General features: G+C 40.3%; 2 protein-coding genes and 1 long non-coding RNA gene across 5 annotated transcripts; 2 read left to right on the forward strand and 1 right to left on the reverse strand.

Moving 5' to 3' along the window:
• Positions 1–4,988: 4,988 nt before the first annotated feature.
• Positions 4,989–94,633, forward strand: slc38a4 (solute carrier family 38 member 4). 3 transcript variants are annotated; one of them, XM_034163229.1, is made up of 16 exons: positions 4,989–5,137; positions 49,848–50,084; positions 55,112–55,208; positions 55,978–56,093; positions 61,252–61,325; positions 67,744–67,836; positions 69,015–69,096; positions 69,182–69,264; positions 72,021–72,079; positions 77,309–77,569; positions 78,652–78,731; positions 80,631–80,731; positions 80,955–81,079; positions 91,633–91,777; positions 93,520–93,617; positions 93,708–94,633. In XM_034163229.1, the coding sequence occupies exons 2-16, from the start codon at positions 49,963–49,965 to the stop codon at positions 93,807–93,809; spliced, it is 1,638 nt and encodes a 545-aa protein (XP_034019120.1). In that variant the 5' UTR covers positions 4,989–5,137; positions 49,848–49,962; the 3' UTR covers positions 93,810–94,633. The 3 variants fall into 3 exon arrangements, with proteins under 3 accessions (XP_034019120.1, XP_034019118.1, XP_034019119.1); XM_034163227.1 differs by lacking the exon at positions 4,989–5,137 and adding an exon at positions 34,907–34,940; XM_034163228.1 differs by lacking the exon at positions 4,989–5,137 and adding an exon at positions 47,329–47,494.
• Positions 17,592–31,502, forward strand: LOC117504463 (sodium-coupled neutral amino acid transporter 4-like). The gene is made up of 5 exons (XM_034163932.1): positions 17,592–17,692; positions 20,041–20,278; positions 25,294–25,390; positions 26,159–26,274; positions 31,415–31,502. Exons 2-5 carry the CDS (start codon positions 20,157–20,159, stop codon positions 31,500–31,502), a joined length of 423 nt encoding a protein of 140 aa, XP_034019823.1. The 5' UTR covers positions 17,592–17,692; positions 20,041–20,156.
• Positions 80,880–97,796, reverse strand: LOC117503930. The gene is made up of 3 exons (XR_004558697.1): positions 96,572–97,796; positions 87,497–87,501; positions 80,880–80,890 (listed from the first exon to the last, which is right to left on the reverse strand). It is a non-coding gene; the product is annotated as an uncharacterized LOC117503930 (long non-coding RNA).
• Between the last annotated feature and the right edge of the window lie 46,383 nt (positions 97,797–144,179).

Here is a 144,179-nt window from a genome sequence, read left to right on the forward strand (position 1 = left end):
ACTCATCATGTTGTAATTATGACTCATCATGTAATTATGACTTGACATGCTGTAATGATGACTCATCATAATGTAACTATGCCTTGGCATGCTGTAATGATGACTCATCATAATACAACTATGACATGGCATGCTGCAATTATGACTTATATTGCAATTGTGATGACATTTCATTTGTGATTTACCTGTAATTATGAATTGGAATGCTTTAATTATGACTGATATTGTAATTATGATTTGACATCCTGTAATTATGACTTGTCATATTGTAACTATGACTTGACATGCTGTAATGATGACTCATCATAATGTAACTATGACTTGGCATGCTGTAATGGTGACTCATCATAATACAACTATGACTTGGCATGCTGCAATTATGACATATTGCAATGATGATGACATTTCATTTGTGATTTAGCTGTAATTTTGACTTGGCATGCTGTAATTATGACTTATGTAATTATGACTTGGCATGCTGTAATCATGACTCATTAAATTGTAACTATGACTTGGCATGCTGCAGTTATGACTAATCATGTTGTAATATGACTCATCATGTAATTATGACTTGACATGCTGTAATGATGAATCATCATAATGTAACTATGACTTGGCATGCTGTAATGACGACTCATCATAATACAACTATGACTTGGCATGCTGCCATTATGACTTACATTGCAATATGATGACATTTCATTTGTGATTTAGCTGTAATTATGACTTGGCATGCTGTAATTATTACTTATCATATTGTAACTATGACTTGACATGCTGTAATCATGACTCATTAAATTGTAACTATGAAATGGCATGCTGCAGTTATGACTCATGTTGTAATTATGACGCATCATGTAATTGTGACTTGACATGCTGTAATGATGAATCATCATAATGTAACTACGACTTGGCATGCTGTAATGACAACTCATCATAATACAACTATGACTTGCCATGCTGCAATTATGACTTATATTGCAATATGATGACATTTCATTTGTGATTTAGCTGTAATTATGACTTTGCATGCTGTAATTATGACTTATTATGTAATTATGATTTGGCATGCTGTAATTATGACTCATTAAATTTTAACTATGACTTGGCATGCTGCAGTTATGACTCATCATGTTGTAATTATGATGCATCATGTAATTATGACTTGACATGCTGTAATGATGAATCATCATAATGTAACTATGACTTGGCATGCTGTAATGACAACTCATCATAATACAACTATGACTTGGCATGCTGCAATTATGACTTATATCGCAATGATGATGACATTTCATTTGTGATTTAGCTGTAATTATGACTTTGCATGCTGTAATTATGACCTATCATGTAATTATGACCTGGCATGCTGTAATGATGACTCATCATAATAGAACTATGACTTGGCATGCTGTAATGACGACTCATCATAATACAACTATGACTTGGCATGCTGCAATTAAGACTTATATTGCAATATGATGACATTCCATTTGTGATTTAGCTGTAATTATGACTTTGCATGCTGTAATTATGACCTATCATGTAATTATGACCTGGCATGCTGTAATGATGACTCATCATAATAGAACTATGACTTGGCATGCTGTAATGACGACTCATCATAATACAACTATGACTTGGCATGCTGCAATTAAGACTTATATTGCAATATGATGACATTCCATTTGTGATTTAGCTGTAATTATGACTTTGCATGCTGTAATTATGACTTATCATGTAATTATGACTTGGCATGCTGTAATGATGACTCATCATAATAGAACTATGACTTGGCATGCTGTAATGATGACTCATCATAATACAACTATGACTTGGCATGCTGCAATTATGACTTATATTGCAATGATAATGACATTTCATTTGTGATTTAGCTGTAATTATGACTTTGCATGCTGTAATTATGACCTATCATGTAATTATGACCTGGCATGCTGTAATGATGACTCATCATAATAGAACTATGACTTGGCATGCTGTAATGACGACTCATCATAATACAACTATGACTTGGCATGCTGCAATTAAGACTTATATTGCAATATGATGACATTCCATTTGTGATTTAGCTGTAATTATGACTTTGCATGCTGTAATTATGACCTATCATGTAATTATGACCTGGCATGCTGTAATGATGACTCATCATAATAGAACTATGACTTGGCATGCTGTAATGACGACTCATCATAATACAACTATGACTTGGCATGCTGCAATTAAGACTTATATTGCAATATGATGACATTCCATTTGTGATTTAGCTGTAATTATGACTTTGCATGCTGTAATTATGACTTATCATGTAATTATGACTTGGCATGCTGTAATGATGACTCATCATAATAGAACTATGACTTGGCATGCTGTAATGATGACTCATCATAATACAACTATGACTTGGCATGCTGCAATTATGACTTATATTGCAATGATAATGACATTTCATTTGTGATTTAGCTGTAATTATGACTTTGCATGCTGTAATTATGACTTATTATGTAATTATGACTTGGCATGCTGTAATTATGACTTATTATATTGTAACTATGACTTGACATGCTGTAATCATGACTCATTAAATTGTAACTATGACTTGGCATGCTGCAGTTATGACTCATCATGTTGTAATTATGACACATCATGTAATTATGACTTGACATGCTGTAATGATGAATCATCATAATGTAACTATGACTTGGCATGCTGTAATGACAGCTCATCATAATACAACTGACTTGGCATGCTGCAGTTACGACTCATCATGTTGTAATTATGACTCATCATGTAATTATGACTTGACATGCTGTAATGATGAATCACCATAATGTAACTATGACATGGCATGCTGTAATGACGACTCATCATAATACAACTATGACTTGGCATGCTGCAATTATGACTTATATTGCAATGATGATGACATTTCACTTGTGATTTAGCTGTAATTATGACTTTGCATGCTGTAATTATGACTTATCATGTAATTATGACTTTGCATGCTGTAATGACGACTCATCATAATACAACTATGACTTGGCATGCTGCAATTATGACTTATATTGCAATGACGATGAAATTTCATTTGTGATTTAGCTGTAATTATGACTTTGCATGCTGTAATTATGACTTATCATGTAATTATGACTTGGCATGCTGTAATGACGACTCATCATAATAGAACTATGACTTGGCATGCTGTAATCATGACTCGTTACATTGTAACTATGACTTGGCATGCTGCAGTTATGACTTATATTGCAATATGATGACATTTCATTTGTGATTTAGCTGTAATTATGACTTTGCATGCTGTAATTATGACCTATCATGTAATTATGACCTGGCATGCTGTAATGATGACTCATCATAATAGAACTATGACTTGGCATGCTGTAATGACGACTCATCATAATACAACTATGACTTGGCATGCTGCAATTATGACTTATATCGCAATGATGATGACATTTCATTTGTGATTTAGCTGTAATTATGACTTTGCATGCTGTAATTATGACCTATCATGTAATTATGACCTGGCATGCTGTAATGATGACTCATCATAATAGAACTATGACTTGGCATGCTGTAATGACGACTCATCATAATACAACTATGACTTGGCATGCTGCAATTAAGACTTATATTGCAATATGATGACATTCCATTTGTGATTTAGCTGTAATTATGACTTTGCATGCTGTAATTATGACTTATCATGTAATTATGACTTGGCATGCTGTAATGATGACTCATCATAATAGAACTATGACTTGGTATGCTGTAATGATGACTCATCATAATACAACTATGACTTGGCATGCTGCAATTATGAGTAATATTGCAATGATGATGACATTTCATTTGTGATTTAGCTGTAATTATGATTTTGCATGCTGTAATTATGACTTATTATGTAATTATGACTTGGCATGCTGTAATTATGACTTATTATATTGTAACTATGACTTGACATGCTGTAATCATGACTCATTAAATTGTAACTATGACTTGGCATGCTGCAGTTATGACTCATCATGTTGTAATTATGACACATCATGTAATTATGACTTGACATGCTGTAATGATGAATCATCATAATGTAACTATGACTTGGCATGCTGCAGTTATGACTCATCATGTTGTAATTATGACTTATATTGTAACTATGACTTGACATGCTGTAATGATGAATCACCATAATGTAACTATGACATGGCATGCTGTAATGACGACTCATCATAATACAACTATGACTTGGCATGCTGCAATTATGACTTATATTGCAATGATGATGACATTTCACTTGTGATTTAGCTGTAATTATGACTTTGCATTCTGTAATTATGACTAATCATGTAATTATGAGTTTGCGTGCTGTAATGACGACTCATCATAATACAACTATGACTTGGCATGCTGCAATTATGACTTATATTGCAATGATGATGAAATTTCATTTGTGATTTAGCTGTAATTATGACTTTGCATGCTGTAATTATGACTTATGTAATTATGACTTGGCATGCTGTAATGACGACTCATTATAATAGAACTATGACTTGGCATGCTGTAATCATGACTCGTTACATTGTAACTATGACTTGGCATGCTGCAGTTATGACTTATTTTGCAATATGTCATTTCATTTGTGATTTAGCTGTAATTATGACTTGGAATAATGTAATTATAACTTAGATTGTATCTATGACTTGGAATGCTGTAATTATGACTGTTACTGGAATTATGACTCTTCACATTGTAATTATGACTGGTGATTGTAACTTTAATTCCAACTTCGTAGCATTTTGCAGCTACCAATTGTCTCTGACTTGGTATCTCACAAGTATTACTTCATATATCATATTTATGAGACGCGCAAAAAGGCCACTTTCCTTATGATCAGTTAAGTGCTAATGTGTTGCTGTTTTTTTCCAGGCCTGTCTTTTTGTCGGGCCCCCCTGCAGCGGTGGGCAGTGTAACACGACGCTTTCCCACTCACATGGCAGATGGAAATTTCCACTCGGTGGTGGCTGGTTAAATGGGAAGGGTCTCCATCTGCGGCTCCACTTAGTCCGCCTCCTCCGCCGCGTCTGCAGCTGCGTCCCGCAAGGTAACAACCCGATCTGATATATCTTAACTTTTTAATTCACCCTTTTTCAGTCCTGTTTGTCTTTTCCTGGCGCTTATTTCCCCTCCACGTGTGATGTGGTGAGAAGCGGGCAGTTTAAGTGGAAACGAGCGGGCTCTGACTATTTATAGGTTTTTGGAAACGTAACAAAACGGCGGATGCGGGTTTAATTGTGCGGGAGTGAACGGCTTCTCTCCGTGCGACGTTTGCGTGGTTTTGTTGGAAAACGCACATATTTTAAAAGCTCGAAGAGCAACAGTAGCGCTTCCTGCAGGGTGTAGTCAGAAAGAAGGGGAGCAAAAAAAAAGAAAAAGGTGCGCCTGAAGCGCCGAACACGCCGCTTTATTTACGCAAAACGACTGCGCTTTTACGCAGAGATGTTCCCATCCCAGACACACCAGTTGCTCGTGTCGTTGTTCCTGGTGTGTTTGCATACTGCGTTCGTTGTTTTGTTTCTTTTTTCCTCTCTATTTGCATTTTTGCATCATGCTTTGTGTCTGCAGCAGAAAGAGCCAGTCATTTCAACTTATCCAGAAATGGCCCGAACGGAAAAAAATGCGCAAAATATGCATCATGTCTATATAATAAATGCAGGCAGAATTATTCACATGTTATAACTGAGACTGAAATCTAGGAAAATATTGTTTAATTTAGCCTAATGTTAAAACTTAACTAACAAAGCACATTGGCTGAGCGTTTTGTGTGTCCATATGAAGAGTTCTGATGCAAGACCCAGTATCTCCAAAACCATACATTTTAAGTTGATGCCAACATGTACTTGGCTGTCAAGGGGACCATCAGTGTGCAAAATATGAAAGAATTTGAACAAACTGTTTTCATTTTATTGATGAAAGTCTGCATTTCCGCATAGGGTTTCCTTTAAATCTCCATTTTCAACTGCATTTTTCTTCATGTGAAAAAAAGGACTTACTTGGTTTTGCATCTGAACTCTTCATATATTTCATATGTTTTCTGGCAGAAACAATGATTTTATGACAAAAATAGGGGGAAAAAAAGAGACATGCAGCAAAGGTCACCCAGGGTGCCACTCGAACCCGGGACTCTGCCAGCCAAAGCATGTGGCACTTATCCACCAGCTTACAGTCTTGCACATAACAATTATATCTGTCTGTCTGTCTGTATACATGCATTAAATGGTAAATGGACTGTATTTATATAGTGCTTTTCCATCTGCATCAGACGCTCAAAGCGCTTTACAATAATGCCTCACATTCACCCCAATGGGAGGGTGCTGCCATACAAGGTACTCACTACACACCGGGAGCAACTAGAGGATTAAGGACCTTGGCCAAGGGCCCTTAGTGATTTTCCGGTCAGGCTGGGATTTGAACCGAGGATCCTCTGGTCTCAAGCCCAATGGTTAACCACTAGACCATCACCTCCCCAAAATTATAAATCACCAATATCGCCCATGGGAGTTATATCACCAATATATAGACCATGTCTTTCACACTTCCTGTCTGTGTTCTTGGACAAGACTCATCTGCGTTGATTCAGTCCACACAGCTGTAAATGGGTACCAGCCTTGGCTGGGGAAGTACCTTGCGATGGACTGGCATCCCATCCGCAGGGACTCCTCATCTCTTATCTTCATGCTATGCTATCCAGGGATAATGTCCAGCCAGATGGAATTCAGGCCCTTTATAGTTACTTCTTCTTCTTCTTTCCATGTTATGCAGAAACTCAAAGTGCTTTACAATGATGCCTCACATCCACACACACACTCACACCCCAGATGAAGCTCAAGTGCAGCTTACTGATTTGGGGAATCAAACCGAGGATCATCTAGTTACAAGTTCGCCGGTCTAACCCCCCTGTCCACTACCTCCCTCAGTCTATATGTTGCAATGCTTTCTAGAGAAAAATGTTGAACTCCACTTTGCTCCTGCTGTGCTTTAAAGATCCTGATATTGGTGATTGTTTCTTTAATCACTTTGAATTAAATTATCTTCCAAATGCATAGATGTAAATGTGTAGGTGTTTGACTGCGTTTGTCATTCTGTGCATTACTGTGGCCGTTTTGTGCACACGGGCATGGGTGTCTTCACATCCACGCATGTCCGGCCTTGTTATAAGGCACTTTTAAGCGTTTAAAATAACAGACCATAATCCCAGCCGATACCTCAGGTCCTGCCGGAGAACAAAGAGGAGATTCAGCCTGTAGAATATCCGTGCTTGGACATATTTAAGTTGTGAGTTCAGCTCTATCTTTGCTCTCCTGACAGCTAAAAATAATCAGTTGCTACATGGTAACTGTGCATGTACCGCCTCTGACCTGCTCTGTACGTGCGCTCGAGTCTCTGATTCTAATCACTACTGATCAATCTCTTGATTATTTTTGCAATTAACCTTTTATTATATAAAATGTCAGAAAAAAAAATGCATATTGTAATTTCTCAGCTATAAGAAAGCAATTTTTTTTTTTTCTGGAAATACAAATGCTGAATATGTTCAACTATTTTTTGTTGTTTTGTTGTTTTTTTGTGTGTGGGGGGGTTGTTTGTTAGTTTTTTTTTACCATTTTAAAACTGCCCCACTTAAAGTTGTTTACTATAGTTAACCATTCACTGAGAGCTGTTTACAATGGCAAGTTTTTGCAATAAAACAAATTACTTAAAAACTTAAAAAGCACTTTAAACCAGGTTGTCCATGGTGTACAATAGATTTATTCATTTTAAATCAGATTCCTTGTAATTTCTTAAAAATAAAATGATGTAAAAATACATTTAAATGGTCTGAAACATTTTAAAAACATTTTTAAGAGTGCATACTCAGTGTAGAACAGCAACAACAAGCATTAACTGTAACTTTAACTCATTTTGAACACATTCAGCACAGTTCATTTTTAAAGGTTTAAACCCACTGAACAATGAGAGGACTAGTTTTATATCATGTTACCAGTCTGTTATGATTTGCAGAGGTTAAAACCACATTTCATCTTATTAGCCAGACAGAAGCCTTTTTTTTTTAAAGAAACCTTATTTTATTATTAGTTTACAGTTATTTAAAATGGGATAAAAACAGGTAATACTTACTTTAAAAACAACTTTACAAATGAGAAAATTCTGATTTGAAAAGCTGCAACAACTCAAAATTTGTCCATATACTGTATTTTGGTAAATGACCAGCAGTTATTGATTGTTGAAATAAATAATTATTATTTTTCTGTTGATTGGCTGATTAATTGAGTAATTGTTTGAACTCGTAGTAACTATAGCCCCCAAATTTGGAGAACTTTATGAATTAAAATTTCTTAAACTAAGAGGTTAGAAAAGAATTCACCCCCTGTACAGTTGTCATGGAGGAGGAAACAATCTATAGAGACCAGATTGTAAGCATGTTTATGTCTGCGTTAAAGTTGGACATTTTAACGTGGAGATCTATGGGAAAGTGCTCTGTTTTGGAGCCAGCCTCAAGTGGCCAGTCAAGGAACTGTACTTCATTTCACGTAGTCTCAGGTTGCTGCCTTGCTCCTGCAATGTTCAAGATGATTTTTGCACAGTTAGCCAACAACAGAACCTTTAAAACGCTAAAACAAAATCAAACAATATAAACCAAAATTTTAAGGCTTAAAAACAGGATACCATCTCGACACATGCACAAGATCATTTGGTGAACGCAGTTGCCAAATAACAAAAAACAAGCATCCACAGATGATCAGATACCATCCTTAGCAGAGCTACAAAGTTATAATGAATATGATTAAAGATTAATTAATAATCTGTAAAACTACATTATTAACCCTTCAAGTTTAACATTACACGCGTTTGCTTTAAATATTTAAAGGCCACTCGTAATTGTAAAGACTCCTCTGTGACTTGTAGAGGAAATTCCTGCATAGGTTTGCGCGCCTGTCAGCCACACACTCCAGCTCTGATTGGCTGGCGGTCTGAATGACGCATGCGGTTGAAACGGGTTAGTGGAGGGACACGTGGCTGATGTAACTCTGAGAGCAGATGAACAAATAATCTGAGAGCCAGACGCAAAGTCTGCTTCAAGGCAGTAGATGGCACAAGTGCAATCTGTGGACGTCCCACAAAGAGAAGAGATGTTTTAGTCTGTCAGTGCATTGAGTTGAAATGTGAGGAGGTGTCAGAGCATATACGCGGTAAAGGACAGCCTATTTTTATCTGCAGGGTTACATAAATAAAAAAATGCAGGAGTTCCCTTCTTCACACAGGGGCAACCCTATACTCTGATTGTTGTTGTTGTTCTTTTTAAATGCAATAATCTTAATTGACCTGTGCAGGAAATTAAGCACATGGTGTTGAGAGTTATACTGTCAGGTTCATAAGTTTTTGGACAGTCTCACACTTTTGTAATTTTTTGTCTGTATACCACCACAATGGATTGGAAATGAAACAGTCAAGATGTGATTACAGTGTACATTTTCAGCTTTAATTCAATTCTCTGTGTGTCATAATATGTCAAGGTAGAAAATGTTATCTGGTAGAATCACAATCTCTACCAGTAGAGATTGTGATTAACAGTTAAAAACATTTGTAAAGTCTGAACTCAAAGATTTTAGTGCTTACCTGTTCCATGTTTTGTAGTAGACAGATATCCATGAATGGTAACACTCTATCCTTTGCAAGCAAAAAAGAGCTGGCTACCAGAAGGAAAGGGGGAGGGGGGGAGATAATTTATCTTTACACCATACAGACCTGCTGGCATATCACAGGAGTCATGCACAAGCAGGCAGTTTTGACTTATGGTTATAATTTAAATGAACTAATTCCGGACAAGTCATTGAAATTAATGTCACGTCTGCCGTTTCACAAAGTGAAAATATCAGCTATGTTTTTTAGTTTTAAAGTAATGCACTAATTTTGAAGGTTTTAGCATTTAGATACACATGTCGCAATGCATTATGGGAGCATTAGTTTCCTGACGTCAGTGGTTGGTTGGTCGGTATAACCATATACTGAAACGTATGGTGGGTTTTACAAATAAATCTGTATTTGCAAATATGTTGTTTTTTTTTTCATTTGTGATAAAAAAAAGGCAATTTGAAAACTGAAAATTCTGTTTGCAAAGTGATTCATCACTTTTAGCTGCCATGAACGCTGCCATCTACTGGCCAGTAGATGGCAGTGTTCAAGGGAGTGTGAAGAGCATTTGCCACACATTTGCTAAAGCAAACTAACATTTAATCTCGACATTGATCAAAACATGGCAAAGGAATTACATTCTTTAATGGGAGCATGTCATGTTGGCAGGAATCATAGGTCAAAAAGGTAGATTTTTCCTCCATATTGGACCATTTGTGCTCAGCGAATGAACTCGTGTTTTGTTTTAGTTAGCTCGTGTTCAGCACAGTGCAAACAAGTGGAAGCCAGTAAACATGCATGTTGTACTATTCTATATTCAAGTTTGTGATGGTGCCATGAAAGTGATTTAATCTATTAGTTCATTATACCATCATTAAATGGAGTTGATGTTCGTGATGGTGTCACAAAAAATTTGAAAGTTTTGTGATGGTATCATGTTGTGAGACTGGCTGCTACATTATATTTGATGTTACTGTCTTTGTCATAGATTTCAGAAAATTACAGTTTGGACATAAAAAGGAGTTGCATCCTCTTGAACAACATTGGAAAGTAATTTACGTAGTGGTGTATGCTTGGTGAAAGATACTAGAAAACTGGTTTTCTTTGTGTTGTTGTACAACAGAAACAGAAATTAAATTATGTTTCTGTGCTTCTCATCATAATGTGGCCATTGGTCTTTTCTTATCGACCATTTCATCTTGTTTTCTGAAGCGGTCAAGGCCCAATCCACCAAAGCATACGTCATCAGGACATGTGAGCCAGCAGATCAATAGTAACTGATAAGATGATCAGGTTCATCAAGATACACGACATTGTGTACAGTAAGCCAGAATAGTCTGCCAAAAGAGAGCTGCCCTGAAGTAGGTTTACCAGGCAAAATATTTCTGGTTATGAAGCAAAAATGACCACCCACCAAAACATTTGTGGGAAGACCTGCAGATAAATTGTGTTATTTTTTCTTGGGCATGGTGCTGATGTTTCCTGTTTCCTCCATGGTTAAGAGACGTAGACACTAACCAGTGACCTGAGGGCAGAAATACACTTGCTTTTAACTATGTACTCTCATGCACGTGATGATTGACTTGTGCATTCTGCATGCGTTAGGCAATTTCGAGCATCCGCATGATGCAGTAACACATGAACAGTAGATGCAGTATCAGGATGATCAGCAGCAATGTTTTTAACAGAAGTTGTGTGAAAAAGTCCAGAAGTTGCCAGAAATTTTAAGTTTATTGTTTATAGCATGCAAATATGGAAACTCTAAAAGGTCTGAGTAAGTAGCAACTGGCATAAGGCATTTGTGCAAAATGCAGTGTCCTGATTGAATCTGGCTTCTATGAATAGACATTTGCGCCGTGTGTTCACTGAGAGAGGTCAGAGTTTTTTGTTTTTTATACCCCTATTGAGAAGAGTGACTGTTAAATATGGAAGAAGGGCCAGCTAACGTGAGTAGCTATTTACTATATTTTCCTGACTACAAGTATAGGTCAGTTGGTTTTGAAATTTTCTTGTTTCACTTGTAAAATGATTAAATCATGCTCTCAAACTGAAAGACCACGTTCTTGAATAAAGAGAAGGAATATAATCTTCATACTACTCTGCATTCCACTTGTTTTGCATCTTGTGGGACATCCACAAACAGCAAGGAGGACAGCTAGGCAAAGGTAAGGCTAACTATAATATTTTTAAAATGCATGGGACTTTAAAATGTTTAATTACATTGAGTAAATAAATGCAATTTAATCTGTAAAATATGGCACTTGCCCAGGTTAGTTGGCCAAAACCCTTAATGTCTGGCCATCCTTGAAAGCATCACCCATAAAACATTTTACAGTAGTTTAATCCACCTTTTTCACCACACTTAAACATAAAAATATTGCTTTAGGTAAAAAAACAAAACAAAAAACAAACAGTTGTTCTGTTGTCTATCCCAGGAAGGTTTAAACTATAAGGAAGTTGATTTCAGTGGTGTATCTGAAAGAACTGGGCCCAGTGGCATGAAGAAATATTCCAAATGATTTCAAATGAGCAATTCTAGAAAATGTATGCCAGTGACGTTGCCTATATGCCAATTCAATATGCTAGGCTTGATCATCAAAGGGATTGTTGTAGGTTGTTAACCTTATGTTCCAGGTTTTATTTCCGTGTTGCTGCAACATCTCAACTGATGTTGCCGAGACAGGTGTGTGGCTGTTCATTTGTACAGACTACATTGCCACATTGGAAGAAGTGCAACTCACAGTAGCAGAAGACAATGTTTTCCCCTTGTTAGCATGGTATACCCTGTTGTCGACTAACAAAAAAAAAATAGTCGACTAGTCAGATGTTAGCTAGTCGTAGTCACCTATTATGACTGGTCATCCCATCCACCAATGTAATAGGTGGTAGGGGTGGTGGCCAAGTGGTTAATGCGCTTGGTTTCAGTTCAGAAGGTTCCGGGTTCAAATCCCACCCCTGCCACATTTCTCCATGTAATGTGGAGTTGCGTCAGGAAGGGCATCCGACGTAAAACTTGTGCCAATTCAACATGCAGATCCACCTTGGATTTGCTGTGGCGACCCCAAGTGCAAACAAGGGAGCAGCCGAAGGGACTTACTAGTATGGTATACCCTGTTATCTCTGAGATATAACAGGTATTGTAAAAGAAATCAATTAAGAAAGCAGCATTTCCAAGTCATTGAATATGACTTGGAGCTCAGTCACAACGATCATTAAGAAATGCACAGTCTATTGTACTGTACAGAAAATCTGTCTGAAGTAGGCAGTTCTCAAAAACTGAGTGGAAACTACTGAGGGAAGCCACCAAGTCAACAGTGACAACTCTAAAGGAGTTCTAAGCTTTTATGGATGTCATTGGATAAGCTGGACACAGTGCTATTTTTGCCTGTTGTATCTCCGTTTACACAGTTTCATGATGGATTTTCTTCACATAATAAGATGTGAAATTTCAGCCACAGTTTGCCAGAAGACACATGAGAGACTCTGGCCTAGATTTTCTGTGGTTGTCTCATCTCTTTGCTGCATGATGACTGACTTTGGGAAATCCTGACGTAGATTATCTGTTTTTGTGTCTCCATGAATGATCTATGACCTCAGAGAGGAAGTTTTGTCACTTTTATCTGCTCTGTTCTGACGTTAGTGACCCCCGTCTCGTGAAGTGGACTTGGTCTGTTTAGTGTTCCACGGATTGTTTTGGGGATGAGACGACTGTGTAGTCACAGGCGTTTGTCTGTGCCAACGTATGTGCACTTCCTCACAAATCTCAAGGAAACTCGTAGAATTTAAGGAATGCCCCTGCAGCTACAGAGAACCCATCATGGTGAAGAGTTAGTGATAAATGGGAATTTGAGTTCTTCTTTCCATTAAAGATTTTCACCCTAAAGATGCAGAAGAGAATCAAATTAGCAAATCAGTTAAACCCAAAGATTTTCAACTTTTCAGACTGGTTTGAACAGTTGAAGTCATTGGGTTGAACTGTTTTGCTTTTTGCTGATTTTAGGGTGAAAATATCTTGAATATCTCGCTGTGACCTTGAGATGACCCTAAGGTCACTGGAATTGACTGGTGTTGGGAGATCATCTAAGTACACTCTTATGCTAAATATGAATGAAATTGGTCAACTGGTTCTTGAGATATCGCGCTAAAATGGTGACAGTAACAATATCTTGAATATTTCACTGTGACCTTAAAATTGACCTTAAGGTCACCGTAATCAACTGGTGTCAGGGGATGACCCAAGTACACCCTTATGCTAAATATGAATGAAATTGGTCAAATAGTTCTTGAGATATCGCGCAAACCAATTGGTTCAATCCAATTTGAATGTAATCTCATGTTTGACTTTGATTTTGAATGTCACCTCGTTCCTTCCTAATTGTGTTGCACAATCCTGGATTTCAGCACCTAATACTGCAAAAACAAGTTAAACTTTCAGAACCAAAAGAGTCGGGCAGGATCAGTTTGTGTTCTTTTTATATGACCTACATACTGGACGTTGTCTTTTCTGTTTTTCATGCTAATCCCTTCATCGGTCCCAACTAGTGTCGCCATCAAAGTGCTGCCACGAAGGCTCAAATTTTCTCTGACCACATTTACTGCTTCTGCTTCTGGCGCAGTACCCTGTATTTAGCATGCTAGCATGAGCGTCAGTCAGATGCTGCACTCAAGATCCACAAATTTGTACTGGATGCCAGGGAACGTCTGTGTTTTGTGTGCTTTTTGTTATTAGTATCTTAAATAAACTAGAAGGTGAAATGGAAGTTTGGACTCTTCCGCCAATAACATCCAACCTGTACCACCCCCCCCCCCCCCACCCCCCAATTGAATGTTTTTTTGTGACATCATAAAGCATTGTTTTTGAGGTGTGCAAAAATTTCAGTTGGTAAAAGACTTAGATGACAGAAGTGATGCAGAAAACTTAGTTTAGTGCAGAAAAAAGTTGCCAGATATTCATACAGGGGGTTTTCCCTTGATTTTAGATTCTTGTAACTTGAACCCTCCCCCAGTGTTTGGACCTGTCCTTCCTGTTTTTCCTGTTTGTGTGATAGATATCTTAAAATGAAACCAACATAGTTCAGCAAAATTCTGTGGAGAAATTGTCCTTCTGTAAGGGTGGATTTGACTAAATCCTTCATTTCATTGAGTTGTGCAAACACGATTCTGTATTGTAAAAATGGTAAGCAAAGCAGATGTTTCAGACGTTTCAGTGAGAGAGCGATGAAAAATTTGAGGCTTTTAATTGTAATAGTAACACAACCAAACCCTTGTTGCCATTGTGCTTGCTCAGGGGGATGGGTAAGGTTAGACTTTACCTTTGTGAAGCACCTTGGGGGGACTTGTGTTATTATTTAGCATTACATGAATAATTCATTCACTCATTGATTTTCTACCACTTATCTGGGTTTGGGTCACGGTGGCAGCAGACCAAACAGTTCATCCCACGCTTCCCTATCATTGGCCAAGTCCTGTAACTCCTCCTGGGGGATCCAGAGGTGGTCCCAAATCAGCTGGGAAATGGAGCGTGTCCTGGGTCTTCCCCAGAAGCCTCCCCCCAATTAGACGTGCTTGGAATACCCCTGGAGACAACCAGGGGGCATCCTCACCCCTGAACCACCTCACTTGCTCCTTTTGATGCAAAGAAGCAGCGGCTCTGCTCTGAGTCCCTCCTGGATAGTCGATCTTCTTACCCTGTCCAGGAGTGAAGCCCAAATTCCCGATGGAGGAATCTCATTTTCGCCACTTGTATCTGCCACCTTATTCTTTTTTGGTCATTACCCAAAGTTCATGACCATAGGTGAGGATAGGAGTCTAAATCGACAGGTAACTTGGGTGTCTTGCTTTCTGGCACTGTTCCTTCTTCACCACGGTCCAGGACAGCATCCGTAAAATATTAGACGTTGTCCCAATCCATCTTTCAATCTCATGCTCCAACTTACCCCCACTCGAGAACAAGACCCTGAGATACTTAAATGCTTCCACTTGAGGCAGTAAGTCTCCTCTGACCCAGAGGGGACAATCCACCCTTTTCTAACAGAAGACCTTATAAATAAATATATATAATATATGCATTAATTAATTAATATATAAATAAAGTGAATTGAATTAATATATTGCAAATGTCAACATTATATGCTGTTGAAAGGTTGCAAGTTTCGATTAAGTGCAATTCATTAATTGAACTTAATCGAAATGTGCTACCTACAAAGGAACATTTCCTCGGGTGGTCTACCTGGGTGCTCACCAGTTAGGACCAAGGCAGACCACCAGTCCATTCAGACCACCCAAAATTAGCCATATATCATCTGTAGCCAGGTGATACGTGGACATCTCTTTGGCATTTTTCCACTTGCTTAATCCTGGGGTGATGACAGTGCTATGGCTAAGATGCCATATTGCGATGAATTCAAGATCACTGTATCGTCTCTGACCTGACCTGTAGTGTGTACCTGTACTAGCAAAGCAGATTTAGCTTTTGTAGTTGAAAACACTGTCAAGTTGCCTAATATTAGCTCTTACTAGCTTATTAGCTATCTAACGGATAACGCCTTAAAGTTCACAATTGACAACTAGTAGCACAGAAATGTGGCATCGTCTCTGAAGATGCAACCATGCATCATGCAACCATGCATGATGGGAAAAAAACTAATAAAATAATTTCTTTGTGGTTAACATTGTGGAAATTGAGATGTAATTCATGTAACACAACTTCAATTTTGGAAAAGCAAATTGCATTTTTGAAAATGATATATAAAAAGTGATTAATTGTAAAGGAATATTCACGTATTCTTTATCAACAATGAAAATATTAGCTGCAGTCCTGCTGTATAAATTCTAACATGTTGAATTTACTTGAAAAAAAAGTTGGGAAAACGGCTGCCTCACTTACCCTGAGTGAACTTGGGAACTTGGGATCAGCTCATTGACTGCTCGTGCTCAGTCTACTGAATTAGTTTTAATGTCATTAACTAATCTGGGGAATAAGGTGGACAAGCGGATGGCTCTGCAGTCACACATGCTGCTGCTGCACGTGTTTTCTTTTAGATGGCATTACAAGTACCCAGAGATAAAAACTGAATCTGTGAGACAGAACATGGCCTTGGGCACAGAGACGCACCCCGACCTGTTCTCTGATTGGGTGGCTGGCGGCACTGCCTACCCTCATCCACTGACACTACGTCCACGGCGTCCATGGACATTGTGTGTGTGTGTGTGTGTGTGTGTGTGTGTGTGTGTGTGTGTGTGTGTGTGTGTGTGGTGTGTGTGTGTGTGTGTGTGTGTGTGTGTGTGAGAGAGAGAGAGAGAGAGAGAGTGGACTCCCGCGTATCAATCGTGGACGACGCATGGTTGTGTACGTGTTCGGTCAGTCAACCCTGCGACCTCGGCCTCCCGTCAGCACAGGCGGTTTTGTCTGTTGTGTAATTTGAGGGTATAAAAAGGGTCACATGATGTGTCACATGGCCACATTTTGGGGACGTGTCGCGAGTATTTAAAAACGTCAGTGGCGTTCTGACGGTTCCAAATGTCCAGATGGTGTTCTACGTTTAGATCCATGTTTCCTCTTCATAATTCTCCTCTCTTTCTTCATTCCCCTAATCTCTCTTTGGCACATTAATACAAGTCATTTTCACTTTTTTTTTTCTTTTTTGGAGCAAAACAATTCTTTCAAATCTTCCTAGCACTTTTTGCTGACCTTTCCAGCGTGTGCCTCAGTTTGTGCTCACACAGGCGGGTTGTGTGTCTATGTGCGCGTGTTATGATTGGCAGATGGGGAGGGCCTAACTGATGGGTGTGTGTCATCATCATTGGTGGAGCGAGACCCTCCCTCCTCCTTTTTAAAAGCCCACTTTTACCTGAACTTTACTGCAGCTCCTCTTCCATCCAGCCTCCTGTCTGCTTCAAATTAATTCACTTATTGAAGCAAACAAACAAATAATAAAAGAATCCTCGTCTGGGAAGCTGTGAATCAGTAAGTACTGTTACTTTACTTTGCAGCATCAGTTCATACTATTTTTAAATAAATAGGATGTGCACTCTTTAAAAAGCCAAAAAAGTGTGTTTGGGAAAATCTGAAGTATTGCAGAGGAGAAAAAAAAAGGAGCCTTTGTTGATCTGCATTCCTGCAGCTGCAGATGGGTGTGTTTGAGGAAAGTTTATCACCATAAGTCAGTGGACTCACTGTCAGAGTTGGCTGATGCAAGAGTGTGTTTGGGTGGAGAATGTTTGACTGCTTGTGTTCTGATGCAGAGAGCCACTAGACACACTTCACTTTGGATATGTTTGTCTTTAAAACCAGATGTGGAGTGCTTTTATGTTGGTGTTGCTATGCAAAAAAGTCTGGAAACTGGAAGAAATATTCGTGCTTATTGTCGATTCAACAAAGAATGGTTTGGTTTTAACCCAAAAGTTGTTGTGCAAAAGTATTCTTCATCGATGTGTCAAGAAGAAACAAAGTTTGAAGTGTCCCTACATTCTTATTCCAGTAGAGAAAAAAAAATCAAATTGAATTGTTATTTCTTTAAATTTTGAATATCAGCTTACCAGCCTTATAGGTGTACTGCCATCACTCAGTACCAATGATCTCTCATTAATAAACTGATTGTATAGAAAATAGCGTTGGGACAACGGCTGGTCGGGTACTATGTGTCATCAACTAGTCGGCGATTATATTTGACAATAAATTAATTAAGCCAATTTCAATCTTCATGGTGAAACTCAAATATGACATTTTAACAAATATAAGAAGAAATCACAAATAAAAAAAAACAGCATTAGGACAAAGGCAATACCTGCATTCATTTACTAGGCATAGACAACTCCGATTGAGCTGACTACGTCACCTGCCAAGGTCCACACATTTTCTATAGTGAGTGAAGAGAGTGGTGCCAGCTACAGCAGGTCTGTTCTTTTAAAGATTAACTAAACTTAATAAGTGGTTTTGACTAGTCGACTAACAAAAACAAATAGTCGACTAGTCAGATGTTAGCCAGTCGTAGTCACCTATTATGACTGGTCATCCCATCCACCAATGTAATAGGTAGTAGGGGTGGTGGCCAAGTGGTTAATGCACTTGGTTTCAGTTCAGAAGGCTCCGGGTTCAAATCCCACCCCTGCCACCTTTCTCCATGTAAAGTGGAGTTGCATCAGGAAGGGCATCCGGTGTAAAACCTGTGCCAATTCAACATGCAGATCCACCTTGGATTTGCTGTGGCGACCCCGAGTGCAAACAAGGGAGCAGCCGAAGGGACTTACTAGCCCATCCACCAATGTAAAACACAGATTTCTTGTAAATTGTAGATCACTTCCCCCCCAAGAAAAGAAGAAAAAAAAGATGTAGTTTGTAGCTCGTAAATAGAACAATGTACTTTTAGTGTCTGAAAGAATTAATGAAGTTTTAATATCAAAAAGGAACTATATAATGTCATGATTCTGGTCAAGCACCCCTGAGTAGAGAACAACTATGAAGGATGGTGGAACAGATTTATTGTTCATATAATTGCTCAGCTATTCCACAATTCAATTCAATTTATTCAGTTTATATCCCGCCAAATCGCAACGTCACTTCAAGGTGCCTCACGTAAAAACAGCTCAAAACAATGTAAAATTATATAAACAAAAACCAAAGTAAAATAAAATTAAAACATCGAAAACACATTTAAAAGTTCAGAATAAAACACAGTAAAGAGAAAAAGAGCTTAAAATTATTAAAAAAAACGATGCTAGCCATAAGACTGGGTAAAAAGATTGGATCAAAATGTGACACATAACATATCGTTTTAACTGCTAAAAGAAACAGTGTAGTTTTTGCGCCTAAACTAGACCATTTTCATCGAAAAAGAATGAATTAATTTTAACTTTGAATTGCAATTTGGAAAATGCTGGAAACAAATAAATGTTGTTGTCTTTCTTGTTTTGTTTTTCGTTATTTGTGTATTGGACACCTGATCAATGCATTTTAAGATGTTTGCAATGGTCCAATGTTGTGTCATTCATTGTAAAATTACGTTGTCTTAATTCTAGGAAATGACATAAACAGGGTGAAGGACCTCACCAAAGCCTGTAGGTTCCACAGAAGGTGATGAGAGGAGACAAAAACAAGGCTGGCAATCAGTTTTAAGTCAGTTTTTTGGTGACGAGTCAAGTTTATGTAATTTTAAGGTGTGATTGTTCATCATCATTCAATAAACCAGAGCGTCTTCCTGTTTTGGAGCCTGCAAGATAAATTAAATTGTGCACGCTTTACCTGGACTCATTAATTAGATATCATCCACAGCTGTCTTGTTCATATCAACTTATTGTTATTTCTGTATGTTTTAGGTCTTTCTGTAAAGGTAACCGGTTCTGGGAGGTGTTCACGAAAGAAGCAAATTGCTGTCGCGCCAAGTGTAAAGTCTGATCTCAACTCCTGAACTATAATCTTGCTTTGTACCACGATGCCGGGAATTGTGGACCGCATGGAGCTAAGGAGAATCTCCACAGGAGCTGATGACGAAAGCTTGGAGAGCTTGGACCACTATACAGAGCCCACCGACTCCGACAAGGGCACCGTGAACAGGTCAGCAACCGCCTCACCAAAATGTTCCTCATCGTTCCAGAATGACTTGTTTGACAAGTTTATCTGTATGTGGTGAAAATATCGATCTTGTCGAGACATTAGTGATATTCATGTTTCTGGTTCACTGGCCTTGTGGTTTAGTGGTTAGCATTGTTGTTGGCTTACAGCAAGAAGGTCTTGGGATCGCTCCCCACCTGGGGCTTTTCTGTGTGGAGTTTGCATGTTCTCCCCGTGTTTGCGTGTGTTCCCTCCAGGTGCTCTGGCTTCCTCCCACGTCCAGAGACATGCAGGTTAGGTGGATTAGAAACTTTAATTTGTCCGTAGGCGTGCGTGCGTGCGGGTGTGAATGTGTTTGTATGTCTATTAGGGTGCATCACGGTCTTATGCGAAAAAAACTTTTATCGTAGAATGTACTTTTACCCTGTCTAAATTTTTTTAACTAGCTTTTCACATATCCAAACCCAATATTATTGCATTTGCTCAATATTTAGAGGTCCCACCAGCCACTTGTATATTGAGGAAATTTGGACGGCCAAGCATTTTTCGTAAAAATCAACAATATTGTAGTGAACATTCTAAAACTTTCAGAACATAAGGCTTGGACTAAAAATGGGATGTATTGTGTGTTTAAATCAGGTTTGTTTTATATGATTTAAGTTGAAATCACAATTTATTCATTAAAAATGGCAACTTTGTAGCAGTTCGATACTATAAATTGTGATATATTATAGACACAATGCAAACATACACAATATTATGATTTCAGGACTTTTGAGCATATTTTGTTGTATTCAGTGGGACCTCTAAATGTGTTGATTTCCATATATTTCACATGTGACATACCCTATACCAATGTAAAAAATTAAGCATAGGAAAAAGTTACATTTCCAACCTTCATATTTTTGATGCACCCTAATGTCTATAGTGGCCCTGCGACAGACTGATGTCCTGTCCAGGGTATAGCCTGTCTCTCGCCTCATGCCTGCTGGGATAGGCTCCAGCTCCCCCATGACCCTTGGTTAGAGTCAGTGGGTATAGAAAATGGATGGATGGGTGGCCTTTGAGAGATGTCTGCTAATGGGAATATACACTGCCTGCGAAAATACTCAGCCCCTTGGTATTTCACACATTTTAATTTGTTTATGCCATTTCAAATACAAAAAGTGAATCATGCTTCTCATTGAAAAAAAATTCTAAAATTATCTTCCTTAAACTCAAACTCAAAGCAAATCTCTACAACTTGATATAAATTAATTAAAAATATAAAAGCCAAGGTGATGGGTTGGATAAGTAATGGGCCCCTTTGGTATAATACCTGTAAATAATCAGTTTTATTGCCAGTTTTCTTCAGACAAGTCAGGGGATGGATACATGAACATTTCCAAATCACTGAATATGTCTTGGATTTATTTACATCAGTTAAGAAGAAATGCAAACAGTATGGCAGTATGGAGGATTTTCTTCCACTAAAACATCAAATCTAGGCTTGCATCTCAGCTGTACCTTCTGACAAGTTGTAGCTGAGCTTCAGGTCTTCTTTTTAATAAAACCCTCCTCTGTCCCACTTCATCATGAAGCTGTATAACTGGGGATACAAAATGAAAAACATGCACTATGTACAATTTCTCAACAGCCATGGAAACCTGTAACTTCTTCTGGGTGTCTTGGTGGCTTTCCTCACTCTTCTCTTTCTTGCACAGTCACTCAGTTTTTGAGAACTGTCTACTCCACACAGATTTACCATAGAGTGCCATGTTGTTTGTATTTCTTCATAACTGATATAAATAAAGTTCAAGACATATTCAGTGACCTGGAAAAGTTCATGTATCCATCCCCTGACTTGTCTGAAGAAAACTGGCAATAAAACTGATTATTTACAGGTATTGTACGAAAGGGGCCCATTACTTATGCAACCCATCATCTTGGCTTTATATTTTAATTGGTTTATATGAAGTTGTAGAGATTTGCTTTGAGTTTGAGTTTAAGGAAGATCATTTTAGAAATTTTTATATTGAGAAGCCTGATTTACTTTTTCTATTTGAAATGGCATAAACAAATTCAAATGTGTGAAATACCAAGGGACCGAATACTTTTGCAAGGCACTGTACGGCCAAAATATCTTTCACAGTCCATCAAGACCCAGTTTACTGGTTTCTGTTTAGGGCATTCAGTGGGTGAGAGGATGAACCTGATGGATTGGGACAGGAATAGACTGCTGTTGCAGAAAATAGCACTTGATTATTTTTTTTTTCCCATTAAGGTGAATACATGCCCCATTTGGAACCAGTCAAATACAGGCACCTGCCTTGATTCAGGAAAAAAACTACTGGAACAGAGGGTGTTAAGCCCTCAATAGGATGATCATACTTACTTTGTAAATACTGAAAACATACTGCGATGAGTGTTACAGGTGGCATTATGGAATTGTTCAGTTTCCTCTGCTTGTGTTGCTCCATTTCCCCTGCTTGTTGTAAAAGTAAAGAGAATCTGCACATTCAATGCACTGAGCATAATCACTGGATTTGCTCGTGGGCGCATGATCATACCAGCTTTGCAGCCGACCTCACCTCATTTTTACGTAAACGCTCACGTGAACACAAGTGGTCTTGTAATCTGGTTATGTGATGTGAACTTCGGGTGTAAAAAATCTCATCTGCATCAGGTGGAAAGCTGTAATGACAGCAGCACTGTGGCTTATGAACGCTGGAAAATAGAGCCTCTAATGTGAAATTCAACAACTTGTTTCGGAAAATATTGTGGTAAACATTACAACGTAATGTGACGTATTTTCAAGAACACGGGCATATAAGGTATTTATTTTTGACACTTATATTCCACAAAAATTTAAGAAGAAACTATTCAGTCACATACTAGCCTAAAGAACATGGGCTAGATATCTTTAGTGTGGTGTTATTTGTTTCCACTGTACAAAAATGCGCTGAACCAAATGTTACGTCTGTATTTTTTGTCTTTTAAATCGCTTGGATTAGAAATTGCAGGACAGGAGGGCAATATGGACAAATCATTTGAACTCTCTGAATACATCTATTCTGTGTCCTTGAGTGATTAAGTCTGTAAAAATGTATGTGATGGATATTTGCCCCTCCAAATAAAAAGATAATTGGGACATCCCAAACTAGTTAAAAAAACTAAATATGTAAATTACAGAAAATACGGCACATGATCTCAAACGTAGGGGGAGTCACTTTTCTCTGCTCTTGTCAACAATAAATTTTATTTGAACTGTGATGTGGACATTATGCTCAAAGGTTACAACCATTTAAAATAAATCACAACATATCTAAACTTTATACTTGGTGATGAAGTTACAGATCATTAACACTATTTCTGTATATTTCAAACACATTTTCGTTTTTGTAAAATATTTAAGAATGTTGTAGCACACTGTAAAACTCAATGAGTTAGTTGAACTCAAACCATTTGAGGAAACCAATTGCCTTAAACCATTTGAGTTTTGTTGTGTGGGCCGCTGAAGAGGAGGTACTGCTGGCCCACCACCACCAGAGGGCGCCCTGCCTGGAAGTGCGGGCTCCAGGCAACCAGAGGGCGCCGCCGCCCCACAGGAGCTGCCTCGGTAACAGCTGTCACCCATCACCTGAGACAGCTGACGGCAATTATCACTGGGGTATATCAGCAGGACGGCATCTCCACCTCATCGCCGAGATATCGTTCTGCCTGGAAGGTAATAATCTCAGCTGACTGCTTGACAGTAACCTTTGTGTTTTTGTGAGTGATTGCAGACTTTTTTCTCCAACGAGAGGTGGAGGTAGCTTCCCTGCCGTGCAGGTTGCTGGGTGCAAACGCACCCACGTTTAATTGTGTTCTTGTTCCTCGCCAGCAGTACCAGGTCCGACACGCGGGGCAGTGGCCACCTGGGAGTTCGGAACTTGGCGGCTCCAGTATTCCCGGGGTCCTGTGGCGGAGGAAACCGTGTGGTTCCGGTTCTACTTTGGAGAGGCGTCTCCTATCTTCGAGCCTGCCCACACGACACCTTTGTGAATTGAACTTTGTCCATTGTTGTAATTTGTTGTTTTTGTTGTGCACGTTCGCAACAGTAAAGTGTTGTTATTTGACCTATTCCATTGTCCGTTCATTGCGCCCCCTGTTGTGGGTCCGTGTTCCTACACTTTCCCAACAGAGTTTGCCAACTTAAATCAATTAACTTTCAAAAATTTAATTGTTAAAGTTTTAGTAACTTAACAATTTATAGTTAATTAAACTTATGTAAATCTAGTTTATGTTTTTCAATAAAAAGTGACAAATAAATTTCTGCCTAAACAAATTGCATTACATTTTGGATTAGTTTTTTGACACATTCTTTGGTTTACTTGTTGACTCTGCGTTGTTGTTATGACTCCGCCCATTCGCTCCCCTCGGGATGCGAACTCTCGATCTCCGGTATGGAAATCGGACTCTCTAACTACATCTGCACAGCGACACCTGCTGGCCTCCGTTACATAAACTCAATTAAAATGAGTGAATGGAATTCACTGGAAATACATCACCAACACTTAACCCCTTAACGCCTGAATTATATAGCTATATATAAAAAAATGTTTTGTCTGTGTTTTTGCCTTTAAGTAGATGGTAAATAATGTTGAGATTAGTAATTACACTTTTGCACAAAAATAAGTAGTAAATTTGGTAATAATTTATGTTATAATGTTGTTGTTGTAATAATAATAATAATAATGTATGTTGCAAATTTGCGGCAACAGGCATACTGGTCAGTTTGGTATGTTGCATATTTGAGTCAAATATTGTAGCATACAGTATATGCGACAATAGGCGTTAAGGGGTTAAAAGCCCCAAAACCTTAAATGCACTCATAGGCTGAGTTGTTATGACAACAATTCATTTTTGAGTTAGTTTAATTAATGGAAATGAGTGACTATAACTTTTTTCGAAGTTTGAGTTACATTAACTTAATTATTGTATTAAAATGGAGTGTTCGGTTTAACAGTGCACTGAATGGATTGTTTTTTTTTTTGCAGTCAGTTTGTGGGCGACAATGATGACACAGAAAGTCAAAACTTCCTGGCAAACGGGATGCTGAAAAAGCAGAAATACGACGAATACCATGAAGAATATGTAAGATGATGTCATTTCCACTCTTATGTAATAGGTAGAGAAGGTTTGAGAAACGGTCACGTGAACAGATGTTATTTACGCTGTCTGGACCCTCACAGTATCACGGCTTTGCAAGTCTCTTGCGCGCGACATTGTTTGTTGCTTGTTTGTAAAATTCATTGTATTCTCTGGTCACTTTGTCATTTGGAGCACATCTATTTTTTTTTACATACCATCCAAATGCACACAGTGTGTATCATTATTATTGTTATTATGTTACAACATGCACTTTTAGTCCATACATACAGTATATGCACGTTCTCCGTGTACTTGTTGGAAATGCATAATTTTTCCTATATTGAACTCACCCAACTGGAATTTTTTTCCAGACCGTGTTGAAGCAGCACTACTTTAATAAAACCACACAATTCTTATCATTTGTTTCAGTTAGACCTCTGGTTCCACTAAAAGTACAAAAATAAATTCTGGGAAAGCTCTGAACATGTATTGACTGATAGTGTCGCAGAAAGTGGGGGTGGCATTTGAACTCGCAGCCCGTGGGTCAGAGTGGTCAGAGAGGGTTAACTGTCATGTTGGTTTGCAGTACTTTGCACTTTTGCTGATGTGTTGCAAGTAATATAATACATATCCACATCTACATAGTTACGTAATTACTTGAACATGACTGCAATACCAATGCAGACTGATGTTTCTGTATGTGAAGTACCAGCTGGTTTTCTTGCTTACAGATCTTTCGTCCTGTGTATCTCTTATCTCCTCTGTAAGCAGCACCCCGGCCACACCTCCTTTGGCATGTCCGTCTTCAACTTGAGCAATGCTATCATGGGTAGCGGCATTCTGGGTCTGTCCTATGCCATGGCGAACACAGGCATTGTGCTTTTTACGTGAGTATCACTGCGCCAGAACTTATAGGGCCCTATCTTGATTTTTTTTTTTTTTTTTTTTCTTCAGAATGAAGTTGCACAATTGCTTTTGGGTCATGTTCAAGTCCTATTTTGGTATTTAGACGGCACAAAAACTGAGGATACAGCTAGGCACAAAGGGGTTGGATTATCTAGTTCATTGATTATGGTTGTGTTGTCGTCTGAACATATATCAACCAATCAGAGTGTCATCTTTTAATTCAGAGGGGCACACCCCAGTGCTGTTCAGCTAGGTGTAAAAATGGGTACGAGCAATAAGATTGAGTTGCAAAGACCAAATCAAAGACAGGGCCCATGAGCTCTTACTGACATACTGATGAAAAACAAAATAATTAAAAAATGTTTATATAGTAGCACAAAGGTGGTTAAAACTTTTGTAAAGTACGTACATACTCAGCAACAAATAATTTCTGGGAATATTAGATTCCCTGATGTGGAGTGAGCTGCTATTTACAATATACAGGATACCGTCATGATAACATAGTATGTTTGGCTACTGAGGGGCAGTAATATCAAAAACACTAACCGCAGTTGGTGATAAATATGGTCGACACTAACCATTAGCGATAATCGGGAGGGATCATTATTCCGAAGGTCCATTGTTCTCAAGGTAAGGTAAGGTAAAGAAGGCCCGTCAACTAGTTAGCTAGCAGGCTATAGCATGCAGCGGTAAATATTCAGTATTTCAAAGGCCCAAAAAAAAGACCTGTTCAAAACGGCAGCAACAACTTTCCATTCTCTAGTCTTCCTTGAGACTTGCAAGTTTCTCCATGGCACGTACTCACTTAGCTTCTGGCCTGGTAGTGGGGAAGTGCTAAAGCTCCGGGCGTCCACCTACATGCGCCTCCGCCGCTCGCAGGCTTCTCGGTCAGGCGTTGCGCCGTCACCACACCCAGCGTGATTGACCTTCAGACCAATGATCCTTCAGAATATTGAGTAGTCACCCGCTAATCAAGGCTAGCATGGCCTCATATGCTGTATGCAGGTAATGCTAACTTTTAGCATCAACCACAATCTTCATGGCCGCATATGCTGTTTATGAGTTATGCATCAACTGCGGTTAATTTTAACATTTAGTATCATTTGTAGTCTGGATGGCTACATATGCTAATGCTAATCGTGTTTTCTCTAATATGGCTCTTAAATACGCAGATATACTGTATTTGAATGCAATAATGCCCAGTATAAATTATGGTACCCTCCACATAAGGTAGTATTTTCTGGAAAACCTTTAACACGATATCATGTAAAAAAAATTAACTTGATAGTTTGGTGGCATAAAAATCGAACAGGTGTAAAAATAGCAGGGCACACAGGCAGGTGTGAGAGTCACGGTTCAGGGAAATATAATTGGACAGACCAGCCTCTGGTTTGCGGTACTGACTGGATGTAACCTTTAAGATATTAATACTAGAGTACATCTAAACTATTTATACCCTTATAGAGTAACTTTACCTTTGAATTTTTACTTGCAGTCAGTGCGTCTTGACCTCTTCTGGCTCTTCTCTCAGCTCACTCTATCCCATGTATGTGCGTTATCAGCATTCATGTGTGTCATCCAACATCTGATACCACGCAGTCACCCCCCACTCCCCAAAACACACAGACACACACACGCACACACACACTCCCTGTCGATGTCAGTACTCCTGACTGATAGCCATGAGGAAATAATGGTGCACTTCGGGAAGTACAAAGACAAATCTATTGTTTTTTGTTTTTTTTCAGCAGGAAGCTTGCACGTCTCCTAAAACCAGCTTGACACTTGTACGAAGCCGTGCACGCAATGACACGCAATGTTTGCCAATAGGTTTTGCAATGTGCATGACTAGTTCATGCAAGTGACGAGAAATTTATGCGTGCCAGAAATTTGCACCATTTCAAAATTTTCTTTGTGCACCGGCACGCAGCCTCGTACAATTTATGCACAGTTTATGACAAATTTGCTCATTGGCATGCAAGATTGCGTGCTGGTGCAGGCATCAAATTCCTGCAAGTGTCAAGGTGGCTTAAAAGTCCCCCGTCCTCTTGCACCAATCAGGAATGTGCTGTGTAAAAATTCTGGAGGAAGCTGTCAAACTGAAGCTCTGTCAGTATACTCACGTGTGACTTGTGATGAATGCAGGATCTACTTACAGTAGTGTTCAGAATAATAGTAGTGCTATGTGACTAAAAAGATTAATCCAGGTTTTGAGTATATTCTTATTGTTACATGGGAAACAAGGTACCAGTAGATTCAGTAGATTCTCACAAATCCAACAAGACCAAGCATTCATGATATGTGTAGCGGCTGCACTCTGCGTTGTGTTGTTATGACTCCGCCCATTCGCTCCCCTCGGGACGCGAACTCACGAGCTCCGGCATGGGAGTCGGACTCTCTAACCAGAAGGCTAAAACCCAGGGCTCTGGCCTTGTGACCAAAGAATCCGTTTGAGCTGTTGGGAGTGAGGTTTACTAACTACATCTGCACAGCGACACCTGCTGGCCTCCGTTACATATGCACACTCTTAAGCCTATGAAATTGGGCTATTAGTAAAAAAAAGTGGAAAAGGGGGTGTTCACAATAATAGTAGTGTGGCATTCAGACAGTGAGTTTGTCAATTTTGTGGAACAAACAGGTGTGAATCAGGTGTCCCCTATTTAAGGATGAAGCCAGCACCTGTTGAACATGCTTTTCTCTTGAAAGCCTGAGGAAAATGGGACGCTCAAGACATTGTTCAGAAGAACAGCGTAGTTTGATTAAAAAGTTGATTGGAGAGGGGAAAACTTATACGCAGGTGCAAAAAATTATAGGCTGTTCATCTACAATGTTCTCCAATTCTTTAAAGTGCTGTGACAGTTAGAAGACGCCTGTGTGAAGCTAATTTATTTTCAAGAATCCCCCTCAAATAAAAGACGTGCAGAAGAGGTTACAATTTGCCAAAGAACACATCAACTGGCCTAAAGAGAAATGGAGGAATATTTTGTGGATGATGAGAGTAAAATTGTTCTTTTTGGGTCCAAGGGCCACAGACAGTTTGTGAGACGACCCCCAAACTCTGAATTCAAGCCACAGTTCACAGTGAAGACAGTGAAGAATGGTGGTGCAAGCATCATGATATGGGCATGTTTCTCCTACTATGGTGTTGGGCCTATATATCGCATACCAGGTATCATGGATCAGTTTGGATATGTCAAAATACTTGAAGAGGTCATGTTGCCTTATGCTGAAGAGGACATGCCCTTGAAATGGGTGTTTCAACAAGACAGTGACCCCAAGCACACTAGTAAATGAGCAAAATCTTGGTTCCAAACCAACAAAATTAATGCCTCGCAGATGTGAAGAAATCATGAAAAACTGTGGTTATACAACTAAATACTACTTTAGTGATTCACAGGATTGCTAAAAAAAAGCAGTTTGAACATAATAGTTTTAAGTTTGTAGCATCAACAGGAGATGCTACTATTATTGTGAACACCCCCTTTTCTACTTTTACTAATAGCCCAATTTCATAGCCTTAAGAGTGTGCATATCATGAATGCTTGGTCTTGTTGGATTTGTGAGACTCTACTGAATCTACTGGTACCTTGTTTCCCATGTAACAATAAGAAATATACTCAAAACCTGGATTAATCTTTTTAGTCACATAGCACTACTATTATCTGAACACTACTGTATATGACGTCACACAACATTGCTCATAACACCCCATACCGGCGCTATAATTTCATAGTAAAAGTCTTTTTTTGTGCAGCTTGTGCTGCTGCTCTGGTGCAAAAATCATTTTATTGCAAAAGTTCCTTGAGTTAAAGACATCAGCACGTTATTTGTCACCAAAATTCCTCAAGATCCGAAGGCAGGGGTGGGCAACAAGCAGGTGGGTTTCTGATGAGTTCTCCCTGAACATAAACACCTGATCGTCAGTGAAATCACCTGCTGATGATTGGTAGGAAGGAAAACCTGCAGTGTCTCGGCCCTTCGTGGCACATGATTGCCCACCCCTGACCTAAGGGCTGATTTTTGTGAAACTCTCCAGTTGTAGGGGCATGGATCAACACCCAGTGTACTATTTTGGTGTACATCCAGATTCAATCTAGATCTAGGAATTATTTTTCCACCTTTGTCAACAATGACTTTATATCAATCAGTTGTTTAAATACATAATGTTCAGATGTTAGTGTGGTTAAAAGGTTGGAATTCTTGAGGTTGCTGGGTCTGCTAACCTGGCAAACCAGACCCATAATTCACCTTGTGAAAGAGCCTGGTCCCCTCCCATTCATGGCCATTTCCTCTTCGGCCGGGCCAATCACACCCGTTTATCTTATTATATATGGCAGGTTTTATGACTGATTAAGGAGTGCCAACATCAGCAAGTCTTTCGGAAGCCAATTTTTGCAGCGTGCTGTGTTCAGAAATGCTTCTGGAATGACTAAAAACACCACAGACATCCAGGTTTTTATGGCAAACTGACAACAGTCATTCGTTGACACTAGTCTGGTTGTCACTCTGCTTATTAGTTGCTCTGATTGGTTGCGTGTGCCAAAGTATTGCGCCCTGGAAATAAAATGTGCCTGGAGAGGAACCAGACTAATTCTCAAGTTGAGAATTGCAGTAGTCTGCGCTAGGCTAGTCTACTGTGCCTGCATGCACTCTACTGAGTGTGATACTTGTATTATACTATAAAGGCTGAATATGAAACTTTTAAAGTGTTTGGTGGCCAGCCAGTACATTTTTTCTTTTGATTGTTTTTAAATGTTCTGATTTGTATTAAATGATGATCTATCTTGTTTTGGCGTATCAAGCTATGGTTGCATCAGTTTGATATGTTTAGGCAGAAATTATAAAATTGCATGAACTCTAACAGGTTTATTAGAAATGTCTATAAATATCCCCACCCGACATAAGTTATGTGGATGATGAATGGCTGTTGGGATTGTTCCAAAACTTCTCACTATTTCCGCTACATTTACTTTCCTAAGCATCTCTTTTTGTGTGTGTGTACTGCTTTCACACTCTGTATAAGAATGATTAAAAATACCAAAAGTGAAGCCAAACATAGTTTGTGGACAGGCGCGATGAAACTGCTCCTTGTGCAACTGACTGGTTTTTCTCTGCCTGCAGAATCCTGCTCATCGCAGTGGCCATTCTGTCTTTATACTCGGTGCATCTGCTCCTCGTAACGGCGCGAAAGAAGGAGGTGGGTATTTAAAGTAACTCCAGGTTCAACAAACTCAGTTGGTATTTATATATGCAGTAGTTGTGCAAATACACAAACTACTCGTGAGGTGGCTGTGAACGGTTAAAGTGGCTTTGGCCTGGTTTGAAAGCATCATTGCGCTTTTTTATTTTGACTCCCTGTCCGTGCGTTGCTATTGGACAGAACGTCCCGTTCTCATAGAAACGATCCTATTGTCATTTGTTTTCATTGTGGTTGTTATTGTCACGTGTTGTGCATCTGCAAGAGAAACAAACCTCAACACAGGCTTGGAAAGAAAAGACTGTGCTTGGGTTACCGAGGCCATTGCACATCCAGACGATACACAAAAGTAGCACAATTGGCATATTTCAGGCAAGGAGGGGTCCATCCCATCATTAGGAGGGACAGCTGCCCTGTCATTAGGAGGATGCTAACTATCCTGTAATTATGACCTATCATGTAATTATGACCTGGCATGCTGTAATGATGACTCATCATAATAGAACTATGACTTGGCATGCTGTAATGACGACTCATCATAATACAACTATGACTTGGCATGCTGCAATTAAGACTTATTGCAATATGATGACATTCCATTTGTGATTTAGCTGTAATTATGACTTTGCATGCTGTAATTATGACTTATCATGTATATGACTTGGCATGCTGTAATGATGACTCATCATAATAGAACTATGACTTGGCATGCTGTAATGATGACTCATCATAATACAACTATGACTTGGCATGCTGCAATTATGACTTATATTGCAATGATATGACATTTCATTTGTGATTTAGCTGTAATTATGACTTTGCATGCTGTAATTATGACTTATTATGTAATTATGACTTGGCATGCTGTAATTATGACTTATTATATTGTAACTATGACTTGACATGCTGTAATCATGACTCATTAAATTGTAACTATGACTTGGCATGCTGCAGTTATGACTCATCATGTTGTAATTATGACACATCATGTAATTATGACTTGACATGCTGTAATGATGAATCATCATAATGTAACTATGACTTGGCATGCTGTAATGACAGCTCATCATAATACAACTGACTTGGCATGCTGCAGTTACGACTCCATGTTGTAATTATGACTCATCATGTAATTATGACTTGACATGCTGTAATGATGAATCACCATAATGTAACTATGACATGGCATGCTGTAATGACGACTCATCATAATACAACTATGACTTGGCATGCTGCATTATGACTTATATTGCAATGATGATGACATTTCACTTGTGATTTAGCTGTAATTATGACTTTGCATGCTGTAATTATGACTTATCATGTAATTATGACTTTGCATGCTGTAATGACGACTCATCATAATACAACTATGACTTGGCATGCTGCAATTATGACTTATATTGCAATGACGATGAAATTTCATTTGTGATTTAGCTGTAATTATGACTTTGCATGCTGTAATTATGACTTATCATGTAATTATGACTTGGCATGCTGTAATGACGACTCATCATAATAGAACTATGACTTGGCATGCTGTAATCATGACTCGTTACATTGTAACTATGACTTGGCATGCTGCAGTTATGACTTATATTGCAATATGATGACATTTCATTTGTGATTTAGCTGTAATTATGACTTTGCATGCTGTAATTATGACCTATCATGTAATTATGACCTGGCATGCTGTAATGATGACTCATCATAATAGAACTATGACTTGGCATGCTGTAATGACGACTCATCATAATACAACTATGACTTGGCATGCTGCAATTATGACTTATATCGCAATGATGATGACATTTCATTTGTGATTTAGCTGTAATTATGACTTTGCATGCTGTAATTATGACCTATCATGTAATTATGACCTGGCATGCTGTAATGATGACTCATCATAATAGAACTATGACTTGGCATGCTGTAATGACGACTCATCATAATACAACTATGACTTGGCATGCTGCAATTAAGACTTATATTGCAATATGGACATTCCATTTGTGATTTAGCTGTAATTATGACTTTGCATGCTGTAATTATGACTTATCATGTAATTATGACTTGGCATGCTGTAATGATGACTCATCATAATAGAACTATGACTTGGTATGCTGTAATGATGACTCATCATAATACAACTATGACTTGGCATGCTGCAATTATGAGTAATATTGCAATGATGATGACATTTCATTTGTGATTTAGCTGTAATTATGATTTTGCATGCTGTAATTATGACTTATTATGTAATTATGACTTGGCATGCTGTAATTATGACTTATTATATTGTAACTATGACTTGACATGCTGTAATCATGACTCATTAAATTGTAACTATGACTTGGCATGCTGCAGTTATGACTCATCATGTTGTAATTATGACACATCATGTAATTATGACTTGACATGCTGTAATGATGAATCATCATAATGTAACTATGACTTGGCATGCTGCAGTTATGACTCATCATGTTGTAATTATGACTTATATTGTAACTATGACTTGACATGCTGTAATGATGAATCACCATAATGTAACTATGACATGGCATGCTGTAATGACGACTCATCATAATACAACTATGACTTGGCATGCTGCAATTATGACTTATATTGCAATGATGATGACATTTCACTTGTGATTTAGCTGTAATTAGACTTTGCATCTGTAATTATGACTATCATGTAATTATGAGTTTGCGTGCTGTAATGACGACTCATCATAATACAACTATGACTTGGCATGCTGCAATTATGACTTATATTGCAATGATGATGAAATTTCATTTGTGATTTAGCTGTAATTATGACTTTGCATGCTGTAATTATGACTTATGTAATTATGACTTGGCATGCTGTAATGACGACTCATTATAATAGAACTATGACTTGGCATGCTGTAATCATGACTCGTTACATTGTAACTATGACTTGGCATGCTGCAGTTATGACTTATTTTGCAATATGTCATTTCATTTGTGATTTAGCTGTAATTATGACTTGGAATAATGTAATTATAACTTAGATTGTATCTATGACTTGGAATGCTGTAATTATGACTGTTACTGGAATTATGACTCTTCACATTGTAATTATGACTGGTGATTGTAACTTTAATTCCAACTTCGTAGCATTTTGCAGCTACCAATTGTCTCTGACTTGGTATCTCACAAGTATTACTTCATATATCATATTTATGAGACGCGCAAAAAGGCCACTTTCCTTATGATCAGTTAAGTGCTAATGTGTTGCTGTTTTTTCCAGGCCTGTCTTTTTGTCGGGCCCCCCTGCAGCGGTGGGCAGTGTAACACGACGCTTTCCCACTCACATGGCAGATGGAAATTTCCACTCGGTGGTGGCTGGTTAAATGGGAAGGGTCTCCATCTGCGGCTCCACTTAGTCCGCTCCTCCGCCGCATCTGCAGCTGCGTCCCGCAAGGTAACAACCCGATCTGATATATCTTAACTTTTTAATTCACCCTTTTTCAGTCCTGTTTGTCTTTTCCTGGCGCTTATTTCCCCTCCACGTGTGATGTGGTGAGAAGCGGGCAGTTTAAGTGGAAACGAGCGGGCTCTGACTATTTATAGGTTTTTGGAAACGTAACAAAACGGCGGATGCGGGTTTAATTGTGCGGGAGTGAACGGCTTCTCTCCGTGCGACGTTTGCGTGGTTTTGTTGGAAAACGCACATATTTTAAAAGCTCGAAGAGCAACAGTAGCGCTTCCTGCAGGGTGTAGTCAGAAAGAAGGGGAGCAAAAAAAAAGAAAAAGGTGCGCCTGAAGCGCCGAACACGCCGCTTTATTTACGCAAAACGACTGCGCTTTTACGCAGAGATGTTCCCATCCCAGACACACCAGTTGCTCGTGTCGTTGTTCCTGGTGTGTTTGCATACTGCGTTCGTTGTTTTGTTTCTTTTTTCCTCTCTATTTGCATTTTTGCATCATGCTTTGTGTCTGCAGCAGAAAGAGCCAGTCATTTCAACTTATCCAGAAATGGCCCGAACGGAAAAAAATGCGCAAAATATGCATCATGTCTATATAATAAATGCAGGCAGAATTATTCACATGTTATAACTGAGACTGAAATCTAGGAAAATATTGTTTAATTTAGCCTAATGTTAAAACTTAACTAACAAAGCACATTGGCTGAGCGTTTTGTGTGTCCATATGAAGAGTTCTGATGCAAGACCCAGTATCTCCAAAACCATACATTTTAAGTTGATGCCAACATGTACTTGGCTGTCAAGGGGACCATCAGTGTGCAAAATATGAAAGAATTTGAACAAACTGTTTTCATTTTATTGATGAAAGTCTGCATTTCCGCATAGGGTTTCCTTTAAATCTCCATTTTCAACTGCATTTTTCTTCATGTGAAAAAAAGGACTTACTTGGTTTTGCATCTGAACTCTTCATATATTTCATATGTTTTCTGGCAGAAACAATGATTTTATGACAAAAATAGGGGAAAAAAAGAGACATGCAGCAAAGGTCACCCAGGGTGCCACTCGAACCCGGGACTCTGCCAGCCAAAGCATGTGGCACTTATCCACCAGCTTACAGTCTTGCACATAACAATTATATCTGTCTGTCTGTCTGTATACATGCATTAAATGGTAAATGGACTGTATTATATAGTGCTTTTCCATCTGCATCAGACGCTCAAAGCGCTTTACAATAATGCCTCACATTCACCCCAATGGGAGGGTGCTGCCATACAAGGTACTCACTACACACCGGGAGCAACTAGAGGATTAAGGACCTTGGCCAAGGGCCCTTAGTGATTTTCCGGTCAGGCTGGGATTTGAACCGAGGATCCTCTGGTCTCAAGCCCAATGGTTAACCACTAGACCATCACCTCCCCAAAATTATAATCACCAATATCGCCCATGGGAGTTATATCACCAATATATAGACCATGTCTTTCACACTTCCTGTCTGTGTTCTTGGACAAGACTCATCTGCGTTGATTCAGTCCACACAGCTGTAAATGGGTACCAGCCTTGGCTGGGGAAGTACCTTGCGATGGACTGGCATCCCATCCGCAGGGACTCCTCATCTCTTATCTTCATGCTATGCTATCCAGGGATAATGTCCAGCCAGATGGAATTCAGGCCACTTTATAGTTACTTCTTCTTCTTCTTTCCATGTTATGCAAGAAATCCAAAGTGCTTACAATGGATGCCCTCACATCCACACACACAATCACACCCCCAGATGAAGCTCAAGTGCAGCTTACTGATTTGGGGAATCAAACCGAGGATCATCTAGTTACAAGTTCGCCGGTCTAACCCCCCCTGTCCACTACCTCCCTCAGTCTATATGTTGCAATGCTTTCTAGAGAAAAATGTTGAACTCCACTTTGCTCCTGCTGTGCTTTAAAGATCCTGATATGGTGATTGTTTCTTTAATCACTTTGAATTAACTTATCTTCCAAATGCATAGATGTAAATGTGTAGTGTGTTGACTGCGTTTTGTCATTCTGTGCATTACTGTGGCCGTTTTGTGCACACGGGCACTGTGTGTCTTCACATCCACGCATTGTCCGGCCTTGTTATAAGGCACTTTAAGCGTTTAAAATAAAAGCCACTAATCACAGCCGATACCTCAGGTCCTGCCGGAGAACAAAGAGGAGATTCAGCCTGTAGAATATCCGTGCTTGGACATATTTAAGTTGTGAGTTCAGCTCTATCTTTGCTCTCCTGACAGCTAAAAATAATCAGTTGCTACATGGTAACTGTGCATGTACCGCCTCTGACCTGCTCTGTACGTGCGCTCGAGTCTCTGATTCTAATCACTACTGATCAATCTCTTGATTATTTTTGCAATTAACCTTTTATTATATAAAATGTCAGAAAAAAAATGCATATTGTAATTTCTCAGCTATAAGAAAGCAATTTTTTTTTTTTCTGGAAATACAAATGCTGAATATGTTCAACTATTTTTTGTTGTTTTGTTGTTTTTTTGTGTGTGGGGGGTTGTTTGTTAGTTTTTTTTACCATTTTAAAACTGCCCCACTTAAAGTTGTTTACTATAGTTAACCATTCACTGAGAGCTGTTTACAATGGCAAGTTTTTGCAATAAAACAAATTACTTAAAAACTTAAAAAGCACTTTAAACCAGGTTGTCCATGGTGTACAATAGATTATTTCATTTTAAATCAGATTCCTTGTAATTTCTTAAAAATAAAATGATGTAAATACATTTAAATGGTCTGAAACATTTTAAAAACATTTTTAAGAGTGCATACTCAGTGTTAGAACAGCAACAACAAGCATTAACTGTAACTTTAACTCATTTTGAACACATTCAGCCACAGGTCATTTTTAAAGGTTTTAAACCCACTGAACAATGAGAGGCTAGTTTTATATCATGTTAACCAGTCTGTTATGATTTGCAGAGGTTAAAACCACATTTCATCTTATTAGCCAGACAGAAGCCCTTTTTTTTTTTTAAAGAAACCTTATTTTTTATATCTAGTTTACAGTTATTTAAAATGGGATAAAAAACAGGTAATACTTACTTTAAAAACAACTTTACAAATGAGAAAATTCTGATTTGAAAAGCTTGCAACACTCAAAATTTGTCCATATACTGTATTTTGGTAAATGACCAGCAGTTATTGATGTTGAAATAAATAATTATTATTTTTCTGTTGATTGGCTGATTAATTGAGTAATTGTTTGAACTCGTAGTAACTATAGCCCCCAAATTTGGAGAACTTTATGAATTAAAATTTCTTAAACTAAGAGGTTAGAAAGAATTCACCCCCTGTACAGTTGTCATGGAGGAGGAAACAATCTATAGAGACCAGATTGGTAAGCATGTTTATGTCTGCGTTAAAGTTGGACATTTTAACGTGGAGATCTATGGGAAAGTGCTCGTTTTGGAGCCAGCCTCAAGTGGCCAGTCAAGGAACTGTACTTCATTTCACGTAGTCTCAGGTTGCTTGCCTTGCTCCTGCAATGTTCAAGATGATTTTTTGCCACAGTTAGCCAACAACGAACCTTTAAACGCTTAAAACAAAAATCAAACAATATAAACCCAAAATTTAAGGCTTAAAAACAGGATACCATCTCGACACATGCACAAGATCATTTGGTGAACGCAGTTGCCCAAATAACAAAAAACAAGCATCCACAGATGATCAGATACCATCCTTAGCAGAGTACAAAGTTATATATGAATATGATTAAAGATTAATTAATAATCTGTTAAAACTACATTATTAACCCTTCAAGTTTAACATTACACGCGTTTGCCTTTAAATATTAAAGGCCACTCGTAATTGTAAAGACTCCTCTGTGACTTGTAGAGGAAATTCCCTGCATAGGTTTGCGCGCCTGTCAGCCAACACTCCAGCTCTGATTGGCTGGCGGTCTGAATGACGCATGCGGTTGAAACGGGTTAGTGGAGGGACACGTGGCCTGATGTACACTCTGAGAGCAGAGAACAAATAATCTGAGAGCCAGACGCAAAGTCTGCTTCAAGGCAGTAGATGGCACAAGTGCAATCTGTGGGACGTCCCACAAAGAGAGAGATGTTTTAGTCTGTCAGTGCAATTGAGTTGAAATGTGAGGAGGTGTCAGAGCATATACGCGGTAAAGGACAGCCTATTTTTATCTGCAGGGTTACATAAATAAAAAATGCAGGAGTTCCCTTCTTCACACAGGGGCAACCCTATACTCTGATTGTTGTTGTTGTTCTTTTTAAATGCAATAATCTTAATTGACCTGTGCAGGAAATTAAGCACATGGTGTTGAGAGTTATACTGTCAGGTTCATAAGTTTTTGGACAGTCTCACACTTTTGTAATTTTTTGTCTGTATACCACCACAATGGATTGGAAATGAAACAGTCAAGATGTGATTACAGTGTACATTTTCAGCTTTAATTCAATTCTCTGTGTGTCATAATATGTCAAGGTAGAAAATGTTATCTGGTAGAATCACAATCTCTACCAGTAGAGATTGTGATTAACAGTTAAAAACATTTGTAAAGTCTGAACTCAAAGATTTTAAGTGCTTACCTGTTCCATGTTTGTAGTAGACAGATATCCATGAATGGTAACACTCTATCCTTTGCAAGCAAAAAAGAGCTGGCTACCAGAAGGAAAGGGGGAGGGGGGGAGATAATTTATCTTTACACCATACAGACCTGCTGGCATATCACAGGAGTCATGCACAAGCAGGCAGTTTTGACTTATGTTATATTTAAATGAACTAATTCCGGACAAGTCATTGAAATTAATGTCACGTCTGCCGTTTCACAAAGTGAAATATCAGCTATGTTTTTTAGTTTTAAAGTAATGCACTAATTTGAAGGTTTTAGCATTTAGATACACATGTAGCAATGCATTATGGACTTAGTTTCCTGACGTCAGTGGTTGGTTGGTCGGTATAACCATATACTGAAACGTATGGTGGGTTTTACAAATAAATCTGTATTTGCAAATATGTTGGGTTTTTTTTCATTTGTGATAAAAAAAAGGCAATTTGAAAACTGAAAATTCTGTTTGCAAAGTGATTCATCACTTTTAGCTGCCATGAACGCTGCCATCTACTGGCCAGTAGATGGCAGTGTTCAAGGGAGTGTGAAGAGCATTTGCCACACATTTGCTAAAAGCAAACTAACATTTAATCTCGACATTGATCAAAACATGGCAAAGGAATTACATTCTTTAATGGGAGCATGTCATGTTGGCAGGAATCATAGGTCAAAAAGGTAGATTTTTCCTCCATATTGGACCATTTGTGCTCAGCGAATGAACTCGTGTTTTGTTTTAGTTAGCTCGTGTTCAGCACAGTGCAAACAAGTGGAAGCCAGTAAACATGCATGTTGTACTATTCTATATTCAAGTTTGTGATGGTGCCATGAAAAGTGATTTAATCTATTAGTTCATTATACCATCATTAAATGGAGTTGATGTTCGTGATGGTGTCACAAAAAATTTGAAAGTTTTGTGATGGTATCATGTTGTGAGACTGGCTGCTACATTATATTTGATGTTACTGTCTTTGTCATAGATTTCAGAAAATTACAGTTTGGACATAAAAAGGAGTTGCATCCTCTTGAACAACATTGGAAAGTAATTTACGTAGTGGTGTATGCTTGGTGAAAGATACTAGAAAACTGGTTTTCTTTGTGTTGTTGTACAACAGAAACAGAAATTAAATTATGTTTCTGTGCTTCTCATCATAATGTGGCCATTGGTCTTTTCTTATCGACCATTTCATCTTGTTTTCTGAAGCGGTCAAGGCCCAATCCACCAAAGCATACGTCATCAGGACATGTGAGCCAGCAGATCAATAGTAACTGATAAGATGATCAGGTTCATCAAGATACACGACATTGTGTACAGTAAGCCAGAATAGTCTGCCAAAAGAGAGCTGCCCTGAAGTAGGTTTACCAGGCAAAATATTTCTGGTTATGAAGCAAAAATGACCACCCACCAAAACATTTGTGGGAAGACCTGCAGATAAATTGTGTTATTTTTTCTTGGGCATGGTGCTGATGTTTCCTGTTTCCTCCATGGTTAAGAGACGTAGACACTAACCAGTGACCTGAGGGCAGAAATACACTTGCTTTTAACTATGTACTCTCATGCACGTGATGATTGACTTGTGCATTCTGCACTTACTTAGCAATTTCGAGCATCCGCATGATGCAGTAACATGAACAGTAGATGCATACAGGATGATCAGCAGCAATGTTTTTAACAGAAGTTGTGAAAAAGTCCAGAAGTTGCCAGAAATTTTAAGTTTATTGTTTATAGCATGCAAATATGGAAACTCTAAAAGGTCTGAGTAAGTAGCAACTGGCATAAGGCATTTGTGCAAAATGCAGTGTCCTGATTGAATCTGGCTTCTATGAATAGACATTTGCGCCGTGTGTTCACTGAGAGAGGTCAGAGTTTTTTGTTTTTTATACCCCTATTGAGAAGAGTGACTGTTAAATATGGAAGAAGGGCCAGCTAACGTGAGTAGCTATTTACTATATTTTCCTGACTACAAGTATAGGTCAGTTGGTTTTGAAATTTTCTTGTTTCACTTGTAAAATGATTAAATCATGCTCTCAAACTGAAAGACCACGTTCTTGAATAAAGAAGGAATATAATCTTCATACTACTCTGCATTCCACTTGTTTTGCATCTTGTGGGACATCCACAACAGCAATGAGGAGGACAGCTAGGCAAAAGTAAGGCTACCTATTACATTTTAAAAATGGAGAGGACTTTTAAAATGTTTAATTACATTGAGTAAATAAATGCAATTTAATCTGTAAAATATGGCACTTGCCCAGGTTAGTTGGCCAAAACCCTTAATGTCTGGCCATCCTTGAAAGCATCACCCATAAACATTTTACAGTAGTTTAATCCACCTTTTTCACCACACTTAAACATAAAATATTGCTTTAGGTAAAAAAACAAAACAAAAAAACAACAGTTGTTCTGTTGTCTATCCCAGGAAGGTTTACTATAAGGAAGTTGATTTCAGTGGTGTATCTGAAAGAACTGGGCCCAGTGGCATGAAGAAATATTCCAAATGATTTCAAATGAGCAATTCTAGAAAATGTATGCCAGTGACGTTGCCTATATGCCAATTCAATATGCTAGGCTTGATCATCAAAGGGATTGTTGTAGGTTGTTAACCTTATGTTCCAGGTTTTATTTCCGTGTTGCTGCAACATCTCAACTGATGTTGCCGAGACAGGTGTGTGGCTGTTCATTTGTACAGACTACATTGCCACATTGGAAGAAGTGCAACTCACAGTAGCAGAAGACAATGTTTTCCCCTTGTTAGCATGGTATACCCTGTTGTCGACTACAACAAAAAAAATAGTCGACTAGTCAGATGTTAGCTAGTCGTAGTCACCTATTATGACTGGTCATCCCATCCACCAATGTAATAGGTGGTAGGGGTGGTGGCCAAGTGGTTAATGCGCTTGGTTTCAGTTCAGAAGGTTCCGGGTTCAAATCCCACCCCTGCCACATTTCTCCATGTAATGTGGAGTTGCGTCAGGAAGGGCATCCGACGTAAAACTTGTGCCAATTCAACATGCAGATCCACCTTGGATTTGCTGTGGCGACCCCAAGTGCAAACAACGGGAGCAGCCGAAGGGACTTACTAGTATGGTATTACCCTGTTATCTCTGAGATATAACAGGTATTGTAAAAGAAATCAATTAAGAAAGCAGCATTTCCAAGTCATTGAATATGACTTGGAGCTCAGTCACAACGATCATTAACGAAATGCACAGTCTATTGTACTGTACAGAAAATCTGTCTGCAAGTAGGCAGTTCTCAAAAACTGAGTGGAAACTACTGAGGGAAGCCACCAAGTCACAGTGACAACTCTAACGGGAGTTCTAAGCTTTTATGGATGTCATTGGATAAGCTGGACACAGTGCTATTTTTGCCTGTTGTATCTCCGTTTACACAGTTTCATGATGGATTTTCTTCACATAATAAGATGTGAAATTTCAGCCACAGTTTGCCAGAAGACACATGAGAGACTCTGGCCTAGATTTTCTGTGGTTGTCTCATCTCTTTGCTGCATGATGACTGACTTGGGAAATCCTGACGTAGATTATCTGTTTTTGTGTCTCCAATGAATGATCTATGACCTCAGAGAGGAAGTTTTGTCACTTTTATCTGCTCTGTTCTGACGTTAGTGACCCCCGTCTCGTGAAGTGGACTTGGTCTGTTTAGTGTTCCACGGATTGTTTTGGGGATGAGACGACTGGGTAGTCACAGGCGTTGTCTGTGCCAACGTATGTGCACTTCCTCACAAATCTCAAGGAAAACCTCGTAGAATTTAAGGAATGCCCCTGCAGCTACAGAGACACCCATCATGGTGAAGAGTTAGTGATAAATGGGAATTTGAGTTCTTCTTTCCATTAAAGATTTTCACCCTAAAGATGCAGAAGAGAATCAAATTAGCAAATCAGTTAAACCCAAAGATTTTCAACTTTTCAGACTGGTTTGAACAGTTGAAGTCATTGGGTTGAACTGTTTTGCTTTTTGCTGATTTTAGGTGTGAAAATATCTTGAATATCTCGCTGTGACCTTGAGATGACCCTAAGGTCACTGGAATTGACTGGTGTCTGGGAGATCATCTAAGTACACTCTTATGCTAAATATGAATGAAATTGGTCAACTGGTTCTTGAGATATCGCGCTAAAATGGTGACAGTAACAATATCTTGAATATTTCACTGTGACCTTAAAATTGACCTTAAGGTCACCGTAATCAACTGGTGTCAGGGGATGACCCAAGTACACCCTTATGCTAAATATGAATGAAATTGGTCAAATAGTTCTTGAGATATCGCGCAAACCAATTGGTTCAATCCAATTTGAATGTAATCTCATGTTTGACTTTGATTTTGAATGTCACCTCGTTCCTTCCTAATTGTGTTGCACAATCCTGGATTTCAGCACCTAATACTGCAAAAACAAGTTAAACTTTCAGAACCAAAAGAGTCGGGCAGGATCAGTTTGTGTTCTTTTTATATGACCTACATACTGGACGTTGTCTTTTCTGTTTTTCATGCTAATCCCTTCATCGGTCCCAACTAGTGTCGCCATCAAAGTGCTGTCCACGAAGGCTCAAATTTCTCTGACCACATTTACTGCTTCTGCTTCTGGCGCAGTACCCTGTATTTAGCATGCTAGCATGAGCGTCAGTCAGATGCTGCACTCAAGACTCCACAAAATTTGTACTGGATGCCAGGGAACGTCTGTGTTTTGTGTGCTTTTTGTATTAGTATCTTAAATAAACTAGAAGGTGAAATGGGAAGTTTGGACTCTTCCGCAATAACATCCAACCTGTACCACCCCCACCCCCCCCACCCCCCAATTGAATGTTTTTTTTGTGACATCATAAAGCATTGTTTTTGAGGTGTGCAAAAATTTCAGTTGGTAAAAGACTTAGATGACAGAAGTGATGCAGAAAACTTAGTTTAGTGCAGAAAAAAGTTGCCAGATATTCATACAGGGGGTTTTCCCTTGATTTTAGATTCTTGTAACTTGAACCCTCCCCCAGTGTTTGGACCTGTCTTCCTGTTTTTCCTGTTTGTGTGATAGATATCTTAAAATGAAACCAACATAGTCAGCAAAATTCTGTGGAGAAATTGTCCTTCTGTAAGGGTGGATTTGACTAAATCCTTCATTTCATTGAGTTGTGCAAACACGATTCTGTATTGTAAAAATGGTAAGCAAAGCAGATGTTTCAGACGTTTCAGTGAGAGAGCGATGAAAAATTTGAGGCTTTTAATTGTAATAGTAACACAACCAAACCCTTGTTGCCATTGTGCTTGCTCAGGGGGATGGGTAAGGTTAGACTTTACCTTTGTGAAGCACCTTGGGGGGACTTGTGTTATTATTTAGCATTACATGAATAATTCATTCACTCATTGATTTTCTACCACTTATCTGGGTTTGGGTCACGGTGGCAGCAGACCAAACAGTTCATCCCACGCTTCCCTATCATTGGCCAAGTCCTGTAACTCCTCCTGGGGATCCAGAGGTGGTCCCAAATCAGCTGGGAAATGGAGCGTGTCCTGGGTCTTCCCCAGAAGCCTCCCCCCAATTAGACGTGCTTGGAATACCCCTGGAGACAACCAGGGGGCATCCTCACCCCTGAACCACCTCACTTGCTCCTTTTGATGCAAGAAGCAGCGGCTCTGCTCTGAGTCCCTCCTGGATAGTCGTCTTCTTACCCTGTCCAGGAGTGAAGCCCAAATTCCCGATGGGGAATCTCATTTTCGCCACTTGTATCTGCCACCTTATTCTTTTTTGGTCATTACCCAAAGTTCATGACCATAGGTGAGGATAGGAGTCTAAATCGACAGGTAACTTGGGTGTCTTGCTTTCTGGCACTGTTCCTTCTTCACCACGGTCCAGGACAGCATCCGTAAAATATTAGACGTGTCCCAATCCATCTTTCAATCTCATGCTCCAACTTACCCCCACTCGAGAACAAGACCCTGAGATACTTAATGCTTCCACTTGAGGCAGTAAGTCTCCTCTGACCCAGAGGGGACAATCCACCCTTTTCTAACAGAAGACCTTATAAATAAATATATATAATATATGCATTAATTAATTAATATATAAATAAAGTGAATTGAATTAATATATTGCAAATGTCAACATTATATGCTGTTGAAAGGTTGCAAGTTTCGATTAAGTGCAATTCATTAATTGAACTAATCGAAATGTGCTACCTACAAAGGAACATTTCCTCGGGTGGTCTACCTGGGTGCTCACCAGTTAGGACCAAGGCAGACCACCAGTCCATTCAGACCACCCAAATTAGCCATATCATCTGTAGCCAGGTGATACGTGGACATCTCTTTGGCATTTTTCCACTTGCTTAATCCTGGGTGATGACAGTGCTATGGCTAAGATGCCATATTGCGATGAATTCAAGATCACTGTATCGTCTCTGACCTGACCTGTAGTGTGTACCTGTACTAGCAAAGCAGATTTAGCTTTTGTAGTTGAAAACACTGTCAAGTTGCCTAATATTAGCTCTTACTAGCTTATTAGCTATCTAACGGATAACGCCTTAAAGTTCACAATTGACAACTAGTAGCACAGAAATGTGGCATCGTCTCTGAAGATGCAACCATGCATCATGCAACCATGCATGATGGGAAAAAAACTAATAAAATAATTTCTTTGTGGTTAACATTGTGGAAATTGAGATGTAATTCATGTAACACAACTTCAATTTTGGAAAAGCAAATTGCATTTTTTGAAAATGATATATAAAAAGTGATTAATTGTAAAGGAATATTCACGTATTCTTTATCAACAATGAAAATATTAGCTGCAGTCCTGCTGTATAATTCTAACATGTTGAATTTACTTGAAAAAAAAAGTTGGGAAAACGGCTGCCTCACTTACCCTGAGTGAACTTGGAACTTGGGATCAGCTCATTGACTGCTCGTGCTCAGTCTACTGAATTAGTTTTAATGTCATTAACTAATCTGGGGAATAAGGTGGACAAGCGGATGGCTCTGCAGTCACACATGCTGCTGCTGCACGTGTTTTCTTTTAGATGGCATTACAAGTACCCAGAGATAAAAACTGAATCTGTGAGACAGAACATGGCCTTGGGCACAGAGACGCACCCCGACCTGTTCTCTGATTGGGTGGCTGGCGGCACTGCCTACCCTCATCCACTGACACTACGTCCACGGCGTCCATGGACATTGTGTGTGTGTGTGTGTGTGTGTGTGTGTGTGTGTGTGTGTGTGTGTGTGTGTGTGTGTGTGTGTGTGTGTGTGTGTGTGTGTGTGTGTGTGTGTGAGAGAGAGAGAGAGAGAGAGAGTGGACTCCCGCGTATCAATCGTGGACGACGCATGGTTGTGTACGTGTTCGGTCAGTCAACCCTGCGACCTCGGCCTCCCGTCAGCACAGGCGGTTTTGTCTGTTGTGTAATTTGAGGGTATAAAAAGGGTCACATGATGTGTCACATGGCCACATTTTGGGGACGTGTCGCGAGTATTTAAAACGTCAGTGGCGTTCTGACGGTTCCAAATGTCCAGATGGTGTTCTACGTTTAGATCCATGTTTCCTCTTCATAATTCTCCTCTCTTTCTTCATTCCCCTAATCTCTCTTTGGCACATTAATACAAGTCATTTTCACTTTTTTTTTTCTTTTTTGGAGCAAAACAATTCTTTCAAATCTTCCTAGCACTTTTTGCTGACCTTTCCAGCGTGTGCCTCAGTTTGTGCTCACACAGGCGGGTTGTGTGTCTATGTGCGCGTGTATGATTGGCAGATGGGGAGGGGCCTAACTGATGGGTGTGTGTCATCATCATTGGTGGAGCGAGACCCTCCCTCCTCCTTTTTAAAAGCCCACTTTTACCTGAACTTTTACTGCAGCTCCTCTTCCATCCAGCCTCCTGTCTGCTTCAAATTAATTCACTTATTGAAGCAAACAAACAAATAATAAAAGAATCCTCGTCTGGGAAGCTGTGAATCAGTAAGTACTGTTACTTTACTTTGCAGCATCAGTTCATACTATTTTTAAATAAATAGGATGTGCACTCTTTAAAAAGCCAAAAAAGTGTGTTTGGGAAAATCTGAAGTATTGCAGAGGAGAAAAAAAAAGGAGCCTTTTGTTGATCTGCATTCCTGCAGCTGCAGATGGGTGTGTTTGAGGAAAGTTTATCACCATAAGTCAGTGGACTCACTGTCAGAGTTGGCTGATGCAAGAGTGTGTTTGGGTGGAGAATGTTTGACTGCTTGTGTTCTGATGCAGAGAGCCACTAGACACACTTCACTTTGGATATGTTTGTCTTTAAAACCAGATGTGGAGTGCTTTTATGTTGGTGTTGCTATGCAAAAAAGTCTGGAAACTGGAAGAAATATTCGTGCTTATTGTCGATTCAACAAAGAATGGTTTGGTTTTAACCCAAAAGTTGTTGTGCAAAAGTATTCTTCATCGATGTGTCAAGAAGAAACAAAGTTTGAAGTGTCCCTACATTCTTATTCCAGTAGAGAAAAAAAAATCAAATTGAATTGTTATTTCTTTAAATTTTGAATATCAGCTTACCAGCCTTATAGGTGTACTGCCATCACTCAGTACCAATGATCTCTCATTAATAAACTGATTGTATAGAAAATAGCGTTGGGACAACGGCTGGTCGGGTACTATGTGTCATCAACTAGTCGGCGATTATATTTGACAATAAATTAATTAAGCCAATTTCAAATCTTCATGGTGAAACTCAAATATGACATTTTAACAAATATAAGAAGAAAATCACAAATAAAAAAAAAACAGCATTAGGACAAAGGCAATACCTGCATTCATTTACTAGGCATAGACAACTCCGATTGAGCTGACTACGTCACCTGCCAAGGTCCACACATTTTCTATAGTGAGTGAAGAGAGTGGTGCCAGCTACAGCAGGTCTGTTCTTTTAAAGATTAACTAAACTTAATAAGTGGTTTTGACTAGTCGACTAACAAAAACAAATAGTCGACTAGTCAGATGTTAGCCAGTCGTAGTCACCTATTATGACTGGTCATCCCATCCACCAATGTAATAGGTAGTAGGGGTGGTGGCCAAGTGGTTAATGCACTTGGTTTCAGTTCAGAAGGCTCCGGGTTCAAATCCCACCCCTGCCACCTTTCTCCATGTAAAGTGGAGTTGCATCAGGAAGGGCATCCGGTGTAAAACCTGTGCCAATTCAACATGCAGATCCACCTTGGATTTGCTGTGGCGACCCCGAGTGCAAACAAGGGAGCAGCCGAAGGGACTTACTAGCCCATCCACCAATGTAAAACACAGATTTCTTGTAAATTGTAGATCACTTCCCCCCAAGAAAAGAAGAAAAAAAGATGTAGTTTGTAGCTCGTAAATAGAACAATGTACTTTTAGTGTCTGAAAGAATTAATGAAGTTTTAATATCAAAAAGGAACTATATAATGTCATGATTCTGGTCAAGCACCCCTGAGTAGAGAACAACTATGAAGGATGGTGGAACAGATTTTATTGTTCATATAATTGCTCAGCTATTCCACAATTCAATTCAATTTATTCAGTTTATATCCCGCCAAATCGCAACGTCACTTCAAGGTGCCTCACGTAAAAACAGCTCAAAAACAATGTAAAATTATATAAACAAAAACCAAAGTAAAATAAAATTAAAACATCGAAAACACATTTAAAAGTTCAGAATAAAACACAGTAAAGAGAAAAAGAGCTTAAAATTATTAAAAAAACGATGCTAGCCATAAGACTGGGTAAAAAGATTGGATCAAAATGTGACACATAACATATCGTTTTAACTGCTAAAAGAAACAGTGTAGTTTTTGCGCCTAAACTAGACCATTTTCATCGAAAAAGAATGAATTAATTTTAACTTTGAATTGCAATTTGGAAAATGCTGGAAACAAATAAATGTTGTTGTCTTTCTTGTTTTTGTTTTTCGTTATTTGTGTATTGGACACCTGATCAATGCATTTTAAGATGTTTGCAATGGTCCAATGTTGTGTCATTCATTGTAAAATTACGTTGTCTTAATTCTAGGAAATGACATAAACAGGGTGAAGGACCTCACCAAAGCCTGTAGGTTCCACAGAAGGTGATGAGAGGAGACAAAAACAAGGCTGGCAATCAGTTTTAAGTCAGTTTTTTGGTGACGAGTCAAGTTTATGTAATTTTAAGGTGTGATTGTTCATCATCATTCAATAAACCAGAGCGTCTTCCTGTTTTGGAGCCTGCAAGATAAATTAAATTGTGCACGCTTTTACCTGGACTCATTAATTAGATATCATCCACAGCTGTCTTGTTCATATCAACTTATTGTTATTTCTGTATGTTTTAGGTCTTTCTGTAAAGGTAACCGGTTCTGGGAGGTGTTCACGAAAGAAGCAATTGCTGTCGCGCCAAGTGTAAAGTCTGATCTCAACTCCTGAACTATAATCTTGCTTTGTACCACGATGCCGGGAATTGTGGACCGCATGGAGCTAAGGAGAATCTCCACAGGAGCTGATGACGAAAGCTTGGAGAGCTTGGACCACTATACAGAGCCCACCGACTCCGACAAGGGCACCGTGAACAGGTCAGCAACCGCCTCACCAAAATGTTCCTCATCGTTCCAGAATGACTTGTTTGACAAGTTTATCTGTATGTGGTGAAAATATCGATCTTGTCGAGACATTAGTGATATTCATGTTTCTGGTTCACTGGCCTTGTGGTTAGTGGTTAGCATTGTTGTTGGCTTACAGCAAGAAGGTCTTGGGATCGCTCCCCACCTGGGGCTTTTCTGTGTGGAGTTTGCATGTTCTCCCCGTGTTTGCGTGTGTTCCCTCCAGGTGCTCTGGCTTCCTCCCACGTCCAGAGACATGCAGGTTAGGTGGATTAGAAACTTTAATTTGTCCGTAGGCGTGCGTGCGTGCGGGTGTGAATGTGTTTGTATGTCTATTAGGGTGCATCACGGTCTTATGCGAAAAAAACTTTTATCGTAGAATGTACTTTTACCCTGTCTAAATTTTTTTAACTAGCTTTTCACATATCCAAACCCAATATTATTGCATTTGCTCAATATTTAGAGGTCCCACCAGCCACTTGTATATTTGAGGAAATTTGGACGGCCAAGCATTTTTCTTAAAAATCAACAATATTGTAGTGAACATTCTAAAACTTTCAGAACATAAGCTTGGACTAAAAATGGGATGTATTGTGTGTTTAAATCAGGTTTGTTTTATATGATTTAAGTTGAAATCACAATTTATTCATTAAAAATGGCAACTTTGTAGCAGTTCGATACTATAAATTGTGATATATTATATACACAATGCAAACATACACAATATTATGATTTCAGGACTTTTGAGCATATTTTGTTGTATTCAGTGGGACCTCTAAATGTGTTGATTTCCATAATATTTCACATGTGACATACCCTATACCAATGTAAAAAATTAAGCATAGGAAAAAGTTACATTTCCAACCTTCATATTTTTGATGCACCCTAATGTCTATATGTGGCCCTGCGACAGACTGATGTCCTGTCCAGGGTATAGCCTGTCTCTCGCCTCATGCCTGCTGGGATAGGCTCCAGCTCCCCCATGACCCTTGGTTAGAGTCAGTGGGTATAGAAAATGGATGGATGGGTGGCCTTTGAGAGATGTCTGCTAATGGGAATATACACTGCCTTGCGAAAATACTCAGCCCCTTGGTATTTCACACATTTTAATTTGTTTATGCCATTTCAAATACAAAAAGTGAATCATGCTTCTCATTGAAAAAAAATTCTAAAATTATCTTCCTTAAACTCAAACTCAAAGCAAATCTCTACAACTTGATATAAATTAATTAAAAATATAAAAGCCAAGGTGATGGGTTGGATAAGTAATGGGCCCCTTTGGTATAATACCTGTAAATAATCAGTTTTATTGCCAGTTTTCTTCAGACAAGTCAGGGGATGGATACATGAACATTTCCAAATCACTGAATATGTCTTGGATTTTATTTACATCAGTTAAGAAGAAATGCAAACAGTATGGCAGTATGGAGGATTTTCTTCCACTAAAACATCAAATCTAGGCTTGCATCTCAGCTGTACCTTCTGACAAGTTGTAGCTGAGCTTTCAGGTCTTCTTTTTAATAAAACCCTCCTCTGTCCCACTTCATCATGAAGCTGTATAACTGGGGATACAAAATGAAAAACATGCACTATGTACAATTTCTCAACAGCCATGGAAACCTGTAACTTCTTCTGGGTGTCTTGGTGGCTTTCCTCACTCTTCTCTTTCTTGCACAGTCACTCAGTTTTTGAGAACTGTCTACTCCACACAGATTTACCATAGAGTGCCATGTTGTTTGTATTTCTTCATAACTGATATAAATAAAGTTCAAGACATATTCAGTGACCTGGAAAAGTTCATGTATCCATCCCCTGACTTGTCTGAAGAAAACTGGCAATAAAACTGATTATTTACAGGTATTGTACGAAAGGGGCCCATTACTTATGCAACCCATCATCTTGGCTTTTATATTTTTAATTGGTTTATATGAAGTTGTAGAGATTTGCTTTGAGTTTGAGTTTAAGGAAGATCATTTTAGAAATTTTTATATTGAGAAGCCTGATTTACTTTTTCTATTTGAAATGGCATAAACAAATTCAAATGTGTGAAATACCAAGGGACCGAATACTTTTGCAAGGCACTGTACGGCCAAAATATCTTTCACAGTCCATCAAGACCCAGTTTACTGGTTTCTGTTTAGGGCATTCAGTGGGTGAGAGGATGAACCTGATGGATTGGGACAGGAATAGACTGCTGTTGCAGAAAATAGCACTTGATTTATTTTTTTTTCCCATTAAGGTGAATACATGCCCCATTTGGAACCAGTCAAATACAGGCACCTGCCTTGATTCAGGAAAAAAACTACTGGAACAGAGGGTGTTAAGCCCTCAATAGGATGATCATACTTACTTTGTAAATACTGAAAACATACTGCGATGAGTGTTACAGGTGGCATTATGGAATTGTTCAGTTTCCTCTGCTTGTGTTGCTCCATTTCCCCTGCTTGTTGTAAAAGTAAAGAGAATCTGCACATTCAATGCACTGAGCATAATCAACTGGATTTGCTCGTGGGCGCATGATCATACCAGCTTTGCAGCCGACCTCACCTCATTTTTACGTAAACGCTCACGTGAACACAAGTGGTCTTGTAATCTGGTTATGTGATGTGAACTTCGGGTGTAAAAAATCTCATCTGCATCAGGTGGAAAGCTGTAATGACAGCAGCACTGTGGCTTATGAACGCTGGAAAATAGAGCCTCTAATGTGAAATTCAACAACTTGTTTCGGAAAATATTGTGGTAAACATTACAACGTAATGTGACGTATTTTCAAGAACACGGGCATATAAGGTATTTATTTTTGACACTTATATTCCACAAAAATTTAAGAAGAAACTATTCAGTCACATACTAGCCTAAAGAACATGGGCTAGATATCTTTAGTGTGGTGTTATTTGTTTCCACTGTACAAAAATGCGCTGAACCAAATGTTACGTCTGTATTTTTTTGTCTTTTAAATCGCTTTGGATTAGAAATTGCAGGACAGGAGGGCAATATGGACAAATCATTTGAACTCTCTGAATACATCTATTTCTGTGTCCTTGAGTGATTAAGTCTGTAAAAATGTATGTGATGGATATTTGCCCCTCCAAATAAAAAGATAATTGGGACATCCCAAACTAGTTAAAAAAACTAAATATGTAAATTACAGAAAATACGGCACATGATCTCAAACGTAGGGGGAGTCACTTTTCTCTGCTCTTGTCAACAATAAATTTTATTTGAACTGTGATGTGGACATTATGCTCAAAGTTACAACCATTTAAAATAAATCACAACATATCTAAACTTTATACTTGGTGATGAAGTTACAGATCATTAACACTATTTCTGTATATTTCAAACACATTTCGTTTTTGTAAAATATTTAAGAATGTTGTAGCACACTGTAAAACTCAATGAGTTAGTTGAACTCAAACCATTTGAGGAAACCAATTGCCTTAAACCATTTGAGTTTTGTTGTGTGGGCCGCTGAAGAGGAGGTACTGCTGGCCCACCACCACCAGAGGGCGCCCTGCCTGGAGTGCGGGCTCCAGGCACCAGAGGGCGCCGCCGCCCCACAGGAGCTGCCTCGGTAACAGCTGTCACCCATCACCTGAGACAGCTGACGGCAATTATCACTGGGGTATATCAGCAGGACGGCATCTCCACCTCATCGCCGAGATATCGTTCTGCCTGGAAGGTAATAATCTCAGCTGACTGCTTGACAGTAACCTTTGTGATTTTTGTGAGTGATTGCAGACTTTTTTCTCCAACGAGAGGTGGAGGTAGCTTCCCTGCCGTGCAGGTTGCTGGGTGCAAACGCACCCACGTTTAATTGTGTTCTTGTTCCTCGCCAGCAGTACCAGGTCCGACACGCGGTGGCAGTGGCCACCTGGGAGTTCGGAACTTGGCGGCTCCAGTATTCCCGGGGTCCTGTGGCGGAGGAAACCGTGTGGTTCCGGTTCTACTTTGGAGAGGCGTCTCCTATCTTCGAGCCTGCCCACACGACACCTTTGTGAATTGAACTTTGTCCATTGTTGTAATTTGTTGTTTTTGTTGTGCACGTTCGCAACAGTAAAGTGTTGTTATTTGACCTATTCCATTGTCCGTTCATTTGCGCCCCCTGTTGTGGGTCCGTGTTCCTACACTTTCCCAACAGAGTTTGCCAACTTAAATCAATTAACTTTCAAAAATTTAATTGTTAAAGTTTTAGTAACTTAACAATTTATAGTTAATTAAACTTATGTAAATCTAGTTTATGTTTTTCAATAAAAAAGTGACAAATAAATTTCTGCCTAAACAAATTGCATTACATTTTGGATTAGTTTTTTGACACATTCTTTGGTTTACTTGTTGACTCTGCGTTGTTGTTATGACTCCGCCCATTCGCTCCCCTCGGGATGCGAACTCTCGATCTCCGGTATGGAAATCGGACTCTCTAACTACATCTGCACAGCGACACCTGCTGGCCTCCGTTACATAAACTCAATTAAAATGAGTGAATGGAATTCACTGGAAATACATCACCAACACTTAACCCCTTAACGCCTGAATTTATATAGCTATATATAAAAAAATGTTTTGTCTGTGTTTTTGCCTTTAAGTAGATGGTAAATAATGTTGAGATTATTAATTACACTTTTGCACAAAAAATAAGTAGTAAATTTGGTAATAATTTATGTTATAATGTTGTTGTTGTAATAATAATAATAATAATGGTATGTTGCAAATTTGCGGCAACAGGCATACTGGTCAGTTTGGTATGTTGCATATTTGAGTCAAATATTGTAGCATACAGTATATGCGACAATAGGCGTTAAGGGGTTAAAAGCCCCAAAACCTTAAATGCACTCATAGGCTGAGTTGTTATGACAACAATTCATTTTTGAGTTAGTTTAATTAATGGAAATGAGTGACTATAACTTTTTTCGAAGTTTGAGTTACATTAACTTAATTATTGTATTAAAATGGAGTGTTCGGTTTAACAGTGCACTGAATGGATTGTTTTTTTTTTGCAGTCAGTTTGTGGGCGACAATGATGACACAGAAAGTCAAAACTTCCTGGCAAACGGGATGCTGAAAAAGCAGAAATACGACGAATACCATGAAGAATATGTAAGATGATGTCATTTTCCACTCTTATGTAATAGGTAGAGAAGGTTTGAGAACGGTCACGTGAACAGATGTTATTTACGCTGTCTGGACCCTCACAGTATCACGGCTTTGCAAGTCTCTTGCGCGCGACATTGTTTGTTGCTTGTTTGTAAAATTCATTGTATTCTCTGGTCACTTTGTCATTTGGAGCACATCTATTTTTTTTTACATACCATCCAAATGCACACAGTGTGTATCATTATTATTGTTATTATGTTACAACATGCACTTTTAGTCCATACATACAGTATATGCACGTTCTCCGTGTACTTGTTGGAAATGCATAATTTTTCCTATATGAACTCACCCAACTGGAATTTTTTTCCAGACCGTGTTGAAGCAGCACTACTTTAATAAAACCACACACATTCTTATCATTTGTTTCAGTTAGACCTCTGGTTCCACTAAAAGTACAAAAATAAATTCTGGGAAAGCTCTGAACATGTATTGACTGATAGTGTCGCAGAAAGTGGGGGTGCATTTGAACTCGCAGCCCGTGGGTCAGAGTGGTCAGAGAGGGTTAACTGTCATGTTGGTTTGCAGTACTTTGCACTTTTGCTGATGTGTTGCAAAGTAAATATAATACATAATCCACATCTACATAGTTACGTAATTACTTGAACATGACTGCAATACCAATGCAGACTGAGTTTCTGTATGTGAAGTACCAGCTGGTTTTCTTGCTTACAGATCTTTCGTCCTGTGTATCTCTTATCTCCTCTGTAAGCAGCACCCCGGCCACACCTCCTTTGGCATGTCCGTCTTCAACTTGAGCAATGCTATCATGGGTAGCGGCATTCTGGGTCTGTCCTATGCCATGGCGAACACAGGCATTGTGCTTTTTACGTGAGTATCACTGCGCCAGAACTTATAGGGCCCTATCTTGATTTTTTTTTTTTTTTTTTCTTCAGAATGAAGTTGCACAATTGCTTTTGGGTCATGTTCAAGTCCTATTTTGGTATTTAGACGGCACAAAAACTGAGGATACAGCTAGGCACAAAGGGGTTGGATTTATCTAGTTCATTGATTATGGTTGTGTTGTCGTCTGAACATAATATCAACCAATCAGAGTGTCATCTTTAATTCAGAGGGGCACACCCCAGTGCTGTTCAGCTAGGTGTAAAAATGGGTACGAGCAATAAGATTTGAGTTGCAAAGACCAAATCAAAGACAGGGCCCATGAGCTCTTACTGACATACTGATGAAAAACAAAATAATTAAAAAATGTTTATATAGTAGCACAAAGGTGGTTAAAACTTTTGTAAAGTACTGTACATACTCAGCAACAAATAATTTCTGGGAATTATTAGATTCCCTGATGTGGAGTGAGCTGCTATTTACAATATACAGGATACCGTCATGATAACATAGTATGTTTGGCTACTGAGGGGCAGTAATATCAAAAACACTAACCGCAGTTGGTGATAAATATGGTCGACACTAACCATTAGCGATAATCGGGATGGATCATTATTCCGAAGGTCCATTGTTCTCAAGGTAAGGTAAGGTAAAGAAGGCCCGTCAACTAGTTAGCTAGCAGGCTATAGCATGCAGCGGTAAATATTCAGTATTTCAAAGGCCCAAAAAAAAGACCTGTTCAAAACGGCAGCAACAACTTTCCATTCTCTAGTCTTCCTTGAGACTTGCAAGTTTCTCCATGGCACGTACTCACTTAGCTTCTGGCCTGGTAGTGGGGAAGTGCTAAAGCTCCGGGCGTCCACCTACATGCGCCTCCGCCGCTCGCAGGCTTCTCGGTCAGGCGTTGCGCCGTCACCACACCCAGCGTGATTGACCTTCAGACCAATGATCCTTCAGAATATTGAGTAGTCACCCGCTAATCAAGGCTAGCATGGCCTCATATGCTGTATGCAGGTAATGCTAACTTTTAGCATCAACCACAATCTTCATGGCCGCATATGCTGTTTATGAGTTATGCGTCAACTGCGGTTAATTTTAACATTTAGTATCATTTGTAGTCTGGATGGCTACATATGCTAATGCTAATCGTGTTTTCTCTAATATGGCTCTTAAATACGCAGATATACTGTATTTGAATGCAATAATGCCCAGTATAAATTATGGTACCCTCCACATAAGGTAGTATTTTCTGGAAAACCTTTAACACGATATCATGTAAAAAAAATTAACTTGATAGTTTGGTGGCATAAAAATCGAACAGGTGTAAAAATAGCAGGGCACACAGGCAGGTGTGAGAGTCACGGTTCAGGGAAATATAATTGGACAGACCAGCCTCTGGTTTGCGGTACTGACTGGATGTAACCTTTAAGATATTAATACTAGAGTACATCTAAACTATTTATACCCTTATAGAGTAACTTTACCTTTGAATTTTTACTTGCAGTCAGTGCGTCTTGACCTCTTCTGGCTCTTCTCTCAGCTCACTCTATCCCATGTATGTGCGTTATCAGCATTCATGTGTGTCATCCAACATCTGATACCACGCAGTCACCCCCCACTCCCCAAAACACACAGACACACACACGCACACACACACTCCCTGTCGATGTCAGTACTCCTGACTGATAGCCATGAGGAAATAATGGTGCACTTCGGGAAGTACAAAGACAAATCTATTGTTTTTTGTTTTTTTTCAGCAGGAAGCTTGCACGTCTCCTAAAACCAGCTTGACACTTGTACGAAGCCGTGCACGCAATGACACGCAATGTTTGCCAATAGGTTTTGCAATGTGCATGACTAGTTCATGCAAGTGACGAGAAATTTATGCGTGCCAGAAATTTGCACCATTTCAAAATTTTCTTTGTGCACCGGCACGCAGCCTCGTACAATTTATGCACAGTTTATGACAAATTTGCTCATTGGCATGCAAGATTGCGTGCTGGTGCAGGCATCAAATTCCTGCAAGTGTCAAGGTGGCTTAAAAGTCCCCCGTCCTCTTGCACCAATCAGGAATGTGCTGTGTAAAAATTCTGGAGGAAGCTGTCAAACTGAAGCTCTGTCAGTATACTCACGTGTGACTTGTGATGAATGCAGGATCTACTTACAGTAGTGTTCAGAATAATAGTAGTGCTATGTGACTAAAAAGATTAATCCAGGTTTTGAGTATATTTCTTATTGTTACATGGGAAACAAGGTACCAGTAGATTCAGTAGATTCTCACAAATCCAACAAGACCAAGCATTCATGATATGTGTAGCGGCTGCACTCTGCGTTGTGTTGTTATGACTCCGCCCATTCGCTCCCCTCGGGACGCGAACTCACGAGCTCCGGCATGGGAGTCGGACTCTCTAACCAGAAGGCTAAAACCCAGGGCTCTGGCCTTGTGACCAAAGAATCCGTTTGAGCTGTTGGGAGTGAGGTTTACTAACTACATCTGCACAGCGACACCTGCTGGCCTCCGTTACATATGCACACTCTTAAGCCTATGAAATTGGGCTATTAGTAAAAAAAAGTGGAAAAGGGGGTGTTCACAATAATAGTAGTGTGGCATTCAGACAGTGAGTTTGTCAATTTTGTGGAACAAACAGGTGTGAATCAGGTGTCCCCTATTTAAGGATGAAGCCAGCACCTGTTGAACATGCTTTTCTCTTGAAAGCCTGAGGAAAATGGGACGTTCAAGACATTGTTCAGAAGAACAGCGTAGTTTGATTAAAAAGTTGATTGGAGAGGAGAAAACCTATACGCAGGTGCAAAAAATTATAGGCTGTTCATCTACAATGTTCTCCAATTCTTTAAAGTGCTGTGACAGTTAGAAGACGCCTGTGTGAAGCTAATTTATTTTCAAGAATCCCCCTCAAATAAAAGACGTGCAGAAGAGGTTACAATTTGCCAAAGAACACATCAACTGGCCTAAAGAGAAATGGAGGAATATTTTGTGGATGATGAGAGTAAAATTGTTCTTTTGGGTCCAAGGGCCACAGACAGTTTGTGAGACGACCCCCAAACTCTGAATTCAAGCCACAGTTCACAGTGAAGACAGTGAAGAATGGTGGTGCAAGCATCATGATATGGGCATGTTTCTCCTACTATGGTGTTGGGCCTATATATCGCATACCAGGTATCATGGATCAGTTTGGATATGTCAAAATACTTGAAGAGGTCATGTTGCCTTATGCTGAAGAGGACATGCCCTTGAAATGGGTGTTTCAACAAGACAGTGACCCCAAGCACACTAGTAAATGAGCAAAATCTTGGTTCCAAACCAACAAAATTAATGCCTCGCAGATGTGAAGAAATCATGAAAAACTGTGGTTATACAACTAAATACTACTTTAGTGATTCACAGGATTGCTAAAAAAAAAGCAGTTTGAACATAATAGTTTTAAGTTTGTAGCATCAACAGGAGATGCTACTATTATTGTGAACACCCCCTTTTCTACTTTTACTAATAGCCCAATTTCATAGCCTTAAGAGTGTGCATATCATGAATGCTTGGTCTTGTTGGATTTGTGAGACTCTACTGAATCTACTGGTACCTTGTTTCCCATGTAACAATAAGAAATATACTCAAAACCTGGATTAATCTTTTTAGTCACATAGCACTACTATTATTCTGAACACTACTGTATATGACGTCACACAACATTGCTCATAACACCCCATACCGGCGCTATAATTTCATAGTAAAAGTCTTTTTTTGTGCAGCTTGTGCTGCTGCTCTGGTGCAAAAATCATTTTATTGCAAAAGTTCCTTGAGTTAAAGACATCAGCACGTTATTTGTCACCAAAATTCCTCAAGATCCGAAGGCAGGGGTGGGCAACAAGCAGGTGGGTTTCTGATGAGCTTCTCCCCTGAACATAAACACCTGATCGTCAGTGAAATCACCTGCTGAGGTGATTGGTAGGAAGGAAAACCTGCAGTGTCTCGGCCCTTCGTGGCACATGATTGCCCACCCCTGACCTAAGGGCTGATTTTTGTGAAACTCTCCAGTTGTAGGGGCATGGATCAACACCCAGTGTACTATATTTTGGTGTACATCCAGATTCAATCTAGATCTAGGAATTATTTTTCCACCTTTGTCAACAATGACTTTATATCAATCAGTTGTTTAAATACATAATGTTCAGATGTTAGTGTGGTTAAAAGGTTGGAATTCTTGAGGTTGCTGGGTCTGCTGCTAACCTGGCAAACCAGACCCATAATTCACCTTGTGAAAGAGCCTGGTCCCCTCCCATTCATGGCCATTTCCTCTTCGGCCGGGCCAATCACACCCGTTTATCTTATTATATATGGCAGGTTTTATGACTGATTAAGGAGTGCCAACATCAGCAAGTCTTTCGGAAGCCAATTTTTGCAGCGTGCTGTGTTCAGAAATGCTTCTGGAATGACTAAAAACACCACAGACATCCAGGTTTTTATGGCAAACTGACAACAGTCATTCGTTGACACTAGTCTGGTTGTCACTCTGCTTATTAGTTGCTCTGATTGGTTGCGTGTGCCAAAGTATTGCGCCCTGGAAATAAAATGTGCCTGGAGAGGAACCAGACTAATTCTCAAGTTGAGAATTGCAGTAGTCTGCGCTAGGCTAGTCTACTGTGCCTGCATGCACTCTACTGAGTGTGATACTTGTATTATACTATATAAAGGCTGAATATGAAACTTTTAAAGTGTTTGGTGGCCAGCCAGTACATTTTTTCTTTTGATTGTTTTTAAATGTTCTGATTTGTATTAAATGATGACATCTAACTTGTTTTGGCGTATCAAGCTATGGTTGCATCAGTTTGATATGTTTAGGCAGAAATGTATAAAATTGCATGAACTCTAACAGGTTTATTAGAAATGTCTATAAATATCCCCACCCGACATAAGTTATGTGGATGATGAATGGCTGTTGGGATTGTTCCAAAACTTCTCACTATTTCCGCTACATTTACTTTCCTAAGCATCTCTTTTTGTGTGTGTGTACTGCTTTCACACTCTGTATAAGAATGATTAAAAATACCAAAAGTGAAGCCAAACATAGTTTGTGGACAGGCGCGATGAAACTGCTCCTTGTGCAACTGACTGGTTTTTCTCTGCCTGCAGAATCCTGCTCATCGCAGTGGCCATTCTGTCTTTATACTCGGTGCATCTGCTCCTCGTAACGGCGAAAGAAGGAGGTGGGTATTTAAAGTAACTCCAGGTTCAACAAACTCAGTTGGTATTTATATATGCAGTAGTTGTGCAAATACACAAACTACTCGTGAGGTGGCTGTGAACGGTTAAAGTGGCTTTGGCCTGGTTTGAAAGCATCATTGCGCTTTTTTATTTTGACTCCCTGTCCGTGCGTTGCTATTGGACAGAACGTCCCGTTCTCATAGAAACGATCCTATTGTCATTTGTTTTCATTGTGGTTGTTATTGTCACGTGTTGTGCATCTGCAAGAGAAACAAACCTCAACACAGGCTTGGAAAGAAAAGACTGTGCTTGGGTTACCGAGGCCATTGCACATCCAGACGATACACAAAAGTAGCACAATTGGCATATTTCAGGCAAGGAGAGGGTCCATCCCATCATTAGGAGGGACAGCTGCCCTGTCATTAGGAGGATGCTAACTATCAATCAATCAACATTTATTTATAAAGCGCTTTACAGCACCGACTGGTGTCCAAAGTGCTTAACATTAAAAACACAAATTTACAAAATAAAACACATATAAAATAAAATTTTAAAACAACACATAAAAAAAAAGAACATAAAAATAACAGAACATGTCACCTCCCCACTAAGTGTTAAAAGCCAGTTTAAATAAATAAGTATTTAACTTGGATTTAAAAAGTGCTAGGTCAGGAATAGTACGTAACTCAAGAGGTAGCTCATTCCATAGACTTGGGCCAGCTACCGCGAAAGCATGATCACGCCAGCATTTATATCTTGATCTTGGAGCATCTATGTAAAGCTGGAAAGACGCTTTTAATGTCCTACTGTAGGTGCGCAAAGTTAAAATTTCAGACAAGTAGGGAGGTGCAAGGCCATAAATAGCTTTAAAAACAAACATTAAAATTTTAAAATCAATTCTAAAATGAACTGGAAGCCAGTGGAGTGAGTACAGGACGGGCGTAATATGCTCACGTCTAAAAGTGTTTGTCAAAAGACGAGCAGCAGCATTCTGCACCAACTGGAGACGTGCAAGAGACGACTGATTAATGCCCAAATAAAGTGCATTACAATAATCAAGTCTGGAGCTGATGAAAGCATGAATGGCTGTCTCAAGATCACGTCTACTGAGAAAGTGCTTTATTTTAGCCAAAAGGCGAAGTTGGAAAAAACTAGCTTTGACAACAGAATTTATCTGTTGATCAAACCTCAAACAGCTGTCAAATATCACTCCCAAATTCTTGACAGCTGGTTTTACATAGTTAGCCAAAGCACCAAAATGTGGTGTTACCACATTTGGTATGCCAGTGCGCTCAAACACCATGATCTCAGTTTTACCATCATTCAGGTAAAGGAAGTTTTGGGACAGCCACTGCTTTACATCACAAATCTTCTTCTTTGTCTTTCAGCTGTTCCCGTTAGGGGTCGCCACAGCAGATCAATCATTTCCATCTCGCCCTGTCCTCTGTATCTTCCTCTGTCACACCAGCCACCTGCATGTCCTCTCTCAGCCCATCCATGAACCTCCTCTTTGGTCTCCCTCTTCTCCTCCTGCCTGGTGGCTCCATCCTCAGCATCCTTCTCCCTATATACCCTGGGTCCCTCCTCTGCACATGTCCAAACCATCTCAATCTCGCCTCTCTGACTTTGTCTCCAAACTGTCCCACCTGAGCTGTCCCTCTGATATGTTCATTCCTAATCTTGTCCATTCTTGTCACTCCCAAAGAGAATCTCAACATCTTCAGCTCTGCCTCCTGTCTTTTTGTTAGTGCCACTGTCTCTAAACCATACAACATAGCTGGTCTCACTACTGTTTTGTAAATTTTCCCCTTCCCTCTTGCTGATATTCTTCGGTCACAAATCACTCTTGCCACCTTTCTCCACCCACTCCACCCTGCCTGCACTCTCTTCTTCACCTCTCTACCACACTCTCCATTACTTTGAACAGTTGACCCCAAATAATTAAACTCATCTACTTTCACCACTTCTACTCCTTGTAACTGCACTATTCCACTGGGCTCCCTCTCATTCACACACATGTATTCAGTCTTGCTTCTACTGACTTTCATTCCCCTTCTCTCCAAAGCATATCTCCACTTCTCCAGACTAGACTCAACTTGCTCTCTACTCTCACTACAGATCACAATGTCATCTGCAAACATCATAGTCCATGGGGACTCCTGTCTGATCTCATCTGTCAACCTGTCCATCACCACTGCAAACAAGAAAGGACTCAGAACTGATCCTTGGTGTAATCCCACCTCCACCTTGAATGAGTCTGTCATTCCGACTGCGCATCTCACCGCTGTCACACTATTCTTGTACATGTCCTGCACTACCCTAACATACTTCTCTGCCACTCCAGACTTCCTCATACAATGCCACAACTCTTCTCTTGGCACCCTATCATAAGCTTTTTCTAAGTCCACAAACACACTATGTAACTCTTTCTGTCCTTCTCTGTACTTTTCCAACAGTATTCTCAGAGCAAACATTGCATCTGTAGTGCTCTTTCTCGGCATGAAACCATATTGCTGCTCACAGATCTTCACCTGTTTTCTAAGCCTAGCTTCTACTATTCTTTCCCATAACTTCATGCTGTGGCTGATCAGCTTTATGCCTCTGTAGTTACTGCAGCTCTTTGTTCTTGAAAATAGGAACCAGCACACTTCGTCTCCACTCCTCAGGCATCCTCTCACATTCCAAGATTTTATTAAACAATCTGATTAGAAACTCTACTGCCATCTCTCCTAGACATTTCCATGCCTCCATTGGAATGTCATCTGGACCAACTGCCTTTCCACTCTTCATCCTCTTCATAGCAGCCCTCACTTCTTCCTTGCTAATCTCTTTTACTTCCTGATTTACTCTCACCACATCATCCAGCCTTTTCTCTCGCTCATTTTCTTTATTCATCAACTCTTCGAAATATTCCCTCCACCTTCTCAGCACACACTCCTCACTTGTCAGCACATTACCATGTGCATCTTTTACCACCCTAACCTGCTGCACATCCTTTCCAGCTCTGTCCCTTTGTCTGGCCAATCGGTACAAGTCCTTCCTTACTATTCCACTTCTTGTACAGCTCGCAATATGCCTTTTCCTTTGCTTTTGCCACTTCTCTTCTCGCCTTACGCCGCATCTCCTTGTACTCCTGTCTACTTTCTTCATCTCTCCGACTATCCCAAAACTTTTTCGCCTTTTTCGCCAACCTCTTTCTCCTTATGCTTTCCTGGACCTCTTCATTCCACCACCAAGTCTCCTTGTCTTCCTTCCACTGTCCAGATGTCATACCCAGTACTGCCCTAGCTGTCTCCCTCACCACATCTGCAGTACTCTTCCAGTTGTCCAAAATTGATTCCCCTCCAACTAGTGCTTCTCTCACCTGCTCACTAAATTTCACACAACAGTCTTCCTCCTTCAGCTTCCACCATCTGATCCTTTGTTGAGCTCTCACTCTCTTCTTCTTCTTTACCTCTAAAGTCATCCTACAAACAACCATCCTATGCTGTCTAATGACACTCTCTCCTGCTACCACCTTACAGTCTGTGATTTATTTTAGCTTGCATCTCCTATAAAGAATGTAGTCCACCTGTGTGCACCTTCCTCCACTCTTATGTTACCCTGTGCTCCTCCCTTTTCTTAAAGTAGGTATTCACCACAGCCATTTCCATCCTTTTTGCAAAATTATCTACCATCTGTCCTTCCCCATTGCTATCCTTGATACCATATCTACCGATTACTTCCTCATCACCTCTGTTCCCTTCACCAACATGCCCATTGAAGTCTGCTCCTATCACCACTCTTTCATGCTTGGGCACACTCTCCACCACCTCATCTAAAACACTCCAGAAATCTTCTTTCTCCTTCATCTCACAACCTACCTGTGGGGCATATGCACTGATGATATTCATCATCACCCCTTCAATTTCCAACTTCACACTCATCACCCTGTCAGACACTCGATTAATCTCCAACACACTTTTAACATACTCTTCCTTTAAAATGACCCCAACACCATTTCTCTTCCTGTCCTCACCATGGTACAACAACTTGTACCCACCGCCGATGCTCCTGCTCTTACTTCCCTTCCACTTGGTCTCTTGCACACACAATATGTCTACCTTTCTCCTCTCCATCATATCAGCCAGCTCTCTCCCTTTACCAGTCATGCTACCAACATTCAAAGTCCCCACTCTCATTTCCACCCTTCTAGTTTTCTTCTTCTCCCGCTGTTTGTGGCAACGTTTTCCTCCTCTTCTTCGTCGTCGCCCTTCCTGACGCAACCCTCCTCATTTATCCGGGCTTGGGACCGGCACTCCGAATGTACTGGCTGCACACCCCATGTGGCTGAGTTGCTTTACATCACGAATACAATTAAATAATGATGACAAAGCATCACTCCCATTAGTCCTCACAGGCAGATAGATTTGCAGATCATCTGCATAACAATGAAAGGACAGGTTGTTCTGGGTTATAATTGACCCCAATGGCGGAATGTACAAAGAAAATAGAATCGGCCCAAGGACAGATCCCTGCGGCACTCCACAGCACAGAGGAGCAGTTGATGAGGAAAGGTCCCCAATCATGACAGAAAAGCTCCTTTCAGCCAAATATGATCTAAACCACTTAAGTGCAGTACCATGAATGCCAATAAAATGTTCCAACCGGGAAACAAGTACTGTGTGATCCACAGTATCAAAGGCTGCTGTGAGGTCCAACAGAACCAGCACAGCAGGATTCCCTGCATCCACCGACAAAGTGATGTCATTATGAACTTTTAAAAGTGCTGACTCAGTGCTGTGTCGCGATCTAAATCCAGACTGGAATTTTTCAAGGATGAGATTGCCTTCTAAAAATGATTGTAACTGTAAAAAGACAACCTTTTCTAAAACCTTAGATAGAAATGGCAGATGAGACACAGGTCTAAAATTGGATAAAACTGATGAGTCCAGGTGAGGTTTTTTAAGAAGAGGTCGAACCACAGCATGTTTAAAAGCAGCTGGAACAGACCCTGATCTAAGACAAGCATTGATAAAAGTTAGGAGACCCGCCCCAACAGTATTAAAAACTAAAGCACAATAGGTGCTAATTAGAGCTATTGTTTAGTCACTGGCCTATAGCAGTCTGCCTCTCGGTAGGAGGGGTCTGGTCAGGTTTAAAACTCCAGCTTTTGTGACTTCTTGATTATTCTTCTCTACAAGAGTCAAAACAGAAGTCAGACCACCAGAGCAAGAATTTTAGCTGAGGAAGCTTCTGCGATTTGAAGCAAAACGTCCTCGCGTAAAGCAACCCAGTCCAGTCGAAGATTCAAGCTTCTCTACTATATTTCAGGCAGAAAGTCGTGATTTTCTGCTCTACAGTGGCTGTTGACTATTTTAGAGAATGAAGCTCTTCTGAGATTCCCGTTCCTCTCACAAAGGAGGTAGAAGATGATTGAGTTCTTGCACATACTTGGGTCTGAAAGGAAATCTTCCAACCAATGTTCACACCAGTAATATACTGGCATAGTCTATATCCTGATTTGTCCTCATCACTGCTGCAGGTGGAAAAAGTTGAACATTTTTCAACTTCGTACCACTACACACCACCTGTACTGTCACAGTGTGTGGCTACTGCTCTCACATCCAGCAGTGGTGTAATTTCTTTTGTTTGCTGACTAAAATTGGTCAATCCACTTTACCATTTGCCACATATTGTACCACCCACATGTGAAAGAAGTATCAGAAGTACTTTTTAGTGTTGTTTCCCCTCACCTGGTCTCTTTGTGTGGTGCTGCACACAAAGCGAGCAGTGGTGTTTTCCATCTTCATGTCCATTAAAAATAACGGAACATCTGGTTTACCTTCTGCCACATATTGCCAGCAGGCAAATGCAGTACTAGAAGTACTTTTTTTTTTCGGGTCGTCTGCAACATATTCATAGAATATAGAATTACAGCAATCAGCTACATAGCCGTAATAATTACGTTGAGCAGGGTGGAAATGGACCAGATAGATTGTCCTAAATGGAGCAAGTGGATCTCTGGGATAGGCATTGGACTGCCAATATATAGGCCACGTTTTGAGTCCAGGTGTGGACTCCAGGCTACCTGAATGTGAAGTTGGGGAGTCACACAGTGGTTACTGCGTAATATGTACTGGCCTGTAGGGTGACAGGGCCTGTATAGGTGTTACCTTTGAACCCACTGGAGGGATCTCAGAAGAGCATCATTCCAGCACTTATTTAGATGAACTGTGTGTTTGCCTGTAGGGGGCACTATTCTGTCAGACAAGTAACTGAAATGTTGACAGAAGAAAGTTAAAATAAATATAGTCATATCACATACATTGTGTTGCATTGAGATGAACAGGTTAAAACAAATGTGACTTTTTGTGTAGTTTCTCTTATAGTCTTGTTTTATTTTGTTGTTGTTTTTCATTAATGTGTTTGTTTCGACAGGTTCCCTCATTTATGAAAAGCTGGGAGAGAGAGCATTTGGTTGGCCGGGGAAAATGGCAGCATTTGGATCAATTATTATGCAAAATATCGGAGGTAATTTACTGAGTGTTTGTTCTTTATATCTCACATTTTAAACATTTAGGCGATTTTTAAAGACATGGTGAAGTGGTCTCGTTGTTATTCTAAACCCATTAAATATATTGAAGGAGATAAAGGTTGATAGGTTTGGTAAGAGTGGTGGAAAACTGGAATATTTTACTTATCTTGATCCATAGCTGTAACCAGAGTAAATGTCCGGGAGGCTGTTCCGGCAAACATCACCAGAAACTACTTTGTGACTTTTAACACCAAGATGTGTCTTAGCTGACGACCCCGGGGACTCCGATTAGGATCATCCTCTCAGTCATCAGAACACACACAAATACACTATAATTAGTCCTAAAGGTGAGAAGGACCTGTAAAGTATGTGGGACAGGAGTTGTTTGAGCTAAATTTAATTTATTACAAAGGTTTTCTTTAGACGGTTGAGCTGACGTAGAAGTCATTATTACAATTAAAATAGAAATAAAGCTGTGTTTATTAATCAGTGTAACAAAGAGATAAAACAAATCAACAAATTATGAAAATGGACCAAAGATAGTACATGAGCAGAAAAAAAATAAGTGGGCCAACAACTGAGCCTTTTCAATTTATATAGCGCCAACAGTGTCACCTCAAGGCGCTTCACACAAATAAATTCAAAAAACAAAATGAATTAAAAGATTTTAAAAAGCACAATATAAGAGTAAATAAAAAGCATAGTAACACAATCTGCCAGCCATAAGAAAGAGAAAACAAGTGCGTCTTAAGTCTGGATTTGAAAGTCTCCATAGAATCTGTTTTATTGACGCAGGGAGATCGTTCCACAGAACAGGAGCATGATAAGAGAAAGATCTATGACATCCTGCGAATGCAATGCCCGGGCCGGTACCTAGGGTTTAATTAGATCAGTTAAATAGAGAGCTTCCAGTCCGTGAACAGTTTAATAAATTAGTAGCAAAACCTGAAAATCTGATATCACAGAGACAGAAAACCAGTGAAGAGATGCCGAAATGGTTGTAATGTGGTCAAACTGATTAAACCAGCTGAAAAAAAAATGTTAGTGCCCTCAATAGTGTCTTCAGTCCAACTGCTACAATATTATCTGTGTTTTTATTGTTATTTCTTTTTAAGTTATGGTGAACATGAGTGCAAGGTTTTCCTGATGTGGCTGACTTTTCATGTGCTTCCAGCTATGTCCAGCTACCTGTTTATTGTAAAGTACGAGCTACCTGAAGTGATTCGTGCCTTCTTGGGTTTACAAGAAAACTCCGGGTAAGTGTGAGCGTTTGAAGCTAGCTCATGTGTTTGTACTATATGTAGGCGTTATCGTGACGTATCATTTCTGCTTTGTGTGCAGTGAATGGTACCTCAATGGTAACTACCTGGTGGTGTTTGTGTCAATTGGCGTCATTCTGCCGCTGTCGCTCCTAAAAAATTTAGGTAAGACCTGACTCAGATGTTTCACAGTATTGTCATCACAGATACAACAGCGAGCAGTTCGCGCTGTTGCTTCGCAGCAAGAAGGCTGTGGGTTCGCTTCCCAGCTGGAACTTTTTTGTGTGGAGTTTGCATGTTCGCGGGGGTTCTCTCCAGGTTCTCCGACTTCCTCACACTTTACAGGTTAGCTGAATTGGACACTCTAAATTGACCGTTGGTGTGTGTGTGTGTGTGTGTGTGTGTCTATTAGGGATGTGGAGATGAATCGATACGAATCGGTATCTAGATACAAACATGCGCGATGCGAGTAAATCGATTCATTCAGGGTGCAACGATTCAGTTGATGGATGAAATCACGATGGATCGGTTGCTGCGTTTTTTTTTTTTTTCCGACGCACATTGAATGCACCACGGATGGAAGCCTGAAAGCACATTTCTACTGCAACAAATGTATTTCAAATTGAAGGCCGGCGACAACAGCACAAACAGTTGTAGGAGATTTTTGACGCACTTACATTTAAATCATGTGTTTGGAGTTATTTATCTTTTTTTTTTTTTAAGTTGGGAGACTTGACAAGACGCAGGTCGTTTGGAAAGAATGCCGTGGCTGTGGCTGTGCTCCCAACTCGGCAAAACTGGTACGAAAGTATCTCAAATTACTTTTGTCAAGGCGGCACTCTGTCAATGAGTAACTCACTTTAATACGTTGTCTTGCTGTTTGCTGTTTAAGTTCTGACAGTGTGATGAAACGGGTTCCAAATATGAGGGAACCAATTCTTGTTCCTTAGTATTGAACAAATCCTCTGCCTCTAGTAGGATCGGAAGAAGAAGAATTCCACAGTACCATACCGAATTGCAGCTTCTTATTTTCTATTTAAATTTTTGGTATAATTTCTTTGCATCATGTTGAATCGAATCGTATCGCACCAAATCACATCGTATTACATTGTGAGGAATTTAATCGCCATTAAATCGAGAACGGGGGTGAATTGTATCGTATCGTCAGTATCGTCATCTGTCGCTATATGTATCGTATCGCTGGTAGTGTATCGAGGTGCGTATTGAATCGTTGTCAGTGATGAGATTCACATAACTGTGTATCCAGGGTGTACCCCATCTCACGCGCTATGACTGCTGGAATAGTCTCCAGCCAACCCGTGACCCTTAACTAGAGTAAGCGGGTATTGACAATGGATGGATATAATCAAACAACATGCAAAATCTGGTGTTTTTCAATCATTTTGTATATCTACCCTGCTGCATGGCTGGGCTCCAACCCAGGACCTTCTTTTTGGGAAATGAGCAAACTAACTGCCCATCCATTTTCTATACCTGCTTACTCCAGTTAAAGGTCACTGGGTGGCTGGAGCCTAAACCAGCAATCACAGGGCGTGAGGCGGGGTACACAGTGCCGCCCTGAGTTATTATTAATATTGCAATAGCTGAAAAAAAAGAAAAATTAAATGCACATTGTTTGGCTTTGTGAATTGGTTTTATTGATCAGCGTTGTGTTGCAGTATTGTCCAGTAGGGGGCAGCATAGACATGTCTACACTGAATATTAAAGGAAACAGTTTATCTTTGTTAGACCTGATTAATTCTCCATAGAAACAAGCATCACTCTGAAGGATGACAGATTTTATGTGGAGGGGAAATTGTGTAGATGTGAGCAATCTTAAAAAAATAATCTCATGCCAAAATAAAATCCTTCATTGTAGTATTTTAACCCCTTAACGCCTGAATTTATATAGCTGTATATAAAAAAATGTTTTGTGTGTGTTTTTGCCTTTAAGTAGATGGTAAATAATGTTGAGATTATTAATTTCACTTTTGCACAAAAAATAAATAGTAACTTTGGTAATGACTTTATGTTATAATGTTATAATAATAATAATACTGGTATGTTGCAAATTTGCGACAACAGGCATACTGGTCAATTTGGTATGTTGCATATTTGAGTCAAATATTGTAGCATATATGCGACGATAGGCGTTAAGGGGTTAACATCATTTGCTCTCTGCACTGAAAATAGCATTTTAAAGACTGAATTAAGTTGTGTCGAGTCCAAGCTTAAACTGTGCTGAAACATAATCGTGCAGACACACACAGATCATTTTTGGTGCGATTATCCCATCAAATTAATATTAAACATGTGCAGTTATATAAGAGGCGGAATTTTCAGCCTGAATCCAGATATCAGCCTTCTTGCAGCTGTCCGTCATCATCTTGTGCCAAACCAGTCAGTGTAACGTAACACTGGTCCCGAGTCAGCTGTAGGACTTAGTAGTTCTAGTAATATAACACTGCAATGGAACCTAGAATCTGTTGAGATTGTTATTTATAAGCGCAGAGCTTGAACTCGCTTCGACTGCCAGTATGGCTGCAACCCAAATTTTTTTTGCCTGGCTTATGTAACAGAGGCACGACTTGATGTGTGCGATCGTAGCAGGGTGTCATTTAAATATTAATAACCACAACAATGAAGTGAGGATTCACAGGTGTTAACGCGTGTGTCAGGTCAGATCACATTCAGCCGCGCGGTGTCACTCACGCTGCAGGTATCGATCCAGAGCTGTCTGGTCTTCATTTGTCTGATGTAACCCAGAATAAGATGTGACCCATATCTCAGAATAGACGCCGAGAACATCTGACAGGGAAGCAGTGTGAAGAAAAGTAAAATGAGTCATGTCTATTTCGGAACAGTTCCTGTTTCATTTTGATTCTGGGATTTTGATCACTGATGGTGTTTTATGTGTCCAGGGTACCTGGGTTACACCAGCGGCCTTTCTCTGTCATGCATGGTCTTCTTCCTGGCTGTGGTAAGTTTGTGACAGTACGAAATACACACAAGGAACACCAAACATGTCTGTCAATCAGACGCGGTAACTTAACAGCACTGTTTTCTAATGAACTCCTTCAGGTGCGTTTTACCTGAACGCCTACACACGTCTTCAGTTCATTTCTTTATCTATAGTATAATATATGATGTGTGTGTGCGTGCGCTTGTGTATAACTTCGATCACGGACAGTCTGGGGAGAGCTGACATTTGCCGTTTCGTACACAGTAAATTTTGCAGAGTAAAATATACTCTGCCAGGATAATATACACTCTGCTATAGAGTGAAATCAGCTCTACCTTCTTGTCAAATCATGTTTTTCAACTCCAATAAGAGTCATTCACAGCATGATAGAGTTGATTTTACCCTGTGATAGAGTGTATTTAACTCTGTTTGGACTGGGACCAAATGTTATCCTGGCAGAGTATATTTTACTCTGCAAAATTTACTGTGTATGTTTCTGTGTTTTTGTGATGGTCTAGTGGTTAAGTGGTTGGGCTTGAGTCCAGAAGATCAAGGGTTCAAATCCCTGCCTGACTGGAAAATCACTAAGGGCCCTTGGGCAAGGCCTTTAATCCCCTATTGCTCCCGGTGTGTAGTGAGCGCCTTGTATGGCAGCACCCTGACATCGGGGTGAATGTGAGGCATAATTCTAAAGCGCTTTGAGTGTCTGATGCAGATGGAAAAGCACTATATAAATGCAGTTGATTTACCATTCTGGACTGGCGGTAAATCATATTTATATTAAAAGTGTTAGTGTATGCGTGTGTGATTTCATTTAGTAAGTTCGATCTAATTACATAATATCATTGCAAATACGTTAAAAAATATGGATGACACATGAAAGTGAAAACACTTATTTCCATTATGGTCCATAAAAAAATCAAACGACAAAATGGAAGTAATAATAACAATAATGATGATGATAATAGTAAGTAAGTCCCTTCGGCTGCTCCCTTGTTTGCACTCGGGGTCGCCACAGCGAATCCAAGGTGGATCTGCATGTTGAATTGGCACAAGTTTTACGCCGGATGCCCTTCCTGACGGAACTCCACATTACATGGAGAAATGTGGCAGGGGTGGGATTTGAACCTGGAACCTTCTGAACTGAAGCCAAGCGCATTAACCACTTGGCCACCACCTAATAATAATAATAATGAAGAATTATTAACCAAGCAAACAAGGTTAATAATTTGTTTATTATATGGCTATTGTATATATAAACATGAAAATTTACAGTATCATCTGAGTACGCTGCTGACGGTGTTGGGCTCATTTGCTTTCGTTAGCTGGTAAGCTTTCAATCTGCGTTTTTTCAATTATGTTCAGATATTTATGGCGTACATTCATGTCCGACTTGGTTTTTCTAATCGTGTTTTTAGCTTCCTGGTTTGTAACGATTATACGCGTTGTGGACCGATTGTCATGGTAACCGGTCCGATATGGGAAAATATCAGACCAGTAATCAGAACGCGCCATATAGTAATAGTGTGTATATGATAACAAGAACCTAAACAATTTATAAATACATTAAGACAGTAAGTTAACATAAAAAATTATGTAATTAGCTGGAAATAAAAGGGTTGAGTTCTTCTAAAAACTGTTGAGGTCTAAGGTTCTAAAAACATTCTGGACTCACATACCATTCCAGCTCATTATAGAAACTTTGCATTTATAAACACTACCCAGTGTAGAGCCCGTGGATCCCCACGGACCACACACTAGTTTCCTTGTAATCAGCTTCAGCTCATGCAGAAATAACTGTGATGAATGAGTCTTTGCATGGAATCACAAACATGCAGTCAGCATGTGAGAACTGCTGTGCAATTGTCATTTTATTTTTATTTGTCTGTATGTCGCAAGGTATCTCAAAAGGCTTTTGTTAGATGTTAATGACATTTTGTGCAAAAGTGAGTTTTCAGGGGAGGAACAGGTGTTTAGATTTGGAACCTCATCCAGATGAATGTGCAGATGCAGGAGTATTGTTTCCCTGCTTTTTTTCTTCATTTGTTTTTAAACAATTCAAAATAGTTTATTGGCAGTTTTTCAGATGAGTGCATGGATCATAATAAAAAAAATGTGTAGATTGTGTGTCAGTGGACATGGTGGAATTTGGGCCATTTTATCAATGCTTGGAAGCGATATTTAAACACTGATGTGTAGTGATGTTAAGCTCGAGTCAGGCTGCTCGACACAGCATCGAGCTTTGTGAACCAGAAGTGTCGGTGAGCAGCGTTTCGAGCACGCCCCACACCACGTGTCGAGCTTCGCGAGAAAGTTGAATAATCTGGGCGTGTCAATACGACCCGCCAAGTATTTAAATGAGATCTGAATCGCGGCACAAACTGTGGGTTTGTGAGAGGAGGAGACTGCCAGCGACAGTGTTATTGCCAATTACTACGTGACAGGGACAGCATTAGTTTATATTTAGGTCTAGTTTAGAGTTCATTTAGTATAGTTAGCTACATACACATAGGACCTAAAAACACACAACAGGCATCCATTCATATACAACATTTATCCACACAGTACATCAACACAGGCTAGACTATATATTCATAGGTAGATCAGAGACTGAGCTGAGTGACTGAAGAGCTGTGATTTTGGCGAGCGGGTCTTCTCCAAAGCTGGAGAGGTGGTGAGGCAGAAGAGGAGCCGATTAAAGCCCAGCACTGTTGAAATGATTCTTTTTTTGAATAAAAATTGTTGATAGTTGCACAATCACCGTCTCCTATCCCCTCTATTCTAATTTACAAATTACAGTATCATAAGCACAAGTTGCAGAAGCACATGCCTTTCTCACTTTTCCCGTCACATTCCATCCAAATATTGTTTGAGGACTGATAAATCTACATATAGTCTACAATAAAGGCTTTCATAACCAGTATGTGTGCATCTGTAGAGACTATTTATTACATTAAGAAAGACACAATAATGAAGATGACATTTTTTATTAGTATTTTTCAAGGACAAACCACATCAGTCATGAATTACTGCAAAATTTGTCACAGCACTCGCTCAGGGTAATTCTCAAAACAATCCAGCAGATGTCACCCTTCAAACTGTATCAAACGCCTCGAAGCAGTGTGTCGATTTTCAGCCAGTTGTGTTGAAGTGGTTCATTGGTTCATGAGGCCTCGAAATTGCCATCACTACTGATGTGCAGCTTGGAGCTGAAATACTGTGAAACAACCCATTTATATAACCATATATCAGGACATATGTGGTCTATATGAACCTAGTTGCACTGACTAAATCTCAGTATTTAATACCTCAGACGAGGGGTGTAACCAGTGGTGGGCACAGATAACCAAAAAATTAACTTCGATAACAGATAAGATAACTGAAAAGTTATCTTTGATAAAGATAAACCACCCAAAAATGTATCGGAAGTTACAGATAATCGATAAATTCCGATGTTGTCTATGGGACATTTGCAGTTACTAAAGAACTGAAATTGATTTTTAACAATCGCTTTTGAAAGCATCAAAAGCGGTAAAAGACCTAAATAATAAGCAAGAATGTTTGACCATGCTGCCCCCTGCAGGAAGCAGCACAGACAAATCCTGAGAGCACCTACGAAATCAACTCTTTACTAATCATAATCATTTTTCTTTCAACATTCTGCTCCTGCTGGAAGCTCTTGTTTACAACAGAGCTCCCACCACAGAGCCACACCAAGAGCAGCCATAAGACCAGCTCCCTATCAATTTCAACACGCCGGTCAGGCGGAGGTCTTGAAAAATAAAGTCATACTAACGTATGGTTTTTTGAAAATTGACTTGGTGACATTGTGATTATATTAGTATGGTGTTAAAGGAAATGACTTTTTTTTTGGTCACCAGTTCTCCTTTGCTTACAGACGATAGAGTGGTTTCTGTTTGCAGAGAGTAGAACAACATGCTTATTAGGAAACTTATTAGGTTTTAACAGTTTAAAAAATGTTTTTTACTGTTCAGCTTAGTTTAGTACGTTATCAGTCTAAAACTTATCGGATGGTAATTCATCGGAAGATAATTAGTCCGATGATGGTTTTTAAATTTATCTAAAAAGATCATCTGACAATGAAAACATTATCTTCGATAATTATCTGTTATCGGATTATCGGAAGTGTGCCCACCACTGGGTGTAACGATACATTAGCTCCATGATACGACACATATCACGATACACAATTACATCACTGTTCACACTAATTATGTAGACAGTAATCGGTGGTGAATGTTTTTACTTTAAAGAAGCAAATTATTCTGAAGTATAAATTGTAGTCCTTAATGTTATCTGATTCCTGTTTGTAGATTTTATAATTCATTGATGATTCTCCTGCAAGAGGTCATTATTTCGTCCATGCACTAGTTGACTTTTCATGATATCGCGATACTAATTTAAAAAATATTATTGGATACAGGGTGCACATTTGCATTTTCTTTTTCATGACCTATAGGAAAGTTATATGAATGAGGTTTGGGGTTTTTTTAGCGCACTGGTACATGTTTTACAAATATGAAGGCACAACTAGATGGTATGGAAGTAAATCTGTGCCATCAGAGTTTGAATTTGAATTTTTAAGGTTGAATTTGTTTACCATCAACATATTCAGCCTCAGAAATTTCAACCTCAAAAAATTGAACCCAAGAAAATAGAAAAGCAGGGAGAAGCAATCGATCCCTGTCTCAGTCATCCAACATTCAGCCAATCACGTTTTGCTCCATTGGTCATTTGACACTGAGACCAAATCGAAAGAGGTAGTAGGAGAAGAAGACATGATACATTCAGCCAGTCATGTTTTGCTCCATTGGTCATGTGACACCAAGACCAAATTGAAAGAAGAAGAGGTGATACATTGCTGAATGTTGGATTATTGAGACAGGGATCGATTGCTCCTCCCTGCTTTTCTATTTTTTTTTTTTTTTTTTTTTTTTTTTTTAGGTTGAATTCTTTTTTTAAGGTTCAATTCTTTTAGGGTAATTTTTTTGAGGTTGAATTTTATTTGTTTATTTTTTTTAAGTTAAATTTTTTTTTTTTTTTTTTTTTGGTTGAAGTTTGAGACTGAATATGTTGATGCTTTCAACCTTAAAAATTCAAATTCAAACTCTGAAGGCACAGATTTACTTCCATAAGATGGGCGCTCAGGAGAGCAGATGACTGTTCTGTTTCAGTTCCATTTCAATTGAATTGATTAATATATGTTGTGTAATTGTCGTTTCCCAGGTGATCTACAAGAAGACCCAGCTGCCTTGCCCTCTTCCTTTCTTGAACCAACATTCGGCGAACCTCAGTATGAATGCTTCAGACATACCCGGGTTGTATGCGCTACAAGACAGAAGCGAGCACATGGATTTCTCCAGGGCGGGCGTGTCGCCCACACCCCTCAGCGACCATGACGCTCATCACTCCACAAACGTCCACTTCGAGCCTCACCCTGACGCCGAGGACATGTGCACGCCCAAATACTTTGTATTCAACTCGCAGGTAGGAGCACATTGGGGCGGATGCATTTGCTGGTCCTAAATTTGCATAAAATAATAATAAAAAAAAAAAGTGAGAGAGACCAAGCCTATAAGGAAATCATTTATCTGCAAATGGGAGTGTCGAGTGTTTGCCAGCGCATGTTTGGTGAAGGTGGGGTGTCAGGGTGTGTTTTAGTTTTTGTGTGTGCGGCAGCAGGATCATAAATCGTAACAGAAATAATGACAGTGGCTGTCTTGCTATAACTTGTTTCACAACGGTTGTATTTTGCAATAATTTAAATTAAAAAAACATTTGTCGATGTTAAAGTTGTTAAGAAATTATGATGCAAACTACATTGGAGAGCAGTCTAAACAGTCAGATTTGTGTTTTTTTTTTTTTTTGTGGCAGTGGGAACATGCGAAAGCTTATTTTCTTTTTTTTTTCTTTTTTGCCGTTGATTTGAGCCTCTCACACATTTGGCTCTGCATCTGATTTGAATCTGAACTCTAACAGCATGACTTCTATTGGGTACATATCACTTACACAAGAATCAGATTGAATTAATGAATCAATATAATTCAGATTTTGTCCACTGGTGTTGTGAACAAAGCCCAAGTAGGCTTAATCTGCTAAAAAAAAACAAACAACAAAAACCAAAAACAAATTAAAATCAAATATTGAATGTTTAGACTGCACAAAAAGGGTTAGAATTGTTTGCATGTGCACAGTAATCAGATACATGCTACTTCAGCCTTTAATGTGAATGTAACCTATGTTCTAAATCTATCCTCAAAGTCGACTTGTGATTGCTGCAGAACTTTCCCATCTGATCCAGCTCACAAACATGAATGCAAAACATGCAGATGAAAAAGTAAACATCAGTTTAAAAAAAAATCTGTTTCAAGCTTTTTCAGCTGATAATGTGAATGAAGCCGTAGCCACAACAACATTTTTTAAGGTGTAGCAATCATTTCTTGGCTTATTTCCTCCTGGATTAGTGTTTCCATGTATATTTTCTACCACTTTAGACTCTTTGCCGGCTCTTGTGTTTGTGTTTTGCGTAAAACTGAGTTTATGGATTTGTTTCTTTGTTCCTTTTGCAGACGGCGTACACCGTGCCCATCATGGCCTTTGCCTTTGTCTGCCACCCGGAGATCCTGCCTATCTACAGTGAGCTCAGAGAGTAAGTGCACTCTTTTCCTGCTGGAAGATGTCAAAAAGTACTACGGACTGTATTTTTCACCATTTATCACTCGTGGTACTGAGCGTTTCAGAAAGATTTTGATTTGTGCCAAGGTTTTTGCCTCTTTGTGTCCAACCAAATACAGCAGAGGTGAACAGGATTGAATGTGTGCAGTCCGCCGCCGTGAAAGTGACATGAACAGCAGTTTATCTATTTAGAGGACGTGTCCTGACCTCATGAAACCTTTCACTCTGCTTCACAGAAAGCAGCTTTAAAGTACACCGCCACGCTTATTGAGCAATGATATGTCATCAAACTACGTGACAATTCACCACAGAATTTCAGTAGTTGTCAGGCGAATGCCGAAACTATTCACATGCACAAGGAAGGCGGTTAAGAAATAATGATGAAAATCTTTAAGACACTGGATAAAGTACACAACGTTAACAATGCAGCAAAACCAGCTCACTTATATAGGAGGCTTTGTTACAGAAGATGACACATCACCTTTCTGTAATATGGAGCCTTTACACAAATAGTTTGTATTCAACAGAGAAGTGATTAATGGATTCAAGAGTTTACTTGACAAATTTATAATTTGTTGTATTGTGAGCTGCAGATTTGGATACTGTAGCCAATCACGTCATGCAGTTTGAGAGTGTTTCCTCCTTAAGTTGGTCAAATTATGCAACATTTTAACAAAATATAGGGCACCAGATGTTTTAAGTTGTACCCATGCATGGAAGTGAATGTATTTTTAAAAATAATAATTTCAAGGCGTCGGTTTTGTGTATGTAGCTTTAAATGTAGAGGTGCTGCTGGTTGCCACGCCCTTTTTCACTTCAGAGAAGTGCCATTTATCCTCCTTCCGACCATGTGCCAGAACAGGATTTAAGACAGCGTGGCATAGCTTCAAAACCTCCTAAATGAGCTGTTTTAAGGTCGTTTTTACTCCTGCCGTCCTGCACATTATCATCATACAGACCCATGTGTGGAATTTATTGCATGGCTGTTCACCTTTGAGGTTGTGTGTCACCGCTAGGGGCAACAATACATGTCAGTAGGAAACCTGTTAGCATAGCGTAGCATCGCATTTTATTACCCAAGCTTCCCATGTACTGAGCTTGATCTGCATTGTTCCAAGTTTAAGAGAAACATTAACCTCCTTCTGTTTTGGCACTGTTCGTCTTTGACCCAAAATACATAAGCATACTAAACAGCAAATGTCAGCTGTCCCCAGTTGCATGCACGCACAGCTTTTTGTTTTTTTCTGAATTCTGCTGCTGCAAGCAGGTGCTTTTAATTTTTACATATGCGCAATCAGAGACAGTGGCAAAAGACATCAAATCAAATCAGTTTTATTTATATAGCGCCAAATCACAACAAACAGTTGCCCCAAGGTGCCTTATATTGTAAGGCAAGGCCATACAATAATTACGGAAAAACCCCAACGGTCAAAACGACCCCCTGTGAGCAATACTCCTTTCACTCATGGTAACGACAACATGTCACTTAATTAAACTGACTAAACCAGTTGACTACAAAAACACAATAAATTAATAACACTAATAACACTGTTCAACAAACACAATTAATCAATAACACTAACAACACTGTTAAACTAACACAAACCACAATAACAACATTTAAAACCCCAAACTCCCACAGTACATTGCAGCACAATGTTCATTGTTTACGCAGTAGCTAAAATTGCTAATTTCTCCAAAAGTATCAGTCCTATCAACTTTCTGTTTTCACAGCGTTCATCCTTCACCCAAAATACATAAGCACACCAAAGGGCAAATGTCAACTCTTCCTGGTTTCAGCGTGATTGAAGCCATACACACATACACACATTATAATGGCTATTATAATATGGATGCAAATGTGTTTCTGTAGTCGCACAAGGAGAAAGATGCAGAACGTCTCCAACCTGTCCATTTTGGCCATGCTTGTCATGTACATGATGTCAGCACTGTTTGGATACCTCACCTTCTATGGTAAGAAAACCCTCATGACCTACACAAACAAAAAACCTGTAGTGACCTCATCTTTTATCTGAACACACACACACAACACTGTATTACTGTAATATTTGACTGTCAAGTATTCTCACCATGATTTTAATCATTTCTGGACATATGCTTGTGACAAAAGCACTTATTTTCTACCTGTTATGTCATTCTGATATGTGATGTGTTCGCTATTTCTCCTCCAACACAGAAAACGTGGAGGCAGAGTTGCTCCACACCTTCACTAAAGTGTACAAGTTCGACACCTTGTTGCTGTTGGTGCGTTTGGCCGTGCTGACAGCTGTCACACTGACGGTTCCCATCGTGCTGTTCCCTGTAAGTCCCTCATCCTCACTGTCCACCGACACCTGAAACATGCTTCTAAAATTTGTCTACTTCAAATTAGAGTTTGGGTGAAAAATTTTGAGGAATTCTTTTGTACCAGTAGTCATCCAAAGAGAAAGCTTTCTGCAATACATCTTCACAGTGAAACATACACGCAGTAGTAGGAGACATGTTTAATAATTTATTAAATAGATGATATAACATATGCTGAATTTATGGGCTCATTCAACACTTTATTGGAAATGAAAGTATTGTGTAAAAGCCAAAAATAGCTCAAACCCACCAATAGACCAGTAGACGTTGTGCTTTATGCACTGTAATATTTGTCTTCTTATTACTTAACTTTCACTCTTTTTGTTGCACTCACACCCTGAAAGCTCTGAATGTAATCAGCAGCTGTTCTTGCTGTGTGAAAGTGATAATTATCATCTTTAACTTGAGGGTATTACATATTAATCAGGTGAACGTTGGAGGGATTGTAGCACTTTTTGTTTGTGGCCCAGTTAAAGTAATTGGATGACAGTATTTTTAGTACCCAGTTGCAGATTTTACTGAAGTCCGCATGCCCGAAGTCTGGAACACACAGGTGTTACGGCACATTGTGTTTGTTTCTGGGCGTCTGCCCTGCGTCACTGCAGCCGTATTTAGTTCCTGCTGATTGTTCAGACAATTTATCTTTAGCAAATGAACATCAAAGTCACTGTGAATCTTTGTCAGCACAGGTGTGACTCAGTAGACTTTAGACGGCGCAAACATGACGTACAAACACACACCCGTGCACCTTGTGACTGAATATACGTGGTTGTTGTGCTCCTCCCCTCGCGCTTTCAGTAAATAAACAATACCAGCGTGTTGACATCGTCGCACACATGGATGAGTCACATTCAGCTCATCGGATCTTTAGTTATTGATCCGTTCATATATCGTCAATGTTCGTGCAAGACGTCAGACTTGGAAGGTTGGATGAAGTTGGACGACAATCATATGGAACGCTGACAGTACGGGAACTACGCAAACGATGAGGAACCATCTAGACAGAAAGCAAAACGGATTACGGACAAATTAAAGTTGTCGTCGGGATGCGTTCACATTTTTTAACAGTTTGAAAATTCTGACGAAGCGCCAGCTACAAGAATGAAGCTGGACAACGGTTAAACGATGTCTCCGAAAGTCAACGTAAGTCCAGATGTCTTGTTTTGTTTTGGCTTCGGTGTGGTTTGTTAGTGCCGTGTGACCGGAGCTTAAGTCAACATTAGGGGAGTCCTCAATAATATCACTGGGGAAAGCCCAACAACAAATGCAAATATGGCTGATCTTGCTTCTATAACATGGAAAAAAAAAAATGAGTGAGCCAAACCGAGTGTGTACCACTGTTCAGACACCAGGGGCCTCATGTACAAAGAGTTGCGTGGACTTTCTCCTAAAAGTTGGCGTACGCCAAAACCCTGAATCTGGTGTAAGCACAAATATATTCAGATGTATGAAAGTGTGTAGGCATGAATTCACACACGCTCCATTTGTACATCCCACTGAATGTGGAATTGAGCATGGAACCAAACTCCTCCCTGGCCACGCCCCATTTAAATATGCAGTTTCATGTAAATAGGCTCTTGGAGCAGGGATTCCAAGGCGTTCCCAAGCCAGCCGAGAGTCGTAGTCCCTCCAGCGTGTCCTGGGTCTTCCCTGGGGCCTCGTCCCGATGGGACGTGCCTGGAACACCTCTCCAGCGAGGCATCCAGGGGGCATCTGGAAAAGATGCCCGAGCCACCTCAGCTGGCTCCTTTCGATGTGTAGGAGCAGCGACTCGACTCCGAGCTCCTCCCGACTGACCGAGCTCCTCACCCTATCTCTAAGGATTAACTTTGCAGCAAAAAAAAGTAAGTTTCTATCCCATATCATTAAAAAGTTATCTATAATTTAGTAAAGCTTGGTCTCAGCCATCGTATATGACGGAGTCAGCCCCAGAAGGGTTGAACCCTTAGATCTTCAGCAAATGTATTTATAAAGAGAAACTGCATGAACTACGCAAGTTTTTTATTTTCTAATAACATGTTTATTCAATGAGGAGAAACAAATGCTAAATTATTGTTGTGTCGTAACTTAATTTTTGTTCAGCTTTTATGACCCGTCTTCATGAAGTTAGATGCAAAAATGTTGAAATTGGCTCTATCCTGCAATGATAAAGAATCCTGAAAAAAATTACTGGATCCGGATCCTGTTCCGGATCATTACCAAAATTTTATCACTTCTAAGTTCGGCCAAGATACACCCCTGGTAAAAACTTCATTGAAATCCGTCGAGGATTTTTTGAGTAATCCTGCTAACAATCCAACCAACCAACCAACAAACAAACAGACGTGACCAAAAACACAACCTCCTTGGCGGAGGTAATTATAATAATGAACATATTTGAATGTGCACATGCCCAAATGTGTCTGCACTGGCTTTCATTTGGAACAATTACACAAACTATTTTAACACAAGCAGATGAAAATGTGCAGCAATTTGCACCCCGAGAATTACGATAAAAAAACCCCAATAATGTAGGCAAATGTAAAGTAGGCACATTTCTTGACACTTGTAAGTTTTATTTGGATAAAAAGGGGAAATTCTTTGAGAAAACATCACAAAACATCATGCTGTTTTAAGTGCTTGTACATGGTAACATCCAGTGATTAGGAGTGCAGTTCCTTGAATGGCCACTTGAGGCTGGCTCCAAAAGCGAGTTACTTTCTGTAAGATAAGATGAGGTTTTTTTTTTTGCTGTTGGTTGAGTGTCTTATATGAAAAAAAATTATAATAAGAGATCAGATAAGATTTTTTTTATTAGTCCAGTATGAAGAATGAAGGAATGAGCAGTGCCATTCTGAAAATAAAGGGGACTTCTGGGAGCGTAATATTTTGTGAGTTCGTCTGTGTACTTATGCAGTTCAAGACAGAAACAACAGACCTTTTTTTTTTTTTTTTTTTTTTTTGAGCTTAAGAAATGTATGCCAGTTTTGTTCCCTGTGCCATTTGGTAATCACAACAGTTGCATCAGACAGAACTGGAAGTGCACCGACCTCAATAACAAATCTTGCAAGGGTACGTTTTAATTTATTTCAAGTTCAGGTTTATTCGTACTTTGCAATATTTGCAATATTATTTATTTTCTTTGCACGGCTCTAGATTCCGGGTGTGTGGTAGCTCAGTGGTTGGAGCGCTGGCCTTCTGTGGAGAAGGTTACCAGTTTGAATCCCAGCTGGGTCTCACCCTCTATGCCTTCCTCCACCCACCCTGCAGCAAAAGGGTTTGAGGAAGGTATAACGTGGTGAGGAAAGGTACTGGCCACCCGACCTCATCATGGCGTGGCCCCCAACGTGTGTGGTCCCTTTAAATATGAAAGTGGTGTAAACGGACACACCCCTTCCTGATGTGCAGTTTTAGGCTCACTATTTTAAGCCACATTGATCTTTTCAAGGGCAGCACAGTGGCTTAGTGGTTAGCACTGTTGCCTCACAGCGAGAAGGTTGTGGGTTCAATTCCCGTGGCCTTTCTGTGTGGAGGTTGCATGTTCTCCCTGTGTGTGCATGGGTTTCCTCCCACATCCAAAGACATGCGGGTTAGGTGGATTGGAGTTTGTGGCCCTGCGACAGACTGGCGTCCTGTCCTGGGTGTACCCCGCCTCGCGCTCTATGACTGCTGGGATAGGCTCCAGCTCCCCGCGACCCTTAATTGGACTAAGCGGTAGAAGATGAATGAATGAATGAATGATCTTTTCAAAACTCTGAGGTCAAAGGTTAGTGTCTTTGTGAAATGCCTGCGTCATACTCATGTACGCACTCTTACACACCACACGTGTCTTTTCCCTCCCCATATGTGGTCAAAGGCTAAACTTAGCATGACATTTATGAGACCAGGGGGGCAAGAAAAGAACAGCTTCTCACAGGAACTGTCATGCTCTTTTAGCCGACACGCACAAATGTACACTCAAGACGCTCTTGTTTCAGAAATCTGAAGTGGCTGCCACTAGAGGGCAGCATCTGTCTTATGACTGAATTACAGAGGACGCGCTGACAGAGGATGATGCAGCAACATTACTGTCTTATGTCCAAAGAATCACACGTATGAACGTGCACGCTCACATAGTTGATCTTACATAAACACGCGCACCACATGTTGTTACATTATGGCCACTTCGCTAATGCTTGTGTCCACGCCGTCGTATAAAGGGCGCCCGTGTTCTCAGTGGACAATGCAGTGGTTTTGTCTGTGAGAGGGGGATGTCTGAGAGAATCCACCGGCACACAGTGGAAGTTTACAGGCAAACAGCTGAGTAGACAGTGGAAAAAAAACCTCCCCCAGACTGACTGACCTTCAGGGAGATAAAGGGGCGGAGCTAGTGTGATAGGCGGTGGGAGGATGAGAGAGGAATGCAGACAGTGATACCTCTGCAGAGGCCAAACTATCCTCTAAATTTGTTTTAAGAATCAAATCTCTTTGATGAATCAGTGTTTGGGTTTTGATTTAATGTATATCACACGTACACAGTGAGATCATGTGAATCGGACGATGATGGTAATGGGTTTGGATTTGTTTGGAATATTATCATCACGATTGCACATGCTTAAAAAAATTTCCAAGTGAGTCATGAATGATGTTCTCATAGTTACCGGCTTTTAAATACAGTCCATCATCTGTCTGCAGCCCCATCTGTTGATAAAATACCATAAAACGGTGCAAGATTGCAAGATTTATCAGTTTGGTATCAGAAACTTTTGTTGCAACTTAGCAAATACAAAACGCAACTGGAAGAAAATTAAGAACAGGAGTTCGCCAAACGCTCCATGTTGGAACCTGTCAATTCTGGCCACCATTTGATTTTTGGTACGCCATCTGAAATGCTGTTTTCATCATATACACTGGAAAAAAGAGAAATCCTAATGACATTGTTCGAGTTGGTAACACTCAAATAAATTGTGTTTGTCCAAATTAGCAAGTTGTCGTAACTATTACTTAAGTTACTTTGGCTCACCCTGTTTAAGTGTTACTAATGGAAGCGCATTGTTAAGTCAGTTCAACAATTTTCTTTGTCTGTGTCATATTCCCATCATATACCGTTTTAGTCTGAGTATTAGACGGCCACCCATTTCTCATACATTTGGAGAAAATACTTTCTGAAGTCCAAATGTTGTTTTTTATATATATATATATATATATATATATATATATATATATATATATATATATATATATATATATATATATATATATATATATATATATATATATATATATATATATATATATATAAATATTTTTTAATTTGAAAATAATTCTAACAAAAGCAAATTACAAGAGGTGCAGGACAACAAGCTAGCTAAGACCATGACGTTTGTCTGGCTGTGAGGTGGCGCACGCCTGTCATGAGTGTTTGGCGCCACCATCTGTTGTGGATGTCTGACATGAAAGTCTAGTTTGCAATTATAAGATGACCCCCATATTTTTTTAGGTGTTTTTAAGAAAAATATACTGGCTTACAGTATATTCAGGCCACTGTGGTATTATATAGTACATAAAATACAACCCTGTTTAAAAAAAGTTGAGATGGCTGTGTTTAAAAGAATGTCAATAAAAACAGCAATATGATGATTTGCAAATCTTTTAATCTCAATATTTAATTGAAAATAGTACAAAGACAAGATATCAAATGTTGAAAGTGAGATTTTTGTTGTTGTTGTCGTCCTTATTGTGTACATTTGCCGTGATGCTTATATAAAGGTGTGAGGTGTGGAGCCTACACTGCCGAGACAGTTTGGAGATAAAATGAGTTTCAGCGAGACACTGCGTAACTTTGTTTAATTTGTGCTTGGATTTCTGGCTATAAATTACTTTTGGGAAACGTTGCAGAGGCCACATGTGGTTCTGTGGCAAAGAAGAAGATGGACAGTGTTAAAGCGATTAAAAGAACTACTCGTTCACTTCTCAGCAAAGTTTGCATTTGGCATTTTGCAACTCACCTAGAATCCTTCTGACTTTTGGAGATTTATGTTTAGCTTTGTGTAGAACGGCCCTCAGCTGCAGTGGGAATAAAGTGTGTGTGTGTGTGTCTGTATGCGCAGCTGAGACACACGTTGATGGTGTCGAAGTATGTGTGTATACGTGTGCAGTCACGTGAAGTGTAAATGCTAACAGAGGTCAGATCACCCAGGGCTTTGCCAGGATTCAGAACATAATGAAAAGGGTTTATGTGGCGTCAAACATGCTGCGGTTCTCAGGCTCCCGCTGGAGGTGCATTCTATGGAAGAGCGCTTCAGATGCACTGAATAGAAGCACACACGAATACCTTTATATTTTACTGACACACAGGTTAAGACGGGGCATGATAAATAAAAAAAACCCTCTTATCTGGTGGTTTAAATTAAAGACTGATGCTCCTAATTGAGGGCAGCACGGTGGATTCGTGGTTAGCATTGTTGCCTCACAGCAAGAAGGTCATGGGTTCGATTCCCACCTGGGGTCTTTCTGTGTGGCGTTTGCATGTTCTCCCCGTGTTTGTGTGGGTTCCCTCCGGGTGCTCCGGCTTCCTCCCGCATCCAAAGACATGCAGGTTAGGTGAATTGGAAACTTTAAATTGTCCGTAGGTGTAGGACTAGTTTACCCTAGGACTGGTAGGAAGTTCCAACTCGTGCCAAGACATTGCTTGGCAAAACTTGGCATCAAACCGCGCCAGGTGTGATAGTAGCTTTACCATCAGCAGAGTTGGCGCTATCATATTGTTACTGCATCAAAACATGTCTTCCCATTCATTTGCGCATTTGTGGGTTTGCGCCTTTTCAAGCGGTTTTCCTCAGGAGTAGCATGCTCCTCATTGGTCTGAGAAACACCATATCGAAATTGAAAATGTGTTCTTGCATCTCACCTTCGAGATTCCAAGAGTCAACCAACAATTCCAATGAGCTGCTAATGCTAGCGTTAGCATTTGGGCTAGCTCTGTTGTTTCTGTTAGATTCATCCAACTTTACTGTCAACTTCAGTGTTTTTCAGACAGTTTTTTTAAAAATGTAAATTGTTATGTCCCACTTCAAGTATTGTTCCATACCAGACCTGACCTGGGTGCCTGAAACCTATCGTAGTTTAGATTTGGTTAGAATCATGCTCTATCCTGAACAGGTCACAAGCCTCATCATTCAGCGGTGATCAAACACTGTAGAGTAGAGGGGGGCAGATCGATCCTGATATCGATAATATCAATACCAGCGCTGGTACTGATATTGAACGATCCTCGTGTAAAAAGTTTGATACTCAAGCTTTTTTTCTCTCCCGCACGCACTGACTGCTGCGCACGCATATTCATCAAAGTCTACTCTCTGTCTGTAAGAGCAGCGCTGTGCTGTGTCACACAACACGGAGTAGCGCACCCTTGTATTGTGGTTTGTCAGCCCTCTACCTCAGGAGATTTTAAGTTGTGTTGAGTGATTTTTTTTTTTAAACAAAAATGTTTATTGTGATAATAAAGTATTTTGTTGTCACGTACAATGTTTGGCGAAATTCTATCCTAGGTCTTTTGGATCCTTTGGATCTGTGAAGCTTAAATATGAAAAACTATCGGTATCTGTATTGATATTGGCAATACTGGGCCTGTATTTACTTGGTATCGGATCAATACCAAAATTCCCGGTATCGCCCACCTCTACTGTAGAGAGCTCGTGTCTGTCTTTATGACATCACACCTGTAGACTGTGTTTTTGGTTGCAATGAAGGAGCTCGTTACTGGTGGACTCATCAACACAAATTTGGTCTTTTTTGTCTGACATGCTCCAGTGATTGTTGTCAACAGTCTTCTGCTGTGGCTTTTTATTGGCGGTAATTTTACTCTGAATGGGGTTTTTTCCCGCACCTGCATGCAGTTTCAGTTACAACATCTGCGCAAAGTTAAAACATCGGGCTGTGATTAGTTATAAATACACAGCCTCTAGGGGGCAGCGGTAATATTTAGTAAAGACTGAAGAGTTTGCACTTTATCTTCTGCAGAATTATTCATGAAACACTCCAGTTAGTTTAAGTTTTTTTTCTGCTATTACATTTATATAAAAGCAGTGAAAGTAGGAATACCAAAAAGGCTTTGCTCCAGGTAACAGGCACATGCTGAAGCCTAGTGGCGTAGGGGTGCCGAAAAGGGGAGAATAAGGACAAGGATTCTAGGGGCTCATGATTGACATTGGCCCAGAGAGGCTCCTTATACAATTATAATACTGACAAAATAATATGGGGGTTGGCCCAGTAAGATTTCTTTTCATGGAGCCCAAAATCCCTGGCAGCACCCCTGGGAGGGGGATTAGGGTAGTTGTAGTTTTTTTTTTTTTTTGTAGTTTGGATGCTCTTCATTTATTGTCAAGGAGAAGCTGGTTTTGCTCAAAACGGTGACAGTTTCAGTCAAGTTAATATTCTTTTTCCACTGCTCCAGACTAATGGGATATAAACTTTTACCCACTAACTGGTTCTTCAAGTCAAACTTGCCGGTAGCAGTGCGTTTAAAAAACAAATGATACGGCTTCAGTCACCTCATCCGACAGCTGCCATTAAGTGTATCGTCATGGTGACTGGCGGTTGCAGCTGGATATGTGCTGCACTTTTACCACCCAGATGGAGCAATTGGTAAATGAAAGAGGAAGCAAGCCAGTCAACTGCCGCTGATAGTAACTCTGACTAAGCCACGCCCCCTCTACCTAACATGACTTCCTGTCACTACCAGCTGATGCAATCTCTTGGTTCCGTTGCACTGCAGGAGTTAACTCAGCCTACTTGAATGGGCACCATAAGCCCCACCCCTTCATGTGGGACAAGCTCTCAGTGCCTCAGGTTTCACCTGATACTCACCAACCTTTCACCTAGTACAGGTTTGAGCCGCCTGTGGCTCAGCAGAACAGAATGCCTTAGCAGGGATCAGTGCACTTCTGGTTGTGTTCTCTCGCACACACTGTTTTATGTGAACTCATGCTGCGCACGTGGCATGCCACAGACTGCAGTTAGCTGACGTGTGTGTGGATCGCACACACTGGAAGCTGCAGAATGTTAGTGTTGTTAATAATTTGTTGGGCAGTTACATCACAAAGTCAAAATGCTGTGGTTTTTTGGATTCACCGCCTCACACTTTGCTTACATCAGATTTGTTCAAATCTATAATTTTACGGTTAAGTATTGTCTGGCTTTCCTATTAAACATCGTCAGGTTCCTGTGGGTCTGTGTCTGTACTGAGAGAAACTTTTCTGCTGTATGCACAATTTTACATTTCAGTCAGAATCAGATTTATTGCCAAATACGTTTGCACATACAAGGAATTTGATCTGGTGTTATTGGTGCATAAACAATAAGAAAAGAAAAGAAAAACACTTCTGTAAGAAGTAAAAGACTCAAATAGGCAAAACTATAAGCACTGTTAAATAAATAGAACCTAATGAACTGTGCAAAAAGAGGTGATTGGAGTACAGTACAGTGCAGGGGATGACCAATCTGTACTTTGTGGTAGTAGTGGTGGTGGTGGTGGGGGCAGGGTAAGTAGGGATCTATGAGTCATGAGTCTAACTGCGGATGGAAAGGAGCTGTTTTTGTGTCTTGAGGTTTTTGTCCTGATGGACCTCAGCCTCCTGCCAGAGGGAAGGCTAACAAAAAGTTTGTGATCTGGGTGGGAGGGATCAGCGACAATCTTCCTTACTCGCTTCAGGGTCCTGGAGGCACACAGGTCCTGTAGGGATGGCAGATTGCAGTTGATCACCTTTTCTGCTGCATGGATGATATGCTGTAGTCTGCTTCTGTCCTTAGCAGTGGCAGCAGCAAACCAGACGGTAATGGAAGAGCAGAGGATGGACTCAATAATGGCAGTGTAGAACAGATAGGTTTATAGATATGTCAAGAAAGTCTATATTAGCAGAGGAAGCAATGGAAGAAGTGTACGAATGATGATACAAGAGTGAAATTTGGCATTAAAAAATGTTGACATTGATGTTCACTTTTATGAGCTAAGTGAAAACGCAAGATGGCTACCTTTTTCAAGATTGTCACCACATTTCCATCCACAATAACATTTCCCCCATAACTCTGAAGATTACTGGCGGATTTGAGTGAATATGCAAAAATGACAGTAATGTACCACATCAAACCGTATTACCACACATTATAAGCTAGCTAACCATGTGCGGTTGTAGCCATATTGGGGTTATGGGGTTACACGACACACAACGTGTGACACACTTTGCTTGATTCGCTAATTATGAAATTCACGATAAAATTCCTCATTTAAAATCAAAGCCTCAGTTTGACTTAGGCCGAGTTTACTCAACTGTTCACATTGGACATTTTTGCACCAAACCGTGTTTGGTCTAGACCGAGCAGGATGAGACTTCTGTGGCGTTGATATAGCTTATAGAGTACTTTAGGGCACATGTTTGAATATCTATGTTTAAAACTACCCACGCGACCTATGTAATCTTATTGAAAAGTTGCAGAATTTGTCCCCTTTAATCGTTAAGGACTTTGTAATGACCAGTAATTTGTGGTGTTCTTAGATCCGCTCCTCCATCATCACGTTGCTGTTCAGTGGCCGAGAGTTCAGCTGGTTGCGCCACATGTTGATCGCCGCCGCCATCCTGGTCTTCAACAACGTGATGGTTATCTGTGTTCCCACCATCAGAGATATCTTCGGCTTCATTGGTGAGTTCTAGTATTTCCACCAGTAGTTTGTTGGCTTCATATGCAGGAATGATAAATGTGACATTACAAGGTAAACAAGGAAAGTGAACAAGCTAGTTTCCTCTCATTGTTTGAGGAATTCAAATGTTACCGTCCTTCCTGTAGAAGTTGAAACGTTGTGTCAGATGCAAAAACAGTGCATCTGCACAAAAGGCATTCATGCCCAATTTGTAACAGACAATCAGATACTTTAAAAAGCAACATGAATGTGCACAGTACATCGACATCCAAGTGTGCATGGAAGGTGAACAACGGTCAGACTGCAAATGTGCAATCTTAAGCTAATTTAATCAAAACTGACCCATTTATTATTATATTAATTTGTAATTACAGCAACAAGTGCATCTCAAAATGACAAAGTTTTGTTATTGCAGAAAGTAAAGATTTTATATAGACTCATTTCATATCAACTAAAATGTTTCAAGAATTTATTTTATTTTAATTTTGATAATTATAGCCTACAACTCCAGAAAATAGTGGAAAATGTGTCTCAAAATATTAGAAAATTTTATTTCAAGTTTGAGTAACGCTTTATGCAGTATTAAGAAGCTAGTCCACCGTGCATACGCAGCTGCGCCTGAGCATGCGTCCACACTTCCCCCCGTCGGGTTCACGGTGCCTCTCTTTACCGTGTTGAACTCCCAGACTGAGGAATGAAAATACAGCAGCAATATGTGTCTTTTCAACTTTAAAAATGTAAAATTTGCAGGTGCACACTGTATTTAGAGTGCAATACTGTTGAGACGCACAACTCGACCGCTCAACTCGACAGAACATTCACACGCGGAGTTAAGCTCCTCCACTGAAGGAAACGCACATAAGTTTTGTCTTTACCTGAAAATACAACAGCAATAAGTGTCTTTTCAATTTTAAAAAGTTCAAATTTGCATGTGCACGCTGTATTTACAGCACAATATTGTCGGGACGCAGAACTGTCGATTTATGCGTCGGGACGCACAATTCGACAAAACCGCACATCTCGACAGAACACCTCAGTCTGTTTCAGTACACACAACCACACTCATGGGGAAGACTGCTGACTTGACAGTTGTCCAAAAGACACTCATTGACCCCCTCTACAGGGAGGGTAAGCCACAGAAGGTCATTGCTAAAAGGCCCAGCTGTTCCCCGAATGCTGGATCAAAGCATATTGATGTAACGTCGACTGTAAGGGAAAATGTGGTAGGAAAAGATGCACAAGCAACAGGGATGACTGCAGTCTTGAGAAGATTGTCAAGCAAATTCAAGAACCTGAGCGAACTTTTCAGAAATTTGGTATTTCTGTATTATAATTCAATTTTTGGGTTGATCTTATGAAATATTGTAATATATTTCCTTTTTTTGGGGAGGGGAGCTACGGGCAATAATGATTGAAAATAAAAAAAAACATGAAAATATATATATATCAATAGAAAAATATTTGTGATCATAATAAAGCCACACAGCAAAAACACGGTTACAGACATGCACTGTGTGTATTTACGTGTACAGTTATATCACCGTAGTTAGAGTGTGTAGTCCTCTGATGCCTTTAATTCACTCAAATGTTCCAACTGTACATGCAACCAGCACATGAGGACGACAGCACTTTGCTGAAATTTTTCTTCCAAGCTGCCGTATGCAAACATGTGATTAAAGGTGTTTGTGGCGGAAATAAAGTTGCAGTTAAATAGTGTTTGATCTTCCTCTTGATTTTGTTGCAGGCTCCTCTGCAGCCACCTTGCTCATCTTCATCCTACCTGCTGCCTTTTATCTTCGCCTGGTGAAGTCTATACCGTTCAGGTCCCCGCAGAAGATTGGAGTAAGTGTGCGGAGGCGTGTTTTGCCGACCATTTGACCACCTTTAATCGGATGTTTCTTCTAAGCATGTCCTCTTTTTCTCTGCCTTCAGGCGCTCATCTTCCTCATTGTGGGGATCATCTTCATGATTGCCAGCTTATCACTCATTGTACTCGACTGGGTTCACCACCCGCCTGGCTCTGCTGGACATTAAGCACGTCCTACATTTCAGATTTACATTTTGGAGAGAACAGCCAGCCCAGCAACACCACCGTGTATCTTCACCCACTGAAGTTTGCCTCAGCTGGTCCAACATTTAGGAATGGGTCTGTGCTTCCTGAAGCGACAAATCATAGCTATTGCCCAGAAAACTTTGACACATGAACATGATGTGCAGAAACGGGTTAAGCCATCATCAATTTTTCCATTTGGAAAAACACCCCAGAGGGGAAGTCTTTAGCTGGGGTTCTTTTTTCTTTCTCATTTTTTTTTTCTTTGTTGCTGTAAAGTTCTGGATGTACCACAGCCTTCGTCACCATCATCAAGGAGTCTGAGAAAGCACATACTGTGCAGTCCTCGCCTGAAGCAGGTCAGTGAACTGCAGTTTGCCGAGCTGAAAACCACAATAAGGGTCCTTCAGTCCTCTGAAGAAGACAGGTGAAGGTTTCAGCCCGTCCTCCTCAGTGAAGTCAGGAGCACTTCTGGCTTTCAGTTGCACATGCATGCAAACATATCTGCAAGTACCTTCCGTTAAATGTTTCTCCAAAAATAATTGGATTAGTCAAACAACAGCTAATCTGTGACTTTATTCAATCATGTAACTCACGTCAGTTTTTTTGTTTTTTTTTGGAAAATTGCTGCTTTGTAACAAATGAACAATCTGAAGATTTGCCAAAGTATGCATGCACATAGTTTAAGTTTCAAATGTCTCATCTTAGATGTCATCGCAGAGCTTCCCAGTTCCACTGTCTCATTGTCACCTGCACATACTTGTGTTCATCCGGCCATCAGTGCTTTAAGTTATATAACAGGTTGATGTGAAACAAAACCAGTTTACTTGGCTTCACCTGTGCAAGGAGCTTGCTAACTTTATTCAGTCATTGTTCATCGCTAACGATGAACAATCACTTCCAACAGGCATTGCATCTATACTCAGCAAAAACTCCCATACAACTCTGATGTGTTCTTTGTGGTCATGACACACATACATACAAGTTGCAAGTTTGAAAAGAGCCTGAAAGGAGTTGTTATCATTGCGAAATTGTTGCAAAATTATGACAAACCAGCTTCTCAGACATATCGTGGTTTGTGTCAGAGGTGCTGAAGGTGGATCTGGTGATGTTGCTGAAGTGTGGTTGCACAAGGGTGGTATTTCGTACAGTCTGTCTTTCTATTGATCCAACGATCAGTGTGTTTGGACACCCAGTTGCTATGACATTCCGCTGCATAGCACGTCTTTTCTGTTTCATTTGGATAGAACTGTACCATCGCAAGAATCAAGATGATTTGCATCAAGATGATGCAGAATATCTTCTAAAGAGACCTAGCACCAAGACATCTAGACCTTTAGGTCAGTGGTTAGCTTCACACAAATGGTTGTCACACAAACGGTTAGTTGGAGTATCACTTGTATGTTGATGGAGCATCAGCTATAACATTTTTGGATGTGGCTCATTCTCTAGGCATGGTCTGGCTAACAGGTGCCTCAGTGTTGAGGACCCCAGTGACTGGAGAAGGCCAAGGGAACGACTACATATCACCTAACTATAGCAGACAGATTGATACTTTCAAGAAGTGTAGTTAAATCAGGTGTCTGCCTGAGTGGTTGCCATCCAGGACCCATGGCGGCACCACAAGGCACCAGCGCCTGGTTCCAAAGCTACGCAAACTGGTTTTTAAGATGGACCCTATCCTGGCTATTTATGATCCTTTACCATCGTTCATATGTCCACTCACTCTAAACTCACTCTAAACTACTGAACAGATTTAGAGGAAATTTGTCTGGTTTCTCAAAGGTGTGCTAGTCTGGAAGGAGTTTTAAGTGTTTCCCCTTCCATAGACCAGGCAGGGCAGCCCACATGTCTGCCATCTACTGCTGCTTGCTTATATTCTCCTGAAAGTGCTGTAAAAGCATTTTAACATCAGCTGCTATACTCAGAACACAGTAAAGAGTTATTAATGAAAGGGTGACTTTGCACTCAGCTTGCTAATGATAGCAGGATACCAGAGAATTGGGATAAGCTAATGTTAACACTAACCGATTTATATTGAGAAGTCAGTTAAAAACATCAAACGGGGTGGTGGCCAAGTGGTTAGTGCGCTTGGAGTTGCATCAGAAAGAGCAGCCATCTTAAATCCTGTGCCAAATCAACATGCATGCAGATCCACCTTGGATCAGCCGTGGTGACCCTGAGTGAAAACAAGGGAGCAGCCAAATGGTCTTACTATTTAGAAACATCAAATGATACAGATACAGTCTGTTACATGGCCTCTGTTGTATTCATGTTTACTGAAGACAGCCGCCAACTACTCGATGAAATTTGATTAAATCAACTATAATGTTGCACAAGCGAGTACGTGGCAACATTGCTATTTTTATCAAAAGATATTGAAAGGATTAGCTAACAAGTAAATTGTACACATTCCAAAATCTGCTGGAAGGGGTACTTCCTCGGCATAGAAAAGAAAGTTCTTATGAGATTTCAATGCATATTGAAAGATTTAATGTAAAAAAAAAAAAAAAAAAAAAAAAAAAAATATATATATATATATATATATATATATATATATATATATATATATATATATATATATATATATATATATATATATATATATATATATATATATATATATATATATATATAGGATGGCTTTCTCAATGTATTGGCATATTATATTGTTTTGATGGGAGTTTTGCTCAGTATAGAGCTAACAGTATGGTGTGTATGGTATTTGCCATGTGGTATTTGATACTTACCGGTACATATTATAAACAACTTCTCATAAATCCATTTAGTTGCATTGTCCAAGTGAAGATGCAAACAAGTTCCCCAATTTCACATTTAGACATTTGTGTCTTGATGAGTTATGGTGCACGGTCTAAACCACATAGTGCAAATGCATTTGGGATGTTTTCAGCTCCACTTTGCTATTTATATGGTGCGTAATCTGACATAAAGAAGGGCACAGGGTGCAAGGGGGTAGTCACTTAATTCGTCAGGGGTATGTTTTGGGCATAGCATAAAAAACTCAATCAGATGGTCATTTTCCTTTTACGAACTGGGATATGCTGAGAGGTTTTCTGGCGAGTTAGTGGATCTAAACCAGCTTCGATCTAAACCAGCCTATTTAAATGTTGCATACACTTTAAAAATATGGGAAAGACACTATTTGTACTCCATGTAGGTGATTCTAAATGGACCCCTGTGCTCGCCTTTACCAGCAGTGTGACTGTATTTATACAGAAAATTTTTTATCAGGTCTTATTTACTAAAACTGCACAAGTTTGACAGAAGCGTTAATTAAAATTTGGCATAATGCAAATTAATTTGCAAAACTATTAACAGGTTGCAAAAACTCTGAATGGACAGTTAAAGAATTACATCATCATAGTTCATAGGTATACTTTATATGTTTTTAATGAAAGTATAAGTCTAAAATTCTGAATTTCTTGTAATTTGAAATCAAGGCTAACATCTGTGCTAATATTTTACATAGTGCTCCAATTTTTTTTTAAGCAACAATCATGCATTATCTAGACTATGGAAACTGTATCTCCAAAATGTATTAAGAAAAGGACATAATGACAGATTTGCCATCCTCAACAAGGACTTTGAAAAGTCCTTAAACTGGGTGAATTTTCTGAGCCCGCTGTGCTTCAATTCTTAAGAAATAATATGGATACATTATACTGTAAGATGTTCACGTGACGTGACACTTAACCGCAACAAACATAACTGACAAGAATGAGGCTGATTTGTTGAGAGGCAACTTTTGGTCAAAAGCTGGGTGTCACATAAGTAACTCAGAGGAAGCGGCTACAGTACTTTGATCTTCAGTCACTTACACAACGTAGTGACCTTGCCATGCAAATGCTGATTGGTCCATTACATATGTACAAGTGTGTATGCAAACAAGATTTTGCGGTAGATTTGTGCAACTTTTATAGTGAAAAACAGTCACCTGTAATGTTTTTATATACAGCATATATATATATATATATATATATATATATATATATATATATATATATATATATTTGTGATTGATCAAATGCAAAACACTAGTTTATTTGCTTTTCCCTTTTTGAAAAAAAATCAACATTGATTTTTATTAATATGGATGTAGCCTTCATATTATATAAACAATAACAATTTGATTGCAGTGTTACAGAAAACATGTCAAAGTAAAATGAACTGTTATCTTTATATTTAACTTTTCAATCAGGTAACATCCCTGCCAATACTTGTAAATCGTGCCTTTTTTTCCGACTGATAATTGGCTTATAATTCTGGTGCCTTGGGTAGAATCAGTTTGATAAAAAATCAGCATTTAAAAGCCTTGTTTCCTTTTTCAACACCAATAAATGTCACGTACACATTCAGCCAAAGTGGACAACATTTATAGATCCTTTGCAGATCTATGCACATGAAACAAATAGATATTTCAAATGAAATAGTGAGTTATGTGCATGTTTTTTGGATTACCAACATGGTCTTTTTGGACAATTGTATATGCTATGTAAATAATCTTTATTTTATGGTACATTGACAATGTCTGTGAGTGGGTTTTGAGGGGATTCTGCCTTACATATCGTCTGCAATCCAGTGTTTGTTTTATTATGTTATATCTATCTATCTATCTATCTATCTATCTATCTATCTATCTATCTATCTATCTATCTATCTATCTATCTATCTATCTATCTATCTATCTATCTATCTATCTATCTATCTATCTATCTATCTATCTATCTATCTATCTATCTATCTATCTATCTATCTATCTATCTATCTATCTATCTATCTATCTATCTATCTATCTATCTATCTATCTATCTATCTATCTATCTATCTATCTATCTATCTATCTATCTATCTATCTATATAAAATACATGGAATGTGTATTACTTTTTGTTCTTGCTGTATGACAGTTTTACTGAAGCTTGTATATTTGTAGAAATTTTGGTCTGTCATTTTTTTTGTTGTTTTTAAAGAGGTCATAATGTGCAAGATCGGTCTTTATGTTTTACAATTAAATATGGTTGGGGTATCTTGTTAAATACCCTCAGAGGTCTGCATGTAGAAACTGGAAATGTGTTACAAGTAACATTTAGCCCAGAAAAAGCTTACTTTAGACTTTTGTGACATATGTCACAGACATATGCCTCCCCTGTTTTTGGCAACATGTGTTTTTAAGACATTTGATGACCTGTGTTAACTTGCTGAAAAGGGTGTACAATATGACTGCTTTGATATTTGCTTGTAATATATTTGACTGTTTTCTCAACATCCTACTTCAAAACACAGTTTTCCCACAATATAAGACACTTTTTATACTATTTATCGCTGCTGCAGACCAACACTGGGTTCAAATGAAAGTCACAAATAAGCAGTATTATGTGGAATCTGTTTTGGAAATCGGCGCAGTCAGGCCACCATACTGCTGGAAGAAACAGAAATGATAACAGACACACATGGCTACTTCAGTACTATTTATTACATATTTGTGTAAAGCCTGTCTCCCATTTCCAATTTTTGGGCCTCATTTCTGTCCCAGTTTCAAAATTGAGGAAATCTAGCCCAATTTTATATCTGATTACATATGATTGTAATTGATCTTTGCTTATACCCAGTTATGTATGTTCCAATTTCATATATATATATATATATATATATATATATATATATATATATATATATATATATATATATATATATATCTTTATTTTTCTCTATTTCTCTGTTAAAATCTCAAAAAATGTCTGTAACTGGAAACCCATGAATAGCATGTTGTGCTCTTCAACTTGACACAGTGCCAACTACTGCATATTGTTGTTTTTCACTTACTTTTACACAAGATTACCCTTATTCTACACCAATTAAATCCAATTATTTGCACGACTAATCGTGACATCAAACACATTTAAAACGTACGTTATTGTGCTCACAGTGTTCCACAATGCTACTTTTACCACTGATTACACCGGATTTCATGCAGAGATTGGGTACCCAATTTATTTATTTGTTTTGTTTGTTCTTTTTTATTAAAATCTTAGACAATTGAGTCTCAAAAATGATTAATGGGAGGCCGGCTTAAACGTCTACGAAATATTACTGCCAGAGTGATTGCAGCATGAGACGAATGAAATTTTTCCAACTTATGAAGTTATAGCTCATATTACAGAACAATCGTATAGATGTGTAGTTCATGCCTTAGTGTGGATTTGACTGCATACACTGCTGTCGGAAATAAACTTGGTTAAATCCTAGCTTGGATGAGGTATTATTTCCATGACTTTACTTGAACTGAAGCTTTCCACGACCTGATAAGCTTCATGATTGAAGGGTCTACAAGGCCCACTCAATTACCTGCTGTGAATGTATTAAAAAAGATTGAAAATCTGGTTTGTATTCTCAAAATTCCTTGAAAGATTTGTTGCAGCTTCATTTGCCTTGTGCCACCAGAGGCATATTACGCTCATTGTCCTTGGAAAAGCTTGATCATCTCTTCTCTAGGTTTGGTTTAATATTTTATAATTGGCTCATTAAAAAAAAAAAAAAAAATCCAAGAAAAAAGCAGGGTGTTCTCATCTCCACATATCTATCCTCTTTAATGTCTCAGGTATTAGGTCTAATTATTTCTCTTCTTACTGCAAATCTCGTCAAGTCTTGTATAATTGAGCCAGTTTGTACAGTGTTGTCTAATACTGTTCTGGCCGAGGCAAATGTAGTTTTTGTGGATGGTTACAGATGGTCTCTGGTTCACAGTATGTTCGCAGTGTTCACTGTAGTGTTGTACAGAGAAGAAAAATACCTGCTTTATTTTTCTAAGGACACCGCGGAGAAGCACTGCTGTCCAGTGTCTCCGTTTGCTGTGGATTGGTCCGGATTTGTAATTTTATCCAACAAATGGGATGCCTTTTGTATCATTGAAGTTGTTCTGTTACTATGAATAATAAAAATGTGAAATAAAAATCAGTTTTTGTCAAAGTGCCATATTTTTTAACAGATTATGTCACTAGAGATGCAGTGATGTGTTGCCATGCTGGTATCACCACGGAACAGCTTTAACCCTGACCGTGAGCTAGCCTAGCTAACACTGTTCCACATAATGAAGGTTTATGACAATTTTTACTATTCTGTTTATATTGTCATCTATGTCGGCAAGCGGGAAAGGAAATGGTGTCAACATGAAATTAAAACCCAATATCTAAATTGAAAGTTATCACATGATTAGCATTATTTAACTGGATAAAATTATGTCCTACCAAACTGTAAATGATTTTCAAACATGAATATAGTTTGCAGTGAGTTGTAAGACAATATTTTGCAATCACATTTCTTTGATTGAACTATAATTCATTTTATGGCTAGTGTGACTAGCTAACATAGCTCAGAAGGTGCAGTTAGCTTTTCCAGTATACATATACAGCATATGAAAATGATAAATCTCAATTTAAATCTGTTGGGGTTTTTTTCTTCTTTTTTTTTGCTGACATACCAAGATCAGGGATTATTTAAGATGACATCAACAATGGTTTACAGGAAGGACCAAACGAAACCATATTACTGGCACAACAATTAAATGAAACAGATATTCCCGATACTGTTTTCCCTAGCGTCTACTGCTGACATTCAATACCAGCTTGTAAGGGTGGAGGCACTAGATTGTTTTTAACCTGCACTTTTCATTTCAGATACATTGGCTCGAAAGCCAAATTGGAAGTGAACTCAGAAAAGTTGGATTCACACTGTAGTGCTTTAAGGTCCTGTGTGTGTAGTCTGATTTGTAAAACATTCTGCCTATTGTGTGTTCATTGATTGCAAATAGCCACAACAGTAATAAACTCAAAGGGTTGAGGCCGAGTGTGAAGCGACTGAGATGAGAATCAGCACCTCTAAATCTGAGACCATGGTCCTCTAACGGAAAACGGTAGATTGCCCCCTCTGGGTCAAGGGAATGTTATTGTCCCAAGGGGATTAGTTTTGAGTATCTTGGGGTCTTGTTCACGAGTGTGGGTAAGTTGGCCCATAAGATCGGGGTGGCGTCTGATGTTTTACAGACTTGGTACCAGACTGTTGTGGTGAAGAAGGAGCTGAGTCAGAAGGCAAGGCTCTCAACTTACCAGTTGATTTCACGCTCCTATCCTCACCTATGGTCATGAACTATGAGTTATGACCAAAGGAATAAGGTCGCAGATCCAAGCGACAGAAATGATATCTCCGTTGGGTATCTTGGCTTACACTTCTGGACAGGGTGACAGCTCGACTATCTGGGACGGACTTGGAGAAGAGCCGCTGCTTCTTTGCATTGAGCAAGCTGAGTTGGTTCAGGCATCTAGATGCTGACTGGTCATCTACCAAGGGAGGTCTTCTGACTGTGTCCAACTGGAATGAGGACCCGGGGAAGACCCAGGACAAGCTGGAGGGATTATATTTCCCAGTTAGTTTAAGAACACCTTGGGATCCCCTGAGAAGACTTGCTGCAGAAAATGAATGAATGGATGAATACCTCGTCACAGAGTGCTCTTCTCACATTTGGCACTTTGTACATTAGTAGTTCAAAAACATTTAAAGAAATATGACCAACTATTTGTGTTTTTCTAATGTACTGGCATATATCAACTTTGCACCACTTTTAGAAGTGTCTTTAAAATGCAATAATGCCAGAAATATACATATAGCAAAATCACAGTATAAATCCACAAATACGTTAACTCCAATATATAGTTTTAAAATTCAGGAATAAAAGGCTATTCTTTATTGTTAATGCTTGACAAACATTTATTTCCTTTTCAGCAATTTGTGTAAAAAGAAAAGTAAAAAGAAAAAGTGAACTTGCCTTGTGGGACGTTCCCGCCTTAAAAAAAAAAAAAAAACTCTTTAATTTGATTGGTTTCCTCCTGTGCTTACTGATTGTCTATTGGCTGAAACTCTCGGTGTTTTCGTGTTCTTACCACAGATCCCAGATCAGAGCGTCTTCCAAAACATTCTATTTGCGCAGCAGTTTTCGTGGACTGTGAGAGCTGAGTCCTCTGATCCTGGGTAAGTTTAAAAAGTGGACACCTGCAAACGATAGCATCTTCTGTGACCGGTGCGCGGATGTTTTTTTTTTTTTTACAGCTTTATAATCCCCGTGAAGGCAACGAGTTATAACGTTTCTACGAATAATTCTTAATAACAATTTGATAACCAGACTCAGAGGTATGTTACGTCAAATAATTTTATTTCCACGAGTTTTAACCATAGACTATATACTCAAGTGCTAGTTACCTAGCTAACTTTTCTGTCTGCCTATATATGTATATTTCAAGACTGATTCAAACTAAATAATTACTAAAACGCCTAAATGAATATGAAAGACTTTTCACCTTTTTAAAAATGCAAAATTATCTGAGGCTACACTTATTTCAAGTTCTCCCAATTAACTTTTTAACAATCATTCATTTAGTATACCTACAAAAATAAGTACTTGTGTTGTTATTTTTTATTAGAACATTTGGTTTGCACCTGAATAACTGATCGGTTTCTTTAATTAAATCTAACAACATTTACAATTACAATTTTTTTTGAAATAGAAATATGGCTGGAGAAGACCAAATGAATGTCCACTTGTAAAAGCGCCTTGGGGCAACTGTTGTGATTTGGCGCTATATAAAAAAATTGATTGATTGATTGACTTGTATGCTTGTGTATATGTATAAAATTGGAGACACAAAATTTATTGTCTGAAAGCCAATTATATCTACGCAAAGGATGTAATAAAATCATCAGTGTTTCTTTATTAGTCTGTCTGTATTTTAGCAGAATTCCGTTAAAACTACTTCATGGATTTTGACGAACTTTTTGCCACAGATAGATATTAGGCCATGGAAGACTCCATTAAATGTTGGAGGTGATCCGGCTTATGGATAAAAATTTCACTTTAGGCTTTTAAGGATTACATCAAAACTACTTAACAGATTCTCACCAAATTTTCACCACATGTACAACCCCTGGCAAAAATTATGGAATCACCGGCCTCGGAGGATGTTCATTCAATTGTTTAATTTTGTAGAAAAAAGCAGATCACAGACATGACACAAAACTAAAGTCATTTCAAATGGCAACTTTCTGGCTTTAAGAAACACTATAAGAATTCAGAAAAAAAATTGTGGCAGTCAGTAACGGTTACTTTTTTAGACCAAGCAGAGGAAAAAAATATGGAATCACTCAATTTTGAGGAAAAAATTATGGAATCATGAAAAACAAAAGAACGCTCCAACACATCACTAGTATTTTGTTGCACCACCTCTGGCTTTTATAACAGCTTGCAGTCTCTGAGGCATGGACTTAATGAGTGACAAACAGTACTCTTCATCAATCTGGCTCCAACTTTCTCTGATTGCTGTTGCCAGATCAGCTTTGCAGGTTGGAGCTTTGTCATGGACCATTTTCTTCAACTTCCACCAAAGATTTTCAATTGGATTAAGATCCGGACTATTTGCAGGCCATGACATTGACCCTATGTGTCTTTTTGCAAGGAATGTTTTCACAGTTTTTGCTCTATGGCAAGATGCATTATCATCTTGAAAAATGATTTCATCATCCCCAGACATCCTTTCAATTGATGGGATAAGAAAAGTGTCCAAAATATCAACATAAACTTGTGCATTTATTGATGATGTAATGACAGCCATCTCCCCAGTGCCTTTACCTGACGTGCAGCCCCATATCATCAATGACTGTGGAAATTTACATGTTCTCTTCAGGCAGTGACCTTTATAAATCTCATTGGAACGGCACCAAACAAAAGTTACAGCATCATCACCTTGCCCAATGCAGATTTGAGATTCATCACTGAATATGACTTTCATCCAGTCATCCACAGTCCACGATTGCTTTTCCTTAGCCCATTGTAACCTTGTTTATTTCTGTTTAGGTGTTAATGATGGCTTTTGTTTAGCTTTTCTGTATGTAAATCCCATTTCCTTTAGGCGGTTTCTTACAGTTCGGTCACAGATGTTGACTCCAGTTTCCTCCCATTCGTTCCTCATTTGTTTTGTTGTGCATTTTTGATTTTTGAGACATATTGCTTTAAGTTTTCTGTCTTGACGCTTTGATGTTTTCCTTGGTCTACCAGTATGTTTGCCTTTAACAACCTTCCCATGTTGTTTGTATTTGGTCCAGAGTTTAGACACAGCTGACTGTAAACAACCAACATCTTTTGCAACATTGCGTGATGATTTACCCTCTTTTAAGAGTTTGATAATCCTCTCCTTTGTTTCAATTGACATCTCTCGTGTTGGAGCCATGATTCATGTAAGTCCACTTGGTGCAACAGCTCTCCAAGGTGTGATCACTCCTTTTTAGATGCAGACTAATGAGCAGATCTGGTTTGATGCAGGTGTTAGTTTTGGGGATGAAAATTTACAGGGTGATTTCATAATTTATTCCTCAGAATTGAGTGAGTTATTATTTTTTTCCCTCTGCTTGGTCTAAAAAAAGTAACCGTTACTGACTGCCACAATTTTTTTTCCTTATTTCTTATAGTGTTTCTTAAAGCCAGAAAGTTGCCATTTGAAATGACTTTAGTTTTGTGTCATGTCTGTGATCTGCTTTTTTTCTACAAAATTAAACAACTGAATAAACATCCTCCGAGGCCGGTGATTCCATAATTATTGCCAGGGGTTGTAGATATTAGGACATGGAAGGCTCCACTTACTTCTGGAGGTTGAGCTGGATCTGGATCAAGATTTCACTTTATATAGGCTTTTAAGAATTACGTCAAAACTACTTCATGGATACTCACCAAATTTGCACTACAGATGGATATTAGGCCATGGAAGACTCCACTGAATTTTGAAGGTGATCCAGATCCAGATTCTGGATCAGGCTTTCAATTTGTACGCTTCGCTTTGCCAGATTTTGAGCATTACGTCAAAAATACTTAACAGTTTTTCACCAAATTTTCACCACACATTGGTGTTAGGCCTTGGAAGACTCCATTCAGTTTTGGAGGTGCTCTGGATCCGGATCCGGATTCTGGATCGAGATTTCACTTTGTAGACTTTTAAGGATTACGTCAAAAGTACTTCACGGATACGACATCACGATGTAAAATGAAGACCAGGAACACACTATTTTGTTTCAGCTTGTGAATTTAATATCAGATTGCAACGTCTTGATCAGTGGGACCATTCTGGATCAGTATGCAATTATTGCATTGTGTTGTGGAATCCGGATCCAGGTAAAGTCCTGGTCACGATGCGAATCACATATGTTATTTTGAGTCCTCGTTGACCCTTGGTGGACGTCGAGAATCTTGGATTGCTCTTGTTTATAATGTTATCACGATATCTGTATGAATGTTCCCACAAATTTGGCTAGAAGTTTTTATTTATTTGTGATTTGGTTCTCACTTTGTCCCAATCATGAATCATATTCTTAATTTCCAGGATACACTGCAGCCAAGTATCAGCAAACAAGAGATAAAAATTGAGCACCCATGCCCCAAGGCATTTACAGGTAAGGTTTAAAATATTTTTATTTTTTAATGTGCGTGTTTCTATTTGTGTATCCAGCTATCTATGTGTCTATATATAGACACACTCACACTTTGAGGCACCCTAGAGACCGCATAACAGACATTCTAAGCCTTCAGTAACTATTCTTACCTTCATCACAGTGTTGTCATGATAATACATTATTCTCAAGATATGCTGTTGGTCATGTCAACTCAGACAGGACAACAACACCAGCTTGTTTCCTGAGGAAAAAAAATACTTTTGTTGTTAAATAGTTTGAACGTCATTCAGTGAGAGTGACTGTTGTCCGCAGGCTGCAAACTGGCTGTTAAATGCATTCAGTTGCCAGGAGTCTATTAGTCTGTTAATATTTGTCCTATCAGCAGCTCTGGATGGGTGGTTTATGATTGATGTAGCTGTTCTCAATCATACTATAACAGGATTTAGACGGTGTTTATAGTAGTTGTGACTCATTCTACACAAAGCACACCCTCGCGTATCACTATGATTAGCAGCTCTATGAAATGAATCGACAGCAGAAGAATGACGAGCTGTCTCACTGTTTAAACGACTAGCCTGTTTTAATTTTTCTAATTATCAGCAGCAGTATATTTAAGTGCTTGCTTTAGAGCAAGCACTTAAATTTTATAATACAGTGTGAACTGCTGTATTGCTGGAGACAAGCAAAAATTTCATTTAAACAATCCCCCTTTATTCAGATTGAGATATTACTGAGAATTTTCTCTCGGGTACACAGCAGCTCTCTTTAGGGCATGAATCTGAACTTTGATTTGGTTTGTCTGGCTGGAAGGTGTTGTGTGAGACACACCAAGAGTGTCAAACTGGACAACACAGTGATAGAAACTCCATCATGGTGTGAGTTGGCCAAAAAACAAACACAGATGATGAGCTTGATTCTAACCTCTGAGTGAACACACAGCAGATAAAAGTCCAACAGTCCAAAACGGTAAACACAGAACTGTACAACTCTTCAAAGTCAGTCCGAGAAGAAAAGAAATGGGAATGATAGCATGGAAGGTTGAAGCTGAAAGATCTTGCTGTGAAAGTAATGGTTTCCTTACTGTGACTTCCTGCAGATAAGATCTGATTTCATGCTTTACAAATATTTCTGACTCACTCTGCTTTGGAATGAAGTTAACAAGCCTAAACAATAAATCATCTCATGCTGGAAATGGTGCTCCTGTTGGAACAGATAGTTCAGTTCAGTAGTATTTGCAATTGTTCTATTGTACAGAGTTAGGAAATGCCATAAATGAATGGGTGAGCTGAATTCCACAAGGATAAGAACAGCTGTCTCTGTGGATACACCTACTAAAACCTAAAATGCTTCATCACAATGTTGACAATATAAATTTAAAAATTTTTATCTTCTCATAAAAAATTGTGGAAAGGTGTAACATTGCCCAGAGATTAAACTGTGAAATTATGGTGTGGATTAAGGGATTTATTTTTTTAATTTTTGTACTGTCTTTCTGTCTGTCTTTCAGTTAAAGACAAAATCTCAAGAAATAATGCATGAATTTGACACAATTTAGGCATATATATATATATATGTGACCGTAGGACTTTTGTGGCTGGGACGGCGGTGGGATCGAACCCCAGACTGCTTGCACTAAAGACCAGAACTCTATCAGGTCAGCAAAAGGGGAATTCCCTGTTAGCCAAACTAGCGGGAATGTCTTTTCAATCCGGACTTCATCTTGCTACGTATATATAATGCACTACATCTTGCATAATTTGGTGTGGATCTGAATGCATATCTGTGGATGTTCTCGACATGTCTAGGACTGTTCAGCTTTGGTAGGAGTATCCACATTCCTGAGCACATTTCTAGCTTCTCTCTATCTTATTTTCATTTATTTATTTATTTAAAAGGGACAACACATATTAATGAACACATAAAGTGTAAATATGTCAGATTATAGTCATGGGCTAATTTCCATCTGTAGTCCCTGAAAGACTATAAGAATTAAACAATTTACAGTAAAAACACACAAACATCACAGGAGCTTACAATGCAACAGACTACATTACATAGGGGTCACCAACTACTACAAGACACTGACTAGACAAAAAACAGGAAACAAAAGGACACTGACATGATCTGAGCATGAAGGTTAGCTTACACAAATTCATTCAAAGGAGGACACACAGTTAAAAACAACAACAACAACAAAAAAAACTATATGAGGTCTGTTAGAAAAGTATCCGACCTTTTTATTTTTTTCAAAAACCATATGGATTTGAATCACGTGTGATTGCATCAGCCAAGCTTGAACCTTCGTGCGCATGCGTGAGTTTTTTCACGCCTGTCGGTTGCGTCATTCGCCTGTGAGCAGGCTTTGTGTGAGCACTGGTCCACCCCTCTCGTTGGATTTTTATTGCGAATAAATGTCTGAACGATTTGGAGCTTTGCTGCATCAAATTTTTCCAGAAACTGTGAGAGACCTCCAGGTGGACACCATTCGGAAAATTCAAATGGCTTTGAGGGACGATTTTATGGGGATTACACAGATTAAGGAGTGCTCCAGCCGGTTTAAAGACCGCCCACAGCTGCTGAGAGCGCGCCGCGCTCCGAGCGCCGATCGACAGGCTGAAACTGTTGTGAAAGTGTAGGAACACGGACCCACAACAGGGGGCGCAAATGAACGGACAATGGAGGAAGTCAAATAACAACGCTTTACTGTTGTGAATAAGCACAACAAACACGGCAGATCACAATAGTAAGCAATGAAGTCAATTCACAAAAATGTGTCACGTGGGCAGGCTCGAAGATAAGAGACGTCCGTCCAAAGCAGAACCGGAACCACACGATTTCCTCCGCCACCGAACCCCGGGAATACTGGAGCCGCCAAGTCCCGAACTCCCAGGTGGCCACTGCCTCCGCTTGTCGGATCTGGTACTGCTGGCGAGGAACAAAAACAGTTAGATGTGGAAGCGTTTGCACCCAGCAACACGTATGGTGGGAAAACCACCTCCACCTCTCATCAGAAACTGGTAAGTGCAGGAGTGTGAGTACTTATCAAAGAGGTAGGGAAAAAGTCCAACACAGTCTCCAGCTGTAAATACTCACTGTCCGCTATCAAACACACAAAGCAACAAAGTATTACTGTCGGGAAGACAACATAATCGGCTGAGCACTTTACCTCCTAGGTAGAGCGATATCTCGGCAACGAGGTGGAGATGTCGTCTTGCTGATATACTACTGAAGATCAGATGATTGGTGACAGCTGTCGTAGGTGATAAGTGACAGCTGTCACCCCGGCTGCTCCTGTGAGGCGGCAGCGCCCTCTTGTGCCTGGAGCCCGCACTCCAGGCAGGGTGTCCTCTGGTGGTGGTGGGCCAGCAGTACCTCCTCTTCAGCGGCCCACACAACAGGACCCCCCCCTCAACGGGCGCCTCCTGGCGCCCGACCAGGCTTGTCCGGGTGGCGGCGGTAGAAGTCGGCCAGGAGGGCCGGGTCCAGGATGAAGCTCTTCTTTCCCCAGGAGCGTTCTTCGGGTCCGTACCCCTCCCAGTCCACCAAATACTGGAAGCCCCGGCCCATCCTACGGACATCCAAGAGCCGGCGCACAGTCCAAGCCGGCTCGCCATCGATGATCCGGGCAGGAGGTGGTGCCAGACCCGGAGCACAGAGGGGTGAGGTGTGATGCGGCTTTATCCGGGACACATGGAACACAGGATGGATCCGCAGTGAGGCCGGAAGCTGAAGCCTCACTGCGGCTGGACTGATGACCTTGAGGATCTTGAAGGGGCCGATGTAACGATCCTGCAGTTTAGGGGAGTCCACTTTGAGGGGTATGTCCTTTGTCGACAACCACACCTCCTGCCCTGGCCGATACGCAGGGGCCGGGGTCCGCCGACGGTCTGCATGGGCTTTTGCCCTCGTCCGGGCCTTTAACAAAGCAGAACGGGCGGCACGCCACACCCGACGGCACTTCCGCAGGTGGGCCTGGACCGAGGGCACACCGACCTCTCCCTCAACCACCGGAAACAACGGGGGCTGGTACCCCAGACTCACCTCAAAAGGGGAGAGGCCGGTGGCAGAAGACACCTGGCTGTTATGGGCATACTTGATCCAGGCCAAATGGGTACTCCAGGCCGCCGGGTGCGCGGCCGTCACGCAGCGCAGGGCCTGTTCCACCTCCTGATTGGCTCGTTCTGCTTGCCCGTTGGTCTGAGGATGATACCCGACGAGAGACTCACCGTGCCCCCAGTTCCCGGCAGAAGCTCCTCCAGACTTGCGAGGAGAACTGGGGACCGCGATCGGAGACGATGTCTGTTGGGATCCCATGTCTGTTGGGATCCCATGCAGCCGGACGACGTGGTAGACCAAGAGGTCCGCTGTCTCCTGGGCAGTCGGGAGCTTCGGGAGGGCCACGAAGTGGGCCGCCTTGGAGAATCGGTCCACTATCGTGAGGATGATGGTGTTGCCCTGGGACGGCGGGAGGCCCGTGACAAAATCCAGGCCGATGTGGGACCAGGGGCGATGAGGCACAGGCAGCGGCTGGAGCAGTCCCGATGCCCTGCGGTGGTCAGCCTTGCCCCTGGTGCAGGTGGTGCAGGCCTGGATATAATCCCGGATGTCGGCCTCCAGGGACGCCCAGCAGAAGCGCTGCCGGACAACTGCCACGGTTCTTCACACCCCTGGATGACAGGAGAACTTGGAGCCGTGACAGAAGTCCAGGACTGCAGCCCTGGCCTCTGGTGGGACGTAAAGTTTGTTCTTCGGCCCAGTTCCGGGGTCCGGGCTCCGTGCCAGGGCCTCCCGGACGGTTTTCTCTACGTCCCAGGTGAGAGTGGCCACGATAGCGGACTCCGGGATGATAGGTTCCGGTGGATCCGACAACTCCGTTTTGACTTCGTCTTCATGCACCCGGGACAAGGCATCCGATCTCTGGTTTTTGGTCCCGGGGCGGTAGGTGATCCGGAAGTCAAAACGGCCGAAGAACAGTGACCAGCGGGCTTGCCTGGGGTTCAGCCGCTTGGCGGTCCTGATATACTCCAGGTTCCGGTGGTCAGTGAAAACCGTGAATGGCACGGACGTTCCCTCCAACAGATGTCTCCACTCTTCAAGAGCCTCTTTCACCGCAAGGAGTTCTCGATTGCTGGCGTCATAGTTCCGTTCGGCCAGGGTCAACCTGCGGGAAAAATAGGCACACGGGTGAAGGACCTTATTGGTCTCTCCGCTCTGGGAAAGCACAGCTCCTATCCCTGAGTCCGAGGCGTCCACTTCAACCACAAACTGGCGACTAGGATCGGGCTGCACCAGAACGGGTGCAGACAAGAAGCGCCGTTTCAACTCCTTGAACGCGGCATCGCACCGATCCGACCAGGTGAAGGGGACTTTTGGAGAGGTCAGGGCTGTCAGGGGGCTAACTACCTGACTGTAGCCCTTAATGAACCTCCTGTAGAAATTTGCAAAGCCGAGGAACTGTTGCAGCTTCCTACGGCTGGTAGGTTGGGGCCAGTCTCTCACCGCCGCAACCTTGGCCGGATCAGGAGCGACGGAGTTGGGGGAGATGATAAACCCCAGGAAGGACAAAGAAGTGCGGTGAAATTCACACTTCTCGCCCTTCACAAACAGCCGGTTCTCCAACAACCGCTGCAGGACCTGACGTACATGCCGGACATGGGTCTCAGGATCCGGAGAAAAGATGAGTATATCGTCCAGATATACGAAGACGAATCGGTGCAGAAAATCCCGCAAGACATCATTAACCAATGCTTGGAACGTCGCGGGGGCGTTTGTAAGGCCGAACGGCATGACCAGGTACTCAAAGTGACCTAATGGGGTGTTAAATGCCGTCTTCCACTCGTCTCCCTTCTGGATCCGAACCAGGTGATACGCATTTCTAAGATCCAGCTTAGTGAAAATTTGGGCTCCATGCAGGGGCGTGAACACTGAATCCAACAAGGGCAACGGGTATCGGTTACGAACTGTGATTTCGTTCAGCCCCCTATAATCAATGCATGGACGAAGTCCGCCATCTTTTTTTCCCACAAAAAAGAAACCTGCACCCATCGGGGAGGTGGAATTCCGGATCAACCCGGCAGCTAAAGAGTCCCGGATGTAGGTCTCCATTGATTCGCGCTCAGGTCGTGAGAGGTTGTACAGCCTGCTGGACGGGAACTCAACGCCCAGAACCAAATCAATGGCACAATCGTACGGACGGTGCGGGGGAAGGGTGAGCGCCAGATCCTTACTGAACACATCCACAAGGTCATGGTACTCCACCGGCACCGTCCCAAGATTGGGCGGGACTCTGACCTCCTCCCTAGCCTGGGAACCGGGATGAACCGAGGAACCTAAACATACCCGATGGCAGGTCTCGCTCCACTGAACCACTACCCCGGACGGCCAATCGATCCGGTGATTGTGTTTTAACATCCAGGGGAACCCGAGAATCACACGGGAGGTGGCAGGAGTCACGAAAAACTCGATCTCCTCCCTGTGGTTCCCTGACACCACCAGAGTTACTGGTGGTGTCTTATGTGTGATTAGAGGGAGTAGGGAGCCATCTAGTGCCCGCACCTGCATTGGTGAAGTAAGCGCCACCAGAGGGAGCCCTGCCTCCCTGGCCCATCTGCTGTCTAGCAGATTCCCTTCAGAGCCCGTGTCCACCAGTGCTGGGGCCTGAAGGGTTAAATCCTCGTAAAGGATTGTAACTGGGAGTCGTGTGGCAATATGGGTATGTCCCATGTGAATGTCTTGGCCCACCCCTAGCCCAGTTTCTAGGGGCGGGCGTTGGTGTTTAACCGCTCGGGGCAGTCTCTCAATTGGTGCTCTATCGAGCCACAAACAAAGCACGCTCCGCGGACCAGCCTCCTCTGTCTATCTGGTGCCCTAAATGTGGCCCTGCTCGTGTCCATAGCTTCATCAGCAGGGGGAGCTGTAACCATACGGAGCGTAGAGGCCGTGGAGCGTGGGGAGGGCGGAACTCGGTCGGAACCGGAAGGGAGAGGGACGGCGCGTGCCCGGCCACGCCCTTCGTCTCGTTCCCGACGGCGTTCTTCTAACCGATTGTCTAACCGTATAACGAGATCAATAAGCCCGTCTAAATCCCGCGGTTCGTCCTTAGCCACCAGGTGCTCCTTCAGAACCAACGACAGTCCGTTTACGAAGGCGGCACGGAGGGCAGTGCTATTCCAGCCGGACCTCGCAGCCGCGATGCAGAAGTCGACTGCATAAGCAGCTACGCTCCGGCGCCCCTGTCTCATTGACAGCAGCACGGCTGAAGCGGTCTCTCCTCTCTGTGGGTGATCGAACACTGTTCTGAACTCCCTCACAAACCCATCATATGTCAGAAGGAGCCGTGAATTTTGCTCCCAGAGCGCTGTAGCCCAAGCGCGTGCCTCACCGCGAAGCAGATTAATCACATAAGCTACCTTACTAGCATCAGTCGCGTACATGACGGGACGTTGTGCGAAGACGAGCGAACACTGCATAAGGAAGTCCGCGCACGTCTCCACACAACCCCCGTACGGCTCTGGAGGGCTTATGTATGCTTCAGGGGAAGGTGGGAGGGGTCGTTGAACGACCTGTGGAACGTCACTGTTGCGCACAGGATCGACAGGAGGGGGAGCCGCAGCAGCGCCCTGAGGGCGCGCTTCCACCTGCGCGGCGAGAGCCTCCACCCTGCGGTTAAGGAGGACGTTCTGCTCGGTCATTAGAGCCGTAAAAGCGGTGAGGATTCGCTGCAACTCACCGATCATTCCTCCTGCAGACGCCTGTGCGCCCTGCTCTTCCATTGGCCGTTCAACAACCGGTTGACGCCCCTCGGGGTCCATGACGTTGGCCGAGATATCCTGTTGTGAAAGTGTAGGAACACGGACCCACAACAGGGGGCGCAAATGAACGGACAATGGAGGAAGTCAAATAACAACACTTTATTGTTGTGAATAAGCACAACAAACACGGCAGATCATAATAGTAAGCAATGAAGTCAATTCACAAAAATGTGTCACGTGGGCAGGCTCAAAGATAAGAGACATCCGTCCAAAGCAGAACCGGAACCACACGATTTCCTCCGCCACCGAACCCCGGGAATACTGGAGCCGCCAAGTCCCGAACTCCCAGGTGGCCACTGCCTCCGCTTGTCGGATCTGGTACTGCTGGCGAGGAACAAAAACAGTTAGATGTGGATGCGTTTGCACCCAGCAACACGTATGGTGGGAAAACCACCTCCACCTCTCATCAGAAACTGGTAAGTGCAGGAGTGTGAGTACTTATCAAAGAGGTAGGGAAAAAGTCCAACACAGTCTCCAGCTGTAAATACTCACTGTCCGCTATCAAACACACAAAGCAACAAAGTATTACTGTCAGGAAGACAACATAATCGGCTGAGCACTTTACCTCCTAGGTAGAGCGATATCTCGGCAACGAGGTGGAGATGTCGTCTTGCTGATATACTACTGAAGATCAGATGATTGGTGACAGCTGTCGTAGGTGATAAGTGACAGCTGTCACCCCGGCTGCTCCTGTGAGGCGGCAGCGCCCTCTTGTGCCTGGAGCCCGCACTCCAGGCAGGGTGTCCTCTGGTGGTGGTGGGCCAGCAGTACCTCCTCTTCAGCGGCCCACACAACAGAAACAACCAGATCATTTCCAACGTGAAGGCTTTGTTGATCCGGGACGTCGTCTGACTTACACAAAAATGGCAGGAAACGTGGACATCAGTACTTTTTCGGCACATTCCACTGTTACAGGAGTTTTTTTCATGGAAAGAAAAGCGGACGGATGCACCACCGTGCCGCTCATGGCGTGGCACAAAACCACCTCCGTGTTGGTCTCACAGGACGGCTTTGAGATGGCTTTAAGACAGCTGTCGGTGGGTTTTCAGTCGTGTGACTAACCGAGAAATTGTGGATGAGCTGGACATGCCAGAACATGTCCTGTGAGGCTTCATCACGGCGTTGCTTTGCGCCATGTGGCACCGCCGCGACGCGCGGAATTCTTCCGCACGTCTGTCTCAATGTGCCGAAAAAGTGCCTGTCGATCGGCGCTCGGAGCGCGGCGCGCTCTCAGCAGCTGTGGGTGGTCTTTAAACCGGCTGGAGCACTCCTTAATCTGTGTAATCCCCATAAAATCGTCCCTCAAAGCCATCTAAATTTTACAAATGGTGTCCAACTGGAGGTCTCTCACAGTTTCTGGAAAAAATTGATGCAGCAAAGCTCCAAATCGTTCAGACATTTATTCGCAATAAAAATCCAAGGAGAGGGGTGGACCACTGCTCACACAAAGCCTGCTCACAGGCGAATGACGCAACCGACAGGCGTGAAAAAACTCACGCATGCGCACGAAGGCTCAAGCTTGGCTGATGCAATCACACGTGATTCAAATCCATATGGTTTTTGAAAAAAATAAAAAGGTCGGATACTTTTCTAACAGACCTCGTATGTACAATTCAAGTAGAATAAGTTAATTAAAACTGCAAGTCTAATTTCATACATTTATATATTTTAAAAACCATAACTTTAAAAACAATAATTTATTCAGCAGTCTCATTTTAAGAAATGAAGCCAAACAACAAAACTAGCTGTTTGTGTTTGTTATAATTTCCACCTCTTGTCTGTTAAGATATTTATTTTTATATCACGGCTGAGTGGATCCTTGTCATTTGACTGGTGCTTTGTATGTCATGTGACATGGTTTTTTCATCTCATTTGTGTTGCGTTGCATTTAGCGTGTAATTTGCTTCTATTTAGCTTGCAGTTTAGTTCCATACATTTTGTACCATTGTACGCTGCCAATCCCGCCCACTAGTGGGGGCGGCATTTAGCTAAACATGCAGAGTTTTTTTTTTTTTTTTTTTTGGAAGTACACGAAGTCAGTGCACAGCATCACACACTACATCGTCGGAATTTTGGACTCCTATTTAAAGTTTGTGTTGGACTGTTAAGCAGCAGTGGAACACCAAAATATAAGTTGCGTTTATCTGTTGTTTATAAATTAATAAAATATCAATGACAAGGATCTGTTTTAGCAGTTATATAAAACAAATAATGAATGTTTTTACATTGTTTCAATGGAACAAATATTTAATTAGGTGAAAGCTTTCACTTCATGAAATATTTGTACCATTCAATATTTGTATAGCATTTGTTTAAACTCATTCATTTTCTATATCCACTCTTCCCAGTTGAGGGTCACAGACTTAGTTGTGTTGTTTATTACAAGCAGGTCAGCAGACTCAGACGAGCAGTGTGGCGTGCATAATTTTAAGTGTGCGGGCTGACGAGCCCTCCTAATGATGTTTTACTAAAACAAAACGATCCCTAGCACTACAAAAGCACGGATGTGAAAGTGTTTATGGTCAGTTAAACAGTATTATGAAGCTGTTTGCTCAGCTGCTGTTGTTTGCTCTGCTCTCAGTCACCATGTGGTTTTTGACGCTAACCGATCAGGTGCTTTATTTACTTCAGGAGATTCAGAAGTCAGCCCCCTCACAAGTGATAATAGTACAGTCTAAAGCGCAGGAAGTGCTGACCTGATATAATAATATATATATATATAATATATAATATAATATATATAGAACTAATTATTTCAGAAAAGTATGCGACAAGCTTTTTTTTTTTTTTTTTTTTTTGCATCGACTGACACACTACTTTTTGCTGGATTTGTGGGAACTATGGGACACAAATGATCCAATGCTACCAGTGGTGACTACACATACTGTATAATTAAATCTTTCAGAGGCAGTAATGTGAGCTCTTTTAGCAAGATTGAAGAGCTGGAGGCAGATGTATAAACAAACCAGAGACACTTGGGTTGCATAATGTCCTGTTAAGATGCTGAGGTAGACTGAGGACTAAAGTGGAACATGTTATCTGTTTGTTCATGGAAGAACGGTGAAATTATGGTTGTTGGATATGATAGGCTGCAGTGTGGAAGATAATAGTGGAGCTGTACCATGATAGTCTACCAAACGTCCTCGCAGCCAAATGCAAAGGCTTTGATTTAGGTGGCCTGAGTTGGCTGTCTTACTGTGTCTGCATTTCTTACTTTGAGAGTCTGGAGGAAAGGAGGCATTCCAAGGTTAGACAGGCACAATGAATGTCTGATACGGACTTACAACCCATTGTATGTATATCAGTATGCTGTAGCGAGCGTGTTCATCACTGCCTCATAAACCTGCATAAACAGCCTGAATATTTTTCATTGAGTTTCGTCCATCACCAGTGTAAGGATGCTATGAACTTGGATATCTGGATCAGTGTTTATTTCTCTCACAGACCTCCTTTGCTCGTGTTTCGATGGCGGTGATTGAGTTTCCTAGATCAGATCCTGCTCTCCCAGTAGCGGGATTTGAATCTGCAACACCCATTTATGTTCTTGCTCTTGACCCCTGCAGTGTTGTTCACCGCCACTCCACATTCTCTGACATTACAAAGACGCTCACTAGGCCACAGACTCAAGGAGTCCGCTAATGCAGGTCCTGCCCTTGTCATGGATATGCATCGAAGTCTAATCCTTTCTCTGGAGCATCCTCCACGTGGCTGGTGTCTGCTCCTGCCTTGGTGGTGTCTTCCAAATAGCCCGTGACCTGCCTCTGCCTCTGAGCTGGCCTGCTGACTTCACTGCTTCCTTCCTACCTCTGGGCTATAGCTTCCTTGTCATTCTGATTACCCTTCCAGCCTCTCACCACCTTTCCTGCTCTGGCTGTTGTTATTTTGTTTTGGAGCGTAGTGGCCATCCCCATGTGTAGGGATTTGGGGCACATAGTTCATGGGTCAAGCAGCCATTCAGTACCATTTAAGGGGACTAAACAATACTTAGAATCCAGTCTCAGTGTACCATGAAAATTCAGTAGGTATATCTTATATATTATATTACAATTCTAAGGTGGAACTATGCTAGTATACTAAGGTATATCTAAATATCTAAAAAGGAAGAGTAAAATAGAAGAGTAGAAAAGAGTAGAGTAGAGCTACTTAAGTGCCTGGTCTTGAGAACCAGGGATGGTAGGTTGAAAATTCAGTAGGTATATCTTATATATTATATTCCAATTCTAAGGTGGAACTATGCTAGTATACTATGGTATATCTAAAAAGGAAGAGTAAAATAGAAGAGTACAAAAGAGTAGAGTAGAGCCACTTAGGTGCCTGGTCTTGAGAACCAGTGATGGTAGGTACCTTCCCAGGATGGTAGCTATAGCCAGGTTGGGGTCAATGAAGGCTTACACAGTGGTCAACATTTATAAATGTTGACCACTGAAAGCTATACCATATTATTTGTCTGATCATAGATGTAGTTTGGAATATCTATGACGTCATGGGAAAAAACAGCAAAAATGGTTATAAAAGTCTATTTCTTTTTGTACAGGAGTCAAATGTTGAATTTGTTCCATTTTTTGTAAAAAGTGATGAAAATTCCTGGTTGCACTAATAATAGTGTTTTTAAAAGGAATAGTTATAGACCCAGGACACGCTGGAGGGACTACATCTCTCGGCTGGCTTGGAAACGCCTTGGGGTTCCCCTGGAGGAGCTGGGGGAGGTGTGTGTGGATCGGGAGGTCTGGGCGGCTTTGCTTGAGCTGCTGCCCCCGTGACCCGACTCCAGATAAAGCGGATGAAAATGGAAGGATGGATGGAAAGGAATAGTTTACACCGTGTTATGCTTAGTTACCATGTTACGGGGTAACATATGTCATAGAATCTTCCAATGGTCGTCGACCTTGGTTGACCATTACTTTGGAGACCAACCATTCAGCACGGTCAAACCTATTCCATTTAGTAATCCTATGATTCCTTATTAATCCACGATTGAACAAATGATTCAGAACATTGAGAACAGCCATATCATTTAATGGCAAAAAAATGAATACAAATTTTAAAATGAGTAGATTTTACAATATTGGAGTGAGATTTTTCTGATTTTGTAGTAGGGATGTACTTTGCTGCTCAAGTCAAAACACACACAGTATCCTAACATTGTGACATTATTGGGGTTATTTTAAATATTGTATGGATGTATATCTTGCTTTGTGATTTTCATTCATACCTTAAATTCATAAACATTTAAAAATTGGCACTTTCATATGATGCTTATTGGTGAATTCAAGTGTGCAAATGGGCCTACTAAACGGGTATACAGGTCCACAAACATTAGTCTGTTGTATGTACACAATAAATTCTTGACTCATTCATTCATATTTTATCCAACAAACATATGAAACACTGAGGGGCACATGTTTAACCTTTGTGTGGTGTTCATATTTTTGTTTTTCAGCCAGCGTTGTGGACCACTCATTTTAGGGTTTTTAATTTAACACAGTCAAACAGTTTATGTTAAAATACTCAACAGATGTTGACTTAATTCCAGTTAAATAATTAATCGTATTTTTCTTTTGATAAAAAATGAAAATGGGTCCCAAAGGCCAAAACACCATAGAAGGTTTAAGCTACCTGTGGGTCAAATGTGGTTCCCAAACATTTTCAGGAGACGTAAGTCAGCAAGGGACCATACTACACAACATTATTGTGGCAATTAAAATGTTTAAGTTCTGGGGTACTAAGAGGGGAAATCTCTGGGGTGGGGTACCCTGTCCCATGAGTGGCAGTAAAAGTCGAGGACCTCGATGCATCAAAGGCTAGCTCTGGGGGTGTGGAACATCACCTTGCTATGGGGGAAGGAGCCGGAGCTTGGTACTTTTTTCCATGCCTAAACATAAGAGACCCATCAATCAAATCTATCTAATTTTTCTATTTAATTCTCACCCAGATGTGACATCATTCGGATATGGGGGAATTAGTTTTAACATGGACTCTATTTTATGCTTTTTGTTCTCTTTATATCAGCATCATAAAATATCACATTTTGACTAATTTTGGACCAGAGAAGATGAGCTTTCACTGACATACGAGGGCTGTCAATAAAGTAACGGTCCTTTTTATTTTTTTCAAAAACTATATGGATTTCATTCATATGTTTTTACGTCAGACATGCTTGAACCCTCGTGCGCATGCGTGAGTTTTTCCACGCCTGTCGGTGACGTCATTCGCCTGTGAGCACTCCTTGTGGGAGGAGTCGTCCAGCCCCTCGTCGGAATTCCTTTGTCTGAGAAGTTGCTGAGAGACTGGCGCGTTGTTTGATCAAAATTTTTTCTAAACCTGTGAGACACATCGAAGTGGACACGGTTCGAAAAATTAAGCTGGTTTTCAGTGAAAATTTTAACGGCTGATGAGAGATTTTGAGGTGATTCTGTCGCTTTAAGGACTTCCCACGGTGCGAGACGTCGCACAGCGCTCTCAGGCGCCGTTGTCAGCCTGTTCAAGCTGAAAACCTCCACATTTCAGGCTCTATTGATCCAGGACGTCGTGAGAGAACAGAGAAGTTTCAGAAGAAGTCGGTTTCAGCATTTTATCCGGATATTCCACTGTTAAGGGAGATTTTTTTTAATGAAAGACGTGCGGACGGGCTCGCAGCCGACGCGACGCTCCGCCACAGGAAAAACACCTCTGTTGAAAGCCTTAAGGACAAGTTGGAACATGTCCTGCTGTTAAACAATTTCTCATATACTCACTCCACTGAAAGCCATCAAAAACCGCCTGGATTTTACAAATGGTTATCAACACGGAGGTGTTTTTCCTGTGCCGCCGCACCGCGTCGGCTGCGTGCCGACGCGCGGACCCGTCCGCACGTCTTTCATTAAAAAAATCTCCTTTAACGGTGGAATATCCGGATAAAATGCTGAAACCGACTTCTTCTGAAACTTCTCTGTTCTCTCACGACATCCTGGATCAATAGAGCCTGAAATGTGGAGGTTTTCAGCTTGAACAGGCTGACGACGGCGGCTGAGAGCGCTGCGCGACGCCTCGCACCGTGGGAAGTCCTTAAAGCGACAGTATCACCTCAAAATCTCTCATCAGCCGTTAAAATTTTCACTGAAAACCAGCTTAATTTTTCGAACCATGTCCACTTCGATGTGTCTCACAGGTTTAGAAAAAATTTTGATCAAACAACGCGCCAGTCTCTCAGCAACTTCTCAGACAAAGGAATTCCGACGAGGGGCTGGACGACTCCTCCCACAAGGAGTGCTCACAGGCGAATGACGTCACCGACAGGCATGGAAAAACTCACGCATGCGCACGAGGGTTCAAGCATGTCTGACGTAAAAACATATTAATGAAATCCATATAGTTTTTGAAAAAAATAAAAAGGACCGTTGCTTTATTGACAGACCTCGTAGATGTCAATTTTGTGCAAGCTGGGATCATTCAGTGCATGTCTTCAAATGGCTGTGACTGAGCCTACATGACAGTTCTGTAGATGAAAGTGCACAGGTTAGCATGCACATTAGAAATCCATCAATCACATATACTGCGTCACACTCCTCTGCCAAATGCCTTCACTCCCAGTAACACACATGCACAATAAACCATGGTGACATGCCACATTTACAAATTCATTTTCATGAACTGCTCTCTTGCACTAAAGCAGTAACAGAATGATCTGGTCCTTCAGAACCAGCACTTACTATAACTAAACTGATCTTTTGGGACGTTGCCCAGAAATGATGGAAATTATATTTTTGTTTGCTTTTCACCTGTAGCTTTTATAAGTGTGCTAGACATATTCATGGGTAAGAATTTTCTGCATTTTTTTTTATTTTTATAAATGCTCTGTGGAATACATGTTGCATTTGAAATAAAGCAGTAAGGATGTTGTTTAAATAGGCTGTTGGAAACACTGACATATGCATGTTAAATGCATTGTGAGCATGTAATCATAACAGTTGAGTAACTTAAAGTGCACTCAGAGAGCAGATGCCTCCACCGATGTCCAGTATTTCTATGTTTACATCCCTGTTGATGTAATAGTGAAACGTTTATTGCTTTGATTGCTTCTCTAACATTTTTAGATCCTGATTTCTGACCACTGATTCCATTCTTAGATCCTGATTGTGACCGTGATCGTGATCTCGGTTCTGATCACATATTCTTCATTGCTGGTCTTAGATCCCGATTACCTGAGTTTGATCCTGTATGTTTTTGACACCGTTTGTTTTCTGTAAAGCTCAAGTGGTAGATTCTGATCTCTTATTCTCATCTGATTACAGGATGAAAGATTTGGATTCAGATCTGCAATAAAATGTAATCAGCTCTTTCTTGATTCAAAGTCTGTTTCTCTACCAAATTTCATTGGGATCTGTTGATGTTCTTTTGAGATATCTTGCTGCAGCAAATACAAATCCTTCTGACAGTAACCAGAGTTGTAATAAATGATAGACCAACTAGTTGACTGGACAGCAACACCCTTACAGTAGATCTATGTATGTTGGCTGAAGGTCTATAAACACTAGTATGACTTCTATCCAAAAATGCTTCAACAAGCACAACTTTAGAAAGCACATCTTTTGATTTTATTCAAAATGCATTCTGGTAGCATCATTTTCTGCAACCTGTGTCTGAGCAGGTAGTATGTCAAAAATGTGCCTTGACCATTGACAAACAGTTTTCAAAGATTTATTTAAATTAGATAGAGCTTTATTAATCCCTTGGGAAGAGTTCCTCAGGGAAATTGAGGTTCCAGCAGCTTTGGATAGCAGCACACAGGGTAAGAAGCATACAGAGTATCAAAAGTAAAAGTAAAAACAATTTGCAAAATGTAAATACAAATATAAATACTAGAAATACTGACTAGTACTGTTCATCTCCTTCCTGCCCCTTGTCTTCCTGTTGCTCCTCCTCCTCCAAAGCACTGAGGGATTATTTTAGCTCTCCAATTTGGATTATAATGCAGGTATTGCTTAGATGAAAGCAGTGTAGCACTAAAAAAGACTGTTGTAATGCATAGCTGTGGGGAAACAAAACCTAAAATGCTTTATCTCGCATCATGACAATTCTCAAACATCTCAATAGATGGCTAGAACTAAAGCAGTTCAGTCCAATTTATCTACATAACCCCCAAATGATAAAGTATGTCACATCAACGTGCTACACACAAATAAGTTCTCGCCCAGGGGTGCTAAACCCTACACATGGAGGGAAGGTATCAGTCCTGTAAGTTTTCATGTTTATCTGATCTACTAACAACTAGCTGTGGGTGGGGCAGGGAGAGTAAGAAAGCGGGTGAACCCAGGTGTAGACCTTATCCCCCTTATGAGAAAGCACATTGGCACCGTTGGTAAGGGGGAAATGCCCTATGTTTGTTGTTTGTTGTACAGGAAGAAATCTCAAGCAGATCATACCAAGTGGTGTGACCATCTGCTATGGCCATTTGGTCAAGAATAAAAGGGATGGATGTCTTAATTAATCTTCAAGAAATTCTCACGTCAACCAAGTGACTTTGTCTGAGGTTAGACGATTTGGCTGTTAAATCTTTCTCAGTGACCGCGTCTTCGTTGATAAACAAAAAGGGTAACTGAAGAGAAAATACAGGACAAGGTTTATTTTACCCTGGAGAGTCATTATCATCATCTTGCCACTAAGTGGGTCTTTGGTTTGTCTTAGCTGATCTTTTTTGGTATAGTTATCTTATGGGTTATCGTCCTGTGTTTGTGTGCATGTTTGAATGAAGTACTCAGAGAACATTCTTGCACCAGACGATTACAGTTTGTTCCTGTACAAGTGTGAGAGTGGCTTATGTAAATGTAGAAAATCCCTCAGACCTCGTCTCGCTGTCTTTTCATTAATCTCCAGGAACACAACTCAAAAGGAAACACAGCTTCTAGGGAGCTATCTTACTTTGTAAAAACGGACAACAAAAGGGCTTCTCTTCCCAGAATATTAAGGGAGAATAAACCATATTTGTCTGTAAACTCAACAGTGTACTAGCTTGTGGAGCAAATATAAATGACATGTTTCTGTTGGAAGCATATATTTGGGTTGGATGAAAGTCATTATTTCCATTCCCTACAGTGCAGTGGTTGTGGAAACAGTGAAAGTGAGTCCAACAGCAGGTGAGGGAGCTAATACTAGACCAAAGTTCAAAACTGTTGGTATCCATGGCTGTGTTTATTCTTCCTACTTTCAAACTCTCCAATCAATTTATGACTTGGGATGGCACAGTACTGATAACAGAACATACAGTATTTTCTGATACTAATACCACACTGATATAGTTTTCCCTGTCATAAAACAATTAATGTGTTAATTAATACATTTCCCTGGATGCGCTTTGCTAACCTAGCCATCTAATGAAACATCAACCCAAACTGAGAAACGAGTATGCTACCTCTGTAAAGGACAACAGAGAAGGCCCACAACATGGCTCATGCGCAGTAGAAGATGGATTTTGATTGGTTTTTAATGTGCAATATGTAATCCAGCAATTTTGACCAATATCAGACCAAGACCAATCTAAAATATTGGGTAAATTCATGCTAAATGTTAGATTACATGTTCGTAGTATTAGCTTAACTACTAAACGTAACAACTAGTAACAGGCAAAACAAATCCATCATTTCTTGTTCAGCTTTTAAAATATAGGGCAAGTAGCCCAGTGGGATAAGGATTGGTACTACCAATATGTAGACCTGAGTTCAATTCCTGGTCACGCTGCCGACACTTTGTCTGCACTGTCCCAGTCCACCCAATTGTATATGGGAACCGGCCTTGGCTGGAGTAGTAACCTGCATCGAACTGATGTTGGAATCCGGGGATAAGTGTTGGTACCAGTGGACCTCAGGGCCTCTATAGGTCTTTCTACTTTTTTTTTCTTTTAAAACATACATTACTTTTAGTTTGTGCCCAAAAACCAGTCAGTTGTTCTGTCCAGTCTTTCACTAGTTGGATGTTATCACCTCAAATCCATTGAAAGCCCCGCAGTGCTCCAAGCAAACAATGTATTCAGTTATATCTGACTTTTTTTTTAAAACTAGGATGACTAGGTGGAACCTTTGGTCAGTTGGATTAACTTTCTGAACAGAAATCTAAAGGTGCATAATGTGACAAGTTATGGGTCTAGTCTTTTAAAAGTTATTCTTTCTGGTTGCAAGTGTGGCTGTATGTGTGTAGTTGTGAGTCCTTGTGGTTTTTGTCTGTAAGCACTGAGTGTATGTTCTCGTCTACATCCCCTTAATCCTCTCAGTCGCTGCAACTAATTCCTGTGCCGCAGTCTAAAGTTTGCACTGCCCCATGAACCAAGTTACCTCTGTCCGCCCTTTTGTCTCTTTTTTCCCCCCTGCAGGCAGTGGGAAACATTTGAACCCATTTTATGTTTGAAGAGCTAAAGAATCACACACAAATACACAAACATACATGTAGTTCCCAGCAAAGCCAAACCTGCTGGAGACATACGAGTACAGCGAAACTGAGACTTCACACCTTTTCCTCCAGCAGTGCCAAAAGTGCTAATGCTTATGGATAACCATGTTTATTTATTATGAAAATAAGAACATAAACTCATCAGGTTTTCTTTCCTGGTTGTTGAAAATACAACATAAATATAAATATTTTATTGTCAATTGTGAAAAGCTAATTGAAAGAATGAGAATGAAAACATTTTCAAAGTACTGATCCCGACGGATCTCAGAAGCTAAGCAGTGCGGGACCTGGTTAGTACTTGGATGGGTGACCTCTTTGGAACACCAACGGCTGTGTGTGTTTCTCCAGGTAAAACTGGAGTTGCGTCTGGAAGGGCATCCAGCGTAAAACTTGTGCCAGCTACCAATGCGGATCTGGTTGTATCCGTTGTGGCGACCCCGAACACAAAACAGGAGCAGCTGAATGGATAACAACCCACAGTGTTAACATTAACTTCTTGCTATGCTAATATACAATCACACTGAGGACATCAGATGAATATGCTCTCTGACACCATTAATCGTCATAGACATCCAGTAATAATCATTTACAAATCATATTAATATACATCGTTTTTTGAGAAGAATTGTTAAACTGCAGAAAAATGCATTTACATATTCTGCTACCTTCGCAACCAAGGTAGAAGAATACAGACCAATTGAATTAGTCTTCGAATCCAACTCACCACCAATTTGATTGACCTCTTTAAATCTGAGCCGGGCTCTGAATGCCCTACTCAGATTGTGATGCAGAAAACGAAAGTCGTCCGTGCTCATGGGAAATTGAGTTTTCAGCCCAAATACAAACCTGTGTTCTTTTGGGGAAGAATATGACAAAGTACAAAGAGGAGCTGTAGTTGTATAAGTTTTACCTCTACGGTGCTCGGGAAAGGCTCCAGCCTGTACCAGAATAAAGAAAATTAGCATGTTTGATGCTAACATTGTCATCGCATTTTCTCTGTCTGGCCTCTCAGTTTAAGAAAAATACAAATGCACATCCCAGCACGGCGAATGTGAACAGGGAGTCAGTGGGTTCACGGGGCTACTCGAGGGCCAATCTGAGTGGAAAAATTTTGTAGAGCGACACAAGCGGCCTCCCTTCCCCTCCGGGGCCCCTAAGGCTAACGTGATCCCCCATTTGTGCTCCTGTCATAAAGCGTACACCCGCTAAACCACTTTCCCACCACTAAGAGGATTGCTAAAGTAATACTCAGGAATCAAGGGATGCTCCAGCACAGCTAGACATTGGGAAGACGAAATTAATAACTCATGTAGAAAGCCGGAATTATCTTTTCACTCTGTATCAACTGAGCAGTTACCTGTTTGGTTTAAGATGTTAGGTAGGCATCTTGGCAAACATTAGCCCAAATTAGGAGAAAGAATCTTACCTATAATTTTCCCTGTTGTTATTATACACTTACACGCTTACACAAAATGTACGAGTTGCTGTTCTTTTTCATTTCCTGCACCAGTATTCTTCAAATGAAGCCCACGTTTCACTATATAAAGATGTCTTTCAGGGCTTAACTTACAGAGAATCAAGTTCTTTTGGTGTATGGCCCCAAACAGATGTTTTAAACGCTACGTTTTCTTCTCCAGAATCTGCCCAAAGTACCATCGGGTCACATGACTGATCACTTCACCATCAGGGACTGGCATAGGACACTCAAGTGACTTCTAGACTTACTCTCCTTGCTACAAGAGTAACATGTCGCTAGTGTATTTGAAAATAATGCATGAACATCACATTGCTTGCAAATGGTGCAGAAAATCCATTGACAGTTCTTGGATAATATTGATTGTTTCACTCCGTTAGCCCGTGTTTAGGTAAGGAATGTTTGCGTAGCGACCCTGATCCTGTCGCAGGCATCATGTCCGATTAGAATCAAGTGTGTGTGTGTGTGTGTGTGTTTGTGAGGTACCACAGACAAGCCTTGTAAAATATAAATCACTTCCTCTTTAGTGACTTGTTTGCTTTTCAGTCTGATGCCCACCAGCCTGATTTGTGTCTCCAGCAGTGTTGCATTCATGCACTTGATGTCCATTGCAAAGGAGATGTACATGTACACACTTTTATGCACTAACACAGGAACACACATACTGTATGAAATGATGAATGCGAGACAGAAATCTCGAACACTTTGAAAAATACAGTAGAAACCAACTCTCTAAATAAGTAATTTTTACCAATCAGTAGAAACACTGTGGTGCCAGTTCCCTCTCATCTCAGTTTGTCGACAATCTTTTCTCTCCACTTACACGTTGCACCATTTGAACTCCAAACACCTCAGTATCCCTTCTTTTTCACATATACAGTGTATCCTACAGACAAACCCAGTGACCTTCATTTTCCTGTTAAAGCAGATCAATCACAAGAACATTCTCAGAAAAAAAAACCCAGTTGTGCATCCATATTGTAATAAAGATCCTCCTTAGAGATTAACTTTTCCAAGAAGACTCTGTGAGAAATGAGGTGAAGAAGGTTGATGAGAAAAGAAAATACCCCATCTAGAGAAATCACAAAGTTAATAAATGTGGGTTGGCAGGGGAGCACTCATGTTAGCGATCTGCCCTCAACACAAGAGGGGTCCTTGGTGGGAGACTGGTAGAGTTTAATGTGATGTTCTGAGATGTATTTATCCAGCCAGAGGCCAATAGACTTGCATAAAACTAAGGAGGTGAGGCGGTTTGGGGCCGGGGTAACCAGGTACAGTCAGTACAGGTGATGCACAAATCCAAGACCGAGACATTGATTTTAACTATCAGTCCTCCAACTTTCAGAGTTCTGACTGCCTGGAATGCATTTTAATGGAAGTCAGTTTCAATTTATTCAATTTATTCAATTTATTCAATTTATAACGCGCCAGTTCGTGACAGCGTTGCCTCAAGGCGCCTCACACAAAACAGTTCAAGAACAATGTCAAATAAAATTAAAAGATTAAAAATACAATTAAAAGTTCAAAAAAGCACAATAAAAAGTTAAAAGAATTTAAAAAGATGCCAACATAACATTTTAACTATAAAATTGATTAAAAAGTTGTGTCTTTAGTCTGTTCTTAAAAATCTCCACAGAATCCGAATGTCTTATTGAGGCTGGGAGACCATTCCACAAAACTATCCAAAAATTTGTATTATAAAGTGTAGAATTCTATTATAAAGTGTAGATTTATTGCATATCATATATGTAGCCACTTTCTGCACTTTAGGTCCCAGTTTGTTGTATTTTCTCTGGATTACTCCAGCAGTTCTGTATCTGCAGGGCATTCAAAAAGTAAACCTTATTTTATCCCATGGAAACAAATGAATTGTGCGAGTTGTCATTTCGTGGTGAGGTGTAGGAAACTCTCTTAGACATGCGTGAATGTTTTCTCAGCTGCAGAGAACATCAGTCACGAGCAGTCAGCCTTAGAGTGAACAGGTGTAGTGACCATCCATCAGATTCTCATTTGCTAGAACATGAGGGAACAACTTGAGCAAAGGCACTGGATCAAATTTTGCCAAATGCAGAAACCATTCACAAGATTAAGCAGGCTTCTGGAGATGATGGCATCGGCAGAATGCAAATAAAAGACTGATTTAGCCGCTTCAAAAATGGGCAGATATGAGTGAACAGTGAAGCACATTCCAGTAGGTTGTCCACAAGCCAAAATGACCAGGTGATTGACAGAATACTGACTTTGGTCATGAATGACCATCGTGTCACCATCCAAGAACTTGCGGATGAGGTGCAGATAAGCACACGTTTGGTACATTCCATTTTGACAGAGGATTTGGGCATGTGGAGAGTGTCGGTGAAATTTGTGCCGAGGCTGCTGATTGAGGAGCAAAAGCAACTACCCATTCTGCTCAGCTGATTCAGGCTTTCTCCTTACATGGCTCCCTCACATTTTTGGCTGTTCCCCAAGATCAAAATGACACTAAAAGGGACTCAGTGTGAGTCATGAGAAGACCTCATGCGGAACGTGATGGACCAGCTTGACACCATTCCAAAAAAAGGACTTCCAGAAATGCTTCCATGGAGAAGGCCATCCATTTCCATGGATGACTTTGAAGGGGAGTAACTGTATTTTTGGTGGCCAAAGGGCGAAAACCTTTTTAATACAGCTCATACATCCTGTCAGAGCCCTTCATTATCATGTCCTCATTTTCATTACCAATGGACCCTCTTTGTATTGCAGAACAGTATTGTTTCACTGTGTGGCTGTACTGATTGTTCTTACTTTGTTTATGTTTGATACATCTCTGGACTTTACAAAATATAAAAAAGTCCTAAATTTCTTAATGTGTTTAATTTTGTAAGCCACGTCATTAATGACGTTCACTAAAGACAGTCTATGTCACAAATTGCTGGAGGCATCATTATCCATTGTAAAGTTAAATAAAGAAAGCACACTCTACATGTTGCACCTGCTAAATGACAGGTTCAAAACAGACACACCTACAAGCACAATAAACATGAGGGGAATGAGCTGAGTGTTACGGACGGAATCTAGAGGAACCACAACCAGTAAGTTCCCACAAATACCCAATTCTACCATCTCAATCTGATTACTGGTCTTGTTCTTGTATGAGGTCTGAACTTTGTCTTGAGCCTACTTGACTGAACTTAAGAAAACAAATATTGATGTGAAGTCATAACACCACTGTTGACTACTTCCTATCTGACACTTTGTATAAGTTCCTGCACCAATATTGTGGCCATGTGTACTGTATTGTCTTTATTCCTCATACATAAATATCCAGCACACCTAAAGTTCAAACAGTTTGGAAGATTGCATCAAAAAGTAGAGATAGACTGATATATCGGCCGGCTGATAATTAGCTGTGTATGGGCCATGTCAGTTACTGGCATTGGCCGATATATCGGCCGGGGCCGATAATCACCCCTGTTCAATTGACGGCCCAGCCATTTATTGGTCTATCCCTACAGAGCACCCAGAGGGATTATCAGCCAAATATAAACCTTGGAGGCCTTGTGGCAGTTTTGAGCATAGTCTACATGGTGTGGGGTTGACAAAAACTGGGAAGTTTTTTATTTTAATTGGATAGTTACTTAAGTATGACTGGTTGGTTGCTTGAGTTTGGCTGGATAGTGGGGTGGGTTGCTTGGGTTGGCTAGTTGGGTTTAGTTGACTGTCACCATGGTATTTAAAAAATATATCTGCTGATTTCATACACATATGGGTGGGGCATGACGCAGCATTAGATGTGACACCGTAGCCACGAGGTGCTTTTTCCAAACCATAATCCAATATGCAAATACAGTACTCTACTACTGAAGACACCTTTGATGGGACCAGATAAGAGAACTTTGACATAGAATGTAGGTTGTTAGTTTCCAGAGATAATCCATATGTTGACTCAGTGTTGCTAGTTACGACCCAAAGCAAACTGTACCACCTACCAAATTTGACCCAATCTGTTGGCAGAGGTAAAATATGAAATCTACAGACAAGCCATGAAACTCATTGTAGTTAGACTAATAAATTGATGACCAAAGTTTGTCTTGGAAGGTGATCTCAGGTCGTCCATTTGACATCAAGCTGTAAAGGGAAAGGCTGCAAATGCACCTTCATATTACCATACAGACTTTGGAGAAGTTTACTCTTGGTCATAGTTCACCCTCGCTGGAAGTCCTCTGATTTGTCTGTTTCTACCTCCCATGACAAGGATAAAGGTTCCACTTTCTGTAAAAATTGCTGACTTACAGTTGTATGCAAAGGTTTGGCCACCCCTGATAATTTTCATGATTTTCCTTTATAAATCATTGGTTGTCTGGGTCAGAAATTTCAGTTAACCCTGTGGAGTCGAATGACGCGTCCTCATGTAAAAAGTCACATGACCTAATTAAGCAGATGTAACACTCAATCTGCTGCACTCTGAGGCTCCCTTTAAATGTGCGTTGAACGTGGAGACTTCAACCTTTATAGCACTTTTTAAATTTTGTTAATAGGCCGCGTATAACTTGACTTAGTTTTTTTTTTTTTTACGCCATGCATTTTCATGACTATTATTGTCATTTTTTGCTGCACATTTATCTACACACACGCAGCCAAAAGGATCATTTCCTTCTCTACTGCAGCAGCAAAAGCCATTTACACTGACAAGACTGTGACCACAAATGAGCAAGGGCTGTCGTACGATGTGGTCATGAACCTGATCCAGCCATCCTCGCTTGGTACTGGGTACCACATTTACATGGACAATTTTTACACAAGTCCCAAACTGTTCATGGACATGGCTAACATGAAGTTTGGGGCACGTGGCACATACAGGGAGAACAGACAAGGATGCCCCAGAGGGAGGGCAAATGCTCTCACAAAAAAAATCTGAAACAGGGTCTATAAGATGGATAAGAGAGGGGCCTCTGGTGTTTGTAAAGTGGATGGACACACGGGAGGTGTCTGTGTGCTTCACCATCCATCATGCGTTTTCGGGTGAGACAGTGCAGAGAAGGGTGAAGGATGTGAAGGCTGTACAGTGAAAGACATTGCCTGTCCTACCCCAGTGGTGGCTTATAATAAAAACATAGGTGGAGTCAACCTATCTGACCAGCTCATCCAATCAATCAATCAATCAATTTTTTTATATAGTGCCAAATCACAACAAACAGTTGCCCCAAGGCGCTTTATATTGTAAGGCAAGGCCATACAATAATTATGTAAAACCCCAACAGTCAAAACGACCCCCTGTGAGCAAGCACTTGGCTACAGTGGGAAGGAAAAACTCCCTTTTAACAGGAAGAAACCTCCAGCAGAACCAGGCTCAGGGAGGGGCAGTCTTCTGCTGGGACTGGTTGGGGCTGAGGGAGAGAACCAGGAAAAAGACATGCTGTGGACGGGAGCAGAGATCGATCACTAATGATTAAATGCAGAGTGGTGCATACAGAGCAAAAAGAGAAAGAAACAGTGCATCATGGGAACCCCGCAGCAGTCTACGTCTATAGCAGCATAACTAAGGGATGGTTCAGGGTCACCTGATCCAGCCCTAACTATAAGCTCTAGCAAAAAGGAAAGTTTTAAGTCTAATCTTAAAAGTAGAGAGGGTGTCTGTCTCCCTGATCTGAATTGGGAGCTGGTTCCACAGGAGAGGAGCCTGAAAGCTGAAGGCTCTGCCTCCCATTCTACTCTTACAAACCCTAGGAACTACAAGTAAGCCTGCAGTCTGAGAGCGAAGCGCTCTATTGGGGTGATATGGTACTACGAGGTCCCTAAGATAAGATGGGACCTGATTATTCAAACCTTATAAGTAAGAAGAAGAATTTTAAATTCTATTCTAGAATTAACAGGAAGCCAATGAAGAGAGGCCAATATGGGTGAGATATGCTCTCTCCTTCTAGTCCCCGTCAGTACTCTAGCTGCAGCATTTTGAATTAACTGAAGGCTTTTTAGGGAACTTTTAGGACAACCTGATAATAATGAATTACAATAGTCCAGCCTAGAGGAAATAAATGCATGAATTAGTTTTTCAGCATCACCTGAGACAAGACCTTTCTGATTTAGAGATATTGCGAAAATGCAAAAAAGCAGTCCTACATATTTGTTTAATATGCGCTTTGAATGACATATCCTGATCAAAAATGACTCCAAGATTTCTCACAGTATTACTAGAGGTCAGGGTAATGCCATCCAGAGTAAGGATCTGGTTAGACACCATTTTCTAAGATTTGTGGGGCCAAGTACAATAACTTCAGTTTTATCTGAGTTTAAAAGCAGGAAATTAGAGGTCATCCATGTCTTTATGTCTGTAAGACAATCCTGCAGTTTAGCTAATTGGTGTGTGTCCTCTGGCTTCATGGATAGATAAAGCTGGGTATCATCTGCGTAACAATGAAAATTTAAGCATCATCATCCAGTACTACTCCACCCATCAGAAAACTGCATGCTGGTACAGGACAGTGTTGCTGCATTTCCTTGACAATGCAACCACAAATGCATTCATCTTGCATTGTGAGATCAGCAGTGTCAAGCAAGTGCATCCCATGACACACAAAGACTTTATGGTGAGCTGGTGTGTCAACTGTGTGGCACAGACAAACAGGTGTCCCACAAAAACAGGAACCAGAACCACATTCCTGTGCCAACTGTGACAGGCACAGATCCTCGCCAAAAAGCCACAAAAGGCAGATTGAAGTCCCAATGGTGCCTTCACGTGGGCAACAAGAGGAGTGACACACCGTGGAAGTGTCAAGCCTGCGATCTGACCCTCTTTGTTGGACAGGAATTGTTATTTTGAGTGGCGCAAATAGTTTAGCATGTCCTGCACTACATTGTACATATGTTTTGAAATTTACCCATTTATTATTACATTCTAAATCTTATTTTGACATCTGATTGTTTTCTAAATAGCTTAGCATTAGCATTTCCCGCACTATATTTGCACGTTTTGAAATTCTAAATCTTATTGTGAAATCTGAGTGTTTGCTTCCTCTGCATTACAGCATCTCCTTGTGCAAAGTGCACTGTATAGTTGAACGATGCACAGAGACACTATCTGCAGCATAATCATGTTGTAGGTCTGTGGGTTGACAGTTCTCACCATCCTTCGCTTCAGTTTATCTGAGATTTTCTTGGCCTGCCGCTTCGTGCTTTAAACTAGTACGTGCCTGCCAGTCTTCCATTTCCTCACTATGTTCCTCACAGTGGAAATTGACAGCTTGAAATCTCTGAGATGGCTTTTTTGTATCTTTCCCACTAACCATCATGTTGAACAATCTTTTGAGAGTTGTGTAGAGGCTCCCATGTTGCCACTCATTAGAAGACATGCAAAGAGGGGAAACATTTGCAATGGCCACCTTAAATACCCTTTCCTCATGATTGGATTCACCTGTGTAAGGAGGTCAGGGTCATGAGCTTACCAAACAAATTTGTGTTGCAATAATTAGTGCTAAATGTATTCAAATCAATAAAAGGAAAAAAGGTGCCCAAATTATGCACCTGTCCAATTTTGTTTAAATAATTATTGCAAACTTCTGTAAATACTAGAAACTTCATTTCTCTCTCCAAATATCGGTGTGTTCGTCTGCTAATTTGATATATTTAACTGAAATTTCTGATCCAGACAACCAATGTTTTATAAAGGAAAATCATGAAAATTATCAGGGGTGCCCAAACTTTTGCATACAACTGTATATATTGCTGGGTGTTTCTTTTATTGTTGTTGTTATTATTATTATTATTAGATTCTCTAGCCCCCGCGGCCCGATCCCAGATAAGCGGTTGAAGATGAGTGAGAGAGATTCTGTTGTGTGTTGGGGGGGGTGTGGCTGGACATTTTGGTGTTCTTTTCTTTTCTTTGCTCTCCAGGTGGTATGCAAACTGATTTATTGTCTGTGGAGAAGGTGCTGGCAGAAGAGTCCTTCACCCTCATCAACATGATGTGCAGCACCTGTGGATGGTGCTCACATGCAACCTTAAAGACTTTCAGCTGAAGCAGATAATGAGATGGCATTCTGCATTTAAGTCATGTGTGATTCAAGCAGAATTGCCGGGAACTCGACCTTGTGATGTTCGTTTGTGAGACGCTGAGGACCGCGCCTGGGTTTGACACATTGTGCCTGTGAAGGAGGAAGGGTGAGGGACACATGCTGTCAGCACACATCAGAGGTGATTAATTGTTTGACTAATTGTTAATAGTAACTTGGTATTTTGTTACGCAGTATATTTGAACTTTGATGAGAATTGTGCAGCTCGCTTCTCACTGCCGTGGCATGCGGACTGATGATCCTCCACCTGTTGTGAGAAGCTGCTCATTTACATAAAGCTTAAATACAGACCTGAATGTGTTGCTGATAGTGTGTGCCTTTTGAAGGATATTAGTTGTAGCTGCTGACTTACCTCACCTTTTCTATCCTTCACAGAGAGTCGGTTTGTCGTGTCCACCTCGGGGGTGTTTGGCGGTGAGTGTGGGTCCAGAAGCGCCGGGCTTCGATCCTTTTGGGCGCTGGAGAGCGTGCTGTCCTTCGCTCCGCCAGACTGACGCAGCTTTTGTTCGTACACTTTGTTATGCACCAAAGGGTGGAAAAATAAATTGTTTTGTTATTGGAACCGCTTTCTGGTTATTTTAGCGCTGGGTTCCGTCAGACGCAGGTCCGCTCCTCAACCCGCGTCGACACATAACAGATTCTCTAGCTCAGCTGCAATGATAAACCATGTAAAAAGTTATTCAAAGTATTGTGCTTTTCACTTGATGTTGTTGTCTTTAGCTTTGTCTACTGAGATGGTAACAATGTGTTCCAGAGTTTAAAAGATAAACTGATCCACAAAGGTTTGCTGTGTACTCAAAGGGAATGCATATCTCAAAGAAAAAGATACAATAAATCCTGTGCCTTGACAATAATTAATCTGTGGAATGCTTTGAGAAATGGTTTATTGTCCCTTTCTGGAAAGGACAGTGTGATTACCTTGTTTGCATTAACTACAGATGTATGACACTGCCCCCTGTGCTGTGCAAAGTATTGCCATAGGTTATTCTCAAATGTCAGTAGGATCAGTGCCAGCTGCTTGCTGCTGGGTGTCTGGAGCAATCTGGTTTCATGCCCAAAAAGTCAATAATTACCCGCATGCACTACGAGCACTCATTACTGAAGAGTGAATATTAGTAGAGTTTCTTTGGAGCCTGTCTTAATTTTTACAAAGCATTTGATTCAGTTCATTGGGCTACTTTATGGGACAAATGAATAAATGCAGGATCCCCAACTTATACACACTGAACTGTTACTGCTGTGCAGAGTGGAGGCACAGTCTGATTTCTTTCCATGGAATTGTGGCATTTGTCAAGGATGTGTTTTGGTTCCTGCTCTATTCATTGCTTGTAGGAACTTGGTGATGGAAAAGGTCATGGAGTCTTTTAACGGGCACCTTTGATAGTGAGGAAGGGCTCAGTGACCTTGACTTTGCAGGTGATGCTGTGATCTTGATGGAATTGATGAATATCCCTTATTGCAGCATTTGACAAGCTGAATGAAGAGTCGGAGTGTCTGTGTTTACGATGTTCCTGAAACAAGTCTAGGATTCAGGCTTTCAATGACTTTCTGGACTTGGCCTTCAGCACTTTATCTGTATGTGGTGACACCATTAAACTTGAGAGATTCTTAGCAATCACACACTGCCACTGCAGAGATAAGATGACGTACGATTGACCAATCAGGTACCAGGGCGGTTCTGTAGCACTTGTTTGGTGACACCCTACACTAGTGTATGTTCCAGGACCTAACCTGACCTGTTTCTCTTGAACAGCATCTTGTTTCCTACTCTGTAGCATGAAGTCTGAGTTCTGGTGTATGCCAATGTGACACATCATTCAAAAATCTTAAAATCTACACCTCTTTTTGTTGTTGTATGCAGACATATTTCGTTGTACTTATTTTGAGACAAGCACACACCCAAACATGTTCACTGAATGATGTTACAGTTCGATCTCAGGCACATCTATGCACATAGAAGATATTAAAAGCATCTCATGTTTATTCCAGCTTTAAGTTTCACATAATGAGAAGTCTACTTTTTTAAAATCGGTGTCTCACCATTTTGTAGTAATTTCGACAATGTGCTTCATCCTCAATGAAAATGTTGTCTACACTTTGAATATCTTGTAAAGTTACTCTCTAGAGGTATGTCCCGTTTATCGTGAACTGATTTTTGTTATTAACAGACGTGATCCCAGTAGAGACTTTAAATGATCATCTGTACACGCCTTTACCAGCAAAGTGACCTTGTTTTCGTTTTTTTGTTAGTTTGTTTTGCAAGTTTGAACGAAGAAATACATTTGATCAACGTGTCACTGGGACAAGAAAGGTTACTCTCCAACTGCTATGAAAAAGTTACTCATGGCTTATTCAGAAATAAAACATGCCACTGGAGTAAACTGGTTTGGTTGCAGTAGTTTACCAAGTACTCGTCCTCCCTCTGCAGTGAGACAGGACGCTGTCTGTCTTCCTTGTGTCACTTTGAAAAGATCCTGCAACTGATTCTGTCAGGTTCTCTTCACCATATTGACGAGCTATGTTTTACAGTCAGATCTTGGTCAGTATTCACACAGTCCTAAGCAAGCAGACAGTCGTATTCCGTAGTAGGACATGCCATGTTATCTTAGCGGCATCTGCAATTAGCATGACTGGGTATGCTAATACAAAAATATGTGCACAGTAAATATATTTATGTTTATATATTTGTGCTGCTCCACAGCCTGTCTAGTGGATTTTTATTTTATTTTAGCACTGTTGTCGTGCGTTACCTGTGCTGCTCCACAGTCTGTCTAGTGTCGGATTCCCTGTTTGGGAATCCGCTAGCTTAGCGTAGCTACTAGCTCTTAGCCGTTTTAGCATGGCGGCTTCTCCTGTCTCTCCCGTACTTTTCTGCTCTGGGTGTGAAATGTTTAGTTATTCCTCGGCCTCTTTAGCAGTAACGGTACTTGTAATAAGTGCAGCTTATTCGTAGCTTTGGAGGCCAGGCTGGGCGAATTGGAGGCTCGGCTCCGCACCGTGGAAAATTCTACAGCTAGCCAGGCCCCTGTAGTCGGTGCGGACCAAGGTAGCTTAGCCGCTGTTAGTTCCCCCCTGGCAGACCCCGTGCAGTCGGGAAGGCAGGCTGACTGGGTGACTGTGAGGAGGAAGCGTAGCCCTAAACAGAAGCCCCGTGTACACCGTCAACCCGTTCACATCTCTAACCGTTTTTCCCCACTCGACGATACACTCGCCAAGGATCAAACTCTGGTTATTGGCGACTCTGTTTTGAGAAATGTGAAGTTAGCGACACCAGCAACCATTGTCAATTGTCTTCCGGGGGCCAGAGCAGGCGACATCGAAGGACATTTGAAATTGCTGGCTAAGGCTAAGCGTAAATTTGGTAAGATTGTAATTCACGTCGGCAGTAATGACACTCGGTTACGCCAATCGGAGGTCACTAAAATTAACATTGAATCAGTGTGTAACTTTGCAAAAACAATGTCGGACTCTGTTGTTTTCTCTGGGCCCCTCCCCAATCAGACCGGGAGTGACATGTTTAGCCGCATGTTCTCCTTGAATTGCTGGCTGTCTGAGTGGTGTCCAAAAAATGAGGTGGGCTTCATTGATAATTGGCAAAGCTTCTGGGGAAACCTGGTCTTGTTAGGAGAGACGGCATCCATCCCACTTTAGAGGGAGCAGCTCTCATTTCTAGAAATCTGGCCAATTTTTTGGGATCCTCCAAACTGTGACTGTCTAGCGTTGGGACCAGGAGGCAGAGCTGTGGTCTTATACACCTCTCTGCAGCTTCTCTCCCCCTGCCATCCCCCTATTACCCCATCCCCGTAGAGACGGTGCCTGCTCCCAGACCACCAATAACTAGCAAAAATCTATTTAAGCATAAAAATTCAAAAGAAAAAATAATATAGCACCTTCAATTGCACCACAGACTAAAACAGTTAAATGTGGTCTATTAAACATTAGGTCTCTTTCTTCTAAGTCCCTGTTGGTAAATGATATAATAATTGATCAACGTATTGATTATTCTGCCTAACAGAAACTTGGTTACAGCAGGATGAATATGTTAGTTTAAATGAGTCAACACCCCCGAGTCACACTAACTGTCAGAATGCTCGTAGCACGGGCCGGGGCGGAGGATTAGCAGCAATCTTCCATTCCAGCTTATTATTAATCAAAAACCTAGACAGAGCTTTAATTCATTTGAAAGCTTGTCTCTTAGTCTTGTCCATCCAAATTGGAAGTCCCAAAAACCAGTTTTATTTGTTATTATCTATCGTCCACCTGGTCGTTACTGTGAGTTTCTCTGTGAATTTTCAGACCTTTTGTCTGACTTAGTGCTTAGCTCAGATAAGATAATTATAGTGGGCGATTTTAACATCCACACAGATGCTGAGAATGACAGCCTCAACACTGCATTTAATCTATTATTAGACTCTATCGGCTTTGCTCAAAAAGTAAATGAGTCCACCCACCACTTTAATCATATTTTAGATCTTGTTCTGACTTATGGTATGGAAATAGAAGACTTAACAGTATTCCCTGAAAACTCCCTTTTGTCTGATCATTTTTTAATAACATTTACATTTACCCTGATGGACTACCCTGCAGTGGGGAATAAGTTTCATTACACTAGAAGTCTTTCAGAAAGCGCTGTAACTAGGTTTAAGGATATGATTCCTTCTTTTGTTCTCTAATGTCATATACCAACACAGAGCAGAGTAGCTACCTAAACTCTGTAAGGGAGTTAGAGTATCTTGTCAATAGTTTTACATCCTCATTGAAGACAACTTTGGATGCTGTAGCTCCTCTGAAAAAGAGAGCTTTAAATCAGAAGTGTCTGACTCCGTGGTATAACTCACAAACTCGTAGCTTAAAGCAGATAACCCGTAAGTTGGAGAGGAAATGGCGTCTCACTAATTTAGAAGATCTTCACTTAGCCTGGAAAAAGAGTTTGTTGCTCTATAAGAAAGCCCTTCGTGAAGCTAGGACATCTTTCTACTCATCACTAATTGAAGGAAAATAAGAACAACCCCAGGTTTCTTTTCAGCACTGTAGCCAGGCTGACAAAGAGTCAGAGCTCTATTGAGCTGAGTATTCCATTAACTTTAACTAGTAATGACTTCATGACTTTCTTTTCTAACAAAATTTTGACTATTAGAGAAAAAATTACTCATAACCATCCCAAAGATGTATCGTTATCTTTGGCTGCTTTCAGTGATGCCGGTATTTGGTTAGACTCTTTCTCTCCGATTGTTCTGTCTGAGTTATTTTCATTAGTTACTTCATCCAAACCATCAACATGCTTATTAGACCCCATTCCTGCCAGGCTGCTCAAGGAAGTCCTACCATTATTTAATGCTTCAATCTTAAATATGATCAATCTATCTTTGTTAGTTGGTTATGTACCACAGGCCTTTAAGGTGGCAGTAATTAAACCATTACTTAAAAAGCCATCACTTGACCCAGCTATCTTAGCTAATTATAGGCCAATCTCCAACCTTCCTTTTCTCTCAAAGATTCTTGAGAGGGTAGTTGTAAAACAGCTAACTGATCACCTGCAGAGGAATGGTCTATTTGAAGAGTTTCAGTCAGGTTTTAGAATTCATCATAGTACAGAAACAGCATTAGTGAAGGTTACAAATGATCTTCTTATGGCTTCGGACAGTGGACTTATCTCTGTGCTTGTTCTGTTGGACCTCAGTGCTGCTTTTGATACTGTTGACCATAAAATTTTATTACAGAGATTAGAGCATGTCATAGGTATTAAAGGCATTGCGCTGCGGTGGTTTGAATCATATTTGTCTAATAGATTACAGTTGTTCATGTAAATGGGGAATCTTCTTCACAGACTAAAGTTAATTATGGAGTTCCACAAGGTTCTGTGCTAGGACCAATTTTATTCACTTTATACATGCTTCCCTTGGGCAGTATTATTAGACGGTATTGCTTAAATTTTCATTGTTACGCAGATGATACCCAGCTTTATCTATCCATGAAGCCAGAGGATACGCACCAATTAGCTAAACTGCAGGATTGTCTTACAGACATAAAGACATGGATGACCTCTAATTTCCTGCTTTTAAACTCAGATAAAACTGAAGTTATTGTACTTGGCCCCACAAATCTTAGAAGCATGGTGTCTAACCAGATCGTTACTCTGGATGGCATTTCCCTGATCTCTAGTAATACTGTGAGAAATCTTGGAGTTATTTTTGATCAGGATATGTCATTCAAAGCGCATATTAAACAAATATGTAGGACTGCCTTTTTGCATTTACGCAATATCTCTAAAATCAGAAAGGTCTTGTCTCAGAGTGATGCTGAAAAACTAATTCATGCATTTATTTCCTCTAGGCTGGACTATTGTAATTCATTATTATCAGGTTGTCCTAAAAGTTCCCTAAAAAGCCTTCAGTTGGTTCAGAATGCTGCAGCTAGAGTACTGACGGGGACTAGCAGGAGAGAGCATATCTCACCCGTGTTGGCCTCCCTTCATTGGCTTCCTGTTAATGCTAGAATAGAATTTAAAATTCTTCTTCTTACTTATAAGGTTTTGAATAATCAGGTCCCATCTTATCTTAGGGACCTCGTAGTACCATATTACCCCATTAGAGCGCTTCGCTCTCAGACTGCGGGCTTACTTGTAGTTCCTAGGGTTTGTAAGAGTAGAATGGGAGGCAGAGCCTTCAGCTTTCAGGCTCCTCTCCTGTGGAACCAGCTCCCAATTCAGATCAGGGAGACAGATACCCTCTCTACTTTTAAGATTAGGCTTAAAACTTTCCTTTTCGCTAAGGCTTATAGTTAGGGCTGGATCGGGTGACCCTGGACCATCCCTTGGTTATGTTGCTTTAGACGTAGACTGTGTTTCATAATTATTGTATGGCCTTGCCTTGCAATGTGGAGCGCCTTGGGGCAACTGTTTGTTGTGATTTGGCGCTATACAAGAAAAAAGTTGATTGATTGATTGATTGATTGATTGATGTTAAGAATCTGGAAATCCTCTAAACAATATAAAATAAATTTTGCAGGATATTGTATTTGTAATATTGATGATTAAAGCTAAGGTTTCATATGTGGGTGTCCGGGCCTAAACCACAAAACTCCAGTGGGTTCAGCCATGGCCCTATAGGACTGAAATGTTCAGACACAATCCTTGCTGCACCTCCTGCTCCGTTCCAGTTTCATGATCCTTCCTCGATTTGTCGGGTTGAGCTACAGCCCAAAACAAAAGCTGGTACACAAGTCAAACACAATTTTGTGTGTGTGCGTGTGTGTGTAGAATAGTGAGTGACAGTGGTCATGTCTCCCTTCGACATTTTAAATAATTGACACCAGGATGATGTAAGAACCACGGTTCATGTAACTTTGCATTAGATGCTCAAAGCACTTAACCTGTTGAACAAAGTACATCAACTTGCAAATTAAAATGACTCTAAGACCACATCCAGATAGTGTAACAGTGAATTCAAAGGTGTGACCCCTTTCCACACAGATGATTTTTATTTAAAACAAAACAGGAATCCAAGAGCAAAAAACAGATGTCCCTGATGGGATGGGATCAATACTTCATGCAGCAGGATGACAAAAGTAAGGTCAAGAACATGCAAGCTCAGTCTATTAAAGGCAACAGTTTTTCAAAGCAGGTACAAGTTGTTCCAGAAACAGGCATAGGTTCAGAAACTCAAAGTTCTGATACCAAGTGGTAAGTTTAAAATGGCAGCCAAGAAATCAGGAGCATAGGATGTTAGCAACGGTCTGTAACAGGAGTGCAATGCATGGAACGTGAAAAACCAAGACTGTAACAGGGAAAGACACTCAAATAGTGTGACAGAAGATTGACAGTTGATCACCTGTGACAACTGGGCTGAAGGAACGAACATAAGGTGGACCAGTGCAAACAGAGGACACAAGAATGAGCCAGAGACCAGAGAGAGGGAGCAGAGAAGACTGAAACACAGGAATGATGACATCCCAGACATAATTGAAACACAGGAATGACAATAAGATAGAGACCATTAACTATGAGGGAAAATTAACCAGATAACCTAGGAAACAATATAACACATGGGGAGTGACTCTAGAGATGGGATAATGTGGGAACTAAATCCAAACACTAAAACTTGACCCTTGTAAATAATAACAAGGGGAAATTAACCAGATAACCCAGAGAATAATACCGAATAATGGTAAATAATAATGTATAGATGAAACCAAAACATCAACTATGGGACATTCTCCTATTGCAGCAGCTGTGCTACACAGCTGTGCGACCTAGTCAAAACACTTTCTAAATTTTTATAAATAATTAATAAATAATTAATAATAAATAATAAAAATAAATAATTTATCAAATGTTTATAAATTTTTTTTTATAAATATTCACTTTATAAATCCAGATTGGTGTACTTTGCACTCAGTTCTAAGATACGATAGTAGTAGAGACAAGACAGATGTGCAAATACCCATCTTTTCCATAAATGTTATTATGACGTACTGGCTACAACCGCCAGCTAGCATAATCCAGTAGCATTGCTCTCCATACTAGCTTATTCATAATTGTAAGTTGTACTTGTCAGAGAAAAATTCCATCTTTCCAGCAAACTTTCGTATCGTAAAACTCAAGAACAGTAAAACTCTCAAAATCTACATTTTTATACATTAATACGGGCAAGTCAAACCTCTGCATGCCAAAAAAAAAAATGCATTTCTGACATTTTGAAATGGCTTTTTAAAACACACTAGTACAGATGCTCTTCAACCTCTTATGCTTAAAGTTAAACCAACTTTAATAATATGTTGAATTGATGGTCAAGTGATTTACAAAACTTGGGCTGATTGATGGGCTGACAGCCAGAAATCAGCTTGTGTCCCTTGCCCTTATGGGCAACTTAGCTTGTGGCATATGGTTACTGCATTTGGTAGCCATGCCATTTAAACCAGTTTCATAAAGTGAAGCACTTCCAAAGAATAAATTGTTCTAAATTCAGATTGATACAGTTTGCAGTCAGTTTTACGAAAATCCCGTATAATGCAAATGCATGCTCTTCGTGTAATAATTAATGGCTAGTGGCTGTGCTAAGTAGCAGCCTAGCCTAGTCCAGTCACTACTGGTAAATGTTTAT

Source organism: Thalassophryne amazonica, chromosome 22 (genome assembly GCF_902500255.1).
Source record: "Thalassophryne amazonica chromosome 22, fThaAma1.1, whole genome shotgun sequence".
In the NCBI taxonomy this organism is placed as follows: Eukaryota; Metazoa; Chordata; class Actinopteri; order Batrachoidiformes; family Batrachoididae; genus Thalassophryne; species Thalassophryne amazonica.

Coding starts and splice junctions, on each gene's coding strand:
- LOC117504463 (XM_034163932.1), top strand. CDS start 20,157: ATGCCGGGAATTGTGGACCGCATGGAGCTAAGGAGAATCTCCACAGGA. Junction 25,391..26,158: donor ACGAATACCATGAAGAATAT/GTAAGATGATGT, acceptor CTCTGTAAGCAG/CACCCCGGCCACACCTCCTT. Junction 26,275..31,414: donor ACAGGCATTGTGCTTTTTAC/GTGAGTATCACT, acceptor CTCTGCCTGCAG/AATCCTGCTCATCGCAGTGG.
- slc38a4 (XM_034163229.1), top strand. CDS start 49,963: ATGCCGGGAATTGTGGACCGCATGGAGCTAAGGAGAATCTCCACAGGA. Junction 56,094..61,251: donor ACAGGCATTGTGCTTTTTAC/GTGAGTATCACT, acceptor CTCTGCCTGCAG/AATCCTGCTCATCGCAGTGG. Junction 77,570..78,651: donor ACTTTGTATTCAACTCGCAG/GTAGGAGCACAT, acceptor TTCCTTTTGCAG/ACGGCGTACACCGTGCCCAT.